At 40.8% G+C, this 111,216-nt stretch overlaps 4 protein-coding genes across 14 annotated transcripts; 1 reads left to right on the top strand and 3 right to left on the bottom strand.

The window, feature by feature from the left end:
• The first annotated feature begins 14,509 nt into the window (after positions 1 to 14,509).
• brpf3b (bromodomain and PHD finger containing, 3b) lies at positions 14,510 to 32,709 on the top strand. 3 transcript variants are annotated; one of them, XM_033629495.2, is made up of 13 exons: positions 14,510 to 14,897; positions 15,990 to 17,551; positions 17,758 to 17,914; positions 22,471 to 22,602; positions 22,965 to 23,093; positions 23,662 to 23,974; positions 24,246 to 24,536; positions 25,233 to 25,823; positions 27,036 to 27,117; positions 27,205 to 27,293; positions 29,337 to 29,431; positions 30,422 to 30,576; positions 31,338 to 32,709. In XM_033629495.2, exons 2-13 carry the CDS (start codon positions 16,014 to 16,016, stop codon positions 31,519 to 31,521), a joined length of 3,756 nt encoding a protein of 1,251 aa, XP_033485386.1. In that variant the 5' UTR covers positions 14,510 to 14,897; positions 15,990 to 16,013; the 3' UTR covers positions 31,522 to 32,709. The 3 variants fall into 3 exon arrangements, with proteins under 3 accessions (XP_033485386.1, XP_033485388.1, XP_033485387.1); XM_033629497.2 differs by having other exon boundaries at positions 27,208 to 27,293; XM_033629496.2 differs by having other exon boundaries at positions 25,236 to 25,823.
• A 1,437-nt stretch (positions 32,710 to 34,146) lies between these two features.
• Positions 34,147 to 59,944, bottom strand: nr1h5 (nuclear receptor subfamily 1, group H, member 5). Of its 3 annotated transcripts, none has more exons than XM_033628078.2 (11): positions 59,811 to 59,944; positions 49,305 to 49,440; positions 40,945 to 41,343; positions 40,694 to 40,834; positions 40,469 to 40,563; positions 38,997 to 39,095; positions 38,818 to 38,914; positions 37,780 to 37,896; positions 37,601 to 37,696; positions 37,382 to 37,495; positions 34,147 to 34,719 (listed from the first exon to the last, which is right to left on the bottom strand). In XM_033628078.2, the coding sequence occupies exons 2-11, from the start codon at positions 49,399 to 49,401 to the stop codon at positions 34,517 to 34,519; spliced, it is 1,458 nt and encodes a 485-aa protein (XP_033483969.2). In that variant the 5' UTR covers positions 49,402 to 49,440; positions 59,811 to 59,944; the 3' UTR covers positions 34,147 to 34,516. The 3 variants fall into 3 exon arrangements, with proteins under 3 accessions (XP_033483969.2, XP_033483967.2, XP_033483968.2); XM_033628076.2 differs by having other exon boundaries at positions 40,439 to 40,563; XM_033628077.2 differs by having other exon boundaries at positions 40,439 to 40,563; positions 49,305 to 49,444; positions 59,811 to 59,940.
• A 994-nt stretch (positions 59,945 to 60,938) lies between these two features.
• On the bottom strand, positions 60,939 to 68,290 carry slc66a1 (solute carrier family 66 member 1). Of its 4 annotated transcripts, none has more exons than XM_033628033.2 (8): positions 68,144 to 68,290; positions 66,214 to 66,410; positions 65,997 to 66,126; positions 65,338 to 65,425; positions 64,680 to 64,834; positions 64,477 to 64,569; positions 62,971 to 63,156; positions 60,939 to 62,384 (listed from the first exon to the last, which is right to left on the bottom strand). In XM_033628033.2, exons 2-8 carry the CDS (start codon positions 66,402 to 66,404, stop codon positions 62,298 to 62,300), a joined length of 930 nt encoding a protein of 309 aa, XP_033483924.1. In that variant the 5' UTR covers positions 66,405 to 66,410; positions 68,144 to 68,290; the 3' UTR covers positions 60,939 to 62,297. The 4 variants fall into 4 exon arrangements, with proteins under 4 accessions (XP_033483924.1, XP_033483925.1, XP_033483923.1 ...); XM_033628034.2 differs by having other exon boundaries at positions 66,214 to 66,407; positions 68,144 to 68,269; XM_033628032.2 differs by lacking the exon at positions 68,144 to 68,290 and adding an exon at positions 67,020 to 67,143 and having other exon boundaries at positions 66,214 to 66,407.
• A 1,922-nt stretch (positions 68,291 to 70,212) lies between these two features.
• trim33 (tripartite motif containing 33) lies at positions 70,213 to 106,240 on the bottom strand. Of its 4 annotated transcripts, XM_033628027.2 has the most exons (21): positions 105,639 to 106,240; positions 100,870 to 100,988; positions 98,786 to 98,939; positions 98,274 to 98,406; positions 93,877 to 93,993; positions 93,634 to 93,748; positions 92,727 to 92,873; positions 92,213 to 92,330; positions 91,576 to 91,865; positions 89,282 to 89,476; positions 85,857 to 85,913; positions 85,407 to 85,607; positions 84,848 to 84,980; positions 84,268 to 84,331; positions 83,033 to 83,186; positions 78,891 to 79,309; positions 78,556 to 78,667; positions 78,398 to 78,472; positions 76,648 to 76,800; positions 73,389 to 73,439; positions 70,213 to 70,985 (listed from the first exon to the last, which is right to left on the bottom strand). In XM_033628027.2, exons 1-21 carry the CDS (start codon positions 106,213 to 106,215, stop codon positions 70,764 to 70,766), a joined length of 3,606 nt encoding a protein of 1,201 aa, XP_033483918.1. In that variant the 5' UTR covers positions 106,216 to 106,240; the 3' UTR covers positions 70,213 to 70,763. The 4 variants fall into 4 exon arrangements, with proteins under 4 accessions (XP_033483918.1, XP_033483919.1, XP_033483920.1 ...); XM_033628028.2 differs by lacking the exon at positions 73,389 to 73,439; XM_033628029.2 differs by lacking the exon at positions 85,857 to 85,913 and having other exon boundaries at positions 105,639 to 106,238.
• Positions 106,241 to 111,216: the final 4,976 nt, after the last annotated feature.

Raw genomic sequence — 111,216 nt, forward strand, 5'->3', positions numbered from 1 at the left:
GGATCCCATTATGCAGAAATATTCAAAATACACCATTTTGAAAAATGGAAATATACGTTTTTCCATTCCCAAAATTTTGCATAAATTTGGAGCATTATTTGCCCCCTTTCTGACATTTTAGTTTTACATGGTTGGTACCAATAGGTGCCTTAGGTCCTCTAGTTTAACATGAGACACAGCAGGTTTTATTTGTGGAAAAAATTACTCTGCCTCACTTCTCACCTTCAGCTTCACCTGCTGCTTCTTCAGATTTTTTTGTCAGACATTTGGCAGTTGCCTCTCCTGTCTTTTCATTTTCTTGTTCTCTCTGTACCCTGACTTCTTAAGAGCTAGTGATATTTGGTGAGGTTTTCTGATTCAGCTACTCAGGCAGCAGTCCACCTCACATTTGCATTATCGGCACCTGTGAGCTCTGTGCACCTGACCCACGTCAGATGGACCACATCATTTCACGATACCTGCTGGGAGGTTATCAAATGGGACGTTGAAATGTCTTTTAATTATAAAATTGCATTTATTTATCATTTAGATACACATAACTTGTATTCCAGTGATTTAAGTCAGTAAGTAAATCATTGTACTTGATCCCATTTATGGGTCAACGACAGACCTTTTCATAGGCCCCCCCTTGGCCTTAGGCCGGAGTCATCTGTACCCTTTGACGCCTCCTGATGGTGGGCCTGCTGCTAGGCCTTACTAACTTTCCTCGCACATTTGACATTGCCACTACCAACTAGCTGCATATGCCAATAGAACAGACCAGCACATACAGGTACTTGGCAAAAGGTCAAGGCTGTGCAACTTTCTGGGGAGATAGAAAACCAAAACTCACATAGAAAACAATTCAATCTGACATGTTTGGATTATAATTTTGACATGTGTGCATGCATTTATTTCTTGTCATACAAAAGTTTGTTTTATAGACATGTCTAATTATTACTTTGTGACCTTGCCTGAACCTGAGCATACACAGTAATAATAAACTATTGTTTTGTTACTGATTGCCATCATGTCCTGTCAGTAAATCCCCACCAATCAGTGACCCAATACAGCGGGCGGATATTTCATTGATAGATGTCCACAACAGGATACCTATGATTAAATCAAATATGTATAACTGATTAAATCACTGGGTATCATTAGGCTAAGTGATGTCTGTAAATGTTTGAACTACAGGCATAGTCGCAGGTTTAGTTGGAGATGACAGTCTGATGCTGCTAGACTGTACACTCTTAGAAATAAGGGTCCCAAAAGGGTTCTTCTTGAAGGCCCGAGGTTCTATCCAGAACCATTTGCTTCTGAAAAACCCTTTTTTGAAGAAAGGGTTTTTCAAGGATTCTTTGTAACACTAAGGGTTCCAGTAAGAACCTTTTTGATCCAAAGAACCCTTTCTGGAACAAAGAGTTCTTCAAGGAATGTTGAAAGCTTGGGTATTAGATCCTCACCCTCAAATATTCAAATTACCCAGGTTTATCCATGTTCAAGTATGTAGATGTTTGTAATCCCCTTAATCAATTCATTTTACTTGTGTTTTGCCAAGGTCTATTGCCATACAATAGTTAATTGTGTACTGTTATTGAACAAACACTATTGTAGTGTGTTTGGGGTAGGTGGGTGGAGTTTTCCCAGCATGCTTTGAGACCGTGTGTTATAGACATAAGTTCAAGTAAATTGTGTTCTAAATCAACATAGATATTATCTGGTACACAGTCATTAGTGTTGCTGTAGTGTTACAGTTGCTAAGAATACAGTGCATATATAAAATGTAGCTACATGATGTGCTCTCTGATGGGAAGATCATGTCTTGAACCCTCAATCTTCAAAATAACACTGCTGTGCTCTTAACTACTGAGTCACAGTGTTAGTTTTGTTTGACCATTGTTTTTTTTTTTTTAATTATTTTATGCCTTTATTGCACACGGACAGTGGATAGAGATGGGAAATGTAGGAAAGAGAGAGTAGGGGAATGACACGCAGCAAATAGTCCAGCTGGCCGGGAGTTGAACTGGGGACTCAGTGCTCAGAGCACTTGTGTCTATGTGGTATGCGACCTAACCACTTGACTACTGGGTCGCCCTGATTCAACCATTGTAACTTCAACCTCTGGAGGGAGGAGCTCACGAGCCCAAAAAATGCCCTAAATGTAATTTCTTTTTGGAGAGTGGGCGGTGGGCGGAGAGTGGGTTATTCCTTTATTATGGATGGTGGGAGGGCCGGGAGAATGGAAGGCTACAGTGTGGAGGGATGTTGATGCCGGGAATTGAACCCTGGTCTCCCAGGGGAAAGGCTGGGATTTGGTGTGTGGTGCCTGGGAGCTGGCTGCCCTGTTGGGTTAGTATGTGGGAGCTAAGAGCTGGTTTCCCTACAGATTGCACCATATGATCTGCCCCTCCCTAAAAACCAGGTGTGAGATATCAATACTGATTATTGACTAGATGAAACCCTTGAAATGTAAACAGGTTCTCGGTGGAACCCCCTGTGTGGGTTCTAGATGAAACCCTTGAAATATAAACAGGTTCTCGGTGGAACCCCCTGTGTGGGTTCTAGATGAAACCCTTAGAAGGTGAAAAGGTTCTGGATGGAACCCCCAGTAAGGGTTCTTTGTGGAACCTCTCATGGGGGGTTCTGGGTGGAACCTTTCACAGATGGTTCTACCAGGCACCAAAAAAGGGTTCTCCTATGAGGGCAAGCCGAAGAACCTTATATGGTTCTACTCAGCACTTCTATTTCTAAGAGTGTATGACTGCACTGCAGCAGCCTCCCACTCAAGCTAACCTTAGCTATTTATCAGTAATAACTGTCACCAGCAGCATCAAGACATTTATCACATTCTCTGTGAATATTCTGTATCTTATGTGCCTGAAATCTCAGTGTGAAAGCCTTGGTGCTCGGTTAACTCGCTACACAACAGCTTTTCAGCATTTTCCTGTTTCTCTCCAGATGTGACAGCATTTCTTTCCCCCAAAAGGGGCCCAGCCTTGGCAGTGACACAATGCTGGTCTGGTCTGGTCCATGTGTCTCATGTCATACTAGTAACATTCAATGGTCATGCAACGCAGCACTGGATTTTAAAGTAGTATTACTAGGAACTTATGTATAACATTAGACAGTTAGAGGGATTTTTATGAACATATTTTAAGTAATGGCCAGATTAATATATATTCTAAAAATTTTCAAAACATTCTGTTAGACATTTCCAGGCCTGGAAAGTCTTCTCTAATCTCATGACTTTTTCAGGGGTTTCATGATTGTGAAAACTGCAAAATGGTCTATGAAATGCTATAGACACATAGATTCAGGAAAACCAGCGAGCATGTTGAACTAAAGGCATATCTATGATTTATTTCAACTTCAGCATTAAGACATTATTTCTCCTTTAATCCTGAGCATGAGGAAATAATGCATCTGACATAATCTTACACAATTACACACACACACACAGATAACACTGCAAATTACAAATTTGACCACAAGCAGTGTTTTAAGCACTATTAGACTGACCTGTTGCATCCGCGGTAGATCCCCTGCAGCCAGCAGGTTAAAATAATAAAGATTTATTAGATGTTTGAAAAAACACTTTCCCTTCCCTCTCATTTTCAAACAACTTTGAAATTTTAAAATTTCTAAATTTAATTATTCAAAACCGAAATCAAGAGAAAGACAAATACTGCCATGGTTCTTCTTTCAACACATTTACTTTGTAAGTTGGTTTAAACCAAACTCAACAGAACATTTTCTCTCCTGTGTGGACTCTCATGTGTTTCTTCATATTTGCCTTCACTGTTTATCTTCTACTGGAAGATATACTGGTGGACATCTGCAGGGAACACATTATAGTCAACAGTCACCGCCATACAGTATTACATGACACCTCCTCATAGAGCTTCTAATGGCATTTGCTCCACTGTGGCTTAACAAAAACAACCAATCAGAGCTGAAGAGTCTCTAACACAGCTGTCAATCATGTCAGTCACTGCTTGTGAACTGCAAACAAACTGTCAAATTAGGCAACACTGATCAAATATGAATCAAGATTCTGTTACTGAATAACCTACCTCTCACCTTTCATTTTTTCACAAACATATTTTAGTGCACTGGACATGCCACAAACAAAGCACCACCTACCAGCCGGACGGGTCCAGAGTTCCTCCTGTTCCTCTTTTATGTGGAGGGTCTTGGGATCCCCCTGATCCAGGCTTGGGCTCCACTCAGGGGACAGTCTTCTTCAATTACCAACAGCTGCTGGACATCTGCAGGGAACACATTATGGACAACTGTGACTTCAAACTAATATCCCTGGTATCATTACTTTATGTTAATGAGATCAGTGATGATTCCTGAGGATCCTCAGCAGCATTTATTTTATCTAAAATTATACAAAAATAAATTGTTGGTGCCAATTTTCTAGGAAACTTTTTAGTGTAAAAGTCTTCAGAAATACAACTTTAGATATTTATTTCTGAACTTTTTAGTTTTTATTGTGGCTTAGCCTATTTAGTCTTAAATATGGTATATTGCAAATAAATCTGCGAGATTTGAACATGTTCAGATTTTAAGTTACTTAACAGTAAAAACTGAGTCTAACTGCTGCTGTTGCTAGGTTACAACTCTGTCATCCTTTCATGAGCTAGCAAGTTAAGCTAAGCTAAGATAAACAAGGATACAGCACCATTCCCTTCATCCATTTCTAACCACTTATCCTGTTGTTTTGCTGTGATCCTGTTGAGCTTGTGCTTAACAGATTAATCAGGTTCAATTCAGCACGCCGCTGCCTTTTAAACACCTACAAGTTCTGATTTAGCTAGCTAACATTAGCTGAATCCATTCAACAGCACAGCTAAATTAAATTAAGCTAGTCAGATGCTAATTGACAGGCTAATTCAGTGGGGAAGTACAATATACTCTTTTTTTAACTGAATTTCTCTGAGGTACAATGTTTTTCTTACTCCAACCACATTGATTTTCATGTCTTCTTATGTTCTGCCTTTTTTTTTACTATCAGGCCAACTTTGTGAGAGGATACTTAGGTGTGACAGCAAGTAGCCTGAGCTATCATAAGCGCACGTTTAAGAAAACAAATGGTCTCCATGGAAACATTAGAATTTTACTGCTGTAAAATCTCTTTCAGTGCAGTAAATAACTTTAAGTCTTTCCATGACTAAGGAAATGTCTTAAGAGATTCTGTGCAACACCCTTAAGTATTTTTCTCAGCTAAGGAAAAACTAAACCTTAAGTGTCACACTTAAGGGGCAAACTTAAGGTGCTCTGTGCAACCAGCCCCAGGGGCTCAGATGCAGTGCTTCCTGGAGTATGTGGGCAATGCAATGGTGGCTGCGCAAGAAGGCAAACTCAGAAAAACTCAGGTTCCCTGTCAGTGCAGCACACATTGAGGAATTTATTGCTTCAACTGATTACATTTACCATAAACACTGATCAAATATCCATCTAAAAGTAGGAGAATTAGTGGAGCTGGAACAATTAGCTTATTAATCAATTATTCAATCAACAGAATATCAATTGGTGACAATTATGATGACCAGTTCATTTTCATGCTATTTTCCATGCAAAAATGCCAAGCATTCTCTGGTCCTAGCTTTACAAATGTGAGGATTTGCTGGAGATTTTTGAGTGATTAATGTAAGTTGTGGGCGGCAGTAGCTCAGTCCATAGGGACTTGGGTTGGGAACCAGAGGGTCGTCTGCTCGAGTCCCCGTCCGGACCAAATATGGAGCGTGGACTGGCGGCTGGAGAGGTGCCAGTTCACCTCCTGGGCACTGCCGAGGTGCCCTTAAGTAAGGCACCAAACCCCCCCAACCACTTGGGGCGCCTGACCAAGGCAGCCCCCACACTCTGACATCTCTCCACTTTGTGCATGTATAGGTCCTGTTTGTGCATGTGTGTGGCTTTCGGACCTGTGTGTTAATGACAAAAAAGAGTGAAAAAAATTGAATTTAATTATGAATTATAAATTTAATATAATAATTATTAATTATAATTATATTATTTGATTAATAAAGTATATAAAATAAATAAATAAATAAGTATCTTTTGGGTTTTGGATTGTTGGTCAACCAAAACAAGCTATCTGAAGAAATCACCTTTGGTCCTGGGAAATTGGCATGGGCATTTTTTTATAGACCAAACTATCATCAATAAATCAAGAAAGTAATTGGCAGATTATATGATAGCTGGTCAGTGTTAATGCAGCCCAGAGAGAAGAGAAAAAATGCAAATACTGGAAAAGCAGACTAAGCAATTTCCTTAGGTGGGAAAGTCCTTTCCCAGGAGGCAGCGGTTGTGCAGCTGCCCGGCCCACAGCTGGACTCCTACAATGCCAAAGATGTGGATGATGCAGAGGTAGAGGATGAGAACATTTGCCAGCATGGGCAATGTGCCTAAGAGTACTGTCACCACGTCTTGCAATATAGTGTGAAACATAGCTCCCACCAGGCCACTTTTTAAACTGGGGGGTCTAGGTATTCCCCACCATGAAAATTTTAGTTTGAAGACTTCTTTTTCCTGCATTCTGGAACCACTGGACTAAACTAGCTGACTGTTATGATGTGATACACAATTATATGTCAGTCAGAGGGACCAAACCACTACTTCTCTGTAATACCTTTACTACATCAAGTTAATAATACTCATGTCCCTTTACTGTAGGAGGCTTTAAAGGCAGATTAATATTTCCACTTTGTCAGCGAATCAGAAGCTGGAATCAGATGCCAACTTCAGTGTCGTGAGAGTTTGTGTGTTATTCAAACAAGAGTAATGTGTGTGGAGATGTGAATTTTGACACATGTTGCGTCCATCAGGCTCTTAGGGTTAATGATGGGCTTTTGACATGCATCGGTGATGCTGATGCATCGCTAACGTTGGCTAGGTAGCATGTTTATTTTTATCACTGACTAACCTGGTAGAGTGAAAACAACTGGTCAATTGAAACAAATTCTTGCATCTTCTGCAAGAGGCTTTATTCTTTTATCTCTCTCCCTGTCTGCTCCCCTCTTCCTCGTCTTTCCACTGCAATCCATCTTAAAGTGCCCCCAGCCTTTCCTTTCCTGACTGGCTGCTTAGCAGGAATTTGACCAAGTGCGATGTGTTCAAGACACCCCCAAAGAATAGTTTTTTTTTAGCTGTGGGCTTTTACGCAGGGAATTTTTTGAGTAGCTACATCCTGTGGGCCATTTAGCGGGCCAGACCACCGGGAAACACCTGGTAATCCCAACGGCCAGTCCGGGCCTGCACACACACACACACACACACACACACACACACACACACACACACACACACACACACACACACACAGGTATATAATGTAGTACACCTCCAAAATTTTAAGTTAACAAACATGACAGATGGTTGACCTTTCAAACTCCATTGATCTTATAAGTTTGACACCTGTAGCCTGCTCCCTGTGACCAGCAGAACTTATCAGTATGTGCAGTGAATAATACTCCTATTTCATCTTCTGAGACTTGAACTCACAACTTTTGTGTCACTAATCTTGTCTAATCATACGTGGTCAACATCCTCAACTGTCACGTTGGGTTTAGTCTCATCACTGAAATATATACTTACAGGATTATGTCATATTGAACTGAATTCTACATCAAGGTGGACTACTTAATAGGAACATCAAAGTACAGTCTCCAGAGTGACCAAAGAGTTGAATCCACACTTTTCCATCAGAGTCTTAACTAAAACGGAATGTGAATTGTTTATGTTTCTCACAGGGCTGTTGTATTGAATTGTCATAGATAGCAGAAATATTATTATATTTCACTGTATCCACATTGAACTTGACAGTGGACATTTTATTATATTAGGTTTAAAGTTTATTAACTAAAATAAGTATTATCTATTCTTATTACAGCACTGTCTGACCTATGTCCACACCTTCCTTTAGCATTCGTAAATAAAGCAAACTAACCACATGATTACTGCATATTATTTAAGATGTAACAGTCCTTGGTGACCCAGTTACACTGTTTTCAGTTTCAAACATTAACATGTTAAAACCTGACTTCAGCACTTTTCACACACATCACATGGTTACTGACTGGTTGATCACAGTGTCTTCCTTGGTCAGTAATAGAAAGCGGCTCAGGGATTTTGGCCTCGAAAAGGGTTCCAATTAAAAGAAGGACTTTGATTTTCAGAATGGGAATTCCAAATTTGGTTGATTACTTTCTGCACTGAGCACTGCACCTTTGGCATTTTTTTTCTGAGGGCTGAGAAGTTCACCTTTGGGTAGAATGCCGTGCTGTGCTTGTCACTGTCACTTTTTACCCAGCTGTACAATCACAGTGGAGGAAGGATGGGGCAAATACCACAAAGGTTAACCCACATTGACCTGCAAGTCAGTCATCTCTCCCTATGTGCTTTAGTCTTCCCTTCATCCAGAGCAAGGGCCAGAGCAGGTACTCTACTTTGTGCTGACATTTTTTCTTCAGATATTACGTATTATAGCAAACAAACTCAAACAAAGCATCTCAACTGAATAAAAACCCGCTGAACCTCCAAAGTGCTTGCAAGTGCTCCCAGCTGAGCATTTCCTGAGGAGCGCCTGATGTTTTAACTGAGAAAAAATCACTTAGGTGGACACAGGGCCTCACTGTAGGTATGTTTGGAAACTCACTGCAAAATAGCACTTCTTGAGCACCAATGCAACATATTGAAATATTGACTCACTTGATACTCTGGGGCTCAGAAGGCAGAGTGGATTCTTCACTTATCGGAAGTTCAGTGGCTCGATCCCCTGCTCCTCTGCTCCACATGTTAAACTATCCTTGAGCAAAATACTACACCCCAAATTGCTTCTGGTGGCTGTTCCAGCAGTGTGTAAGTGTGTTAAAAAGTAGCACAGGAGGTTGTAGCCTCAGCCACCAGTGTTTGAATGTGTGTGTGTGAATGGGCGAATGTGACTCGTAGTGTAAAAAGTGCTTGAAAGACAAGACAGGGGCTAAAAAAAGTGCAGGTCTATTTACCATTTACCCTGCTGATAAGATGAGATAAGATAAGATAAGATAAGATAAGATAAGATAAGATAAGATAAACTTTATTGTCCCGCAAGGGAAATTCGTCTTGGGCACAGTCAGCGCACTATGTCGGCAGCTTGTCTGTGTTGATTGTATGTATGTATGTGAATATCTCACTGATCAGTCGCATTAGCCTGAGCACTTGACAGACTTGCAAGTGGATGCCAAGAGAATCCATGACCCTGGCAGAACAGTTGCAGACACAAATGGGGAGAAGAGTTTAATTAGTGTTCTTTAATTTATAAAAGTCAAAATGTACACGTCTGACCAAAGCCGTCCAAACGTTGTTGTTTCTCCTGTTTGAAACTGAGAGCCCTGCTGCAGTGTTGTATCGGTCTTGCTCATGTCACCAGTCTAAAGACCACTTTTTAAAGGTCTCAGTCTAGTCAAGTAATCAATGGCATTCTTACTCGGTTTTGTCTCAGTCTCAGACAAAGAATTTTATTTCAAGACCAGTCAAGACCACAGCTGTTGGGATATCACTAAATTGGCTGTGCAAAAGAGGAGTGTTGATTTCAGCTCCCTAGTGTGTGTTTCTATTTGTTTGCTCATGGAAAACAAAGGGAGATTTCCACACATAAAATTCACCTTTTGAGTTTTGCATTTCGATTATTTTACCAATTTGTCAATATATGTTGGTATATGGCTATAAAGCAGTGAATGTAGAGTAATCTTCATTTGTTTTCTTTGGGTGTATTTATGGGAATGTGGATCTTTCAGATCAATTTCAGGTGTTGGTCTCAACTCCTCAAAGTCTCAGTGTTGTCTCGGTCTCAACATGCACTGGTCTTAGTCATGACTTGGTCTCGTTTTAGGTTTCTTGACTACAACACTGCCTTGCTGTGTTTGTGAGTGAATTACTGCGTTTGTTGTCTTTAAACCTAGGACAGTCTGAGAAATTACATTAGATTTTTCAACATGAGCAAAAGGCATTGTGGGATATTAACTCTCCAGAGGTGATGAAGACATCCAGCTTGTTCCAGTTGTTGCTAAGGTTACTCGCTTTGTAGCCAAAGACTCCCAGGGCCACCATCTTGATGAGCATTTCCACCATAAAGAATTATGCAAGGACAAAGAAATCCATTCCCTAGCCATACACAATAAAAGAAAAATGTACAGTTTAACATTGAGTAGAAACGCCACTGCGAAGTAGCAAAAGTACTATTGTGTTTTCTTAGTAATACAAAAGAAGATTTAATATTGTACATACAGTCTCCATATACAGACTCTACATTCAGTGAATGTAGAGTCTGTAGGCAAACCCCGGAGATCTTGCCTCCGGAAGAAGAGCGGAAGAGCCCTGGTTTCCGGTTGTAGGCTGTTTGTAGTCCGCGTGATATTGACCAATCATGTTTGAGCCGGCTGCAGTTGTTGCCAGGTTAAACGGTCTGTGCGGTGAACTAACGAGGCGGAACATAATTGGCGTCACTGCAAACTCTGAATCCATCGCAATGGTTCAGCATATTTATTTATATATAAACGGAAGTCGGAAACGGAAATTCGCCTCCTCCGCCCAAATCAAACTGGAATGCCAAAAAATCGGGGGTCTGCCCCCAGAGGCTGTATCGCCGTCTGCTGGAAGTCAGACGCCGAATACAGCCGATGGGTTCCGAGAATGGTTATCATTAGCCCTTTATGTTTCAGTTTGCCTCAAATGTGTCTTGCTCTGTCTGTATTTGGCCCAGCTGACCTGTTTTAAGAACAGAAAAATAAATATATTGTCTGTGACTCAATCGGGCCAGCCGGAACTAACTCAACTTAAAAATTTTGAATTGTTTGAAACTGGCCAGCTATGTCCCAACGCCCCAATATATTAGGCAGCAAATAAAAGATTGAAATTGTTCTGTTATTGCCGAGCCACTCTGCAATGATAGATAAAGGGTTGGTCGTGTGTTTTAATGGAGAGTGAGGATGTACGCATTACCACAGGAGAGTTACACTTTTTAACTGCATTTAATTATTAATTTAATGACACAGTAAATGTACATTTCACTGCCAGTGCCCTCTCATAAGAGTGAAGGGGTCACATTAACCTCTAGCTTGGAGCTCTTCTCGACACCCAGCTTATACATGCCCAGACTCACATAGTTGAGCAGGACCATCAATATGGTAACACAATCCAACCATATGGAGGACCGTGTTAAGGTCAAAACACACAGGATGAGATCATATTCATTCTTTCATCAACAACAGAGGATAGAGGATTACATACTACAAGCACCAAATAGGACAAATAATGGCCAAATGCATACAATGTTGAGATGTTTTAATTGTATAATTATACATATTGCTGACAAGTTTGTATTATTATTGCACATATTTGGTCTTACCAGGTGTCAGACAGGGTTAAACTTTCAGCAGTAAGAAAGGATATGGGCTACAGGCGATTTGTGGAGTCTACTTCTATAACCTTGTGGTCGGAAAACTACACGAGCCAAGGCCGGGAAGCCAATATCCTCACAGGGCAGCTGCTCCTGTTCTGCGGAGGCGCAGTGTGGGTGACCTCCTTGTTCTGGTATAGTTTGCGCCACCTCCTGCCACCACATTGGGCAAAATTCTCATAATAACCTTTGACCATATTGCAATTCGAGCTGATGGAGATAAAACTACACTTCTGCACCTCCTCTTGGCTCTTTTTCTGGCTTTAGAAAATCTAGGCTGTGACCGCAGACTTTTGCCAATCACAGGTCATTTCAGAGAGAGGGGGTTCCTGTTGATAGTTCTGTAAATACAGATGCGCTTGATTGTTTCTTCTGTGAAAGCCTGATTCAATGGTGGAGAATCATGCAGAAAAAGCTGCCATTTCAGCATTGGCAATAGCTGCCTATACTGCAAAGCAACGCAAAAAAGGAGGACAACTTATTAAAAAGAGAGTCTGACAATACCAAACAAAACACGTAGATATCAGCAAAGTGTTTCAGAGATGAGAGAAAACGTTTCTGATAGTTTAGCCTTCTGCTAACCAGAGCCAAGGCTCACAGCTTCAGCTTCAAGTTCACATTTACTGTGTGTAGCTAACATTAGCTGGAGTCTCGAATCATAGCGAGTGCTCTGCCTCACTCCCCACTGCCACAGACCAGTTTCAGGTTCCTGGGCACACACATCTCAGACGATCTCACATGGTCTACCAACACCCACTCTCTGATTGAAAGGGCACAACAGCAGCTCTACTTACTAAAAACTTTTAGGAAGTCCAACCTGCCACAACGGCTGCTGGCACCTTGTTACCACAGCTCTGTTGAGAGTATACTGACTCATGGAATCCTGCTGTGGTATGGCCGCAGCTCTGGCTAACAGGCACGCTCTGCAGATGCTCATAAAAACAGCCCAGAAAATTACAAACACACATCTGCCTGCCCAGAATGATATCTACACGTCTAAACTGCCTACAGAGGACGTCCTGCATCCTGAAAGGCTCATCTCATCCAACCCATCGCCTGTTTGACCCCCTGCCCTCTGGAAAGCACCACAGGTCAATCAGAGCAAGCACATATAGACTTATGAACAGTTTTTACCCCAAAGCTATTGCTAAAGAACACAGCACCAGGAGCACCTTAGACAAATTCTTGACTGTAAAGTACTTATTCCTGTTAGTATAAGTATTTTTATTTTATGTGCAATATTCTCATTATACAAGCAGGCTTTTCACATCTATTTATACTTAGGTACATGTATGTTTTAACTAGTGTGTGGGTGTGAGTTTTTAACTTAATTACTTCTTATTTTGAAATCTTTTTTGTCATAGTCATTTATTTTTATTTTATTTGAGCTCCGCTCAGGCAGTGCAAGTGAATTTCGTTGTATAGTGCAATGACAACAAACCAGTTGGGGTATTCTGATTCTGATTCTGAAAAAAGAATTTAATTCATTTGCAAGCATGTGTGCACATGTGTTTTGTGTATGGAGGTGACAGGACAGGTGTCAGATTTCCACTCCAGACCAGTTCAGAGAGTTAGAGTTTACCTGTTTGAAAGGGCTGCTTTAGATTTAAAAGAAAACAACTAAGCTACATATTTATAGCCTATAAAGTTATACCAAATTCAATACAGACAGTTGCTTGCGCGCGAAAATCATGGTCTGGTGACGTCTAGGGGGCGGGCTATACTTGTGTTAAACGGCTGTTATCAAGGTAGCCCACAGGCGACCCTAAAAGCGGAAGTGAGCCATTTCGCCGTCAAAATAAAAGAATATAGACGTAAAAAATGTGAATGGCAACTCATTTTGCACACCTGTTTGATTTATCAAGTCTATAATTCTGTCTTTAAAGTAATACATTATTTTTAAGTTAAAAAAGAAGAATTAACTCAGAACATGGAACATATGTCTTTTGATTGGATGTAAGAAGATCAAACAGAAAATACATTACAGCAGGAAATAGCAAGACAACACAGTGGAAATAGGGTTTAAAAGCAATACAAAGTACTTCAGGTAAGAATATATAAAATACGGGTGCAGTCAAATTAATTACAACACAAATCTGTGCATAAAACGTGTGGGAAAGAGTATTTTTGCATTTTAACCTATGCATTTACAAATACCCAGGCCATCTTCTGTAGAAGGACTGCTTACCCAACTTCTGCCACATTCTACTGTGTTTATTGATAACTGCAGTACTTTATTACTACTACTGGGGTCTCTCTTTGTAATTAAAAATGCAGTAATGGTTTTATTAGAAGTCATCTTGAGCATATTACTACTTCTAGAATATGATTAGACTTGAACAGAAAAAAATGGAACACTATCCTTCTGCTACCTATTGATTGTATAATTCCAAAAAGAAACAAGCCTCTATTTAGGATTTTACACAGGTACTACCCAGCTAAAGCTGATATCTGTAATTTCTTCCCAAATGTGAGCAATAGATGCATTTTTGCAAAAAATAAATTAATTGTTTTTTGTTTTGAAGGGGAAACGATTGAGCAAGCGTTTATAGATTTTTTTTCATGACACTTCTTTTTGGATTTGGAAACCTAGCAAAGATTGATATATTACTGCACAATAAATATATTGCACAATGTCATATTCATAAAATGATTTGGCTTAAAAGACCACCCTCGTTTTATATTTTTTTAAAAATGATTTAAAACATATTTGACAACTGTTGAAATTTTCCATCTCAAACACTGAAATGGCAAAAACTATGGGTTTATTTAGACATTTCAGTTTTCATCTGTTTAGCAGACCCTGAAGGTTTTTGTTTCTATATGTTTCTTTATTTCCCCTACATCTGATTTATTTGTTGTGCAATTTAATTTATGTTTGCATAGTATTTATATTTATATCATGAAATAAATTTTCTACAAGTTCTATAATGAATCTGTAATGTAATTATTCCATGTATTGAATGTATTCAATAAAGACTGGGGGGGGAGGTGATATCTATTTTGAGTTATATAAATTATCACACATTGAGCAGTATGCGCCAATAAGGACTTTATTTTGAAACATATACCCGGAAGTCCTGTGTTTTTACTTCGGCTAATATCGATTTAGCACATACTCAGGGCTCCAAATAGCTAGCCAGCTAGCCGAAGGAGGCTAGTATTTCTCCTTCTCACAAAATTGAGTCGACAGTAAGCTGTTTCTCAGATTATCAATGCAAATATACCACTCGGGTTTTAAGTAGGCCTTTATGATTCAGTCCTTGCCTTCCAAACACCGTGTTGTGAAGAAACGGAAGTGGTATTAAATAGCGAAATATACCGGCTGTGCCAGCAAACTGTAGCTGGCTAACGGTAGCTACCAGCTTCGGGAGTACAGCAAGTAAGGCGGCTGGCTAGGCAACCATTACTGTAGAAGCGGCTACAGACCGCCGGCTGTCGAGCTACCTGTGTCAGTCAGTTGCCATAATAGGTAAGATGGCTCAAGTTTGCTGCTTACTGTTTCGTTATTATAAAGTGGCTCAGAACTTTTAATTCCTTGTAAGATGGCAACCGTACAAATTAATCCGCGCCTTGTCAACGTTAAAGTGTAAAAAGGCAGCTAACGTTAGTACTGCCCATATTTTAAAGTTAGCAGGTTAGCTAGCTGATATCTGGAACTACTTCTCTGTACTTTTATGACAGAGCACCGTAATACTGTCACAGTGCTGTGCCTTTCTCATCCCCATTTGACAAGACGAAGCAGTGCTTCAGCATTTCACATGTGAAATTGTTATTTAATTCGAAGACGAGTTTTTAATAATGTTTTAAAACTGTAAATATGGCTGACATTTTACTCTCGAAATAAGGACACTGATCTGTTGAGACCGTGGTATTCTCAAAGCTGATTGGCTGTGGGGTGGATCAGTCAAACTTTCCTGAAAGCGGATTGGATGTGCTTGTTGTGTTGTGGCTAGCGCTAGTAGTTGCCAACAGTTTATGAGATAAAGTCCAGAATAATCTGCAGCTCATTTTTCTTTACTAGCTGTGTGTCTTTTGACAGTTAAGAGTGATCTTTAGCTTGACAGCTGGCCACTTGTCAATATGTAGGTGTATGGATGTAGTTATCTGGATTGAGTAAGGGTTTTACGAGTTAAAGTGTGTGATGGAATGTTTACACTGCAGGTGATAGTGACCACTGCTCTGCCTAATAACACTGTGCTGTAAAATGCACGGCATGACAGAGCTACTTTAAATAACTTAATTTGTCAAGACGTTCAAAGCATGTTAAGCTTATTTAGGCCCTTAATTTATGGCTTTGTTATAACAATGGTATAATATTTAGCTCAGTCCTGTTAATACATAGTAATCATAAGGGAAAATAAAGCTGCTGGGTAAATCTAGCTAGATAAGAATATGAGATTACTATACAATGAAGATAAACAAGCAAACAATAACATCAAAATAAGAAAAATAAGTGTTGATTCTTGTACAGAAAACAGACATATGTTTTCTCATGTTGATTATTATTTACAGTCTGACTACACCATTTTTCATTCAATTTTATTTCCTTATAAATCAACAGGAGCTTAAGTGTGATTGGTGGCCCATGAGGAAGCCACGTCGAAAAGGCCAGGTGGCCATAGGAGGTGGAGCTGATGTCAAGAAGTCCAATGGGACAGCTGGGGGGCGTGGGGCTGCCCGCCAGCGATCACCATCCCCTTACAGCCTCAAAGCATCTCCAAGTAGAGAAACCCTGACTTACTCCCAGGCCCAGAAGGTGGTAGAGGTGGAACTGGAAGGTAGACTTCACCGCATTTCTATTCTGGAGCCCTTGGAGGTCATTACTGAAGATGAGATGATGGCTCAGGACATTAGTGAGTGTAACAGCAACAAAGAGAACAGTGAGCAGTCATCATCTCCCACCAGCAGTGCCCAAACAGTCCGCAAGCCTGTCACACCCCGGGGCCGCAGGAAAGATTCCAAATGTCCTCCTGTCAAGTCCCCTCCACCTTCCAAGAACCACTGCCCCAATTCTCATCCACAAACACCTGAAAAGTCTAACGCATCACACCATCACCACATGACCCTCCCTGAACCTAAGTTTCATGTGCTGGAAACCTTCACGCCAGTTGAGGCACCTCCTCTGCCTACAGCATATTACCGTTACATTGAACGCGTAGCTGAGGATCATGAAACTGAGGCAGAATATGACATGGACGAGGAAGACACTGCCTGGCTGGAGATGGTCAATGCTGGCAGAACATCGGAGGGTTACACAGCTGTCACACCAGACACCTTTGAGCTGCTGTTTGACCGGCTAGAGGAGGAGGCATACCGAGAAGCCCGCAGCCGGGCACCCTCTCAGAGTGCTATTGACGATGATGCCTTCTGCTGCGTGTGCCTGGATGATGAGTGCCTCAACAGCAACGTCATCCTCTTCTGCGACTCCTGTAACCTGGCTGTGCACCAGGAGTGTTACGGCGTGCCCTACATCCCCGAAGGCCAGTGGCTGTGCCGCTGTTGCCTCCAGTCCCCTCAGAAACCTGTTGACTGTGTTCTATGTCCGAACCGTGGCGGCGCCTTCAAGCAAACAAGTGACGGCCGCTGGGCACATGTGGTCTGCGCCATCTGGATCCCTGAAGTCTGTTTTGCTAACACAGTGTTTCTGGAACCAGTGGAAGGGGTCAATAACATCCCCACAGCACGATGGAAACTGACCTGCTACCTATGCAAGCAGAAGGGCCGTGGTGCATCAATTCAGTGCCACAAGGCTAACTGTTACACTGCATTTCATGTCACATGTGCTCAACGTGCTGGCCTGTTTATGAAGATTGATCCTGTGCGAGAGACAAATGTTAATGGGACCACATTCTCTGTTAAGAAGACAGCATTCTGTGAGGCCCATTCACCACCAGGACAAGAGGCCGCCTCAGATGAGGAGAATGAAGGAAGAGTGGTGGGCAGTAGAGGGAGGGCTAGTAGAGGACGGAGTGCCTACACAGAGGGCCCTACAACACCGAAGAAAGGCAGGAAGGGTGAAGATGATGCCAAGATGGATAAAAAGAAAGGGAAGAAGAGCACAGAGTCAACAGCACAACACACTGCTTCACCACAAATGACAGTGCCTCAGATACCCACAAGCAGGTAAATTTTTCTTTTGGTTTGAATACAATAAAATGCTGTGTGTCTGTTGTTCAACAAAATTAAACACCAGTTTTTAGATTTTTGGGTTTGCTAAATTTCTAAATAAGTGTACAGTTGCAAGAAAGAATTGTTTCTATTAGAGAAGCCTTAACTTATGTCAGTTATGTTGACAGTAAGACCAACCTGCATCTATCTCCATCCTACAGGCTGAATATCATCTGTAAAGGAATCCTCTTACAGAGGAAAAACCAGTTCATGCAGAGGCTGCATAACTACTGGCTACTGAAGCGCCAGTCAAGGAATGGTGTGGCGCTGGTCCGACGTTTGCACTCTAGTGTCCAGTCCCAAAGGAATACCGAACAGGTCAGGGTAGGAAGCAGTACTACAGCCTGTGTACTCTCATGATTAGGGGTGGGAATTGCCAGAGGGCTCACAATACGATATCATGACGATGCGTAGATCACAATATGATATTATTGCGATATTGAGATATGCTGAGTATTGTGATAAAATGTATTGAGATATATTGCGAATTATTACCTTTTTTTTCCAACTGCAAATTATTTCCCCAAAGAAAAACTTGCTCATTATCAGTTTTACCTCATAAGATACAGTTTTCAGTCTGTTCCTCTGACTTTAATCATCATTATTGCAGCAAAATGTGATGCAAAGCAGACATACTGACCAACACTGTAATAAAACAGTGTCTGAAATGCTGCATACACCTGACAATCTGAACTGCTGGTAGATTTAACGCCCTCTGTGAGGCCAGATTAAGTGTGTGAGTGAAACACTTCACATGCAGGCATCCTGCTAACTGAATGGCAACACCCATGTCAGAAGTGTTGCCTGTTACAGCCACAATCCCCCATTCTTGGGCTGCATTTGCAGGAGGTCTGCAGTGTTTGCTCCGGTATGATATTCATGTACTGCTCTAGTTTGGAGAATGTGAGAGAGCAGTCACCAGTTCTCCAAAATATCCGCGGATCCTTGAAAAGTCTTAAAAAGTCTTAAATTCATGTATCTAAAAGTAAGGCCTGAAAATGTCTTAAATTCATTAGAAATGTCTCAGATTGGTCTTAAATTCATTACTCAAAGGTCTTAAAATTGTTGCGGAAGGAATATTTAATCTGACTTTATTTCTTTTCTTTTTTTTTATTCTCGCGGCACTTTTCTGTGAGTATCCATGCGCCATCCAATAACGGCGCGCGCTGGTGGTAGCACATACACAATGAATGGGTTCGTCGGCGGAGGTCTGCACTTTGCGCGCTCTGTGTGAAAAAGGGCTTAACGGCGCGCGCTGGCCACCTGGCACTCAATATGCTGCTGTAGTGGTTTGTTTTCCAGACGTGAGTATCTTTGAGCAGTGAAAGTTATTATTTATGACTTTTTACTTGTCGGCAGTGATTTGTTTTCCACAGAGCTCTACGTGCGAGCATTTTACTCGCATTTGCGACTAAAAATAGTTTTGTGCCAGCAAAATAAATCATTCAGTACGCTGTGAGTACAGATTTCGGGTCCATGTCATTGGTTCGACGTCCCATTAGTCCGACTGTCCGCAGTGCTGAACAGCTTGCGGCGGGCGTATGGTGCGCCGCGACTGGCTTGAGGCGGAGCAGGCTCACGGCTTATGTGTTTGTCATTTTCTTTTTCATTTTAACCCATACCATGATCTTTTCCTGACCCTAACCAAGTGGTTTTTGTGCCTAAACCTAACCAGACCTTAACCACAGGGCATCATGATGATTTCGGAATGGACTTCGGAACAATGAGTTTAATATGGTCGGAACAATGGGATGTCGGACCAATGGGCAGTTCCCCAGATTTCAACCAGAAGCAGAAACGAAAGGCGAATCATGCAGGTTGTGGGTTGAACGGGGGTCACAGACAGGAATACAGTGGTCAAATAGCCTACAGAGAAGTCCGACTCCAGGTCCAGTAGCCCAATTTCCTCTTTTGTTGGCATCAGGACTGCCGTTCACATTTCTCTCTGTGGCAGGTAACGGTCCACAAACCTCACCTCACTTTAGGGGCTGTTCTTTACTTGTCAGGGGAGGAGGGTGGCTGGTTGATTTTTATTTTATTTATTTATTTTATTTTTATCCCCCCTATGTTAATCACTTATTGATGCTGTTTTTCTATCAATAAGTAATTTATTCCATTGAAATATCAGTGATGTATTATAGAAAAGTGATTTATCTTTTTATAAATGACAAAAGGCACATCTGCCTCATTTTTGCTGTGGTATCGTGATACTACTCAGAACCATGATACTTTAACTGGTATCGTACCGTGGGTCCCAATTTTGGTACCGTGACAACACTAGATGTCACAACCATTTCATTCGGAGTTGCGCAGTGAAGCGGCTCTGTTGCCGCTTAAAAAAGTGTTCCCCCACTTCTAATTTTACAAATTAAGCACTGGTTATAGTACAGCGGGATCCCCCAACCATCGCTTATATTTATAGTTTTTTCGGTCTTAAATTCCATTCAAGGTGGCATTAAAAAGGTCTTAAAAAGTCTTAAATTTAACCTACTGAAACCTGCAGATACCCTGGTTCTCTGTGAGATAATGTGCTGTTATAGTCACATATGAATCCACTGACCTTGAAGACCAAGTATCACAAGTTAAAGGATAACTTCGGTATTTTCCAACCTGGGCCCTATTTCCCCATGTGTATGTGTGCGTATGATTCATAGGTACAACTCGTTTTAAAATTGGTTCAGTATTGAAGGAGGCAGATGCAACCGGGAGCCGCGAAACGAGCTAAAACGGTAATGGGGGCAAATGCGTCCCATATAAGTTATATAAGTATATATAAGTTTGCGCATTAAAAGTGCTTTTTTTCGCCACTGACCGGTTCAGATCGCCAGTGCTATCTTTGTAGATAGCATACTTAGCATTTCCCTTACCCTTCACTTCCTCTGGGCTGTAGCTCTCTCTACTCGTGGGACAGCTGTTTTCTTGAGGAAGAGGTGTTTCGGGATTTGATGTCTTCTCTTCTTCGACTGGCAGTAGTCATCTTGGGAGAAGTGAGCACTGCAGACCTGATGGTCTGCAAGGCGCAGTGTCTGGAGAGGAGTGTTAGCATCCATTTGTAGCACAACTAGCCACACCTTCAGCATCTCGCCATCCAACAAAGGCAGCCTATGAAAGCTGTACGGGGTGTTGCACGACATCCTGTTCTTGCAATTCGGATAAGCACAAACACGAACCATTGTTTTCAATCGATGCAGTAAAACTCTCAATTGTACTCCGGGACAACCAGCACCACTCTGAGCAGCGCTCAGCATGGCTCCTCTGTTTTCTTCCAGCAACAAGCAAAGCTCTTGCGAGATGACGTCACAGCCCAGAGGTAAGGGAAACGCTTAGTATGCTATCTACAGAGATAGCACTGGCAATCTGAACCGGTCAGTGGCGAAAAAAAGCACTTTTAATGCGCAGACTTATACGGGACGCATTTGCCCCATTACCGTTTTAGCTCATTTCGCGGCTGGCAGCTGCATCCACCTCCCTCAATACTGAACCAATTTTAGAACGAGTTGTACCTATGAATCATACGCACACATACACATGGGGAAATAGGGCCCAGGTTGAAAAATACCAAAGTTATCCTTTAATGCCACCCTTCCTGCTGTACTCAAAGATTCTTCAACTTAATGCTTCACTTACTCTGTAGAGCTTGGGTACGGCTGTGTTGGTGAAAAAATATAAAGGAGTCACATAACTGGGTTCCAGTGTTTTTAGCATGTAACAAAAGCCTTCGTTTTCAACAATGGTGTATGGACGCAGATCTTTGCACACGAAGTAGGTGATGGGCTGTGTTATTTTCCTAGCTCTCTCAGAGTTGGGTGGTAGTTTTGTTGAGCTAAGTGTTTCCAGTGTTGGTTGATTTTTCAGCCAAGCGGATTCAGGGCTAACTTGGCCGTCAGCACCTAACACTATCTCTGGATGGTAGTGTGTGAGGTGAGCCCTCATGTTCGTAGTATTCCGGGAGTATTTTATTCTTGTATGACTCTGCTTGCAAAGTGCATGTGCCATATCCAAGTCCTCCTCTGCCTCCATGTTTAAAAAATGCAAAATAAGTCCAGACCTTTGATTTAAACACGGACAGCATGTTTCTGATTTCATTTTCTGCTGCTTCCATCTTCGTTTTAATGAACTCCTGCCAAATGCTGCTGACTGAGACCTCTGCTGACCTCACTACGAAAAAAAATATCTGCACCATTTAGTGGACCGAGAAAGCACTTGATTGTATTATTCTAGTACCAAACGTTGTATTAAAATGTGTATCGACAAAAATTAATGATGTATAAAATAAAAGATCGATACTTGGCGTGCATTTATACAATATAGCCAAGCAAAATATTGCAGTACTATGCTGTATTGAGTTTTTCCCCACCCCTACTGATGATAAATGATAACATTTGTTGGTATTTAATGTATTTATGTAGCCACTGTTCTACCAAACAATTTCTAAAATTCACTGATTGTGTCAGGGCCCAGACACACCAAACTGACATCAGAGAACTAGTGGCAACAAGGACCAACTGTTGCGTTGCCTCACATCGCCTGTGTCTCCAAAAAGTTGCATTTGAACACACCGCAAAGGTTACAGCAAATAGCCAACTAGCACATACATTCTGCGCCTGCATGAAAGGAAATAACTCTCCATACCAGAAGGTGGCAGTAGTCTGCATTCGTGTTTTAAAAAAGAAAACTGCTGAATCTCCCAAAAACATCAGACCAAGGCCAAATAGTGTCAACAGTGTGGGACTCACCACAAAACTAGGGCAGTAGACATTCACTGACGGCCAACCAATAGCTGACTGCAGCTTGGTGTGTCAGGGCTCTTAGATACAGATCTCTGATACAGTGTTTGTATAATGTAGCTCAATAAAACTTATTGTCCTTTGTAGCCTGAGGTGGATGAGAAGGTTTCTGCTGCAAGAGAAGCACTGAGATATTGGCAGAAACTGCGCCACGATCTTGAAAAGGCCAGGCTGTTGGTGGAGCTCATCCGGAAGAGGGAGAAACTCAAACGTGAACAGGTAAAATACACGGATATATTTAAAGTTTTAAGGTGCTCACCCATGTAGTCTGAAGTTCTGAGATGTTTGCATGGTCACACATCTTTGCCTGTCCTATACAGAGTAAACATTGATCTCCTTTTCATGTGATGCTATCCCCTCAGTACAACTGAGAAGCAAAACAAACAACAGGTGGCTGCTATGAATGGGTTGAGCTACAAAAAAAACTACTGGCTTGGTTGTTAACATTGCACAGCCCCTCACAAGTATCGCCTATTCTCTCTTTAGCGTTTGGGCATTGTGTAAAAACTTGTGTCTGAAATCTTTATGGCTGCAACCTCCATGTATGCTGACATCACATGTATATCCTTTGACAACTGCAGGTCAAAGTTCACCAGGCAGCTCTGGAGCTGCAGTTGACTCCAATGTTGGCGCTGCTCCGCTCCACTCTGGACCAACTACAGGAGAAGGACACAGCCCAGATCTTTGCACAGCCAGTCAACATCAAGGAGGTCAGACATTTTACCGTTATGACACCAGTCGCCAGAGACAAGGTGTATTCACATGTTATATAGAGTTGTTAAGTGGGAGCGCCTGTCGGTTCCAGAAGTGTTTTTCCCCATTAAGTATTCCCATTTCAAATATTGCAAATTAAATTCTCAGTGGTACTTGACAGAGAAACTCTGGACTCTCTCAGATAATGAACAATTAAGACATTAAATGTTGATGTTCCTATCGCTAGTTTCAGTTATCTCAGCTTGTGTTCTGAAAAATCCAGTTTTGTCTATAATTGTGGCATGGCAGACAACTTTAAATACTACAGTTACCCCCCCTGCCGCCTTTGACCTTTTATCCAAGAACATAGTTCCTAGTCTTTTGTAGTGATGATTTAACTGGGAGATATTTGTGCCCATCAAAGCTGTAATAGTGCTCTGACATTTACCTCTGGAACCAGGGTGCCCAAAATAGCACCTCCTCCTTTTCCACCTCTCCGGGTTTTTTTTAACATTAGTTTGTATTTTATCTGCACACATGTGACCATTCTCCTCATTAACCCTAGGAGTGTTGTTATGTCCTCAGGTCCCAGACTACCTGGAGTTCATCAGCCAGCCCATGGACTTTTCCACCATGCGCTCTAAGCTGGAGAGTCATGCCTACAGCTCAGTGGCTGACCTGGAGGCTGACTTTAACCTGATGGTGTCCAACTGCCTCCTCTACAACAGCAAGGACACAGTCTTCCACAGGGTAGCGCTGCGTCTGCGAGACTTAGGTGGAGCAATACTGCGCCATGCCCAACGGCAAGCCACCAACACCGGCCTGGACCTGACCACCGGCATGCACCTCTCAGAATCACCGCAGAAACAAGACTTCTACAGCTGCACCTGGGAGGATGGTAAGTCACATTGTCACTTGACAGGAAATGTGAACACGCACATATTTTGAACCTTAGATAGGGGTCTGTATGTATCCCTCTCATATGATTTGATACTTATTTAGATGCATGGTCCATGATCCAATACAATTAAGGAACATTTACTAAAGTTGATAGTAATACATCAACACACATTCAAAGTTGATTGAATGGGATCGAAATGTTTGTTGTACCTTCATGGGACATGCATGCTGGCTTCACTGTTAGCTTAACTCTCTCCCGTTGTGTCCAGTTGACAGCGTGCTGGATCCAGACAACCGGCTTCATATGACAGTGGAGGAACAGCTGAAGGAGCTGTTAGAAAAGCTGGACTTTGTCAGCTCCATGCGATGCAGTGGCGCCCGGACTCGACGCATCCGCCTGCTTCGTCGTGAGATCAACAACATCCGCTACAGGCAGGGCCAACACCCCCGCCACAGCCTTCACAATGGACATCTGAAGGAAGACGACGAGGACGATGATGATGAGGAAGATGACGACAAAGACGCCAAGGCAGATAATGGCCTTTTGTCATCAGACAAGGGTGGGTGATAAAGAGCACTGGTGTTTCAACAGTATGAAATTGCCAATGCATGAACCTTTAAAAGCCTCTTTTTTTTCAATGAGACCAGTTGTAAACATGAGCTAACGGAACATTGTCCTCAGGTAATTGAGCCAGGGTCCCCCCCACGCACCAACCCCAACCACCCCACTGTCTCCAGTCTAGTAAGTAGGGGCCCACAGAGTCTCGTTAGCCATGGCTGCCTCACAACTCCTCTCTCCCAGTGCACTCTATGTCTGCACCTCTTCTATACATCACTCTCATGGACTCACCACTCTCCATTGGCCACGTACAGTCATGCCATGTCATTCCACTTCTGACTACAGGCTAGTCCAGTCAAACAGTCTCTTGCCACCGTAGAGGAGTGCAGCAGAACACCTGTGATTTGTGTCAGTTGAGTCATAAAATACTGCCATGTTACCATGTTGCTGGTGTACAGTTGTGAGAGCAAAGTTATTAATTCACTCGTCTTGATAAGGTCCTCCATACCTACAGAATACCTCACCTCCCTCTGGGCTGTGGTTAGACTGTTAGAATGAAATGTAAACCATTATGAAGTGACACCATTTTCCAGTGTGAATACTACACCACCACATCACACGACATACTAAATGGACAGTCATTTAAATTTAAACGCTGAGTGAAATTGAATTAAAAATTTTTTTCCTTATCTTCCAGAAGACCTCAAATCTACTTCGCCCCCAACACTGGAACCCACAGGGCCGGCTCCACCTCCACGACATGGGGACACACCTCTGGATCCTCCCACCCTGCGGCCAATCACACGGGAGCCCCAATCCCCCAGCTGGCCCTGCAAACGGCTTAAGATGGATGGAGACCTCTCAGACAGCACCACAGAGAACATGAATTGCACTAAAGCACAGGAACGGCCGGCATCGCCGCCTCCCATTTTGCACAGTGAAGGACAAGCAGTATCCAACGGCCTGCCGGAGCTCAGCGCACCCCCCCGGCCAACCACAGGGGGAGTTGGACGACGAACCTCTGTATTGTTCAAAAAGGCAAAAAATGGAGCTAAGCTGTTCAGAGAGAGAGAAAATCCTTTGCTGAACGGAAAGGGGCAGCAGGACAACGCCCCATCAGCACCCAACTCCACAGCTAGTACCCCATCCTCCACACCTTTGTCCACTCCATCCAAGACCCCACAGAAAAGCCCTGGACCACCCACCCTTAATGAACAATGCACCCCCAGTCGAGACATATGCTCAGATAGTGAGCTGGAGAAGACACCAAATCATACACTGGAAAGTGGTAAGAAGCTTTGCTCAGTTACTGACAACAGTGTCAGATCCTCCACTCAGGTTGTGTGTTAGAACTGACTCTTGTTGGCACTGAAGACAGTGGGGAAATGATCATATCGGATGCTTGTTAGAATGTGCTGACTTTACTGGGTTTTTTTATTAGCTACCAGTTAACCCGTCTCATATAATGACAATATCAGATAGCAGTGTGAAGAGATGTAAGAATTATTCCAGTGCAGTTGCAGAAGTTACATTTTTTCTCTTAATAATGTTAAATGTCGTTACATTCTTGCTTTCAGAACAGACTCCATCCCTCTTCTCTAAGAGACAAAAGGGCCAACTTCAAGTTGTCTATATCAATTTTTATAATCTGTTATCACATCTGGGGCTGGTTGCACCACCAGGGCTAATGCTAATAGTGCTAACAGTTGTACAATTTAGGCTTCTTCTCACTAAGAATTGATCTTATGCCTACTCAGGAGCAGGTGTGAAGTCAAAATCCTCAGGACATTTCTAAACATCTGCTACAACAACTCACATTAAATTTCCTGCTAAATTCTCCTTTTTATCTAGCTAACTTGCAAACATGAACATGAGTCTTGCCCTTCGCCTCCGCTTATTGAGCAAGCGAGCTTACAAACATTGACCAGTGAAATGTGCACTGCTGTTGTCAGTTATCAAGCTAGGTAGCTAGCTAATTAGCTGGTCAGCTGCAGCACATTAAGCAGCAGCTATAAATTTGCCTGCAAATGTCAATTCAGACACTGATGTGGTCCTTTAGTATTTAATACCAGTGCTAACAACACACTGTTAGTTTACTTTTTCTTCCCTTAACAGTTACCTATGGAGCTCCACCTGCCTACTGCTGTCAATCAAACATAGATATGCCTCTCCAGCAGCAGAGAGAAAAAGGAGCATATCTAAAATTTTACCCTTTAATAATATGAAACGACATGTTGAAATTATTTGTGAGTACATAAAGGACAACCGAATAAGATACCTCAGTCTACCTAATCAACAAAACCAACCAGTTCCATCTGCCCTTAAACCACCCTTACACCCCCCATTATCTGTGATGAGTGTGTGCTGTACTTTTTTCCCCTGATTGTTGTCGTAACACAGTATTGGGTTGTTCATGAGACTGAGGATATCGGTGCTTAGATGTCCCCTCTCCTCCTGGTATTCTGAAGTAGTCCTGAGATTTCTCTCATTTGCTTTTTAGGACTGACCAACGGCTTCAACAAGCACAAAGACGGCGGGTCCGACTCTGAGTACAGCCCTTGTCCAGTCCTGCACAAAGAAATGTAAGACATGGTGTATGTGTTGTCAGCAGTTGTTTGGCTACAGCAATACTTGACAATACACTGACAGTGTAATGTGCTGTGTCACAGCAGCTCAACACCCAAACGAAGCCTCGGGAAACCAGCTCTTTCCAAAGTTCCCTTTCTGGAGATAGTCAACGGAGACTCAGATTACACTGGTATGTTTTAACTTGTCCTTGTTTTGTTTTGTTAATTTAAACAGCATTTTTTCTGCTGTATACCATTGCATGTCATCCTCTTTTCCCTCGTTCTTGCTTAGAAATGTGCCCTTAAGCATAAGAAATTTTGCGTTACAAAAATAAACCACTCTCATCTCATGGGGAATACATATTTTATACATATATATATATATATATATATATATATATATATATATATATATATATGTATATATGTATATATATTATATATATATATATATATATATATATATATATATATACAGTACAGGCCAAAAGTTTGGACACACCTTCTCATTCAATGCGTTTTCTTTATTTTCATGACTATTTACATTGTAGATTCTCACTGAAGGCATCAAAACTATGAATGAACACATGTGGAGTTATGTACTTAACAAAAAAAGGTGAAATAACTGAAAACATGTTTTATATTCTAGTTTCTTCAAAATAGCCACCCTTTGCTCTGATTACTGCTTTGCACACTCTTGGCATTCTCTCCATGAGCTTCAAGAGGTAGTCACCTGAAATGGTTTCCACTTCACAGGTGTGCCTTATCAGGGTTAATTAGTGGAATTTCTTGCTTTATCAATGGGGTTGGGACCATCAGTTGTGTTGTGCAGAAGTCAGGTTAATACACAGCCGACAGCCCTATTGGACAACTGTTAAAATTCATATTATGGCAAGAACCAATCAGCTAACTAAAGAAAAACGAGTGGCCATCATTACTTTAAGAAATGAAGGTCAGTCAGTCCGGAAAATTGCAAAAACTTTAAATGTGTCCCCAAGTGGAGTCGCAAAAACCATCAAGCGCTACAACAAAACTGGCACACATGAGGACCGACCCAGGAAAGGAAGACCAAGAGTCACCTCTGCTTCTGAGGATAAGTTCATCCAAGTCACCAGCCTCAGAAATCGTAAGTTAACAGCAGCTCAGATCAGAGACCAGATGAATGCCACACAGAGTTCTAGCAGCAGACCCATCTCTAGAACAACTGTTAAGAGGAGACTGCGCGAATGAGGCCTTCATGGTCAAATAGCTGCTAGGAAACCACTGCTAAGGAGAGGCAACAAGCAGAAGAGATTTGTTTGGGCCAAGAAACACAAGGAATGGACATTAGACCAGTGGAAATCTGTGCTTTGGTCTGATGAGTCCAAATTTGAGATCTTTGGTTCCAACCGCCGTGTCTTTGTGAGACGCAGAAAAGGTGAACGGATGGATTCCACATGCCTGGTTCCCACTGTGAAGCATGGAGGAGGAGGTGTGATGGTGTGGGGGTGTTTTGCTGGTGACACTGTTGGGGATTTATTCAAAATTGAAGGCACACTGAACCAGCATGGCTACCACAGCATCCTGCAGCGACATGCCATCCCATCCGGTTTGCGTTTAGTTGGACGATCATTTATTTTTCAACAGGACAATGACCCCAAACACACCTCCAGGCTGTGTAAGGGCTATTTGACCAAGAAGGAGAGTGATGGAGTGCTGCGGCAGATGACCTGGCCTCCACAGTCACCGGACCTGAACCCAATCCAGATGGTTTGGGGTGAGCTGGACCGCAGAGTGAAGGCAAAGGGGCCAACAAGTGCTAAACACCTCTGGGAACTCCTTCAAGACTGTTGGAAAACCATTTCAGGTGACTACCTCTTGAAGCTCATGGAGAGAATGCCAAGAGTGTGCAAAGCAGTAATCAGAGCAAAGGGTGGCTATTTTGAAGAAACTAGAATATAAAACATGTTTTCAGTTATTTCACCTTTTTTTGTTAAGTACATAACTCCACATGTGTTCATTCATAGTTTTGATGCCTTCAGTGAGAATCTACAATGTAAATAGTCATGAAAATAAAGAAAACGCATTGAATGAGAAGGTGTGTCCAAACTTTTGGCCTGTACTGTATATATATAATATATGTATATGTATGTATATGTATATGTGTGTATATATATAATATAATATATGCGTGAATGTCTGGTTCATTTTCTTCTTATTCATAAAATGATTCACTGTCTGCTGCTGTTCTGCAGGCAGCGGCGGCCAAATGTCTGAGGACACAACCGAGCTGGAGCCTCTAGATCTGGTGTGGGCCAAGTGTCGGGGATATCCTTCCTATCCTGCTCTGGTAATTATTCCCTTACTCTACCTAATATCACTGACACACCAACTAATATGAGCTGTCAACAGGTGGTGTTGCTCATAAAGTGATAATTCATTCCAAAATCAGAAATACACGTTTTCCTTTCCTTTGATGTCTGCCTTCTCTCTGAACTTGTGGTGCTCAATGTGCCAAAAAATATATTTAAAAAAATTCAACAGCAATGTCTCTTTCCAGAAGTCATGACCTGGTGTGTATTCAAGAAAGCACGTTTAGTGAAAAGTATGAATTAGTTCTAACCGCCAACCGTATCAGTGCACAGAAGGAAGTGTGCATCTGCTCATGTTGTTAAGACTTGACAAAGGCCCTGTGCCGAAACGTTGTCCTAAATAAAATTCCTTTTTTACTTGGAGCTGAGTGTGCGGCGTTCCCTTTTTTTTTTTCAAACATAAGATGTTAACATTAATGGCGTCCACCTCAGCTGAGCGGTTATGTTACCTAGCTCAGTGATGCTAGGTGAACTAGCAGTAAATGAATGCTTCCCTCTAGGCAGTGATATGGTTGGTGGGTGTAGTTTGGTAGAAAGAAAGTAGTTCCTACATGAAATTGCTCACACAAGGTCTGTGGAGTTTTTCCAAAAGCATTTTTTGGCTCTTTGAGCACTACAAGCCAAGTGCTACGTAGTTCCATTATATTAGAGAGAAGGCGGATATCTCTACCGCCGATATATTCAACACTCTGCAACTCACACCAAAACAATCTATACTGATAAACAGCACTGCAGGTAAAAGGGAAATATGTATTCCTGATTTTGGGGTGAAGTGTCCCTTTAAATACTATGGGCAGCTTTCACCAAACCACATTTTGAGAAATTCAAATAAGTGAGTTTAACAGTGGTATAACCAAATCTAGAAACAAAAATCAGGAGTTCCCTAGGACCACAGAACAGCTGTGTGAGAGTGCAGCGTTTGTAACAGACCTAAATTCCTTGTTAGACTGACTGTATGTTTGTTCCAGATCATCGACCCAGACACGCCCGAGGAGGGCCTGCTGCACAATGGGGTGCCTATCCCCGTCCCACCCAAAGATGTCCTCTGTCTGGGGGAGCAGAGACAGGAAGAGACCAAGGAGAGGCTCTACCTGGTGCTCTTCTTTGACAACAAGCGCACATGGTGAGGGTCAAATGTCAAGCTATCCCACACATTCGGTTATTTGTGGCGGCCTGCCACGATTAAAAGATCTGCCGCCACAAATAGATTTTCTATTTTTGGAGCTGGCTTGTTCATTAGGAGCACTATTGGAATTTATATACCGTTCAGTTATTCATAGCACTGCATTGGGACACAGAGCACACTCGGGGCAGAGACGGAGCCGTGTCAGTCGCATTTATAATGAAACCGAAATGCTCATTCTGATAGGTCTAAAAGTTTGCATTCACTCACAGCAGCTGGTCCTCATCTGTCAGTAAGATCTGATCCGCTGTGAACAGATTAACAGAGCAATTGTCCAGCCCACGAGTCAAACTACTGCTACACCCTTTGTATTGCCCACATACATACACACACACACACACACACACACACACACACACACACACACACACTCATTCTGTGGGAAACACTGAATGTATTGCAGTGCTTCTCCTGCCACAGTGAGGTCTGAGGTCATCTACAGACCCACATGGAGCAGGTGTTTTTAGTTAAATGCACTTTTCCTGGGCGAACTGTCCAGTCAAGGAGGATCATAACTGCCAGGCCAAGCTGTTTATTAATGTTGAAAAAAACAAGTGTTTAAATTGTGAACAAAACAAGCATATCTTATATATTGTAGTTATATGTATTTATGTAAATTGAACACACAGATACATTGGTCTAAATCATACAAACAGATCCAAAGTAGTGTTGATCATCAGTGTGTCTCTTTGGTTCTGTAGGCAGTGGCTCCCACGTGACAAGGTGACACCCTTGGGTGCAGATGACACGGCAGACAAGCTGCGCATAATGGAGGGCCGCAAGTCCAGCATCCGCAAGTCTGTCCAGGTGGCGTACGACCGCGCCATGATCCACCAGAGCCGAGTCAGCCACAGCCAAGGCTTTGTGGCCTCCAACTATCTGTAGAGGGCGATGGTGAGCCCTATGTGCACCCACAGTCAGCCATTATGCATTTCTCTTTGGTCTTAAAGCAGCAGGTGGGCTGAGTCCCACTGCGAGCTGAATTAGTATTCACACTGTGGTCTGAAGAGGTTGCTGCACAGCACAGAGTCCCGGACTGTTGTTCGTTAACCAAACCACTAGTGTGTGACACACAGAGCGGTGGTGTTTGCCTTGGTGTCATTGTGGATGTGGAGCTCCAGATGTGAATGAAGTTACCTTTAGGTCCCACGTTGCTGCGGTCGGTAAGCGTTAATTCCCTGTTCAGGGGTGTATCGAGGTATCCGCTTACTCCACCTGGATGTGTTGAGGCTGTGTGTCTGGATCAAATGTAAAAGAATTCCCCCTCTATTTTGTATAATGCTACTGCCAAGGAATCAAATTGTCAGAAAAGAGATTTGACATATTTATATGAAACCCAGAAGACGAATGAATGGAACACTGCCATCTTTTATACAATAGCTTTTTACATTTTAATCTTTTACAAAGACACTTGTATATTATAAAGGCACACTTTGTGTACATATGTATGTGTATTATTAAACCCAGTTTAATTTAATGTTGCTGTTTTTAAAATGCGTATTTCAATCAACCCACAAGGAGCAATGCGAGGCTATGTATATTTGTGGAGATGAAATAATTCCTGACTTGCTGCAGTGTACTTAGCTTGTCTTTGATGTAATTTCATTGTGCTGTGTGTGTGTGTGTATGTGTGTGTACATTCAGAGCATACAACACAATGAGCCATTGTTCTTTATATTTGAATTCTCTTTTTGATACAGAGAGAAATAATTTATTTATGGAAGACAGAACTATAGAAATAAAGTTATATTGGTTAAAGTGGAGAATGAAATCTTATTTAAAACAAATGGAGTGAGGTTTTAAAAACATGCAGCCAACATTTTTAAATGTATGAGTTCACGTTTGGTCTGATGATAAATTAACCACAAGCAATCATCGCCACATCAGTCACTGTTGACCCCCCAAAAGATTCTATTTATTGTCCAGAGCCCCATTTTATCAAATGGAAAAATACACCTTTATAAGCTTGTACTACCTGCATTATTTTACCTGCTCACCAAATATTTTGTCTGAACCAGTATTTCCACATTTTGGGAAATAAACGCTCTATTAAAAACCTTTTGGGACATTTAACTGTAGTTCTGTGTTTTTTCTTTTAAATGTGAGGGCTCATTCTTTTATTATTTAATGATATTCACTTGGAAAATATTTAACTGCTTCACAAGCAAGGATTCAGTGGCAGGTTACACAAAACACCTTAAGACTTTCCTTAAAATCCTAGTTAAGGTTAACTCATAATAAAATCAGTGGCACAAAACACCCTTAAGTCTTCTTGTGGTTTCCTGAAAATATTCACAGAAGTATTTATGGTTTTCTCCTTGTCTTGATCTTAAACTTAAGGAATCCCTAGACTGTCGCACAAAAGACCTAAGAAACCAAAGCAAGGTTAAAAAAAAAAAAAAAAAAAACTTAAGGTATTTCTGACTCTATTTTAACTGTAACTTGACTGAGTTTATGGTTATAAATGAAAAAATTAACACGCCCCGAGAAGAGTGTTCTGCAACCAGGGGAACTGAGTGGATACGCTTCTGATTTTACACTATAGATTTGACTGAACTAATTTTCATTGCAATTTCTTTCTATAGTCGTTTTCTATATTCTGGTATTTGGGGATCAAATTTACTTTGTAGGATGTACTTTCTATGATTGTATTCCTTCAGGAGCGTAATCTTTTCCTCCAATCAATACAGTCTTCTTGTCTTCTGCCATTTTTTCACTAACTATAAGCCAACTTTGTGAGACGATAACAGGCGTCACAATCGTGAGACCAAGCAAACAATCTCCATGGAAACTTGTACCGCTGTGAAATCTCTTTAATCACAGCAAATGAGCTAACGTTTTTCCTTTAAAAAAAAAAAACTTTTAAGGGATTTTGTGCGATTGTCTAAGTCCCTCAGCTAAAGAAGAATTAAGCCTTCAGTGTCCCACTAAATGAGAAAAGGTGTTCTGTGCAACCGGTCTCAGACCATTAGCTTATAATCTCTGGAGGAGCTAACAAGCATGGTGAAAGGGATGTCCATTTATTTCCTGAGGGTTCCTGTAGATTCTTAAGAAGTCTTAAGAGGAGCTGAATTCGTTAATCAAAAAATGATTGCTATAAAATGTCTTAAACAAATCTCAAAATAATTGGTAACATCTATATTCCATGATTAATTTACCGAATGCCTCTTACATTGCCGTTGCAAAGATCAGGATAGTGGAACCAACAACATTCATAATTTCTTCCAGCGAGGATGCTGAGAGGATCCACTGTTTGCTACCTAGCTGTCACTGTACCCTGGATGACATGTGGAAGAGCAAATTCAATAAAAGAATTAGTTATTTAATCAATATTTCGCAACATAACTCATTAATTTTGGTTATTGTAAAATTGGCCTTAAATTTCATTCCCAGTGGTATTAAAAAAGCTTCAATAAGTTTTAAATGTAGCTTGCTTTAAGCTGTAGGAACCCTGTCCATCTTTAGTCAGAAAATTGTCTTTTCCACTGAATAACTCCATCTAGCAGACAGTTTGCATTTTAGTTTTTTATTTTACCAATACTGGGCATAGTGAAAAGTACTGTGTACATGTTAGCTGTATACAATAATTATAAAAAAAGACCTATAAAATAACTTTTGTCCCAACAAACTGCAGCAGTCCACAAACATTTCAGTCCCACCATAAGCTAACATTCAATCATGACTGCAGGTCTGAATGAACTGACGTCAACTGAGAATATGGCAGATTTGTGTCTGAGACCTAAGAATCAAGGTGAAAGCTTGCATTAATAAAAGGTAGAATTTCTCAGTTCATTCAGGACCCTTTAGTCCCTCTATTTAAACATAAACCTCCTCAGAGATGATAGTGGTGGTTTTCACCATTTCCGGCGTGTCCTCTCTGTCAGTGTCCAGGCTGCTGTTTTGTCAGGAGGAGGTAGTTGTGACGAAGAGTCCGTAGCTCCGTCAGTCTACCAAGCAGGCGACCAAACCGCTGCGGTCCTCCTCGCGCAGCTCCAGCCTGGGCTCCGCACACTCTGGACAGCAGGTCCAGGATCAATTCCTGCATTTTCTCAACACAGCTGGCTGCCTGCAGGGACGCTCGGTCTGCGGGACAGGGGACACAGAAGGACACTGCTGATAACACTATGACAAAGATCTGTTTGTGTTTATATCCAAAGATGAACCGATGTTTTCAGGTTGCCAAACAGCTATGGATTGATACAGCGGTCAGACCCCCTGCCTCAGAGCAGGAGAGCTGCAGAACCATTTTAGTCTTGATATAGTCTGTGGTCAGACCCTTTGAGACAGATTGAGTCAGTCATTCAGAGGCATCATTTTACAATCACAACCTGCCGAAGAGCTCCAGATAGGTTTATAATAATTATTTACAGTTGCATGGAGCATTTGCATATCTTAGCTCAGCAGCTGATTGGATTATTTCAGACCAGTTTGTACAGATTCCAGAGGCCATATTTATAAAGCTTCCCAGAACAAAGAGTTACTCCCTGTGTAGAAATTCTAAAAAGAATCTCAGAATCATGACTTCTTCTACAGTTAATGACCTAATCCTAGCAAAGATTAAGTTATTCACAAAGCATCTAAACCCTCAAGAGGCCTCCTGAGGTGAAAATATGTAAGGAGCAAGGAGGAAAACTTTCGTGGGATAAATGGTGTTCTTCATCCATGGAAAATGACAAACATTGATTGAATGGGGGCCACATTTAACAAGAGTAAAACTATATCAGCATATCCACTGACAAACTCTCACACAACTTGAGATGTATAATCTAAGCTTCATTTATCCAGTGGTATACTCAGTACTTACCAAACACATGCTTTTTCAGTCAAACCTTAGGACTGGAGTCTGTCTCTGACGACAATACATAAGTTTCACCTTCAGATCAGTTTTAAATGTGTGAATGGGTGAATGTGACTCGGTAGTGTAAAAGAGCTTTGAGTGGTCAGAAGACTAGAGAGGCCCTATACAAGTGCAGACCATTTACCATTTAGTGAAAATGCATGTGTTTGGGTGCTGAGCATACGACTGGATAAACCAGACTTGGATTAAACTGCACAAGTTGTGTGAGAGTTTGTAAACAGATGTTTTGATATAGTTTTTTTTTTTTTTTTAAACATGATCCGCAATCGATTAAAAACCAATATGTTCAGTGGTTTCCGTCGAGTCATGTGAGAGAAACAAAATTTTTTCACAAGTTCTAGGTAACACAGCATGACTGGTCATTTTGTGGGTGAAACATTTGAGAGCTTTGAGAGGCTTAAGAGTTTCTTAAGCAGAGGAGAAAATGACAGAAAGACAAAGAGGTAGGAGCTCTATAGATATATTCTCCAAATGCTGAATGACAGTGGCTTAATGACCTCTGCCTCTGCTTATATAGACTAGCCAGCAATCACAGAAATAGATAAAAGCTGATCAACCAATCACATCTGTTAAAAGAATGTATAATACCTAGCAATGCAGTCAAGCACAACTCCTTACTGAGGTTAAATGGATGGTCTGAATATTTTGAAGTGGGGCTGTATGGAGTACTTATCCATAGTCAGTGTATTACAGTAGATGTCTGTTGGCATGCCCCCAGTTTGGAGAAGTGGGGGGAGTGCTAACATGGAAGTTAAGCAATGTACTGCTGTGGAGGGGTCAGCAACAAAATGTGTTTTAACTCTGTGTTCAGCAATGTTAAATCACTGTTTTTCTCAGTGGAGTCTGGCTTTGTAGAGAGTGATGTAATGGCTTCTTTACCATTGGAAATCACTGCTGGACATTAAGGTAAAGCAGCAAAAAGTCTCTCAACATAGCATACACTTAAACTGATACTGATTTTTTTTAGGTGGCTAAAATTAGGGCCCGACTGTCGGGCCGATTTAATCGGCCGATTATAGCCATTAGAGAATAATCGGCAACCGGCCAAAAGTTGGCCAATTGACGCCGATGTTAATACTTATATTTTCATCACTAATAAAATGCAGGGAATATGGTGTTTTCTTCATAGAAATGATGTCCTTGTGTTACTTTTTGAACTATAACCTACCTCTGTTAAATTGGCAATAAGAAGAAGAACTCTGGTGCTCTGAACATACATGTGAATGTCTTAATTCATATAGACTTTGCATGATTATTTTATTTCCCAGAGGTTTACTGCCTTTTTGCACATCATATTTTTGATTTAGTTTGTGTTCAAATTTTTCATATGCTGCTTGTTCCACACAATTTCTGATAATAAAAGTATTTGAAAATAGTTAAATGTTCTTCCTTCAATTTATATCTTTGTAACAAGTGTTTGAACTATATTTAAGCCATCAAAAGCAGGTATTTCGGGGGTTTTTAAATTGAAAAACGTAAAAATTTAATCGGCCGATATATCGGTTATCAGATTTTTTTATTCCATAAAAGCGGAATCGGCATCAGCCCCAAAAAATCCCTATCAGTCGGGCCCTAGCTAAAATACATTTTGTTGCTGACCCCTCCACAGCAGTACATTGCTTAGCTTCCATGTCGGACTCCAGGCTGCTTATCCAAACTGGGGGCATACTGACTGACATCTACTGCATGTAACACACTGTACCCCCTGCTACCGCACTTTAAAAAATCTGAACTATCCCTTTAAAGTGTCCCTTGCTCAGAGATCTGGTCTGAGAATTTTCCTAAATCATTTCTATACTCGGGGTCCTTGCAATACAATTTTCGGCTAAGTTAGAAGCTCTCTGAGAGTATTCTCAGAGTGTTTGTGAATACGGTCCCTGGTCTGACCTGAGCAGAGCAGAGCTGTAGCAGTGAGCAGAGTGTATTCAGTCTCCGTCACCCGCAGCGTCACCATGCTGTGGAAGAAGTTAAGCACCGGCCCGAGAAGATCCTCACTGCCTCCTGTTCACACCAGCAAATGGAAAAATGGAAATATCTTTAATTAATTTCTCCCCACAGCCTGTAAGATCTCAGATATTTTTTGAGGGAATGTTTTTCTGAGTTCACCTGAGCTGACCAGTGTCCTGCTGTGGATGTTTTCCCTTGACTCTACATTTCTCAGCCAGTTGTGTGTTGACATACTAAAAATTTGCAGGGCTGATGCTAGAGAAAAAGAAAAGATTTTCAAACTAAATATCAGGCTAAACTTACTGGTATGACCAATAATAGCATGTGTGTTGGCTTACTTGGACTGGGGCTTGTTGTGCTGTGGGAGAACTGCTGAGCTGAGAGCAGGAACATGACCTCCAGTGAAGAGACAGACAAGAGAGAGCACTGGTCGGAAAAATCCAGGAGGTCAAAACCTGTCAGGGGAACATCATTATTTCTTTACAATATGTGCTTATTTGATTATTTCAGGGTTTATATCCTTTAGCCCACTAGACTTTTCATCTTGTAGTTTTTTTATATATATGTAATTAAGCAGAAAGTGTAATTTGTCTGTTTGGAAACCAAAAACAAAACTTGACAAGAGCAGTATTCCTACGGGAGTGTCCTTGGAAGTCTTTATTTATATGTGGTATTATCACCTGTCATGTAATTCCATATGGGTTAAACCATGTGCATCACCTGCCTCATTAAAGGGGCTCTGTACAATATGAAGTAATGGCGTCCTGAGCAGGAAATCAAGTCATGCTCCCTCTGTGTGTTGTAATACAAGCTTCCCTCTGATTTGTTCTAGTAGCTGGTCAAGCTGCACATGCATTTTGAGGCATGTGTGTATCCCACTGGCTTGCTAGGAGTTAGCATTGTTGGCTGCTAGCTGCTGTTTCAGAAACCTCCAAATTGAGAACCATGTGGAGTCAACTCATGCTCTCTGAATTTTGCACAGAGCCCCTTCAAAGTTCCTTTGTAATTTGAGCATATTACCCTTTAATGTAACTCATTACATTTGATTACTTCATGATTACTTTTCTAAAAAATATTTAAACTGGTCAATAAAGCTGAAAAATGTCCAGAAATAACCTATGCTAACAGAAAGCATTCCTGCATGGCGAAAAGATGCAAAGGAGCAGAATTTATATTCTACATGATTTATATTCTACATGTGAACTTTTTTCCTACAAGAATGTATTCTGATGTAACCCCTTTGTAATCACCAACATTTTGATTAGTAACTCTAATTTAATTATATATTTCTTTCACAGTAATGATCACTGATTATGGCAACATTTATTTTGTAATTTAATTACATGTAACTAGTTACTCCCCAACACTGGTCTTACCTGGCACTGTCCTGGCAAACTGTAGCAGTCGTTGCAGGTGGGGGGATACAACATCAGAAAAGCCCTCCCCTTCTTCTGTGCACGGCCACTCAAACAACTGAGCAGACACAGATAAGAAACCATGAGGGCAGCGTAGAGAATGTAGCTGTGTTCTGGGATGTTTCCCCACTGTCACCTACCCTGCAGTGGCTGCTGTCTTGTGCTTTGTACAGTCGATGGGCTTCCACCATCCTGTCCACAATGTATTTCTGTTCTCGGGTTAAACTGGTGGACAAAACCTGGAGCAGATGGAAGTGAAACACAACACAGGGTTAAACCAGTGTCAGGATTATGAGGTCACTTCTCCGTGTTAAAACTACAAGATAGAAAGTGTACTAAAATTAAAAATAAATGTGTGAATTTGACCACCAGAGGGAGAGATGACACTGCTACAAGTTTTTTAATTTTTTTGTCATCATCAACCCAGCTACACAGCTAATCATCTATCCACTCAAACAGTCAAAAACCAAACTACAAAACGACCAACCATCCAACAAAACAACATGTTGACCACATACATTTCTACTCAACCATCACACAAACCAAATTATGTAACAACAAAACAAACAGCCAAAATTAAACCACCCAGTCACACCCTTAAAACAAAAACACCAATATCTCTTAACAAGACTAAGAGTCTACACCGTGGACTCTTATGACACACTAAACTACAGTATGTCATTACGTATGTCATAAAAAATACATAAAAAGTCAAAGTATAGGATGTCATAAAAATGTTATTCAAAGGCTATTTTAAAAAGTCATACTGTGGTATGTCATAAGAATGTCATATCATGTGCCATAAATAATTAAATTAAAAATGTATGTCATAAAAAAGTCATAGTTTACTATGTCATAAGAGTGTCAGGATATACTATGTTATATTAAAAGCACAGAAAAGTCACAAAAAATGTCAAAATATAGTATGCTTAAAAATGTTGTTAAAAGATAGTAGTATGCCATAAAAAATGTCAGATTATAGTATGCCATAAAAAACATCATAAAAAAGTCAGAATATAGTATGCTATTAAAAAATGTTGTAAACATTGTCAGAAAATAGTATGCCATAAAAATGTCAGAAAAAAATGTCAAAATATAGTATGCCATAAAAAATTCATGATAAATGTCAGAATAGTGTATACTATCCATCCATTTTCTAACCGCTTATCCTCTTGAGGGTCGTGGGGTCACCTGACATTGGGTGAGAGGCAGGGTACACCCTGGACAGGTCACCAGACTATTGCAGGGCTGACACATAGTGACAGACGACCATTCACACTCACGTTCACACCTACGGACAATTTAGAGTTATCAATTAACCTGCATGTCTTTGGACTGTGGGATGAGTACCCGGAGAAAACTCACGCTGACACGGGAAAACATGCAAACTCCGCAAAGAAGGGACTCCCACACCGGGGACTGAACCAGGAACACTCTTGCTGTGAGGCAACAGTGCTAACCACCACACCACCCCTAGTGTATACTAGTGTATAAAAAATATCAGAGTAAATATGTGCTGTAAAAATGTCAGAAAATAGTATGCCAATCAATGACAGACTGAGTCAGTCTTGCTTCCTGCTACCTGTCCAGGTATCCTGCTGGTTGAGCTGACCTTCCGACTGTCTGTGTTCTCCTCTTCCTCCTGTCCTCTACCTTTACCTCCTTTCCTTAGTCGTTTGGACTGGCACTGCACCTCCGTCAGAAGGCCTGGAAAAAATAATCTGACCCATGTCAAACCAGCTAAATCAGTTCAATCCATTTTGGTTAAGGAGGTATAGATTACTCCCATCAATACTTTTCTTTAAGTTAGAATTAAAGTACAGTGGAGGTCGCTTACACTCAGCCAGCATTCCCACAGCGCGGCACTTCCTCAGCCGACAGTCTTGGCATTTCCTCCTCATATACATGTCCATTTCACAGCCGCCGCCACTCTTACAGTGATACACAGCCTTTTTAGTCACACTACGCCTAAAAAAACCTACAAATCAACAAGGGGGAAAAACCAGGATAGATTACCTTTCAGAATACTGTTAGGTATTGGAGAAAAGAATAAAAAGATGACATACAACATTGAAAAGTGAGAAATACCTTTGCATCCCTCACAGGTAAGAGCATTGTAGTGATACCCTGATGCTTTATCTCCACACACTACACACAGCTCATCCTGACCTCTGTTTTTCCCTCCCGACCCCACCCGTGTCCTCCGCCCCAGAGGCAGGCCCACCGCTCCAAGCCCCTGTGCTAGGACCCCACAGTGGGTCTCGGGACTGGGGTCACAGGGGGCCTCCAGGCAATGAGGGCTGTAGTGGTACAGAGGATGGCAGGGCTGCGAGGAAGAAGAGGAGGAGGAGGGAGAGGAGGTGCAGGAGGGTGGAGAGCCATAGAGGGAAAAGGGCAGGTTGGCGGGGCTGTACTGTTGTTGGCTGTAAGGGAGCAGCTGGGGGTCAGGGTCCTGTAGGGGGTAGCCCAGAGGGTCAGCCAGCATGTCTGAAACAGAAAAGGACGAAGTCCAGGGACAAAAACTTGTATTAACTATTCTGTAGTTTAAAGATGTAAGTTTAAAAACTAATGAGTGAACTATGTACACAGACGTTAACCACATCAATATGGCTTTCGTAATTTTGTGTTCAGATTTGTGACCCGCTCTACTTCCTGAGCCAAAGCTGCACCTACAAAGAAGTGTGAAACTTTGGAAAAGGATGCAAGCATGAGTGTTAAGACGTTTTGATCTGGCATTCAAATTCAAAGGATTCTACAGCTTTATGAGCCTCTTTACACCTGGTATTAACATGCGTCTTAGTTGATCTGATCCTAAGTGGACAGCTAAGTCTGTCTGTCAACACCTAGCATTAGAATGTGTCTCCACAAGCATCTCGAAAGACCACTTGTGATCGGATTTCACCCCCCCCACTCCATATGCAAATAAACACATACATCTTATAATTTACCATCATTAGGAGACTACAGTTGGTGAGAGTCCACCTGCACACACAGTGACAGGGCTAACTGTTACATCACATGGCTAATGTTACCAAATGTTATGGGTTTAACATTTTGGTGTCAGTGTGAGCTCATTGGGACTGTTTAACGGCTGCTGCTTTGTTAGCTCGTGTAACCCGGCAGATGCTGCACTGACCATTAGCCAGGAAGAGAATGGCTCCGGATAGGGCCCTTCAGCTCTGCATCTAACAGCAACAACAGAAAGTTTTCTTTCACAGTGTTGTGTCAGATAAGATGTCAGCAGAGAGGGCAGTCCTTCAATGTGACCCCAAGACACATTAGTGTACAAACTGCTAAAAAAAAATGTGGCCAATGTGGCCTGGAGCACCTCCAAATGTGGTCTGAACGATCAGATCTCAAGACGTATTGAGGACGTTCATGCCAGTACTTACAGCTGTCCTCTTGCGATCCAATCACCCAAGAAAGATAATCATACCAGGTATAAACAGGGCCCATGTTTTCAGTCAGGCAGTTCTCATGTGCTGTTTATATGTATACCTACAAAAGGTATACATCCCATGCAATCATGAGCCAATCATAATCAAAGTAATTGGGAAGGCTGTGATCACATGATCAGTGCACTGATGGGAGTACAGAAATAAGTGTTCTTGGTCAGGAGGCAGGTTGGGCATATTTGTATGACATCATGGGAACAGTTGGTTCAGCAGGAGCCAGTGCGCTTGAGGCTGAGTGCCAAAGACAGGGATGGGAAGTGGGAAACTGCAGAGAGATGACCAAAGCCATTGTTGGGGTTTGATATTTCCATTGAATTTGCTTAAAATAAGATAAAAAATAGGCTAATACCAACTACATCCTTCAAGAATGAGTGTTTACTTGTGTGGTTGTGTCCAAATTTTGAGTTTGGCCTGGTTTTAATCTTATTTTGGATGTGATCTTTACATGGGGCATGAGAAACTTGCTTTTTAATTTCCCTGTATATATTATATTCTGCAGGTGTCCTTCTTAAAAATCAGATCTGGTCAATACCATAAACAGTTGAAAAACAATAAGCGTCATAGGAAAGAAAAATACGGTGAGAAAAGGTGGATTAGTAAGAACATCAACTTAAGTGAATATTTGAAGCATCACTATTATGCTGTTCCGAAGTCAAAGAGCGTCACAGGAATGTGGTGTTACGTGGCTCGTGTGACTTCACTGCTTTTATGATTCTTGTGGGATATAATAAAAAGCTGAGAGTGAGGCCTTGTGAACTTGCTCAAACAGGATGCAGCTGAGAGCTCCCACTTGCCATTAAGGATTTTTTGATCCCCTTCTGTGGATGTTTCACCCAGTCTGTAATGACCATTCAGTGTTGTGACGGACTAAAACGTCTCTGAGTGTAGATCAGCAGCCTGTGTTTTGCAAGTCCTGTCTCCTTTGAGAAAACATGTGTGACCACTGGCAGACTCTGAAAGAGCAGCTGGACCAGTACGACTGGGACCGCAGTCAGATCTGTTATGCGCTGATTAAACACAGAGCCCACCCAAATGTCAGGAGTCTCAGGACTAATGGACATGGAAATTTAAAGGGTAAAACATGTTCCACAAAGAGGGCTAATATCAATCTGATATGTGGGAAATGCGTTTTCTTTTAAATGGTGGTCGAAGTGTGTCTTTAACTTGGCAGGAAAACTAACCAACTGATTAGTGTAGCTCTGTAGCATTGTCAAAGGAGTACTTCCATAAAGGCTAAACAGATAAACTAAAAATGAATAATGGTCAATAATGGTTAAAGCGGCAAATGTCATGGTATTCTGACTTTTAGTCAAAAGTATGGCTTAAACAGAGATAACCCCTATGACAGTAAATGGACTGCCAGACAGGACGTAAGGTCAGAGGCCTAAGGGCTCTGGGCCTGTGGGCAAGAGCCCTGATTTGAAGTGATTGTTACAAGCTACTGTAGTCACGAGGATAGGGATGTCCTCATCACAGTTTTTCTTCTATCCTGATCCTTTAATATTAAGTATCTGCTGATACAGAGTCTGATCTGAGTATCAGATGAGAACTCTCGTGTATGTGTGCTAAATATGAAGCTAGAGCCAGCAACCAGTCAGCTAACATCAGCTGGACTGGAAAACTGGAAAAATAAAACACATGTTGATTTTACAGATGTGCCTGTGTGTTTTTCTCTTTTTTTAATGAAACAGACAAGATTCGGTGTGTTAATAACTGAGCTTTACAGTTGTTTTTTACCTTTGGAAAAACCTAGGCTGGCTGCTTCCACTTTCTTCCAGTGACCAAAAAGTGTTTTGTTCCTTACAGTCAATGTGCTCCTTAAATTAGAAATTTGTCTTTTTAAAGAAAATGACAACCCATCTATTTGAAGAACAATTAATCATCTAACTTAAATATATAAATAACATATTAAAACAGGATTGTTATGGAACTCAAAATGTTAACTGTACCAGTATTAGTCTATACACATCAGATAATGAGTAATTTTGAATGTGAAATAAGAAACCAAAGTATATCAGTAATTGATTTCCTAACTCTCCATATTGTTTGCTACTTTTCAACTAGCCTATATACCACAACAGCATAAGTCTTTAGTCAAAGAAAACTTTTTTTTCCATTTGTAGTATTATATTTGGGAGAATGGCACTGTTCTGGGGCACATCTCTCTGCCCTTCCATGCGCCTATATAGAACACCTTAAGGCAGAGAGAGGAAACCTCCCTGCCCTTCCATGTGCCTACAGGGAAAACCTAATGCAGGGAGAGCAGCAGCAAAGACCTCCCCGGGAACAGAACAGGGAAGGCATCAATGACAAACAGAAATGCCATTGATAAGTCAGATACAACATGATAAGGAGGAGCTGGGGTGGAGGCGAGCTGCAAAGCGGCTTGCAGAGGAAGCAGCAACAGTAGGCAGGCCAGAGCAGTTTAAATAGGGTGCCCTGAATGAGATCTGTCAATTGGTTGCATAGAAAGGAATGATGTGATTTATCAGCTGACTCCCTTCCATCGATCAGCTGCTCCGTCAGTTGATCAGGCTGTTTGAGACCAGCTGATGTAGCTGGGATGTGAGCTGAAATGGCATCATGTCCTGCCTGAACTAATACTATGCTCAGTTTGTAACTTTTGATTTTAGTGTGCCACCCCAAGAATTTCAGTTGCCCCATTCGGCCAACCCTGTGTAAAATTTTCTGGGGGCCTGCTTCCAGTCTTGTTTGCTAGCTAAGCTAACTGTCTCCTGGCTACAGCTTTATATACAGTGTGCATGACATGAAAGTGGTATCAAACTTCTACTTGCAAACTCTCTGGTCTTGCTTCTGTCTTTGAGTGCCCTCCCTCTCCCTTGTGAAGTGGCAGCATTCTCAGAAAACACATGTCCCCTGCTCATCACCTCATCACTTTTAAAGGGTCGATACATTTCTCACCCTTGTTTTCTCAAGGTGTTAAGACAGACTTTCTCCCTCTTCAAAAAAAAGGTCAAAAGGAAATAGTAAGGGCTGGTACTCCCAATACTTTGACATTGTGACTATTTATTAGTCATCAGTCTTTAACTTTGACTAATTGAAGACTGATGACTAATAATGAATCATCCAGCAGAGTCATCCGTCTGTAAGTTGTGATGACAAGACAGTACATATAGAAAACTGGTGTAGTTGATTGACACCCTTGCTCTTGACACCCTAAATGTCAGAGTCATCATTTTTTAGGGCAATTATTAACCCCTCCTCACTCCTTCCTTTTGTCCTCTCTTTCGTCCTCTCTCCAGATGTTTCCTGTCTTCACCAGACTCCAGCAGCGATGGTTTGGGGGGGGTCCTTGCCTTCACTGTATGTGACAGAGCTGTGGTTCGCAGTGTTTGTAAACCATTTGAACACTGTCTAAACACTCCACAGCCTCCCTTCCATCCCACGCACACTGGGGAGCCAAACAACACCAGCAAACTACCCCCCATAGCTCCCCCTCCTCCCTCTGCTCCTAGGGATAGGAGGGGAGACAACACTGGGAATTTGTTGATGATATGCATCAGTATAAATAGGTCCTCCAATGCACGTTCAGCCTCCCTGCGTGCTGTGAATGCAGCAAGACGGCTGAACCTCCTCAAGAACTATTTTTTTTTCATGTCAGCGAGTTCTCAAAGGCGGTAAATAAACGCTCTCATTCATTCATCAACTGTGAGAGTGAGTGATATGAGGTTGCATTGCACACAGAGTGCAGTCACATCCTCATTGTGTAACATTATAATGTATAAATGACCCACTTACTTGAAAAAGAGACATCGTAACTTTTGTTTAACACAAGTAATGATTACAGGATTAAGTTATAAGTTATAAGTGCATATGTGGTGTTACAGTAGAAGTAGAATAGCAGAAAAGAGCCACAAAATCAGCAGTGGGACTCAGAAATGTCTGCTTTACAGCAATATATACCTAAAGTTTGCTAATGTGAGCTAGCATTAGCCATCATAAGCTACTGGTCATACCAGACCATGTAAAGTTGTAGTTGCAAAACTCCTGAGAGTACTGGATAGAGCAACAGTTAATTTTCATTGCTTATCAATTTAACTGAGCACATAATTATATTTGAGTGATTTGGTGAGGACTGAAGTCACAGCAGTTCAATGGGCCTGTCTACCAACAGTGCCCCCAAAAATTTTCCTTAGGGGAGGCCAGGTGGGGCTGCTGAAAATCTTGGGTTGGCACACCAAAACCAAAAGCCATAACTGAATTTCGGCAATTCGATTATGCTGTTGAGGTACATAGGCTAGTTGAGAACTCTTGCAATATGAGGAATCACATACTGATATACTTTGGTTTCTTATTTTACAGTGAATATTACTACTTATCAAATGTGCATGGACTAAAACCAGTAGAGTTACCTATTTGAATTCAACAACAATCATGTCTTAATGTGTTACATATCTGTATCTATACATGTTAGGGGGTTCATTGTTCTTCAAATAGGCTGGTTGTCTTTTTCCTTACAAAGACAAATATACAGGTTGAATTAAAAGCAGTACAACGATTGTAAGTAACAAAGCATTTAATGGTAACAGGCCTTCCCAAGTTTAGGGGAGACTCCTGGGTACCCAGGGAACCCATTTGAAAATGGCCTGTTGTCCTCTCATCAAAATTTGGCCTAAATTTGGGGCGTTATTTAGCCCCTTTTTTCCGACAAGCTATGCTGACATGGTTGGTACCACCAATGGATGCCATAGGTCAGGGACCATCAACTATATTTGTCCAAGGGCCAGAATTTTTTTAAGCAATTTCTTTTCTTTCTTTTTTTCAAATTATACATTTATGTGGGTGTCTGATTATGTTGTAAAATGGGTGAGCAAACCCAGAAAGATACATAATCGCTGGGGGGTTCTGGGGGTGCTCCCTCAGAAAAAAATAGTAATTCAAACAATTTCCCTGCAGTTCCACATCACCTGCACTAGGGGATGGACTTAACTATTAGGCCCCCAGCTAGGCCCAGACAGTTATAGATCCATCATGATATCTAGATATGAAAAACATTAACTATGTTATTTTTCTAACTCATTGTTCCCCAGAATAACTCACAAAAGGCCCCTAAAGCACTTTTTTTTTTTTAAAAAAAAAAAAAAGCAACTATAACTTCGACTAAAGGGGAAAACATTGTACCACTAGATTTACCTGACACGTCAGTGTTACTGGTTATGTTGCAGATTCAGCTTTTAACTCACAAAATATAGCGATTAAAATATGATACATTAATATTCATCAAATTGCCCATCATTAAAGCTCCACTTTGAACAGACTTTGAATACATTTAAATAGATTATGCTAATAATATCTCCCCTGAACGCAGGACTTTGACTCTAATAGTTTTACTTAAGAAAAATGTTCTGATAACTTCTTCTACAGCTGCCAACAGCCTACCAACACCCAGTTAGAGAGAGGGGGAAAATAAAGCAAGGCCATTTACCTGGGGCCTCGGGCCCTCAATTTGCCTGCGGTAATGATAATAAAAAAGCACAAGCAGCTGGATTAAAGGAGAGACACGCAGCGACATGTTTTCCATTATCATGCAAAGTCTTACTAAAACTAAAACTTAAAGTAGTCTGGCTGAACATTTGACACTCTGGTGCTGTGAGGAAAAACTCTGCTGCCCCGATCAATTCATTAGCTGTGTGATCAGTGATCAGGGTAGTCCAAAAATGTGTTAGTATTTTTATTCAGCCCACTTTTTTTGCCAGTTGCCCAGAACAGTAAAATCATTATTGGTAAGGGCTGCTTCATATCATCACCTGATTGCAGGGCCTGAGCTATCCAATTATCCAATCCACACCATCCAACCAGCAAAATATGGGTTAATCAACCACAATTGTCAGGACTGAGGATTTAGACACAGGGCGCCACGGTGTGTAGCCTGTGTGTGTGTGTGTGTGTGTGAGAGAGAGAGAGAAGACTGAGATGGAGAGAGGAAGAGAAGGTAGGAGGTGAACTACTGCACCCAGTGTTTCTGTACGTACTCAGGGCGCTGCTTTGTCACTTTTTGACAGTTGATATTTTTGTATTTTTCTAGTAGCCTAGGCTTGCAGAGCCATTCCTAATAAAATTATTTCCGTATCAGCTGTTTCGGGGGTTGATTCAATGTTGGAAGAAAAAACACTAGATATCCTAAATACTGACTAGTTTCCCAAAGTACCACTACTTTTGCTACTATCCTCAAGACAGTAATGGGGGGGGGGGGGGGGGGGGGGAGGTTCTGAGCAATTAAGTCAGGGGAGGCCTAACACTTCTGTGTCACCTTAGAGGGTTGATCCATCCAAATTAGAAAATAACTTAACAATTAAATATACTTTCTGTCTTTACAGTGATAGTATCTCACATTCTACTAAAGAAACAGTCCTTTTAAAAATGGCCAACTGTGTGTTTTGTGGATTACCCACAGTTACAGGGACAATGATGCTAGAAAGAGACTCATAAAGATATAATGTGTCAAAGCCATGGGCATCACAAAAGAAATGTTTTATTATATATTTGTTTATTCCATTCATTGTGTTCGTATGGAGTCTGAAAACTTAGAAGTGAATATCTAAAAAGATATGGACAAATATAACTGCAGCTGTCTGCAGTAAGTGAGAAAATTTGTTTAGTAATTTGCGTGAACCAACTCTTTACAACAGTAGAGAACAAAGTGTGCTGGTTGTTGCTACTGCACATAAGAATTATCTACCTGCCAGTGGAACAAATGACGTTACATCATTTGAATTCATTTACCACTGACTGATAACACTGGAAGTACTTTGCAAATGAAATGTCTCCACTCATTCAGATCACAGAGGACATGAACACTCATGGGTAAATATTCAGTCTATCCTACACTTCCTAGAGTTTAAGAATTTATATGTCACACAACTTGTTTTAGCGAAGCAAAAGAAAAAAAACAGGAGAAGAAGAGAAAGTAAAGCCAAAAAAAGAAAGTCAGAAGACACAGAAGCACAGACAGGAGTGTCACTGTGGACTCACCATAATACTGGAGCTGCTCTGTGGAGCAGTAACCATCCGAGGCGGAGAGAAACCCCCCTGCCGAAAAGCTCATCTCCAACTCAGTCCACTCTCTCATCTGGACAGAAGGTCCTCTCTCCAGCTAGTATTACGGGATCTGTCTTCACACACACATATGCAAAGACATAAACACACACACACACAGACAATTACTCAGAGGATTCACACAGATATGAAGGATCTGGGAAGTGCAGAGACATTCCCCAATCCCCAGGATGCATCCAGGTCTCTTAGCTGTCCAGGCTGATATCCCAGCCTATTTTTAAAAAGCAGAGAGGATGAGTGCAGCTGAGTCTGAGCTGGAGGAGGTCTTAACCGTCCCTGGGGGACAGACGAAAGGGAAAGCGGGGACACCCAGGAAGGACAGAGATGGGACTGTGGTCCAAACAGCTGGACCTGGCCCGGACTTCACAGATCAGAAGGCGGCAGGAATGGATGGATGGATGGATGGATGGATGGATGGATGGATGGATGGAGATTTTATCCCTCATGGGCAGAGTGAGGGACACTTGATACTAATGGGCTGTGCATATGTGTGTGAGTGTGTTGAAGTTTGGGCTGAATGGATCCATCCCAGAGTGCAACAGCTGGGCCAAAGAAACATTTTCTCAATATCAGTCAAATAAAATAATTTCCATCATTGCATCAATGGTTAAAAATTATTTATGAGTGTTTCCTGGAGATGCTGCTTATGAAGCTTGCTATACTTTGTGTGTGTGTGTGTGTGTGTGTGTGTGTGTGAGCGCGCGCACGCGCATATCAGTCCATGTTTGTCCTTCAAGCCTTTGGGAGTGTGTTTACTCTGCCTTTTGTTTACCACTGTTCTGTTTGTGCTGCAGTTAATATTGGACAGCAGTTAGATTTAAGGGGCTCAGAGACCTCCGCCTCCCCCACAGACAGTTAACCAGGCCGGGGCAGAGCAAAAAGAGTCGAGGCGTGAACTGCCCTGAGGAGACAGAGGAGTGACCTCAACACTGGCCTGTAAATCTCCAAGCAGGAACGTTTGACATGCAGCATGCTTACTGAGGATTAACGATGTCCTTCCACCCGCACATCATCCCTTTGCTGGCTCATTATGGGAACCAGGACTGAGCAGTGGATAGCAGAGGGTTAGGGGAGAGCTAGCAATGTTCACTGAAGCTGTAGCCTTCACTGGAGTAATCACGATCGATTGCAGTGACAAATGACACAAAAATTTGGTTGCTGGCTACACGGTGTCTTTCCTTTGAGGTTGTGTCCAGAGGGTAAACTGCTACACACGTGATCACAGTGTTCGAGGACAGCACAGCTTCCAGATAAGTTGTACTTTGGGGAAAAGCACAAACTAAAGGAGAGTTAATTAAGCATGGCACCTAAACTGTTCTAAGTGCAGTGTGCCTACTTCTGATGAACTATTTTTACTCTAGTCATATTAGAATAAAAATAATAACACACTATTTGGTATGAACAACACAAGTACATATAAACTAAATAACAATTATTTATTATTATTCAATAATACAATAATGATTAACTTCTTGAGTATATTGTATAGGCTACTTGTAAGATTGTAAATACTATATGGTGTGTATTACTCATGAGCAGCATTGGGGAGTAACTACTTACATGTAACTGATTTACGTTATCAAATTACAAAATAAATATAATTATTATCTGGTACAGTTACTGGGAAAAAATATGTAGTTAAATCTTACTATATAATGACGAAAACTGTGTGTGTGTGTCTGTTCCACATTTTTCTCCTCACTGACTTGGTCAATCCATGTGAAATTTGGCACAGTGGTAGAGGGTCATGGGAGGATGCGAATGAAGCAATATTACATCAATTGGCCAAAGGGGGGCGCTATAGCAACCGATTGAAATTGCAGACTTTGAATGGGCATATCTCATGCCCCGTATGTCGTAGAGACATGAAACTTTGCACAGAGATGCCTCTCCACATGAGGAACAAATTTGCATCAAGAACCCATAACTTCTGGTTTTATAGATTTTCCGCCATTTTGAATTTTTTGAAAAACACTTCAAATCGATCTCTTCCTAGGAAGTTTGTCCGACCTGCATGAAACTCGGTGAACATAATCTAGGGACCAATATCTAAAGTTCCCTCTTGGCAAAAGTTGGAAAACTTACTAAAACTGAGCTTCTATAAGGCAATGAATATTGCGGAGGGCGTGGCTCATCACATAAAGGTGTATAACATCTCAAGAGTTTCACCACGCAACTTTGTAGGCATATGACCACACATAATCTGAGGGGACCCCTCCATTATTGACCCGATCAAACAAAATGGGGACACTAGAGAGCTAATTTCTTATCTAGGCCTAACCGCCATATTGATTTTTACTAAACTTGGTAGATATGTAGAACAGGACGCCTCAAGGTGACTGGAGAAATTTAACTCTAATTGGCAACTGGGTGGCGCTATAACAACAGAAAAATGCTTAAAAATGGCTAAAATGCGACCGATTGCTGTGGCTCCCCCTGTGGACCAATGTTTTGTTTTTTTTCTAATTTTTGGTATGACTAAGTCATGGTATGGTATGCTGTACATAATCACGGAAACTGTCAGTGTGTCATTCTGTCAGGCAGTCATTCTGTCTGTCCCACGTTTTTCTACTCACTGACGTGGTCAATCTACAGTATGTGAAACTGCACATAGGCATTGAGGATTGGCATAGGTAGAAGGTGACAAAGCTACCAATGGGTATGGACAAGTTACAGTTATTAATCAAAGTGTTGGGGATTACAAATGGGTTACTGGGGTAAAAAGCTTATATGTAAAATATAACATTCTATATTCTTCATTATATTAGACAACTTTCAATAAAAGTAAAAGAATCCAAAGTATGTCACAGGCACTTGGAGACCTTTTCCAAAATCTCTGACTGAAAATACACCTGCTGTAAATACAAGTCCTCTTCTTATATGTTTGAAGACCAGGGAGGCCCTTGCCTACACAGCCACACTGCTGACTACTGTTAAAAGCAAGGGAGGCTTGTTAGCAAAATGGCTCTGACCATAAACAAAGCTCACCCAAGACAACATCCCCACATTTGAACCAGACTAGGTCTAAATTTAGACGTGAACTCAAGATTCAGCAGAGAGACACATTGAAAGACAGCGTCCTCACGCCATGTCCACCAAACACCCACCAGGCAAGCAGAGGTCTGAGCAAACAACAAAGCATGTACACTTGCCACCCATCTCCAATAGCTTTTGGCAAACACAATATCAGACCCAGTTCAGGCAACACCTACCTCAAAGTTCAGCTCAACACAGGCTGCCCTAACGCTACGAAGAGCTCACCAAAAAATTTAGCATCAGAATACATTAAAAGTTGAGGTCCTTTTACAATCTCCAACACCTACAAACACCATTTATAATTAGATTGCTCGTTTGGGTTTACCACGGGTGCTGTTGTTCGAAACCTAGATAAGGGATTAAGCTGGGATATGTTGGTTATCCTGGCTTAATTTAGCGTTGATTCGGTTGTTCGAAAGCAGAGGCACATATGTTGCCATGGATATTTATTCTGTGCACTTAGCCTGGTCTCGAGGTGTGGGACATTTAATCACCTGTGTGCCTTAAATAACTGGAGAACTGATGCCCCCTTCTTGGTGGGGCAGTCTGCAAGCTGTTCTTTTGTGTTATACCACAGAACTCTTTCCATCTTTTGGGTTTGAGTAAGTTATTTGATGCTGCTTACTTCCAGATAAAGTCTTTTCTCAGTGACAGACTTTATGGACTTGAGTGCATCAACCAGCAGTGATGCAGATTATTGGTGTAGCATGTTCAGCATCACCAGCTGTTAGCTTAGAGAAGAGTATAGCCAGGAAGTTAGCTTTATCAATTCCATCAGACATGGCCAATGTTTCACCAGCAGGTGTGCGCCACACAATTCTCTTGATTCTCTTTGACTGCCATGACAGAGGGGAGAACTTTTCATTTTCTCCCATTAAAACAATGAGTTGTCCTCCCTGTGCACCACCATCTGAAAGACTTCCAAATGAGGCATCACTGAATACAGTCACCCTCAGAGCACTGTCTCTGCCCAAGTATTGGAAGTTTAGAACTAGCCTCTTGGACTTTAGTTTGCATACTATTCCATGTGCTCTGTAAACAGCCTGCACAGTTGCATTTTTTATGCCAGATGCCAAGTTGTTAGCATCAAACATGATACCTGGCCTGCTCTGTCTTGCAACCCACAGAGTCTGGCCTATCTTAGACCTGAGTTGATCCCTTTCCTTCTCACAGAGAGGTGATTTTTGCTCCACAGCTCATGAAGGGATCCCTATGTATGGGCTGCATGTGCTGAATGCAGTTTTGCTGCTGTACTTGCACTTTTCTGCCAACAGTCACAAAGTCAATATCTGGGGCCTGTTGTTCGAAAGTAGAATTAACCAATCCAGGATAAGTGGAAAAGCGAGGCTGGACAAATTCCCCTAAGTCCATCCTGGCTTAATTGGTTGTTCGAACACCAAGCCAGGCTGAGGAGGCGCGGCTTTGTCGAGCCAGGTGTAACTTATTCAGGTGAGTGCGCGTCCACGGCTTTCTTAAATAGACCCCGAGATCGATCACAGATTCACCGATGCAGCCAACCAAGGCAGGCTGATGATGGAGGACGGAGGGGGGGAAACTCCCTATACTGTACATGGAATCAATCATTTTATTCATTCATTAATCAACCATTGGTGTTATGTGGACTGTCTGACTTTGGATTGTCTTGCAGTGTAATACAAATTGACAAATTAAAAGAAAAACCTTAAGGAAACTGGACTTAGAAATTAAGAAACTAGAGAAAGAAGTGATTTTAATGCACATTGTAAGTATGACGCAATTAATCAATGTTATTTCTCTCTTTCTCTCCACAGCTCAAAGCAGAAAGTGACTGATTACAGCATGTTTCATTTAAATAAAATGAGTTATTGGTCCACTTAACTGGGAATATAATTTGGGAAGGTCCTACAGTTATGATACCTAATAACCACTAATTGTGTTAATGCCAAATACACCTACTTGTATGTTTATTCCAACAATTAATCCTTTTATTGGTAAAGATATGTGCATGTCAAAGTATGTTTGGGCTATGACAAAAATAATGTTTTAAAAGTTTTTTTTTTTTTTTTAATTATTGTAGGCTTAATGTATTTTGTTCAAAAATGAGGCAAATACGTACATAAGAACATGAAATGACGGTAAAACACACTGATTTCCGATCGCAGTGACAGCTGACTGGACAGATAAGGCACCAGGCTAAACTAAGCCTGGTTGTTAGCCTGGTCGGGACCAGGCTAAGTGCACAGAATAAATATCCATGGCAACATATGTGCCTCTGCTTTCAAACAACCGAATCAACGCTAAATTAAGCCAGGATAACCAACATATCCCAGCTTAATCCCTTATCTAGGTTTCGAACAACAGGCCCCTGCTTAACAGAAGCTGTCATGCTCCTCACGTCCCCACCTGGAACATACGTAGATCTGAGCTATTACTGTTGTGGAGAAACTTTGAGTGCTCCTCTCTAGTATCTTAGCATGCCCATATGCCTCCCTCTCTACTGAATTGAATAACACACACAAGTGAATATGAGCTAAGGATGAATTGCATTCTGGGCTTATCAAACCAAATGGATTAAATCCTGAAATGAGCCATTTCGCAGGCGTTGTGTTTCTTAAAGAAATGTATCCACTGATTTGCAGATGTCTCTTTCCCAATGTAAGTCTCTAGAAAAACATCTTTTTGGGCCACAGGGCATCTCATGATAGACCCCGAAAATTGCAGTACCACTGTTTCTTTCTGTGATAGCCCAAAAAATACATCATTGATGTTAACAAACACAAAAAGAGTCTATATCTACTCGGAATTTCACGTGGAGCCCCTTTGACATGTAGCCTCTAGGCTAATTAGAATCAAATGGCCCACACTTTCACATATACCTTTCTCCATACCTTCAAACTACCATGCCCTACTTCCAAAGCAGTTAAAATGAAATCAAAGTGCGTAGTGCATAGGCATTCTCAGAGTATCACTTGAAAGCCCTGGGCTGCCCATGTCAATTGCTCAATCTCAAAAATGAGATACAGTTTAAAATAATTAGCAGGGTAAAGGTATGGAAACTTTGGGATTCATGACCCTACATGTTAAATCACATGGTCACATTATTTTTCTTGCCCGACTCGCCTGAGGTTATTTAAACATATCAGGTTCAGGGGCGACCTAAAGCTCACCTGATAGAGTGTTCACCACATACAGGCTGAGTCCTTGCAGCGACCCAGATTCAATTCCAACCTGTGGCCCTTTGCTGCATTTCCATATGCACCTTTTCCTGTCATTCTTAAGCTGTCATATATTTAAAGCAAAAGCTGGAAAAACTAACCTTTAAAAAAATAAACATTCCAGATTCAACCTTTACTCAAACATAATTCTAGCTTGCTGGCATACATGGAGGGAGAGACGGACTGCAGTGAGAAAATGAAGAAACATACATGATAAACAAAATGTCACTCATTAACATATTGTTACGCAGAGCAAGGCTATGTTAAGAGGTGGCCCAGTTACGAATAAGGTTTTCAAGTATACCAAAAATAAAAAGATTAAAACTGCACATGAAAGTAATTTTTGCCTTTATGAGCATGTTATTTACTTGTTACTAAAAGTATTTTAATTGAGAATCATATGACAACGCCAGACAAAGTCGGATAATGTTAATGAATTCTCTAAATGTTATCATATTTTTTTAAATAATCCTGTTAAATACATAAATTGAGACAGTAACAAGAGCTTGGAAAATAAAACTTGCACAATAATTTTATGTCATTATAATGTGTTTGCTTTAGACAAGTTCGTTACCCACATTTAAATGTTGCAATGTGATTTAAACTGCAAAAATGCCTGAAAATCTTTTACAGTATTTCATCATGCTGTTGATATTTTCTCAACTCCATAAAATGAAAATATGCATTTTTTAGGGGAAAAAATAGCATTATCCTGCCCGACTGAAATTGGTACATGGCATGACACCATGTGAGTTTTTTTTTAATTGTCATTTAATGAAACAAATCAATTTGTGTCCCACACCACAAGCCTGAAAAAAAGCCTAATGACTACATTGATAATATTACTTTTAAAGTTTTAATATAAAATAAAGGTCATGATGAACAGCATTATAGTAGCAATTAAATGTGCATTGTTGATGTAATATTGTCATATTTCTGTCTATTATATGCAGCAGTGCTTTGAGCTGAATGCTAACATCAACATGATAGCCAAACATGCTAACAATGACAATGCTAACATGCTTTTGTTTAGCAGGCATTGTGTTTATCATCTTAGTTAGCTTGTCAGCATGCTAACAATTTCTAATTAGCGCTAAACACCAAGCATTCAAAGAAAGTATTTGGTCTGTTGTCAAGTTTACGTATTTCAATTACATATGAAATTTCCATCACATTGAGTGCACTTATTCTAACATAAAACAAACAAAAAAAAGTATTTATGTAATTAATTCAAATAAAACTGAGATAAGTAGACTAGGAAAATGTATGTAACTAAACCTCAATGAATTTACCTAATTAACTTTAATAAAGTATGTGTAGTTACTGTTATTGCATAATAATAATAATAATATGTTCATCAACATATTTGAAATACATAGATTTTATTATCAGTAATTACATAAACTTAGTAAAAAGTTAATTGGGTAAATTATTTTTATTGAGCTACACTTAAGTAAATTCTCATAGTCTATTAATCTCAGTTTTATTTGATTTAATTGCATAATCTGTATTTTTTTTGGTTTATGTTAGAATTAGCCTACTTGACTTGATTGGATGGAAATTTCATATGTATTTGAAATACATTAGCCTGACATAATAGACCAAATAATTTCTTTGAGTGCCAGCTGAAGCTAGTGGGGATTTATTGAGTTTTGCAGGTATTTGGTCATAAACCAAACTATTGGACAAATAAAAAAACCTGACATGATGAGTGGACCTCATAATTCATTACAATTCATCATTTGTGGACCACATTTAATGGCAATCCATCAAATAGATGTTGAGATATTTCACTCAAAACCAAAAATGTCAACCTCATGGTGGGGCTAGACGAAAACTCAGGGATCACTAGTGTCAGAGGGATACATCCTCTGGGAACCTTGAAAGTTTCTAACAAGCTTTATGTCAATCCATCTAGTATATGTTGAGATATTTCACATAATAAGCAAAAACTCTGACCTGCTGGTGGCACTAGAGGAAAGGTCGGGTGATCTGTAAAGTTTGTAGGGTTCATCCTCTGGGCACTGTGCATATCTGTACCAAATCTCATGGCAAGACATTGAATACTTCTTGCAATATGTCACTAAAAGCCACAACATCAACCTCAGAGCACAGACCTTGGCCAAGGCCAAATTCCCTATCTCAGAATGTAAATGAAGGCAACAAATATTTCATGTATCCACCCAGTTATGCAGATCCACTCCAAAATTTAATGGGTTCCTGTGCTTCCTCAATCAGCTTACTCTATTTCAATTCAAACCAACTTGTTAACTAAAATATTCTAGATAGAAGCATAAATCCCTTGCTAAAGAAGAGGTGGTCTGTTATTTATCAGTTAACAGCAATGTGTCTCGTCCCAAAATATGAGGCAAAACAAACCATCAACCATTCTTCCAACTGTCTCTGACCTCTGAGGAATGGAAGGAGAGTAAAGAGCAGGCTGCAGTGCTCAGAATGACACTAAATGATAGGGACAATATCTGAGAGCGTGCAAATGTTGCCATGGATCTTCTGGAGGTGTCACACTGTCTGACACATTGTTGGACACAGGCCTGACGAAGAGGGCTCGTCTCATGGGAGATGGGTGTCATGAAAGAAGAGGGAGCGGGGGGAAGAATTTTGGGCGTGCTAACATCAAGCATGGTTAGATCAGTTGGACTCTGGAGTGTTCCCTGACTAGTTTGTTTTCTTTGCACCAACTAAAGGCAAAAAATTGCTGAAATTCTGTGCCCAAAGACGGACTCATGAGATGAACAGCAGAGAAAGAGAGCAAAGTCTAGCATTTCCATGTAACACTTTTCCACCTTTCACCCCCCAGCATTGTATTATTGTTGGCGCCAATGTCGCAAAGACAACCGGATCGCTTTTTATATATATATATATATATATATATATATATATATATATATATATATATATATGGGTAGAGTTTCCGATGTTACTGGGTAAAGTAATGGCAAAAAAAAAACCTACATTGATACTCTTACGTAACTGGAGATAGCTGCTGATAGCTACCAGGGAAAACAAAGGCACTATCCTTTTCCTGGCTATAATGCAAACTTGGAACCAATCAGTTATCTTCTGAGGACTTCTTCTGAGGTCTGTCAGAGATCAGAGATAAGCTGAAATGACCGGCGCACCAAAGGAAGAGTCTTGTCCTGGATATCCCATGGCTATACGGGATCAGCCTGAAATATTGGCCCTCGCCCCCAGAGACTTTATCGTCATCAGACCAATAGTTGATGGGTTCTGAGAGAGTCAGAAATTGAGTCTTGATTTTCCCCGGAAATCGTACCTGGTGGCAGACAGTATTACATAGAGAAAGCAAGTCTTATAGTGAACCAGTCTAAACGCAGATGGTGTCATTATTCTATAGCCACTATGTTGTGCAATCAACATTTACTTCATCCACTTCAAACAAACTAAACAGAAAGAGGCAAATAAGTCAGCTTTTCCTTAAACAAACTGATGGCATGTGAAAACCACCCTGAACTCATTAGTCCTGAATCACTCACAGTACAAGCCTGGAGATAAATTCAGCACACCATAAATCCTGTTCAAGACATCTGCTCCATGTGTCCAGCTCGTCTCTTTATCAGAGAGCTGCTGGCTGGTAGCTGCAGCTCGATAATGGCCTGGACTGTTTACTGATCTTCGCAGGAAACTGACGCTCACGTTAAAGTGGCCTCGGCACTCGTGAGTAAAGTCCATAGCTTATGTCTGAACATATGTGAGTGAGAGTTGCTGGGGGGTATTTGGCTGTCATGAGAGGAATGTAAATTGTCTGATCTGTGAAATTCAAATTACATTCTCTATGGTTATGTATGTTTGATGCAATCAATATCCATTAAATTCCTTATAATAAAAAACAGTATACTACTCTCCTGGATCCTAATGACTGCCCATGACAATTAACACCTGTAACATTAATCAGCTGGTGTGAGATACACTGAAGATCTATCGTTGCTGAGAATGCATGAGGCAATTAAGTGCTGAACTCAGTGAAAATACAAAATTGTAATGTTAAAAAAAAAGCCTGCTTTTAAACCCTATAGATAAGACTGATTCGGAATGCAGGATCGCAACGTTCTGATCTTGAGGTCAAAGATCACCTAACAGCAGTGTGTTGGCTTACGAACAATTCTGTTAATGTTGCAGTTGTGTTAGTTCGGAGCGGAGGTTGTGGACTCACCGCTGATGGTGGGAGCCTTCCTGCTGCGCTGCGTGTCCCCACGTCCTCTCCCTTTGTCCAACTGTCTTACTTTTTGTAATGTTGACTCCAGCCCAACCTCCATACTCACACACACACACACACACACACACACAGAGTAAACAGACAGCTGCTCTTGATGTGTGTTTTAGCTGGACGTGACCAAAGATCTTCTTTTCCTGTAAACGATCTCTTGCAGGACAAAAGTCTGTCAATGAGAACAAAATATTATTCTCAGTCATTTTCTGGGGAATAATTAGGAAAACACGAGAACTGAAGTTGGGGAACAGTAGCATTTTAAGGAAATGTGTCTCCATGAGAAGGCAATACTGTCAACACTGGCAAACAGAAACTAGCCTAAATTTACCATCACATTTCCCAGCATTGGGCCTTTTGGTTGCAATAGGGATTTGAACTGGCAACCCCTGAGTCACACAGGACCCCATCCCTGCCCTGCTTGTAGGAACTGGACTCATCTCATTAAAACATTCCCAGTATAGTGTTTATAAACAGCCTCTTGTTCATCCCGTGTGATAAATGGATGCTCCCTATCATTGGCTCTTCCTGCTAACTCCCCAACCCGCTTAACAATCTCTCTGCCACTGTTTCACAACCCTCCACACCAAACACACACACACACACACACACACTGAACCCATGATATTTTCTGTACTGACCTTGCTTCCATGGTGGGTGGGCCCTTACTGTTTTGAGTGTGTGTGATTGCGTTATGTTTAATAGTGAAGGAAAGTGTGTGTGTGTGTGTGTGTGGGTGTCATGAGGGGGAAGGGTGCAACTCAGAGGCCAGTGTGAATCTGCTAATGATGAAAAACAACATGGCTGTCAAGGCCTCCCAGGAGCAGGTCAAACGTAGTCAACGGGGATGGGGTAAAAGCGAAGGGTCAAAGGTCAACATCACAGCCAAGGGCAGGCCTTGACCTCTGCTGAGCTGAAAAAAGTGGGAGGTGAAGAGAGTAAACTGTAGAAGAGAAAGAGATTTCCAATTTTTCTCCTCAATAGGAGCAGTTAGAATAAAATTCATTTTAAAAAACTAACACCATTATGAAGATACCAACACTTTACACAGAATTAAACAGAACACAGAAAAAGTGTTTTCAATTGTTTAATCTTTACAGCACACTGACCCACTGAACATATTTAATATTTCTCAAAGTACAAAACAAACTTTTGTTGTGCAAAACAGTGAGAATGAAAAAAAAAAAAGAAAATGCGTAAATTCAACGTGGTGGTGAAAATCTGTGTTAAAGGAGCTGTTTGTGACATTCAGAGCATATCTGTGATTAAGTCTGGTGTGGAGTGCCTGTACATGGCTCTCTACATGGAGGCGGCTAAGCCAGTAGCTATCAGCTAACAGTGCTAACAGCATAAACAGTGCTAACAACACCAACAGTGCTGATAGAGCTAACTGTGCTAACATGGGGGGGCAGAGGATGGGAACTGCACTTTTGAAATGATGCTGTCATCAGTGGTAACTGTCATATGAGCGCAGTGCAAAGCTGCGGCAATGAGCTAGCCAGTGGGACACACACTGACATGCACGCATGGCCGGACCACCTACCACAACCACAAACAGAGAAGCTCAGATTACAACACACAAAGGTATGTACTTTATTCTCTGCTCAGGATCCCTTTCCTACACTGTATCTTTACATAGCAAATAGTTTTTTGCTGCTATATTTATGCTCTGAACGTCATACACAGAACCTTTAAGTGACTTTTATCACCAGTGCAAACAAAGCTGGTCGAGAGTCTGTATTAAAAAAAAGGAATAAAAAATAAAAAGTACAATAAAATCGTATGGCTACAATTAAAAAGATATCTTAAATGAACAAAAAAACATAAATGCTCACTTTTGTTGATTACAGTACTTGGTGTAAACATCAATTAAAAATGAACTAATTACAATTTACACTTGGAAATGCTTCACAAACATTTCCTCTTTTCAGACACATCACTGCAACAAGGTCAGGCTCCATGCAGTCATTAGTGTCATAACTGTCAAAGTACTTAAAAACACCAGAATAATTTGAGAAACCTGTGTGTGGTGGGGTCACCGCAGTAAGCAGGTTTCTGCCATCTATGTGAGATCTGACATCAAACTGAGGTTTTGGCTTAAAATCAGACGAAGAAGTTCAGGCTGACAGGGAGTTCCATCCATGTCCGACACCTGAAACCCTCAATTGTCCATTTAAAACTCGAACATTAAGAGCAGTGTAAGTCATGTCACTGCAGCTGAACCCAAATGAAGAACATCACCTGGCACAGTACTTTAACAGATAAAAACACATTGTAAACATCTTGAAAAAAGAGCATAATAAATAAAACTATAAAATCAAACTAAAATGTAATACTTTCTTTCATCCTGATTTGGTTGGAAATGTGATTTTGAAGATTCACTGGAGGCGAGTGTCTGTTCGTGTCCCACCAGTACACTCTGGGGTTGTTGCTTTAGCTCCCGAGCAGAGGCGATGTCTCGTCATGGTTGGCGTCCACCTCCACCTTAGCTCTACGGTAAATTATAAACTGGACAGAGATCTGAACCAGAGCGTTAAGGAAATCTGAAGACATCCTGGGAGAGAGTCTGTTTAATGTAACAAGTGCTTAGACAGGATTTCAGCTACAAATACACATGGCTATGAGGAACAAAAGATACTATTTGACCATAACGTGAGAAAATACCTGCTGACAACCTAATTTATGGTATTAAAAAATATATCTTACTGAGTAACCAGACAGTGAGTCCTTGTCATCTGCTGTACAGTGTTGGGCCACGGAGCTCCAGACTCTAAGGACTCCAAAGTTCCAGGTTCACTGTGTGGATTTTACTGCTTTAATGAACTGCAAATGTGTTGCATAAATAAAGTAGCATTTAATCACTAAAACTGAAACACAGTCTAGTTAAACGTCTGCGGTCTAGTTTCTTTGCTGGTTAAGCTCATTATCCTCCGAGAGTTTGGACCTTTGATACTTTTGTGTTTCCACACATGCAGTCATAAGACATAAACCCATCTGATGAAGTGCCCCCTTTTCTAGCTCAGCTCTGCCTAAAATGTAGCATGTACGTGGGACTAGAGCCCAGATGCCTGGCAACGGCGGCCATGTTTGTTTCTTTAAAGGATACAGTAAGGTCTAAGGAGAGGGTGCCGAGGCTGCCGATGAGCCAGGGCAAGTGATGGACTATGTAGCTGCTCTCGCTCTGGCCCCAATCCGGGTTCTTCAGCAGGACACTCAGGCCGTATGTGGTGTTTCCCAGGATGACCAGTGCAAACAGAAAATAAGACACTCCCTCTGTCGACTTCCTTTTGAACTGTGGGGAGAAACAAGAGGACGGGAGGGGAAGTGGGAAGAACATGAACCTTTTTTTAAGGAACAGAGGATGTTTCACACAGCCACTACATATTTTCCACCACAGTGATATGTGCAGATTGCAGAGGCAATTGTCCATGCTGTCAGTGCATCATATTCATTTTCACCTGCTCAATTTTCAGTTAAAATAAATTTAGCATTTTTGACTCTGATATACACAGAATTACACATCAAAACACAACTTGTGATGCATTCATTTTTTATTTAGAGGGAGGGGAAAAGGTGGTGGAACCTGGACTATTTCCTGGACTACGCAATGTTTCTGTAAGTTATTATTAAACTTAACGTTACTTCAAACGGAGCGGGATCCCTGGCGCATCACTAGTCACCGAACCTGACAGCAGCACAATAAATGGTGTGAATTATTCAAGTAAAAAAATCAGCAAAGAATGTCACTGCACACAATGGCTCAAATGAGCTTCCTCTACTAGAAATATGGAGACTATTTTTCCCTCATCAAGATAAAGACCAAATTAGGCCAACAGTGGTAAGTTATAGTCTGTGTGCATTACTGTTAAGGTAACAAGGAATAAAGTGTGTTCATGTTTTTGTGAATAACTTTAACACTTTCATTTTATAAGGCCTATCACTAAGAAATTACTGTCAAATGTCTAAGAAACAGTTGTTATTTTATTTTATTCCGCCTGCCAAAAGTATTAAAAAACGACTTGTGTACTTAATTTGAAGGCCTGTCAAGGCTACAATAAATAGGCCTATTAAAACATATTTATTGCATTTTAATGTTCAACTGCAGTACTAATATTTCATTATAGTGATAATGGTTACAAATGTCTTGTCACACAATTTTACAGCACTAAAATAATATGGTGTGTATTTATCAAGAGCAATGAAGCAGATATTTAAAAGTAACACAAAAGTTAATTTCCCTAGTAACAAATTACTTTCTATGCAGTAATTAGTTAAATAATCCAATTACTTTTGAGAGACGCAACTAGTAATTCTAACTAATAACTTATTTTCAGTAACTCGCACAACTGTGTGTCAGACTCTTGATACTGAGTTATCTTGGTTTAAATGTTTTGAACTTGTATGTAGTTTAACCAAAATCAGTACAATGAGAAACAAAATGCCATTACAAAACAAAAAGTTTAACACTTAAAATGTGAAAGTATGCCATATACAGTGACGCTGGGGATTAGAACAAGTATTAGTATCAGTTAATGTCTCCCACCTACAATATGCAGCCAACGGTACTGAGGAATCTACACATTTATAGCAGAACCCGCTTTGTTATACTCACATTAGTGTACATCTGGGGGAGTCTGGAACAGAGGTAGAGCACTGACGACACTGAGCCGATGGAGAAACCAACTATCTCTTTGGGGGTAAAAGGCTGCAGTGACAGAGAGGCAGACATGACAACATTACAACAGCACAAAAAAGGCCAGACGTAACTTGGTCACTTCCCTCAGGTCAATAATTAAACAAATAAACATGTCTCACCTTGATTTGATTACTATCGGAGATTGACAGCAAGGCGCGACTTCTGAACCCAGAAGGAGTAACTTCCTGTTGAGCATCTAACCCGGGGAGATGGGTCAGGCTTGTGGTGAAGCCCAGGACACAGGCTACACCCACCACAAGCAAAACCCTCCTGCCTGAGGAAGAGACAACACCTGGGTTCAACATCAATACTGGGAAAGACATCTAAGCACATTCCTCCAGACAATGGTCACTGTGTCGAATATCACTAGTAAGGGAACAAACACCACACTACATGTGGCACGTGATGACATCATGACAGTGTACAGCGATTAACCTCCTTCTCTGTCTGGACTAGTGTTGGATCATTGTTCATCTACACTGATATGAGAAGCATGCACATTAAGCAGCTACATCAGATAAAACTGATCTTAGAAATGAGCAGCACCTTAATAATAGCTGAATCATTACAGACTGTGGCTGCAGTTTTACACTTAGGGATCAAATACATGTTTGGGGTTAATCATTTATTATCCATATGTTAAGAAATGCCTGTGTGTAGGATTCCAAATGAGGCTCTGAAACTCAAGAGCACAAAACAAGAACCTGGTTCTTTTCTGTTTTGGAAAACTGAGAAGTGAAAAAAACAAAATAAAAACAAACATACAAAAACACTCACTTTCAGCCATTCTGTTCCTCATCTTGTAGTATAAGTACATGCCCAGCATCACCAAGTCAGCTAACACATAATAAACCGCTGTGTATGTCTAGATGACAAAGAGAAAGAAACGTGTGTCATGAAAAATTATTAAGTCATAGTATCTTGTTTTATCCTTATTTCATTGCTGCTGGTCACTGAATGTTGCCAAACATCATTTCATTATATGCTTACAATGACAATGAAGTGTTTTATGTTTTATTGTAAAGGAATTCCATTTAAAAGTCTATTTGTATTATTACTTGATAGGAATAATCTAGTAAAATGACACAAATAAGAATTTGAATAATCAATTATCTAAGTCACCGATAAAGGTACAAACAATAATAAACTGGTAATATCTCTAATAATGGGACATATCTTTTTTTGTCATTACACACATAACATTCTATAACATTTAAAATACATACTTTTATTACTTTAAATGAAAAAGACATCTTAAGACATAGTTTCTGGTTGTCGTGACTTGTCATGATTGTATATTTTACATTTTATTGCCTTAACAGTTGATTGAACAATGAATTATAGCATAAGTGATATAGAACCAACTGTTGGTAATAGCCCTCCTCTGTCATGGGAAACATCCTTACAATCAAAATCCTTATATCACTACAAGTTACCTGAAGTGGAAGCTGGTCAGCCAAGAAGGAGCCCACCAAATTGCAGGTGTCACCTCCCAACCACAGCAGCAGAAACCAAATAGAGAGGGCACTGTCCATATTCCCTGTTTTACATGAGCTGTAGTACTGTCTGCAACCAGAGACAGAAGACAGAATGATGTTAAGATAAAAGGGCACTTCCTCTATGAGAGCCACAGACACCAACACGAACACTTACGGAAGTGAGGACCCCATGAAGCAGAGAATGGACAGGAGGCCTAGGTAGATGCTGGCCATGTCTCTCGCATCTTGGGCACATTCCCCAAGCCCCTCCCAAACCCACTTGGACCCATTGGGGCACAGGGAAGTTAAGTTTCCTTCAGTCGTCCATCCTAAGTTACTGCCCGAGAGGACTCCTGCTGCCGACATATTCTGCTGTAGACAAAAAGGCTCAGTAAATATGCAATTTATTAAAAAAACATAAATACCCACATGTAGAGTTATCTGTACATCAACAACCTACAGACAGTGTTTACATGGTGCTTCTGAGACGGATAAATATAACGTTAGCTAACCATTTATCACAGACTTAGAGTTTTCATAGCTTCATCACACACACTCAATCAGCCATATAAACGACAAGAAAAAAACACATACGGACCATTCATCTCGACAAAACACATTTTCCAGTTGACTCGGTTGTAACAAGGTCAGAGGCTGCTGAACACTTAAAACAACAACAAAACAACTTGTTTAGATCCGTATTCTGCTGTTACACCGATTAACGCTAAACCAAGGCCGTTAAATAAAGTGGTGTGTGTGTGACTACATTTATAAACTGTGTCACGCTAGAAAACACACATTTTTCACACAAATAAACCCAGCAGACACCACAGAAAAAAACAACCGGTTGTTAGCCACTTAGTTAGCCAGCAGCGACAACGACAGCTACCCATTACAGACAGCTAGAACTCGCCTGTGGCTTTTAGGTCGACACCGTCGACAAAGTACCTAACTGTAAATAAATAAACAAATTCATCTTGCCTGTGTGGCCGCCGACATGTCGCAGCAGAGTCCTTAGCCGAATAAAAACCTCTCCGGGACTGAACAAACAACACGGAAACAGGCAATAAACAACCTGACCTGTGCTCGTGAGCTGATTGGTCGTTAGGCTGAAACGTCACTGTAAAGGTTCATCAAAATGAGCACGTGACTGGTGGCTAGCTCAATAACAAATCTGTCAGGTCTTCAAAATAAAGGTTTAATTTGGTTTGGGCTTATTTAATAAGAATTATATTCCTCGTCATGGGTTGAATATGTGAAGCAGACATGTCTCTATGATACATTTAACACACTGTGGGTTTAAGAAGCAGACACAGGGGAGTGTGCTGACAATTGAAAAAAGCATTTTCTATTGTTGCATCTGGTTAATGTGATGTCACAGTTTATCTACTGCACATCATGATCATTAGAAAATTATATTTATGGAAGAAAACGACTGTAATTAATTAGAGATCTTTCGAAAACATCCACTTTGAAGATTTGCTATGACTATGAAAGTTGATGAACAAATCATTCTGGTTCAGGTTTAGGATCAACATAATATCTGACCCCGACTGTCATACACAATTGCTAAACACTTATTAATTCTGTGAAACAAGTTAACGGTATGCTTTTATGTTAATATTACTTATCTGTAGAACTGGGGCAGCTTCACGATGCTAATTTCATGTTCCGGCGCTCATACATTTCACATACTCTCATCAAATACCTACAAGCCTTGTTAAATTAGATTATTTGGCTCCACATGGTGATTCAGTCATTAGTCCTATGTCGTCATTAGCTCTGAGGCCTTCTACATTCTTCAACTAGCTTTGCATTTTAGTATGCGGCCGTGAAAAACAATACAGCTACTGTATGATAACCAAGTCCACGTGTAACCGGGGCTTGTATGCAAATGTTAATACTCAGTGGACTTAAAAGAGGTTGTATGGGTTTCGATATAAATCGTTTAACAGCTCTTCTGCTTTGTTGAATGCAGGTAACATGTGATGACACGTTAATTGTCATTATCACAATATAAGAGGTTACTTTTATCATAACGATCTGTCCTGTATCTTGTTTTCAGTTGTTTTCAAGATAACAACTGTCAAAAGAGAACATCCTACCTGGAGGAGACGATTAAAATCCGATGTCAGACCTTGAATGAAAAAGGAAAGGAGAGGATAGCACGGGCGATTTCCGGAATTATTTTGTGGTGATGCAAAAATGGGTCAGCTGACTGTGTCAGACTGACGACTCAGCACCTCACTGAGCTGATGTCAGCTGCTGCGTTTTATTTTCAGGTTTGTCATGAGTCAAGTTCCCACCGACTTCACGTGCTTCTCGTAAACTGGCTCCGACCTCTGGTTCTGTGCAGAGCCTCAAAAAAGGGCAAGAGCAACATAAAGAGGGGCCTGAAACTGACACTGCATAAGCGAGTCTATGCTTACTTCTTTCACAGAGCCATGAGTCATTGACACATTTAGGACATCAGAGTTTAACAAACTTCCACATGATAAGACTTGTACCATCTTTGAACACCTTTAAACCCGGGTTTAACACTTCTATATTCTGCGCTACCTCTGATTAAACCTTTTATTTTTAATGATTTTTTAAAAAACTTAAATTAACCATTGTTTAACCTGAATAGGCCCACTTGAGATTAAAGCCAGGAGGCAGTCCTTTTTTTTTCAGCAAATATGACAAAAAAACTTTTTTTTCTACTGTCACTACATCCTGGCAGTCAGTACACGAGGCAGATCATATATGACAAATGCTGCTCTGCAAATGTATGATTTTGTCACAATGTCACCATGTGTTCTGGTTTCTGTTAGTAGTCCAAGTAGTGTTGACCAATCACGTTTGAATGACGGCAAACAGCCGTGTGGAGAAGCGGAATCCACTACTTATCAAATGAGATGCGTTAGTATGAAATTTGCTTTTTATTTAAAATATATCTGCATTCATATGTAGATATGTGTTTATAGAAATCAGCCGAAATGAGTGTCATCCAGAACATGAAGTCTAGGCTCAGATATCTGCACCCCATCAGCCTCGCTGATCAAATAATCTGATCAAATAATAATCCAAGAATCCAGAGCCCTACAAAATGACCTCCAGCAGGCTACTGGTGTGCATGTTTCTGGCAAAACTGTCAGAAACAGACTCCATGAGGGTGGCATGAGGGCTTGACATCCGCTGGTGGGACCTGTGCTCACAGCCCAGCACCATGCAGCTCGACTGGCATTCACCAGAGAACACCAGAATTTGCAGGTCCACCGATGGTGCCTTGTTCTCTTCACAGATGAGAGCAGGTTCACAATGAGCATATGCGACAGGCATGAAAGAGTCTGGAGACGCCGTGGTGAATGTTATGCTGCCTGTAACATCATCCAGCATGACTGGTTTGGCGGTGGGTTAGTGATGGTCTAGGGAGGCATATCCTTGGAGGGTCACACAGACCTTCATGTCATAGCCAATAATACCCTGTCTGCTGTCAGGGTACCAAATCCGAAGATTGTTTGTCACGTTGCGCTGGTGCAGTGGGCCATGGGATCGTCCTGGTGCAGGACAGCGCCTGGCCTCATGTGGCCAGAGTCAGTAGGCAGTTTCTGGATGATGGCATTGATGCCATTGACTGGCTCTCTCATTCCCCTGATCAAGGTCCAACTGAGCACCTTTGGGATGTTATGTATTGATACATCCGACACTGCTAAGTACCGCTACAGACTGACCAGGAGCTCACTGTTGCCCTGATCCAGATCTGGGAGATCTTCCCGGATGTTGTTGTTTTTAACGCACTCTGTAAATTGTTCCAAATTGCATTTGTGTATGAATGTGCCATACAGAGTAACTTGCCTTGCCAGTAATATCTCCAGTTTCTCTCCTGGGCTGCTGACAGTGAGGTCTGTTGACTATTCAAAATAAAGGGGGCACTATGTTCGCAGACAGATGTAGCTGAAAATTTTCAAGCACGACGACTGAAATACCATCCACCTCCATTTGCATTGCGGTGAAGGCAGACATTTTGAAAACAGGCATCTTGAAACCTGGAAACATTAAATAAAAAATATCTCCATGGCCAGACACCACAGCACAGAGGTATGTGGGGATGTTTTATTGTTGCTTTTCTAATTTGGCCAAACAGCTCCTTTAAGAGCTCTCCGGCAACCATAAACCTACTCCACACCACACATTTTCTTTAATATATTTCAAGAACAGGTTTTATTGATGACGCACCCGAACATCTATACTGTAGGAATACCTTCAGTGGGCTAGATTCTCTTATTTACACAACGCTTCCACAAAGTCATACAAATACTTGGTAGGTTTCATGTCAAAGTATAGATATAATACATTAAGAACTGAGGACATGGGATTCAAATGTTTTATAAAGCAACCGTCACAACAAATCTACAAATGAAAATGGATGATAGAAAAGAAAAGACGATCTTTAACTTAACTACTGCAAAACAAGTCCTACTTCAAAATCTGTACAGGCGAGTTTTTGAGTGTCCATGAAATAAGGAGGAAATGCAGCTCTTCTATGTTTCTGTTGTCAAGAGTTCTGATAAAGGCAGACGTCTAATGTACTTGACAGTAATTCTTTCAAAGGCAAGGATGAGATAAACCAAGCAGTTTATACAGCGAATCTCGTCCTTTTTGTTTGCTGCCTCAAACAAAGGAGAAGTGTGGGAAGTGAGGAAGACAGTTTTCCACTTCTCTCATTTCTTTTGCGGTTTGCTCTCACTTGATGTGGACCACTTTGTCATCCGTTTTTAACCGTTTGCGTCTGGGCTGTATGAAGTCCTCCCCAGAGTCATCTGTGTCTTCGTCCTCCTTTTCCTTTGCGTCCATGCTCTCGGTTTCAGGTGTATCAGGGAAGCTCTGCCCTGGGAAAATCTCCTGCAACTTCTCCTCAAAGTACAGGCTCACTGCCTTGCCAGATATCTCCATCTCTGATCCCACCTGCAGGAGGAGGAGAAGGGGGAGGGAGAAGAAGAGGGTGAAGAGTGTTATGGAGGAAACAGGAGGTTGATGCCATTCAGCGGGAGAAATGAATGGGTTAAAGCAGGGAGGAGGGGAAGGAGAATGAGGAGACAAATTAGATCTGGTTAAGACTCTTTGTGGCAGGGTGGCCCCGGCTCAACGTTGCTGTACAGAGCAGAGATATCCTGCCGCCCTGTCCCACTGTGGCTCCATGAAGCATTTCCACAGTCAGAGTGCATGTCAAAACTTCAACAAGGCTTTCAAATACTTAATTTAAGGGTCAATGAATCAATGAGTGGGGCAAAAATAAACAATCTGCATTTTAAATGGTTGTTGAAAACTGGCTGTTGCATACTAGTTAGAACATCATGATCACTGCAAACATTTTAACACCACTGGCACATGAAAACCAATTCTGGAGATGTTACATGAAAAGGAAATGCTTAAAAGATTAACTTCAGCATTTTTTTTTAACCTGGACCCCATTTTTGCATATTTTTGCGTCTAAGTGACTAATGTGAGCAATTTTTTAAAACTGGTCCAACATTGCAAGAGAGGGCTGCGGCCAGCAGCCATGCACTGCCAGCAGTGTCACCAGATGGGGCAATTGTGCGCTGTCACTGTGCACCTATTATAAGTTATCTTTGCCACAGACAGGTTCATATTGTTATTTTAAGTGTCTGAAATGTCCCTTTACCTTTCACTTGATCAGGTGTGTTTGTTATTGTGTCCAAGTCTTACTCAAGGAAAGGTCTCGTTCTGAAATCTCACGAGATGTGACTTGTTTCAGCAAGACAATGATGAAAATGGGAGCGAGAGGGAAAAGTGTGTCGTGCTGGAGTACAGAAAGTGTAGCAGTGTTTGACAATGTGGATGAGGCCTTGAATTTGATAGTCTCCCTTATCTCTGCCACAGTAACAAACTGACTGGATCATGCAAAAAGTAAAGAGACACTTCAGACACTTGTGATAACAATCTGAGCTTATATGGCAAAAAAAACCTTTTAATCGACATATAGTCACAGTACACAATTGCCCCATCTGATTACAATGCAGGCATTGCATGGCTACTGGATACAGTCCCTTTTCTCTCAATACTGGACCAATTTCAAAAACTGTTGTTAACATCAGTCAATTAGACACAGAAATATGGTAAAATGAGGCCAGGTTGAAAAATGCCAAGTTGCCCTTTAATGCCTATCAAACATCCACTGAGGTCCCTGGTTTCTCAACAGGCAGGACACCAACAAACAAAAAACTTAATATAAATTCAAGAGTGTGTTCACAGTGGGACAACAAATTCTAAATAAAATCTGAGCCAGTTATAGGACAGGAGCCCTGAACCCAGGCGTTCACTCATATGAAGACAAAGACTGTTATCGCTGTCAGTGGTTTCTTGGTCTCAAAATGGAGTCTGGACTGATGCTCATGTGCAGCTGTTTGCTTGAAAACATTATGAACTGAAATGAACCAAATACTATGAGGGACCTTACAAGCCCCAATTTGTTTTACGTGTCTCAAATGCATGTACCACTCACATGTATATACACTTTACTTTCAAAAACGCATATACACACTAATTTTCACTTCTATATTAAAGTAAGTATTACCTTCATAAATCTACATAGACACACAGCACCTGTCAGTCTCATCCTCTGAACTGCATCCATGGGTGAGAAAGTAGAAAGTCTAGAAAGTCAGGTGAGAGGGTTGTTCTTGACCTTATCTCATTAATATAAACCATCGCAGGCATAATGCAAAGATAGGCTCCACTGTATGCACTCTTTTCTACACTGCAGTGACAACAAAATTGAAAGTCATGTACATGTTGACGCAAATGTACTTGGGTGCAAACAACATTGCTAATTTGAAAAGTGATCAGCAGGGTAGCGGAGGGGGCATTCTTACTTGGGCACTAGGGGTGTAATGGTACACAAAAATCTCAGTTCGGTACGTAATGAAGTGAAATGAAATAAATGAAATAAAATAAAATAATATCCTGTGCCCAATAATTCGGTACAGGGTCGTGCCGAACCGAAAGTCGCGTACTGAACGGTTCGACACAAATACATGTACCGTTACGGCCCTATTGGGCACAACACAAAGCAATCATACCTAATAGGAAAATGCCCTTAAACTTTTTTCAACACCTCCAGAGACCTTGGAACCAACCACACTGCTCTTACCACCTCTCAATACAGTTTCATGTAAAGCATATAATTAGTTTTTCAGCCATTTTATGCATCATTTCTGTAGTTTAAAGCTGTGTGACTGCCAAGTCTGCTGCTCATGAATTCTGGATGCTAAGATGAAGGGCAAACACATTTCTTGGAGCCTCAGTGGGAGGAGACAGGACATCTGTTCTCGATTTGAAACGGCTTACCTGCGTATTAATCTGTTTGTCCTCATCATAAACCTGGATTATTCGAGACATCTAAAAAGGGGCAATAACATTATAACAAACACAGTGAAGCAGCAGGGGGGAAAAAGAGTTCACAGCACAAGCAGGTTAGATAATAACAGATCAGAAATCTGTTCATGACCTACTGTGCTCAAGCCAAGAGGTGGGCATAACAAATTTGTTACTGCAGAAATTAACAGCAAGTAAAGTCTGTACTCTTCGGTCCATTTAGTCACATGGGCTACAGGAAACAACAGATTATTTTAGTTAATCTCTGGTTTCTGTGTCTATCTAGTTACATTATCATCTCTATGGTGGTACATACAATCTGCTTTATTTTTTACAGACACATTTCCTGTTTTACCAAATGTCATTTCTGTCTTTTATGTTTCTTTACCACTTCTGTGTAAATAAATGCATTACTGTATGCGCACACCAAGAGCTGCAAAGGTCGCCGAGGTTGCCCAAGTAGCGCCGGCGTCCAAAATATTTTTGGCAGCTCAAGTCGCTCATGTCATCATACATTTGAACGTTCGATCATGCTTGTCAATTTAAAGGAGCCGCAAAGCAGGTTACTGCCTGGAGCACAGTGCCTTTGCCGGCTGCCCAGCCCCAAAAGCTAGGCTACATGAGTAAAGAAAGTTATATTAGCATGGATGTATTTGCCCCTTGTCTAAAAAATTCTTTCTCGATATCAACTCACCAGGCAAACCAACTACTCGGGACACAGCTTTCAACGCCTGCTCCTTTTGATTTCGGTCCCTATATATAAACAGGCTTGAATCATAAAGGACTCTGTGTCCAGCTACAGCAGTGATTAGCTGCTCTCTCATTTTGAAGTAGGAATGAATGTGTGGTAGAAACTAAAGTTTCCAAGGATATTCTCTGGGTTCCACACAAGCGATGGATATCTACTTTTTGATTGGTGGCTGGTCATTTGCAGGCAAAATGTGTCATAGCTAATTTGCATAAAATTCACGACTCCCCAACTTTCGTCTGACGCTCTGGTCACCAAAACGCGGACACTTTGCAGCTTTTGCAGCCGTGGTCGCTGGTGCCCATTGAAAATGAATTGAATCAGTCGCCTTTGCAGCTTTTGCAGCTCTTGTGCACGTACAGTTATTTAAGGATTTGTATGTTAATAGTATGCGTCAACAATGTTGTCTTTACAACTGGTGTAACCACAGAAATGAATTCATCATAGATTATGTAACTGTTTGAAAATAGTTCATTCTTAAAAAAAATATTCTCAGGGAACGCCATAGACTGACTCAATGCAACATCACGCTAACAACAACAATTACTTGCAGGTAGACAACTGGCAATTGATTTAAATTGTGCAGATATGTGAAATTTGTTTATTTCTGTTGTCATTTTCAGCCATAATTGTCACTTTAAAAAATATATAAACACGGTAGCACGAAAACTAAGCAATGTACTGCTATGGACAGGAGCCACAGCAAAACGTATTTAGGCCACCTAAAAAAATCAATTGGAGTATACGTTATATTTGGAATTTTTCACCACTTGACCTTACACACTAACTAACTGATCAAGGCAGCAATAGACCGTCAACTCCTGTGCTCTGCAAAATGACTGTTTATGTTAACGGAGTCTTGTGGCTTTGAGATAACAGCTTCAGTTTCTATCCGGAAGTTACTGTAAACAAACATTGTGATTTGGTCTATTAACATCGTCAAAGACTTTAATTAACCAGTGCTTTACGTACTGCTGCTCTCCAAAGCACTCCATTATAACTTCTGATAGCCTTTGAAAAATGTCATTTTCCTTTTTTTCCTGTTCCTTTAAGTCTATGAGTAGGTTTATAGGCAGATTTTTTCTTGAAATTGTTTTTCCTGAGCATTTAAACAGGACAGCCATACTTAGTTAATATTCTGTATTTTGTTGATAATAGCTCATCAGAATATTTTTTTTAATGACCATATGTAGAATTATTAGATTTTTATTGTGTGTCTATGCTATGTGTACATAGGTTCTCATTAAAAAATGACCGACCAACGCTGACTAATTGCACAACAGTTAGACAGACCAATAGCTGCTCCACAGACAGTTTTTCTGCCTTCAGAAAGATGTAACACTGAAACGAGCTTCAATCTATCTTGAATATAGTCCTTTATTTGTGTTGTCATGAATGGTGCCCTATGTTACCTAAATAGTCACATAAGTAATTACGCACTAATTAATGACTTACAAATTATTTAATCTAATTACATTACAGTAATGACGTCCTTCTGCTGAAATGTCTCCCCCTATAAAAGTCATGCAAACTAAAATGACACAAGATGTATCGAGCATTACCAACATCCACCTCAAGTGACGACCCTGCTTGCTGTTAATTTTGGTTGCATAATAACAAATGTATGGTGAGGTTGTCCTGCAGCTCACAGCCTTAAAATTCAACATTAGTCAAATGAAGTGATGTCTCAGGGTAATCTGAGATGTCACCTTTTTCACTTCTTGATAAAACAGAAGCTAACTCATGTGGTTGGAAGTTGGAATAGATGATCATACACAGTATGCTTCACAGTAGACCCCTCTAGGTGACATATCAAGCAAGACTGGGTCTTTTTTTTAACACACAGAGGGTACAGGGAAGCATAAGCTGACACCCACTACAGAAAATCAAACAAAATAAATACATCCAACATAGAGTGAAATTAACAAGTCCCCCATAGAAGAATATGAAAGTGACCACAGTGACCCATAAAAAACCAAACAGATGGTGTTAACAGGATTCAGACAGTCCTGCAGCCAGTGTAAAGAGAACACAGTGACACCTCTATACTACGTCCTCTAACAGCCAGTGTTAGTAGGGGTACAAAACTGTACACACATTGCAGGCCATTAGCACCCCTTCACACTTCCTTTTCCAATGTCACCCTGTGTCTTCACATAAGGTTAGACCAATATATTGAGGGGATCCATATTACCTAACAGACAAATAAATTGTTTTATGTATTCATTTCATTGTTCACTTATGTTTTTGCTAAAGAATTATTCCTTTAAAAGGCCTACCGCATTAGCCCAAAACTTTCTGTAAATGAAAGTGGTCAAATGATTTAATCTAAGCTATTTAATTAGCTGATGGCAATTTAAAATTCAACTCATATCAGTCTAACCCTTCTCTGCATGCGCACACCCACGCACACACGCACACACACACACACACACACAAGCAGATGCCATTCCACAAAGCAAAGCTATGACTCATGCTGCTCACCTCATTGTACTCTGCACAGTTTTTGAAGACCAGGCGCATATCAGACACAAACTCCTGGACAGACTGGTAGTACTGGGAGCTTCGTAACTGCAGCCTCTTCTTCACCTTCTTCAGATCCATCGGCTGCTTGATGATCTTGTAGTAGTTCGGCACCTTGTTGAAAAAAAAAAAAAAAAACCCTGGGTCAGACAACATCTTGAACTATTTCAGAGCATACCAAAAAGTTTTTATTTGCCTTGAACATGAGAGCCAGAGGACAACGTGGCTTGCAGTTTGGCAAAAACAACAGAAACATAGAAATCAGAGCAACTCTAAAGTCAGTGGAGCTGAGGTTTAGGTTTGGATAATAAGTATAACTTTTTTGTGCTTTAGGGGTTGGTTTGGTTTTCTTGACAAAAGGTGGTGTTACCTAGTAGTAGAATTGATGATATAACATTATATTATTATTATTACTAATCAGCTATTAACCACAGAACAAAAAATGGTACATTTAAGTATGCAATACAATAAAACAAAACAAAAAAAAAAATACCAGCACACAAAACACAAAAAGGAGTTTTCAGTGCATTTCAAAACTGTCCTAGTTTGTAAAATGGGTAAAAAAGTATCTTGGAATTTTAACCAAAAGTTACAGGTTTCTGGTTAACATTGGAACATTTATTTTTTGCTTTGTAATTCCATGTGGAAACAATGTCTACTTCAAACATCTCAATTACTGTTTAATCTGTTTCAACAGAACAACAATAAGGATTAGCGTATGTGGTTAAAAAAACAAAACATGTCTGCCACTAGGGATGTTCCTAATGACTAATTTCCCCGTGGACTAGTCTAAAGGAAGATGACACTCACAAAACATTCAGAACTGAGCATAATTGATTCTATAAGGTTAATAAACATTGTCCCAATTAATATTGCGTGTATAAGAACCCATGTGAAATCGTTAATCACATTTTTCACAAACCATATCACGCTGCTGAAATATGTGGCACTTTGCGCCAATGGTTATGGACATCAAACATTTTACTATGAATCGTGACAACAATTAATTAAATTAAAGTTGCCAAATAACATTTAACATCCCAGATCATCCCTATTCAAAAATATATTCACTCACACAGTAACTCTCATGTATGAGCAGAGCTGCAAATTGATACAAACACACACCACATACATCCAGGCTTGTCTAGATCTCTTGTGCACCCAAAAGCACCTCTCTGGTTCAGCCTAGTAAGAAGACATCCAGTGTGTGTGTGAAGGGAGAGGGAGAACCATTGATGATTAAAGCAACTGCTCATGTTGTATGTAGATCTAAATTCAACCCATTTTCCTCTGGGTATCTTTATCTAAATTTTTTTTTTTTCCCCCCAGAGATATTTTTAGGGCATTTTGCCTTTAATAGACAGGACAGGTTAGTTTGAAAGGGGGAGAGAGAGAGGGGGGATGACATGCAGCAAACGGCCACAGGCTAGACTCAAACCTGGGCCGCTGCGGCAACAGCCTTGTACATGGGGGGCCTGCTCTACCCACTAAGCCACCGACGCCCCAGGCATCTTAATGAGTTTAAGAGGCTAGTAATTCTGGCATCAACTAGCAAAGGTAGCAATGTTTAATAGTCTAGTCGACTCATCGTGCAAATCCCTATTTGCCACTACTTAGGAAAGAAGGAAGGAACAGGACAGAAGGTATATGATCTGGGCCTGCGTGCATGCCTGCATCTGTGTGTGTGTGTAAGTCATGTGCAGCTACTTACAGAGCTAGGAACAGGTTCCCTGAAGCCCACGCTGAGCTCATGACAGAAAATGTGCAGCAGGAGGCGTTCACATTTCTGCAAAGAGAGGAAGAGACAGTATTAGCTGCCTTGTGCTAATCATATAGAGGCCTTTAAGGGTGTGGGGTGGCTGTACTGACCCTTTGGTCCTCAGGACTCAGGCCCTGCACTCCTTTGAATTTCTTGCTGTCGTCACAGTACTCTATTTCTGGGGTGGTTAGACTCCGGCAAAACGTGCAGAGAAAGTCCCCCCTGAGACATAAAAATAACACAGAGGACATTATGTTAACATTACCTTTCATCTGCATGGTCAAATAACAGCAGCCAGAGCCAAATGTTTAGAGAAGATCCAGAACATTCAGAATAATATGGAGTGGTGTACTCAAACATTAGGTCTGGACTGACAAATCTGCAATGGCAGTAAAATTCTTAGCAAAACACACCACCAAAGAAATCACCTGTACTGATCACTTACGTTGGGAAGATTCTTATGGTGGGTACATGGCATTTCATGTGGAACACTTTGGGGCAGCGGTCACAGCACAGCAGGTCCCCACCATTGATACAAACAGCACACCAGTCTTCATTAGGGTCGTCTTCTTTCCCAAGAGAATTGCCTGTTCCATCTGAAGCCCTGCCCTCTTTGGTCTCTGCCCCCTTGCCTAAGTTTCCATTAGTGAGCGGAGCGCCTGCCGTGCTGCTGTTTGCAGATGATAACGAGGTAGTGGAGGTCGTAGTGGAAGAGGAAGTGGCTGCACTGGAGCCATTTAGTCCAGAACAAGGCGTCTCAGATTGGGGTTCTGTTTTGATGCGCTCCCCTAAAGCCTTGAGAGCATCTTGGCCAGCAGATACGACTCCCATCACAGGAAGGGGGCTATTCTCTGGACTGCTCATCTGGGGGTACAACACACACACAAAAAAAAATTAGATCATTTTAAGACAGTATGATAATCTTCTGAATGACTGTATTAATTTAACACATCTTACAATGCTGTCTGTAAGTAGTATTAAGATGCAGAAGTGATGTCAAAAAATAAATGACATGAAGCAAGGTTCAGTGTTTTTCCCCATCTGCATAGGGGGCAGAGCCACTGCTAAATGATTAGCTCTGCCGCTACATAAAAATCTCCCCATTCACTATTAGCTTGCTCCTACGAGCTAGGATTATAAATCGGACACCCCCAGGTAAGGGTGGTCCAATTGTTATTGGCTGATATTCATTCTAAATTGTTTGAAGGCCGTTCAGAAGATGTAAAACCCGCAAGACTGTTTCTCTGTGCGCCACTAAAAAAGCTTCACTGGCCTTAAATTTCTGTCAAACTGTATCTTACACAGAACATTTATTTTTACATTCATGGTTTACTGCTAACCTGACATCCAGCTCACCTGCCTGTCCTGAGTGCAAACCCACTGTCTCTCTCTCCTGGCTCTCCACACACACACTGTACTGAAGAGTTCTGCAAAGGCTGCGATACACTCAGCTGTTTCTTGAGAGTGTTTACATTTAGCTTTGATTTGTCGTGATAGTGCCCACACGACTGACATGGCATCTTTATGTATACTAGCTCTTCCTCGTGTGCATGTCACCAGAATTTGAGTTGCTTTGTCTGTGACTGAAAACGCAGGGTTGATTAGGGGAGACCAGGGGCTATTGTCACAATCTAAAATAAAATTCACACACTTCAGGAAAAAAACCTAGGACAAACAATTCAATTTATTTCTTCACTTTTCTTTTTCCTCAGTCCTAGTACATGGACGATCTTTTAACCATCTCCCATTTTGTCTATACTGTGTTCCCATTTTCCATCTTCCCAATTGTCTGTTACTTACAATACAAAGCACATAAGGCAAAGATTGATGGACTCTGAAATCATCATGCATGTCATAAGCCCTGTTTCCACCAAGCACTAAGTTACGGTACAGTTCTGTTTTCACTGCGAAAAGTTGTGGATGGTACCAATGGAACCGTTCCTAAACGTTACCATCTTTGGTCCCCCCTCTGTTGAGCTACCGAGCACACAGATCTGGTACTAAAAGGTGGAGCTGGGAACACTGCAGTATGATTGTCAGTAGAGGACGGTCACTCTGCTCAGGGCTGAGCTGTGGCTGGTTTTGAGGCAGAAGCTACAGTTCATATTGTGGACAGTTTAATTAGTAGACTGTAACTATAAAATATAAGTATGTTTTGCTGCTTCTTGCAGCAGCCGGAGTTAGAGTGAATAACTTCATTCACCGGGCCGACTGCTGGGATTTTTAAGGTGGAACATTAACTTGTAATGTTACTCAATGCATGAGCTGACGACGTGACTCAATCAACACATCTTAAATATTCCACATGACAACTTTGACCATCACTTAAGTTTTTATAAGACATACACTTTTGGTAATGAGTGGATCTTCAAGCATTTATATGTATTAATTTCGGCCAGGTTATGTAAACTGCAAATATTCTAATCCTAACTCGGAGAAAAAAAAAAGGGCCGCGTAGCGTCGCGCTACAGCAACACTAATCCCCTGTGCTTGCCTGTGATGGACTTAATGCACAAACCCGCTATTTTTAAATATCCCATGGAGAGAGACTCTCACTGCACCCTGTTTAATTTTGTTCTGAAAATGTCAGCGTGCAGCTAGACTCACAAGTCAGTCTTTAGACGCTTTGCTTAACTAAAGACTTTCTCCCTGATTTTGTGTTTAGATGGGCGGATACAATTTCAGAGTTTAAAAAAATGCCCTACATTGCAGAACCAGTAGTAAATCTGCAGGGCGGTCCTTCGGTGGCTCACTGAACTCTTGTGCTTGTAAACATAGTCCCACTAGAAACACGTGTAGCAGTACAAAATGGCTCAGCCGTGCTCGCAGAAAACTCCGTCAAAGTTAGTGGATGTTTGTCGCGTTTGCGGCGACACATTCTCGCCAACTAAAAGAAACAAACATAATCTTTTACAAGGCCATGACTCAGCCATCCGGCCGGACTATAGAGGCAATCGCCTTGTAAACAACAAGGCGATTCCCTCTATAGTCCGGGTAGAAAACCAGCAGAGCTTTTAGCTATATATATAGCCTATGTATCACATTTTTCACATCACTGTATCATCGTTTAGACTAATCCGATGTTTGTAAAGTCTATAAACACCATGATTGAACAAACATTACTATTTCTGTGTGCACGTTTAGCTGGGCTAACCGTTAGCTGTTAGCCCTGTTAGCCGTTAGCGGTGTCTGTAATAGGTAATAACTCATTAAACGGTCCGTGAAAAAAATATCTTTTCCAGTGGATATCTTAGTTACAACATGATTGAGCTAGCAAAGCAGTTTTGTGTTACTATGTGTGATATTTATTCAGTTTTGGGAAATCACGATGTCTAGAAAGCATCAGCTGACAGGGACAGCTAACACTAGCAGCAAAGCTAACATCAGGACGTCATCCGTTAAAAGCCTCCCATTGTCGGATACGACATGAAACTACTCCAGTTAGCTCAATCATGTTGTAACTAAGACATCCGCTGGAAAAAATATTTTCTCACGGATGAGCACATGTTTGATAAAACGGAGTTTAATCTCTCGGCATCCATTTTCAAGCTCTCTGTGTGTTTGTTTCCTTGCGGACGAAAAAAGGGGGAGCGCACATTTCCGAGAAGACGTGTCCTTTTCAAAAATGCAAGAGGCGTTGCTTTGTTGCCGGCCGTTTTCGCCGGTGTGGTAAACACACTTTAGAAAGGAGTGTCCCCAGACTATCAGAAGGCGGAGATCTCTGATTGTCTGGTGGCGAGACTAGCGTGCAGCATCGTTCTGTGGACAATAAACAAGGAGCAGACTTCCATCTGTGTCACCGGTAATGAGGAAATACAGTGAGTGCTGGATGGAGCAATGAATGACAACAACCCCGAACACTTTAGGCCCATTTCCACCGCAGGAACTTCGGGGTAATTTTATGGGGCCGGGGCCGTTGGTGCGTGTCTCCACCGCAGGAACCACCCCCGAAGGACAGAGTTCCGGAACTTTTACAGGGGCTAAACAAGTCCCTGCCTCAGAGTAGGTACTCAGAACGGCCCTGAGAAACTCCTGGCTGGGCTTTGGGCATTACTTGGTGCTGATTGGATATACTCAAGGCGGGATGTGATGTTTTGTAAATAACAACATGGTTATCGTAGATTAGCTGGGCTAACCGTTAGCTGTTAGCGGTGTCTGTAACAACTCAATAAAGGGTCCGTGAAAAAAAAAAAATTTTCCCAGCGGATATTTTTTCACGGACCGTGACTGTGGAGACACAGCGGTTGAGAGGGCAGAGCGAGAGGACGTTCCTTTAGTAGTTCCTGCCCCCCAAACAGTACCAGGAACTTCTTCAGTGGAAACGGGCCTATTTAAGGGTACTGTTTGCAGTGAAAACGCTAGGGTCTAGATACCATGTCTGAAGGGTTACTTTCGGTCAAAGGTACCATACCAAAAGTGTTTGGTGGAAACCGGGCTATACATGGTGCAGAGTGATGTGGCTGAAAATGTTATCACAACAAAAATTCAATATTTCCCTGAAAGAAAGATTCTCTGTTTCTGGCCTATTAAGCCAATGTTACCAGTTATCTGACATATATATTTTTTGAATATATAAAGTATTCATACCATGCAGGCACTCCTTCCGGCATCCGCACCCCGCTCAGTCTTCAGAGAAGAAGCTGGACAGCTATAGCTGTCATCTGTACCAGGTTCCTGCTTCACCCTTACCTGCTCCACCGCAGTACTACTTCCTGGTCCCGCCCTCCCTGCAGAGCTACAGCTTAAACACACAAAAAATAATCCATGCAGAAACATTAATGTAATTGTTTAAACATAAACATCATCAAACCAAATAACTACTAATTATGACTCTAATCATTAATTGAACTGAGATTGCACAGGGATCGTAACTGTTACGACTTCAGTCTCGATGTTGGGCACTGTACACTTGCATAGTGTGTTTGTTTCATTTTGGTCATCAGAATTTAACAAAGTAAAGCAAGGAAATCTAAACTGACACATTTTGAAAGGGGTCTGGAAATTTCTTGTTTGACAAAGACAAGCACTGGGGTTACTGTTATGCAACTAATATTTCTTTCTCAAGGTTAGGGAAAGATTGCAGTCATTGTTAACTAATAAAATGCTGATTTCTAGTATGAGACAAGATGTTTCACAGTTCCACATCTAACTTTTGTCACTGACAGCAGCTGATTTTCAAGCATCTGATTTAAGCCATGGATGTATAAGGAGAATTGGATAAGCATTGGAGATGGGCCCCGTTCATTACTATGAAAGTTGCTCTGGTGCACATGAAGCAAAAACATTCAACTTTGGAGTATAAAATAAGTCAGCTCTTCTGCATCCATATGGACACTAGTGTTTCCTTTAACCTTGCTTCCCAGATGCCGGTCTCAGGCTCGCTCACATTAAGAACAGTTCAGAATAACTCTGGATTTGGCCGTTAGTGAATTTTACAACATTTTGGACATAATGATTTAAATAAAAATGTATGTGTTTGTACTGGTAAGTTGATGCACCTAAAAAAAATATCCGCTGACTTACAGACATCTTTTTCATAACATAAGTCTATGTGAAAAGGCATTTTCAGGCCCCTGTTCCTTAAGGTGCAGCACAGACAGGGTCATGTGGCATGACCTCATCACCATCCTGCTGTTAGAAAGTAAGCTCCTGCCAGTTCTGAGTGTCTACAGCTTGAGCAAGTCCCATGTGAGCCGATCATTATTAACATTTGTTAACTCCACTCATGATACTCTGACCAATCAATTCCAATTCATTGCATCACTAAACTTGGACTCATATTTTTCTTAATATTTTCTAGAAATACTTTCCTATTTTCTCACCTGCCTCTGCTGCCTGTGCTGGATGTGCTAGAAGGTCGTGCTGGCGTATGGGCATTCGACAGACCTTTGGATAGACATGAGATGGAAAACATGGAAACAGGTGATGATGAAGCAGCAGTGATCATTTTATATTGTGCACGTACATGAAAGTTCCATTTCATTCCTCAAGGGACATAATGTACACATATCTAGAAAAGAGATGCAGGATATAATGAAGGGGTGGGCATCATTTCCAATATCTTACACTATATATTTTTTTACCATGGTAATGACACATTGTAATAGGGTATTTTTCTGAAGATTAAATTTCAGTGGCATAAACATTTTTTTTTTTTTTAAATTTTTGTTAATCTAATGTATTTCATACAAGTAAAAAGTCACATTTAATTATTTGGCAGCTTTTTACAATTATGACCAATGGCTGCTCTTTGTGACATTGGGCCCTACCACTGAATCCTTAAGGGCCTGATGTTATCATGAATGTGATTACAACGGCTTTAAAGGCAGGAAATAAAGCATCTAAAAAACACAAGCTCTGTAAGATGTGACTGTGAAACCATGTCCCTGAACGTGTGGTTACCTGAAGATCCAGGAGAGTGTGTGGACAGTCCAGGTGAGGCATTGATGTCCACTGACCCGAGGTGATGCTGCGTGCTAGCTGAGATGTAGCGAGACAGGAGGTGTCCAAGGTTGCTGGAACCTGCATCCTCCAGCTTGAAAAGTACAGTGGCAGGGGAAAAATAAATGGAGAATCGAGTAATTAAAGAGGTCAAAGAACATGGAAATTTTGTGTTCAATTTGTCTACACATGCAACACATCACATTTTATAGTTGTGCCTCTCTATACCTTTTCCAGTGAATGGCACATTTTACATATAAATAAATTCAAATATTTGCATATTGCCTATCATTTTCTCATTATAATTATAATAGTTCAAAATGAAAATGAAAAAAATAATGCAAGAACTTTAAATAATTTTCCCAGTATACATATATATGTTTCTTCATTGAGAGAACTGTTAGTAAAACATTTCTAACTTTCATGTTATTTTTCAAATTATTTGACCGACAAAGATCTATAAGTGGCACGTGAATAACAAGAAAATGTTACAAATTCTACATAGTTAGAAAGTGCGCACCTGAATGGGTGGGATCTCAGGTAGGCAGGGCAGGTTCTCAGGATTGGTGACAGAGGGGATGAGCTCAATGGGGCCTATGATGGGGCTGGCAGGTCCGCGATGAGCGTGGGCTCCAGCCATACTGGCACTGGTGGGACTTGTGGGGTTTGCATTATGGAGGGATGCCACCGGGAAAGGGCCTGCATGCCCCGGGTTAGAATGCTGCACAGAAAAAGAGAGAGAGGGATTGAGGAAAAGAGGGCCGTGGGAAGGAGGGATGGAAGGACAATGACAGGAAGAAAGAGAGTAAAAGAAAGGGAAGAAAGAAAGGACGACAGGAACCATTCACTGACTTTCAGTCCAAAAAAAAAAAAAAATGTAAAAACAATATGGTTGCATGATCATGCATTTGGGTGACAACACATGCTGCACAAGACACACAAACGACAAAGTAGGAAAAAGGTGCCAAACCCCTGATTGTAGTAAGAAACGAAACCTTTGGTGGCTCATCTCAGATTCAATAGACATCTGGACACAAAGAAAAAGGGGCTGGATGTAGTGGAGGTTCTTACCTAGTCTTATATGCAGGCAGTAAATGTACATTTTCATACTGTACATGTTATGTGATTTCACCAAATCATCAGCATTTCATTTATAGATAACAGTGGTAACACAGTGCAAAAGCAGGGCGACATGAGGACACAGTACATTTGCACCCTTCTATGAAAACGCATGCAAAACACTTTTTATTTGAACTCTAACTCTGTTTTAATTGGTTGATCTGCGGGTTGGATTTGAAAGTTCAGGTATGCCAGGATTCAAATGAAATAATTTGATTAAATTTAAATTTAATTTGCATGCACAAAATCTTTCATTTCCATTTTTGAATATGCACCATTAATCTGAAAATTTGACTCTGAAATAGTTGTCGTTGCACTGGCAAGTATGACCCTGCCAAAATTATAAATGGACCATGCTTTTTAATTTTCAAATTTGACCATATGCTACTTATTTTACATTACACGTTACTTATTTTACATTGTGTGTTATTTATTGTCTTGTTGTTTGTCACACAACAATCTTGTTGCATAAATGTTAGTTTGCCATGCAAACGCTATCTGTACTTGTCTGCACCTTAGAAGTAGGCCCCACATTTCCGTTGTATACCTAGCATCCTTTTGTTCCTGTGCAATGACAATGAAGGCTTTCTATTCTATTCTATTCTGTTCTAAAAGGGTTCCCTGTGGAGGTTTAAACTTCTCGTAGCACTGCGGAGCCTTTTTGCTATGTCTGGGTCCCTGTTTTGTTTCTTGTGCATACATGTAGGTGATGCAATACACAGTCCTACCAATGGTGTCACACTATTCCACTGATCAACAGGTGGAGGTAACACACTAAGATACACCACAATACACCACAAAGATAGGGAAGAGAGAAAGACTGCAAGCTAGTACGAAAACAATGCTAGATTGAAAATACTTCAGAAATCGGCTTTGGAAATGTTTTATGAGGAAGGAACATTTCATCCGACACATTTGTTATAGCTTAAGGATACACACAATGACTTTCTGCGAGTAACACTGAAAGTAGGAAGGTTCACGGTTACCAGTTATTGCTTAACTGCCTAGAAGATTTTTGACTGGTTACAAATGTTGGTCTGTAGATTAATTGTGTTACTCTTCAGTTAAGTAGATGTACTAGCACTAATAAGCTAAAAAGGTATTTATGCTTTACTGGTTAGCTAGCCTTGACTGCTCTGCACTGTGCACCACCCAGGTGGCACGCATCTAGTTGCCAAAGGGGTATTTTGATTGAAAATGAAACTGCTAACTCACTGGGGCTTCCTAGGGGGAGACCACAGGGTGGCCACCATGTTTCTGCAGTGACATGTTGTGTTAGAATCTTAGCACAGACAGCAGTTTGCATTTGTTTTGATTTTAAAGCAGCATTCTCCCAGACTTGTTTTGTGGAACCTGTTTGGTTACCCATCAATACTAGCAGATTAGAACAACAGCCTTTTTCCACTGCAGGAACTTCACAAAATGTAATGTAATGTGTAGCCACTTTTTGCAGGCTACAGTTTTGTTTCTACAATTATCTATCTGCTTCAGGAATGAGTTTCTGGAACTACATTTCAGCACTGCTCAGGTGATGATACTGTATGCATGTTCGACATACTTTTAGGGATGGCCAGCAGTACTGTCTATCATGACTGAACAAGCAGATGTGTCATTACATCACCACAGGGGTGACTACAGCGAACAGCATGCCAAGTATCTGGCAGAAATGGAGGTAAAACTCACAGCCCAACACCAAAAAGTGATTTAACACATTGGATGCTGTTGTGGGCCACCAACCAACTTCTGCCTGCCCTACTCCAGCTGCTAAGTGCTTATCAGTGTTCACCAGCTAGTCTCTAACTGTGTCTGTCTGCTGTTTAGTGTTGAGCAGGTAGTGTACAGTGAGTTTCCAGAACTTTTTGCTGTAAGCAGCTGCCTGGTGCAGTCGCAAATGGTGCTATAAGAGTGAAACAATAAGCTGAAACTTGCCACAGTGCTCCGTAAAGCCAAGGGGAGCTGTAGATTTGGGTGATAAATCTTGGTAGGTTCATTACTACACCTACATGACACACTGTTATTTGATATACTGACATTATACAAATATCCATGACAGCAGCTTTAAGTTCCTGTAGCAGAAAAGGACTTTAACTAGCTGGAATGGACCAGTCAGAGGACACCATTACACTGCTTAGGTTTCTGGCCAAGGTTGAACTATATCTGCTAAGGTAAGAGGTTTGAGCCAACAAACAATTAAGGTATAGTAGTCTGGTTTCAGGTTGGGCTTGTTCCCTTCTGTATCAGTCAGTGCTTTCTTTGGGCTTGTATGTGTTTGGCTGAATGAACTTACTGAATAAATTTAATATGGTGAGAAACAATGCATTTTCAAACATAATTTATGTTTTTACTTTGATCAAATGATTCTATTTTAATATTAGCAGCTTTGAACTGAATACTCGATAAAGTTAACATGGATATTAGTGCTACCAGCCTTGTTTTTAACCATAAACATTTAAAGATTTCACAAATAGTCAGCCATCAAAATCAGCCTAACTTAAGATTCTGTCTAAAAAGTATTGGCTGACTGATACTGGACTGTTTAATATTGATAACAATTTTTACCAGTAGTTATTTGAGAGTTATTTAAATACCCAGAGAGCAACAACTGAGCAATAGGTTTTTATCACTTAACTTTCACTTAACCGCTTAAACTCAGATCAACAACCATTTTTATGAGAATCCCTTAAAAGTCAGTTATTTGTTGTAATTGTGATCAATATTTGTACAGTAAATACGTATATATGAGTGGGACATTTGACAAAATAAACCTGTTAGTGCTCTCTGGTGGACAAACTATATGCTCAATAATGACCTCATTCTAAACACAATCCAACGAATAAAAACCACAATCATACCCACAAACAAGAAAAATGAGATATATTTGCTGGAGCCTGGCTGTTCCTGCATTTCTAAAGACTAGGTGAAAAAAGTCAGAAGAAACCTCACTTCAATAAACTGTTAGTATTCACTAAATTATCATTATTATTTTCTTCTACATTAGATAGAAAAGGATGCACAAACATTACACTCCAAATACTGAATATTTCTGTCTTAGGCGTGCTGTGAAGCTGCTTCAAACCAGCCTCACATTGGGTATCTTTACATTTTGGGTTAAACACATTTGCACAGCAGCACACCAATTTTCAACATTTACAGCTACAGATGTGTTAGACAAACAACAAAATCACATTAAAATCCAAACAGTGTAAGTATGCTGTAAAATACTCCATCTTTTTATCAGTTTCCATGCAGTGAAAACCAGAGTGTGCTTGCACTGACCTGTCTCTGTAGCTGAGGCTGCATCATGGCGGGATACTGCTGTCCATTATGTCTCGGCTGAGCCGTGGGCATTCGGGCCTGCGGCGGACCCGCGAGACGCATATGGTGGGAGGAAGGGTACATCGGGGGACCTGGCCCACCATTCATACCCCCAGGCCCTCTCGGTAGCTGCTGCATACTGATGAGCCTTGGAGGCTGTCAAAACCATACACATACAGAGACTATGTGAAATGAGGTCATTGGATAACCATAACCATGGCAATTTATGCAAAGAGCATGCAATTTTCAGGGTCATGCAATCATATACTGCCGTTGACATGAAAAGTAAATTCATCGGTTCTTTGACCAACAGAAACTTACGACATTTATTCTTGAAAAATATCTAATAATCACTGGTTCACTGGCTTTTTTCTGTTTGACAACACTAAGTCACATATTTTTGAAGCTTTTTACTGTTGGTTGGAGAAATTAAGGGATTTTAGATCACTTTGGGTTCCTGTCTCTTGTGACAGCCATTTGTTTTGTTGTTATTTTGTTGATTAAAATGATGCTTAACAGACTAATTAAAAAAGAAGAGGAAGAGAGGTCATTAACTTGCTTGATTTTCAAGCAACTGGAGGATGAAAATCAACTTCCAGAGACCTGTCTCTTGCTTGAAACACATTCTCCAACACAGGCAACACTTCTTCTTCTTTTTTTTCCCCCAAGTTAAGTGATAGTCATGTGGTGGTGCCCTGGCAAGTAGAGAGCCTGTTTGTGAGTTCAAGGCTGCTGCCAAACAGCAACAAGTTCAAGCAAAACACTGAAATCCCAGTTATCCTTTTCATAAAATCTGTGCCCACTTACTTGTTGTCTTCTTGGTTTGATTTGTGAAAACACCATGCATTCAATATTTTTTTGCAGCTGTCTCTGAATTCTTGAATAACATAATGTCCCTTAAAAGCATGTTTTGATTTCCTTTTTACCTGGAACCTACCTTCCAGATAACTGTTTTTGTATCTAGGTGACTAATCAAAACAACAGCTTACGAAATTAGTCAATATTGAGTAAGACCGCTGCAGCAGCAGAGCAGGTTGCAGTGTAATTCCTGCAGGCAATTGAGCACCATCAGTTTTCATCCACTGCAAGTGCTTGTTTTTGCCTCTGATAGGCTCAGATTGAAAACATTATAAAAGGATCCCTACAGGGGTCGACCTGCGTGTTTGAAGAGGATCATTTTTGTTTAACTAGTAACAGACCTGAAGTGGCCATTGCCAAAGCCACCAGACTCCATTTAAATCAACTGTAATTTTATTGTTGTATAACACACTTCATTCAAAGTCAATAGAAGCAAAATAAAACTCACAAAAGCCATTGTGGTTTGTCTTTCCATTGTTTCAATAATCATCAACTGTGGCTGGTTAAAATAAACCCTTAATTCACCCAGTTAGATGTGAACATATGCTGGGTCCATATACACTAAAATTATTGTTTATTTAAATGGAGTCTGGTGATGGCAATTTTTTTTATGTCTGCTTCTGTTTAATCAAAAGGATTTTATTCTTTAACAAAGAGGTCGACCTTGTAGGAATCCTTTCCATAGGACATCAGGCACTTATAATAACAATCTGAGCCTGTCAGTGGCAAAAACAAGCACTTTTAGTGGCCGTAAATTGACGGTCAATTTCCCACAGTGATTACATTGCAGCCTGTTTCATTGCTGCTACTCTCTCAATACTGAACCAGTTTCAAAATTGGTAGTTTGATTAGTCACAGACACAAAAACATGGGGAAATAGGATCCAGGTCCAAAAAACTGCCCATGAGAATTTTCAAATCCTCAGTCCAGTTCAAAGTATCTGCAAGTTATTTTTTCAATCTAAATCCACATGCCTTAGAAAATAATTGACTACTACAGTAGGTTATGCAATTATTCATAGTGAATGACCTGAAAACTGCTGTTGTTGTTTTTTTACTGCCAATGATAAATATGATCTTCTTTTGATTTCAGTCAGTGACCCACATGTGATTTATCTAGGATTAAGTCTCATTGCAGTTTGTCACCAAATCCTCTCAGGCTGGTCCATTATAAATACTCTTAATCTTGTATTGACAGACCTCCACCTGATAAAAGCTCTCAGAGGTCTGAGGACGTATAATACATTGATAAGAAATACATAAAATGACTGTCTGGTGCACTGAGAATAAAATGCTTAAGAATGCTCCAATATTTTGACATGTCACTATGGGGATCAGTTGGAGCGCAGAGTTTCATTGTCATCCACAGTGGTACCTTGACTGAAACATTTTCCATACCTGCTGCTGAGCCATGGGTGGGCCGGCCTGTCTGGCGTGCTGCTGGGACATCTGGGAGGCGATGCGCATCTGTTGCTGGATCTGCTGCTGGTGCTGCTGCTGTTGTTGCTGCTGCTGCTGCTTTTGTTGTGCGTAGGCTGCCTGCTGCATGTGCTGCAGCCGGAGCTGAGCCAGGTTGATCTGTCCTGGGTGTTTCCCGTGGTGAGTTTGGCCTGGAGAAATGGGTGGTCCCCCTACCATCACACCGGGCGGCTGTGCAGGTGGAGGTGGCTTCTCGATTACCAAATTACCTACATGAAGAAAAAGAAGGATAACAATAAGCATAATGTACAGAAGTGCACATGCTCTGGACTGGTGTGAAATATTCCTTTATTTTATTTATGCAGCAGGGCACATTAATCAGTTGCTTACTGCTAAATTTTCATGTTTGTGCCGCTTGTGCAGTAAGGCAAGACTTATTCTCGTCTACAGAAATAAGCATGCAAGGACCATAAAATTTGTAATGAAACACATTTCAATGGCAAATTAAGACGGCTCTCTCTTAACCTTGAGTGGAATTAGTCAAAAAGAAACCAAAAGTCAATACATTTGACAGAGAAATATTGACTGATGAGGGATAATAAGAATACTCTCTCACCTAGATTCACCACATTTTTGGCCCAGAAGGTGGGGTCACAGAAGAAGCGCACAACTCCGTTGGCCTGGGGCGCTGGCTCCAATCTAGCCTTGAAGAGCTGGCGGAGCTGGAACAGGATCTACATACACATGAGCACACATACACATGGAGAATAATGTTCTTTGGTTAGTGAGCCTGGCTTTATTGGAGCAACAAACAGCCCATTTGTCATGTTTCCCTTTGGGAGCATTACTCCGCAAACCCACATTAAGTTATCTCAATTATCTTATTTGCTGACTGTCTTGTGGTAAGCAGTCAAACCACGTGGCAGAAGCCTCCACTGTTTGAGCCCCAAGAAATTCACGTCTACATTATATGGGGAAAAAAGATGGTTCTGCAATTTTACCAGTCCAGAAGTATATTTTGTCATGTTCCTAGACAGCTGCTAAAAAACAGATATTAGATAGATAGATTAGTGCACTGTTTGCTTTAGTCTCCTGAACTACTGAACATCTGGAGCTGATGAGAAACATACCAGTCTCTTGCTGTAGAGCAGTGCTGTGCTGCTGCCAGTAGTGATGGCCCAGTGGCAGAAGTTGAGCACATGGTGGATCTGCTGGGCCAGCTGGGTGGTATCCTTATGCTGAGACACAAGCCTCATACTGCGCTCTTTGGCCACACTCTAGACAGAGAGTAAGATTATTCTGGTTAAGGGACTGCTAGTGAAAGAGCCTTTACACCCTAGACAAATGAATGTTCCAAGCTATTACAAAAATGTTAGCATATGCATAGAGATGGATTAGATAATTAGATTTGATTAATTCAAAATTTAATGGTTCCCGTGGGGAGCTTGGGTTATTACAGCAGTCGATATTCCAACGCAGTAAAAACAATTAAATAAATAAGAGCACAGCAAATGGGGAGGCAGTCAAGTACATAGCATATAACACCCTGGATTCACAGACAGAAGTAAAGATATCAAGAGGAAAAAGTCAAAGCAAGGCTCTTAAAGAGAAGTTGGCATGAAAAAGAGGAAACTGTAAAACTCCTAATGTGTGTCAACACATTTAGTAAACAGAAGTCATCACAATAAAGATATATTCAATATCTATAGCAAATGAGAAGGTGTTGAGTATACAGTGTGAAAAATGTGTTGTTGGATGTCTCATCATATATGTATAGACAGATATGTACACACCAGAATCCAGATATACAAACTACACAGAAGCTTTTTGCAAAACATATTTTCACTATGTGGTGTAATTTCACTGTTTCAGTGCAGTGAGAGTGAGTCAGCAGGCACAAGATGAGCTTGCATGCACAGAAACCCTATTGTTGCATACAATGCATTACAATAAATGCAATAATGTTGACATAAAGATTTTGCAGTATGCATTATTATACAGCTCTAAGCCAAACTGGCTTAATTCATATTCTTTTACCTCCAACTGCTGCAGCAAAGACTTGCCCTTCTTGTTGATCTCATTAATAAGAGTAAATACTGCAATTTTGATCTCATGCTCCACCTTCCGATGCGTCTCATTCAGCTCTTTTAACCTGGATGAAAAAAAGACTTCAGTTAGAAACCTAGCCACTAATGAAAATGCTGAGTGCATTTGTTAGCCCATTACCATGGGTATATTACGTCAACGGGCAGCACTGAGGCTGGTGACGGAAACTCGCACCTGCTTTGGACCTGAGAGACTGAGTAATGGACGTAGTTCTTCTTTTCCTGTAGTTTGGCCATGCTGCTTTCAATGATGCCTTTCTGGTTCTGGAAAGCTTCCTCCAGGAATTGGTACCTGAGAGGAGAGAGGGTAACACTCTTACAGTTACCAACAATTGCTAATAAACCCATTGACCATGATTGATGTTTGAGTGGGCCAAAAAGACACCCTATGAATTGGGTATGTTCACATTTTGTTCATCAGTACTCAAGAATCATGCGTGAATGCAATCAGTGTGTCTTGCTGTAAAGTGTAGAAGACTTATGAGAGTCTGAGCAGGGATTTCTTTCCTTTGCTTTATGGTGAGACAGATCTGAATCCATTTTCTGTCCTACCATATGGTAGCTTGGACTGGTTTTGAATCCCGTCTCCTGAGTTTTTTAAAAACAAAAAAAAACATTTCCCTGCTTACGTTGTCAAGTTCTGTCCTCAGTCAGAAATTGTTGTTGATGTGATCTTGTGAAGCCCACTGAGACACGTATAGTTAATGAGCTACTCTAGTATATGTAAATTACAAGCATAATGGAGGAAAAATGATTTAAACAGGACATTGGTGGTCTATTGTTGAGCTGGTATTACCTCTACCAAGCAGGTGACTAATGTGACTGCTTTGTCAATGTGTTTAAGACCAACACATCTTAAAATCTTGAGGTTGGATTTACATAATATTTGGTGCTCATTTGGTCTGCAACTTATTCTAATAATGTACTGAAATGAACTAAAACCAATGGCTGCCTGCAGGGTAGGCAAAAACTCTTAGGCCCCTGCTCACAAATGAAGTATTTTGCAGATTGCAAAACATGAGACGCACTGCACTGCCTTTTTTTAAAAATTGAATGCCACTAGTAAACAAAAATGCTGCACGTTTTAATTCTTGCTAGGCAACCAGCCCATCACCTCCTTACCCTAACTTCCCTGTGGAATTAGTATACAGTTTATTTTGGCTAGCTAAAACTACCTACTTATTTTCACAGTAATTAGTAGCTAGTTCCTAAAATGGACAGGCAGAGGGTACTTGCTCTAGAGGCTGTCAGTAGTTTGTTGGGCACAGGGCAATAGAAATCTGTGTGAGTACATGAGACCCTAAAACAGAGAGTAGATCACGGGTACGGCATACATTTTAGGACATCCTCAGGTGTCAGGCTTCAGTGTCAGACCTTAGATGAAAACGCATAAGGTCTCAGGAAAACCTCTGTCAGACGTCACACTAAACGGCCTCAGAAAAAAAGTCATTGGACCAAAAGGCATCAGAAAAAAAGTCGTCAGACAAAACGGCGTCAGAAAAAAAGTCATCGGACCAAAAGGCATCAGAAAAAAAAGTCGTCAGACTAAACGGCCTCAGAAAAAAGTCATCGGACCAAAAGGCATCAGAAAAAAAAAGACGTCAGACCAAAAGGCATCAGAAAAAAAAGACGTCAGACCAAAAGGCATCAGAAAAAAAGTCGTCAGAATAAACGGCCTCAGAAAAAAAGTCCTCGGACCAAAAGGCATCAGAAAAAAAGACGTCAGACCAAAAGGCATCACAAAAATAGTAATCGGACCAAAAGACATCAGAAAAAAAGACGTCAGACCAAAAGGCGTCAGAAAAAGTCGTCAGACTTAACGGCCTCAGAAAAATCAGTCTTATATAAAAACGGACTATTTATATATATATATATATATATATATATATATATATATATATATATATATATATATATATATATATATATTTATATATAAAATCATTAAAAATTCAACATCACCCTCTAAACTTTTGGAATATCGGGTGTCGGACTTGCATGTCCTGTACGCACAACGCTTCAGTAGCCTATGTGCCGAAGCCGTGTGCGTACAGGCGTCTTATTTTATATTTGTTTATTGTCCTAACGTAGACGGATTCACTACGAACTGTACGTTTTATGAGCAGCAACAGCAGCACGTCAGAGGAGCCAACTAACTAACTTACCAGTTAACAGTCATTATGTTTGCTTTTGTGAACTAACTGACACATGCTGAGACAACGACAAGCAACATTTGTTTGTAGAGGGAGGTTGTTGTCGCTGTTGTTATTGTTGTGGCGGTGATATAGCTAGAGATGTTATTCAGAGGATACGCAGAGTTTTTTTTCATATTCCCCGGTCATTCGACTTGAGCAAGTGTTATAATGATGGGGGAAACCCTGCCTTCACCTCCTGACAGCTGTAGTTTTAAAGCTTTGATCTGGGCTTTTAGGGGAGGGATCCTCCAGACAGGGACTGTTTGTAGTGACTGAAATACAGCGGTGAGAGAGAAAAAAAAAAAAAACAGCAGCGAGAGCTGGATACTGATCACAATCACCCAAAACTTGTAGTTTGACAACGTCTCTTATGTTAATGATCAGTGAGATGACCTAAGTATTCGTGGGTTGATAGATGGGGAAATTAACAGTCCTTATTGCTGCTCTGTACAGTGTCTGGTCGTGTCGTTGAACCGCTGTTTTGCCCTCCAGCTGCACAGGTCATGTCACTGAAAACTATGAATGATCTTTGTGATCTCTGAACAGTTTATCCATAAATTTGCTGATATTTCCTTTTAAACCGATGCCGGTATTGGTGAAAACTCTGTATTTCTTATGCTAGGAGCATGGCCGGTGTTATGCCGAGATCTGCATGCCTGCCGAGAACTGCATGCACCTCGCGGGAGCGCGCGCACAGCTGAAAGGAAAGCTACTGTCTTGATTTTTAAGGAAACTTACTGTTTAAAAACGAAATAATCTTCTTTGTCAGGTTCATCAGTGATGTTCACTAATCTGAAGTCTAGTTTTTTAACGTTCAGCGTCATCAATGTTTTATTAGAATCAGTAAAGTAGCGTTTCCTCGATTGGTCTGAATAGTCTGCTTGATTAATCTCTCATTATTTCTTAATGCCAACTCTTCACTATTTTGTGTGTGGCTGCGTTTTTAAGCATGGGATTTCAGATAGCTCTACGAAAACAAGGTTTTTAAATTCGGAAAATTAATGTAGGGAGTCATTCGCGCTGTCAAGGCCAATCAAATAAAGTACGCTACGTGCTGATAAAGCCATGATGGTGTTCTTATCAATCTTTGATTTGAAGTTTCATGAGGGTGTTAAGGGGTGCATGCATTTTTCGACAGAAGTGATTGCTGCTGCCGAATAATGCATCCCCTGTTATTTATGCTTAGGTCATTATTAAATGAATGAAATTCACACGGTTGAGCCAAAAGGACCCAGAATATGAGCTGGTAAAATCCTTTGATTCACAGACCTCCTGAAATATAATTACAGCCTGGATGCATTATTCGGCAGAGGTGTATTTATTACCTGCCGAGATTTGCATCCCCAGTTTTTTCAGTCTAGAAGACTACCACATGTATGAAATTCACACTGCTGAGCCAAAAGGACCCAGAAGAACGTGTTTTGATGATGTCATTCATTACCGTGATAGATAGATAAATAAATTACTAGTCTGCACCCATGGTCTGCAGATGCCTTTTGGTCTGACGTCTTTTTTTCTGATGCCTTTTGGTCTGACGACTTTTTTTCTGAGGCCGTTTAGTCTGACATCTTTTTTTCTGATGCCTTTTGGTCTGACGACTTTTTTTCCGAGGCCGTTTAGTCTGACGACTTTTTTCTGATGCCTTTTGGTCCGATGACTTTTTTTCTGAGGCCGTTTAGTCTGACGACTTTTTTTTCTGATGCCTTTTGGTCTGACGTCTTTTTTTCTGACGCCTTTTTGTCCGATGACTTTTTTTCTGAGGCCGTTTAGTGTGACGTCTGACAGAGGTTTTCCTGAGACCTTATGCCTTTTCATCTAAGGTCTGACGCTGAAGCCTGACACCTGAGGATGTCCTAAAATGTATCCCGTACACGGGGAGTATCACCAGTTTCTCCTCCACCATTAACCAACTGTAAACTTCAGAGAAGGCCTGCCTCTCAAATCATCGGATTAGACAATGGGGGAAAAAGGCAAAGATGACATGGGGCACTTTTCTGCTCTGAGTTAAAGTTTTTTAAACTCCAGGAGTCCAGCAAAGACACCAGGCGCATAGAGTGCAGAAACACGAAGCATGCAACAAAGCAAAAACGGTGAGCAAAAAGCTTAATCCTCATTAAAACAATTACAAAAAAACCCTCCAGCTGCTAAAACACTTTCTGTGTGATCAGGGCCTAAATTCCTAAAACATGCCTAACAAGTATAAAAGCAGTACACAAACTTAACATGCACAAACATGCCCACTGTTGAAATATATTGATTGTTGCAAAATTAGTCAAAAAATACAGGTAACATACCAATAACAGGAGCTAGTAGACAGGAGAACAACTGTCCATGTGTACCAAATTAGATGTGTGGGATGTGTTAGATGTTGAGCTACCTGTGCTCCTTGTGCTCCAGCAGCTGGCAGTCCCTACAGGTCAAAGTGTCACAGGTCTCACAGAAAAGCTTCAGTGGCTCCTGCTTGTGGACGGGACAGAAAACAGGCCTCTGTCCTGACGTACCAACAGACTCTATAGACACATGGGAGGAAAGACACCACTGATGCTTAATTGGAGAGACAGAAACCAATAGAGAGGCAAATAAATCATAGAAACCAGTGAAAGAAATACAGGACTAAAGAAAGACAAAAATATACAGCAAAAGTCTTTTCAAAGACAGTTCAGCTTTGCAACAGACAGAAAAGGTCTCAGAAAGCTCTGGTCAGAGCTTTAGGGTGTATGGTCCCCCAGCTAGAGGTATCAGACTCTGCAGCATTGTTACTATGGCAACAGCCTATCAGCAGCACCACATTCACTGTGCTTCAACTGGGGTTGGTTTTATTTAGGCTTTTGCAATTTTAGCTTCTATAAACATCGGTCAGCCCTTCACAGTGAGGGTCAGCCATCTTACCAGAGGCAGCGTCAGCATCCTCCTTGGTGCGGATCTTATGGTCCTTCGTAATTTTGACCCTCTGGTGGGCCTCCACACAAGTCTTACACAGCCATTCTCCGCACTCCACACAAAAGCCTATGGTTCCTGCGTTGTCCTCACAGCTTGTGCACACCTTGAATAGATCACACCAATAAGCATAGAAAAGAACTGCACTCATAGGCCTTCCAGAATCACTACTGGTGCAGAATGATACAGCTCCTACAAACGTGTGCTCTGATCATTAAATGATGCCCTAAGAGAAGGTACTTGAATAAAACACGGGACAATGTAAAACATTCCCGGGCTGAAGAAAAACACCTGATATTAAAATGCTGACAAATGCTAGTGGTTCAATGAGAGTTGCACCTTTGTTTAGAAAGCCCACTCTGGTATATTAAGGCCTAAACTACCTGTTTACATAAGTGTTGCTCCACAAACTCTGATTGCAATACCTGAACCAAATAGCATATGGTGAACCCCACTATGATAATATATTATTACAGTGGTGTCTTTACAGTCAGCCCTGTACTTGGCCAATGACTGTTACTTAGTTACTAAGGGGTCAGGGGTAACAAAAGTGTGGTCTGATGGTGACACTAAATAAATGATTAAAGGTCCTCTATATCAGATATAGATACATTTGTGTCAGAGTAAAGGCTCAAGAGCCACATAGTGGGGGTTTTGTTGGCGGCTCTACAGCACAGACAGTGCAATCAAAAGAAAAAAATAAGCTTCTTCTTATATTTGGAATAGAGGTTGATGACTTTTTTCTTCATTTTATTTTAGCAAAGTCCCAGACAAACCTATGGCTCAAGAAAGTTATCAAACAAAAATTATTGCAGGCTTGACAAAATGGAATTGGTGCCCAACTAGATACAACTGCCCTGAATCGTGGACAAATAATACTTTGCATCGCTTTACTAAAAAACTATTAATCAGCATCCCAAGGTTAAAGCCCCTCTCCAGTGTATTTTGGCATGTTAATGATATTTTATGTTTTGAGTCGTTTTCTGACAATGCTAATTAGCCACACTGTTTGGCATATATTTGTAATAAAAAACTTCATTGTGTACTCAAAGTTCAAAAAACAAAAAGGTTGTTGCTAAAATAGGAAGATGACATATGATGACTATAGCAGCAGCTGCAGGTCATACGTCATCCTCCAAGCTTGCGCAGGTGCACTGTCATGCCTCTTTGCATCTGAGAGGCACAGAAGGAATTGTTTTTACCGGCTACACCTGCAGTGCACATACGCACTAGGGTTGTGTGAGTCACCGGCAAGACAAGACGGTAAACTTTCGTTTTGAGATTGTTTATTCTGTGTTTGAACTAAGCACAGGGATGTGAAATTTCAGTTTTTCACTGAGGTTGTGAGTTATGGGTGAGTTAAAATCTACAGACTACAATAGGCTATGTAAGGGATAAAGGTACTAAGCAACCACCAGCTGGTAATGGCAAAATAAACACCTACAGGGTGGTCAAGACCACAAAGCCGAACGAACACGAAGCCCTGTTTGAAACAAAGTAGCCAATATACTGTATGACTAATTTACTTCACAAAGATAATTGAAATATATATTTAAAATTAGGGTACTTCATTAACTTGTTGGTATTACCGAAACTACCAAACAAACTAGTTGCCCGTATTAACTGTCAGTTAGATTAGTTAGACTTCATCGACTAGTTAAGAGTTAACTAAAAATAGTTGAATTATTATTCATTCATATTTCCCTCTAATGAAGGAGGTGGAGAAAAATTCCTCCACCTCATAACTTAGGTTCAAGTGACTGCTATTGCTATCCATGCTAACATCCATGCTATATCAAAAACGTAGCCTAAACAGCAATCTGGTTTTCATGGTAATGGTTTACATCCAACTACTAACCACAGCTCCATTCTCTGTTTGAGAAGGAAGATTAACTGAAAAACAGAAGTGACACTGGCTGGAGCCGGACTTTCAACAGAGACCCCTCCAAACAGCAGAGGACAACATGGCATAACATTGATGCAGATAAACTTAAGTACAAACCATCATGGCCACAAGGTCAACCATTTCAACATACCTGTGCAGCTTTTTCATCAGATGTACTGGTGGCCTCTGTGGTATCTTTGACAAAGTAGTTGTCAATAATATCACTCTGTTTGTAGTCCTGGTGGCACACTGAACAGCGCATAACATTGACTGTGGACAGAAAAAGACAGAAAATGAGGGGGGACATAAGTCAAATGACATCCAAAGGTTAAACAGTGGGCTACATATTCAATGCTTGGTGACAGTTCATTGATGACTGATCTCTGAAGAAAAATGGAAACAAAGCCAAAGAAGCATTGACCATCAAGGACAAGCCCAAATGAAAGCTATTACCTGAGGAGCCCCCATAACTCTGGGCTAAGAATAGTCCTGCTTCAAACAAGAGGATTAATAAGAGGCCCTCAGCATACTTTCTGCTTATTTCCATAATTTCCTTTAGGTAAATTCCTGTTGTTATTAAAAATTCTTGGCACCATGGGACACCACTGCCTATTCATGGGTGCTAATTGATTTAGCGCTTGTCTCCAGAAGATTCAATCTCGTCATCCTTGGCATTTTTTATTAGAATATTAAATCACATGCGCAATTTGGGCAAACAATGAGGACTGTTTCGCTTAATCACTTTAGTTGGCATCGTTAATGGAATTAGTTGAATTGCTGCTATAATCATACACCCCAACAAATAATTAGTTCAGCGTATTAACTTTGCCACTTATTTTCTGAGGTCTAATATTATGCACAGTATTAAACTTCACATAAATGTTTTAAATTGAGTCAGCATAATATGTCATCCCTCCTCTACCTCATAAACCCATAAACTCCCCCTCACCAGCCAGCTGAGGTAAAAACTGGTTGAAGCCGGTTTGAGCCGGTCTACACTGGCTTGAGCAGCACACAGCCGGTTTGTGTAAGCTCCAGCTGCATGGGTCTCTGAGTGATTGGTTGTGAAAGCAGCTGGACTGGGATTGTGTGGGGGAACCCACACCATCCCCCCCCCCCCCCCCCCCCCCATACACACACATGTACAAAAACAAACGTACCACACAGCTGTCACTTTGAACTGGAGCAGTCCATGTTCAGCTCCCCCTCTGCATACCCCCCACCCCCAATCAACACACACACACACACACACCCACACACACACACACACACACACACACACACACACACACACACACACGTTCAGAACCTTATTTTAAATTAGGTTGTGTTTCCCTAAATTCATGAAAAACATACCCCTCTGCTAGAGAAAATATGAAAGGGAAACAAGCCCATAATTGTATATTTAACCCCAGTAACAGGTCTGTTTGACCAACTCAGACTATTGCTTTGCCAAATATTAACCTCAGTTACTGGGTACACTAGTACAAGTGATACACGAGAGCAAGCTGCCACCAAAGCTTACACCAGGGTCAAGATAACACCAAATCTCCCTGAAATACAGGAAAAGAAAAAATCTCGGGGACATCACTTATCTTGGAGAGGTGACAGATATCATCACATTTCACCTCTGATTGGTGTCAATGTTTACTTTCACTTAATCACAACAAGATGGAAACCACAAAGTGGATTTGGCTTTGCTGAAACCTGCCACAATTTATTTACATTATAATATGAAACTGCAATTATGGTCCAGTAGGAAGTCATTTGTAGCTTAGTCATATTTAATCATCTTTGCATAATATTTTTACAACAAAGCAGTGAGTAATGCTGTGATGAGAAAAAGAGAGACTATTGTAGTATTGTGCAGGATAATGCACATTTAACTTTGTGCATCCACTAAGGCATTTTTCACACACACACCTGACGGATGCTTCTGGGTATTTCAAGGCCTAGATTAGTAAGAAGCTAAACAACATGTCACATTACAAGCTGCTACCATCTATTATAGCAGACATTGCAAAGGAGAAGTAGAAATTGAGGAGGAATTCATGAATAAATTAGTCAATCCATGGAGGACACAGTGAAGTTGTTTCTGAACTCAGCATTTTCACCTGGCTTTTCCATTTTCTCATTTTATATACCTGACATCAGAAATAAATATGCCTTTTAACAGCTCCATCATGTAAAAGCCTTTCTCATACTTATTATTATCCCAGCTTTTCTCTGACTAGGTTTAATACTATCAATCAGTAGCCTGGCTAAGTGTTATGACAAGGGCAGGATGACATAATTTGTAATCCTTTATGTGACGTCAAGTTAATCAGTACTATAAATCTAGTTACAAATTCTTTGTAGGTTTTAACTCTTAAAGTGGAAGTGGTTCATTAATAATTTTCTGAGATGTTAGAGCTTCCACAGACTGAGGAAAGTATAGCTGAGAGACTGAGCCTGATGCTGTGTAGTTCATTATTATGTGAACTGGGAGACCCCACCTTCCAAAACTCCAGCCAGAGTATGACTGAGTCTCACAGCAACTGTGGCCAAAGGAACATTTAAAGTAAAAACATTTTCCCATGTCAAATTGTGGGGCCGAGTGAGATCATATTAACCACATCATCGACTATACTCAAATAGAAGCCCCCCTAAAACAAAATATATTCCATTTTTACCCAAGAAGCAATCCTTTGTGATAATGGGCAACTCTACAAATATAATTCAGACCATGTGACACTGAACCTCTCCTGAAACCAATACTAATGTAATTCCTGACAACAGCATTTAGATGACGGGATATAAAAACTCTCCATTGAGGCTGAGACTAATAAAATTATAGCTTAGTGGCAGGTACTGTGGGGAGGTAAAACTCTACACGCAAAGCTAAAAAGTGGAGTATAAAGAGTAATATGAGATGTCACCATGAGACACTTGTAGGAGTGCCTTAGCTTAACTTGAAATACGACACTTATTTTGTGCAGACTGCCAGTGCTCAGTCAATCTGTTTTACATTAATATTGTAGTAGCGACATTTTTGGTTCAGCATTGCAATAAAATGATTCATGTGTGGAGGTTCACATAAACATGAAATGAGACCAGACACCTGCCGGTATATTGAGATGGGTTGTTCTACAAAATGTTGATTTATGGCAGCAAAGGCTGAGGTTTAATTTGCTGAAGTCTACCTCCAAAAGAGAAGATATGTGAGGATAATTACTTATTTAACAACAGTACAAAATGATAGGCAAAAGACATTTTACTCTTAAGGATTCCATATATCTTTTCAACCTGGTCTGTTTTCACTGACGGGAAGTGAAAACCATGCAAAAACTAGAGTTTGGCTTTGGTGCTCTCAAAATGAAGCCTTTGTTAAACCAGCATTCTTGGGGCTTTTGCCAGGTATCTGACAATCAGGCTTTCCAAAAATGTATTGACATCACAAATGTAGTTGGCAGATGAGTGATGTGTGCGACTATCAAAAGCAGAAAGGTAGCAAACATCTTGACGAGACAAGTTTGTGTATCCACCAACATGGCATCATAAATTATACTGCATTTCATTCACCAAAGAAAGAAAATTTGCAGACCTTGTAAAAATGCCTTCCATATCCTGTAGTTATGACTTACGTTACTTGCTATCTCACAGTTTGAGAAAAAAAGATATTATTAGGCAATGTGGATCTCATAATTACAATAAAAGATTTCATAATTGAGAAGAGATCTAAAGATTAGAATAAAAGAATTAGTACAGATGTCCTACAGTATACTAATACATGCCATTTAGATAACAACAGAGCATAACTATTACATGCTGTTTACATGTTACTATTACATTAGGATTTCCAGAAATCCAGTACAAATACTTTTGCACATTATGTAGTTGTTAATTATTATTTTCTACTCCAGTCTGTCTTTTCACTAGAGAATATCTCACTGACTGTCACTAGTTGTTACTGGATATGCAGTGGTGCAATATCAGTTTGACTAGTAGCCAACACAGTGTTTGATCAGCATCCATTTGTGTTTATATCATCTACTTGTTAGTCTGCAGCTGGGCAATATGCCAATATTATACTGATATTGTGATATGACACAAGGTATCATCTTAGATTTTGGATATTGTAATAACAAAAGTGTTGTTTTTCCTGGGTTTAAAGACTGGGTAACAGTGAAGTGATATAATTTTCTGGAGTTACCAGACTACTCTAGTTGTTCCGTTATTTGCCTTTACCCACATCATATCCACATTACTGCTGATTATTCATCAAAAATCTGTGTAAATATTTTATAAAAGCACCGATAGTCACCCTTATTATGTCACAAAAACATTGACATTGAGATATATGGTTAAAAATATTATAATATTTGATTTTTCGATATTGTCAAGCCCTGATGAATATCAAAATCGTAACGAAAATGCAATTACTATATTTCCTGAGGGAGGGGGGAAATTAAGTTTAACCCTAAAAGAGACTGGCTTTGGAAATCTGTCAAATTACAATATTGTCTTGCGATTGACAATAGCATTTCATGATAGAACATAAACGTGAAGTCAAATAGGCAAGGCACCGTCATTGATTTGTTTATATAATTATGGTGGAAGAAGTGATGAACGGTCAGACCAATGACAGGTTCCCGGGGGACATGTGAGTGCATCTAACCCCAGACAGATTCGCCACCTTCTTCTGTGCAATGCAACAGACTGACATTCAACATCCTGACCGGTAAGCAGCATTGGTGTATTTAATATAATCCCTGGTGGGACCATCTCAGGTCCAACCAAAAATACATTAAATCTAACATTCAGGTTTAACGATTGAAGCTCCAACATCTGACAGACAGACATCCATCTCAACTGAAGTCAGGTGACAGAGCAAAGGACTGTTCACAGGTGGATATCGCTACTTAGTCGTGAAAAACTCACCTATGTGTGTGTCAGTTTGCCCGTGTGGTCCAGGCATCTGTACGCTTATCTGTCTATCTGGTTGCGGAATACATTTTAGGCAAAAAGAGTGCAGACAAGGGAGAAGTTTGGGTTCACAGTCTCGGCTCTGAAGACTTTGTTTACACACTGCGCACGTATCCAAATAATTAATGGGAGCGGATACCGGCGTGGCCGCTGGAGCGGTAGGAGGGGGAGACATTTCCGTGCTGAGTCCGCCAGCAGGAACATCCCCGGCGGTCAGGGTTTCGGCAGCCGTTGGCTCTGCAGTGGTGCTGCTGGTCGTAGCCGGGCTGACGGCGTTGCTAGCGCTACCGTTGGCTTCCCCTCCCGTTCCAGCAGCCCCGCCACTGCTAACGTCTCCACCGTCGCTGGTGGGTGTAGGTGCCTCGTTAGCGTTATCAGGGGGCATTGTTTCTTCGCCGCCCTTTGTATTCGCTTCTATGACTATTACCGCATTGTCGACTTTCGTCTCTGGCTGCTCATTCTCTTGCGCTGAAGGCACTGAGTCCGAATTAGTAGACGGTTCCATATCCTCCTCGCCTTTGTTATCCGCCATCTTCCTTCCTCTTTGAACCGCTGCACGTCCTGCGTAAGTTTTCGACACTAGTACGTATGATGACGTCACGACGTAGACCAAGACCCGCCATTGTTTATTTGCTTGTTTATATGATATAACTCATGATCCTTGATAGATTTGATTGTTATATTGCAGTCTCTGGTCCGTCATTTGTCGTTTTTTGACAATATGTGAAATCTTGAATGTCTGTCTTTGTACCATTTACTTTCTTCATTGGCTTGTTTACTATCTATCTATCTATCTATCACTTATATATACTAGTCCATACCCATTGAGTGCACAGTTGCCCACGTACACATGGTGTGTTTGGGATACAGGTCATAGGAAATTGCAGATTAAATAGTCAACTGAAGCCATTAAGAAGAGCAATGTATTCAGACAGAGTTTTTGTCTAATTTGAGGTGGCACTTTGAAAGGCAGATAGTTAAAGTGTTTATATGTTGTATTGACTTAAAAGTGGGGCGCACTGGTAGAATGACTGACTGACTGACTGACAGAATGATACACTGACAGTTTCCGTGATTATGTACAGCATACCATACCATGACTTAGTCATACCAAAAATTAGGGAAAAAAAAACAAACATTCGGCCACAGGGGGAGCCACAGCGATCGGTCCCATTTTAGCCATTTTTTAAGCATTTTTTTGTTGTTATAGCGCCACCCAGTTGCAAATTAGAGTTATTACCTCCGCCAAGACGGTTATGTTTTCACCGGCGTTGGTCTGTTTGTCTGTTTGTATTTTCTGCAAAATAACTCAAAAAGTTCTGAACGGATTTTAATGAAATTTTCAGGGAAGGTTGATAATGGGACAAGGAACAGATGATAAAATATTGGTAGTGATCGATTGAAGCGAAGTGGATAAAATAATAAAATGGCAGGAAATCCGAGCTGCTTGGCGGAGGTCTGCGCTCTCCAAGTGCTTTTCTAGTATTTCTCCAGTCACCTTGAGGCGTCCTGTTCTACATGTCTACCAAGTTTAGTAAAAATCAATATGGCGGTTAGGCCTAGATAAGAAATTAGCTCTCTAGCTTCCCCATTTTATTTGATCGGGTCAATAATGGAGGGGTCCCCTCAGATTATGTGTGGTCATATGCCTACAAAGTTGCGTGGTGAAACTCTTGAGATGTTATACACCTTTATGTGATGAGCCACGCCCTCCGCAATATTCATTGCCTTATAGAAGCTCAGTTTTAGTAAGTTTTCCAACTTTTGCCAAGAGGGAACTTTAGATATTGGTCCCTAGATTATGTTCACCGAGTTTCATGCAGATTGATCAAACTGTCTAGGAACAGATCGATTTGAAGTGTTTTTCAAAAAATTCAAAATGGCGGAAAATCTATAAACCCGGAAGTTATGGGTTCTTGATGCAAATTTGTTCCTCATGAGGAGAGGCATCTCTGTGCAAAGTTTCATGTCTCTACGACATACGGGGCATGAGATATGCCCATTGAAAGTTTGCAATTTCAATCGGTTGCTATAGCGCCCCCCTTTGGCCAATTGATGTAATATTGCTTCATTCGCATCCTCCCATGACCCTCTACCACTGTGCCAAATTTCACATGGATTGACCAAGTCAGTGAGAGAGAGTCAGAGTTTTCGTCATTACATAGTAAAATAAGATGTGTGTGTGTGTGTGTGTGTGTGTGTGTGTGTGTGTGTGTGTATACACATACAGTATTTGGTCACTACATTACAATTTAAGACCTTACTTCTGTCATAAATATTTCAGCTGACTGATCAAAGAGTTATTCATCCACACTAGGCATTTGAACACTTAAAGTGAAGATGACCATTTAAACCCTTTCAGATCCCCTGTTCATTCCAATGGACATAACTTTTCTAGAATGTCTAAATCTATGAATACTTTCATCTGACTACACCCAAGTGCACAGGCCAACAGCCCTGATTAGCCCTTGTCTATTCTAGGACTCTGGCACAGACTTAATTTTGATGGGATGTCTGTAAGTCAGTCACAGTGTTCCACATCATTTAAAGTGGACTGCAGTAAAACCATGCCCACTTTTTTAACAAGTATGGCAACGGCAAGGTGGGAAGTGCAAAGCACATTTTAGTCTATAAATCATATACATAATTAGTACATAATTTATATTTAAATTGTGATTGAAATAAGCATTAGATGTTATAGTATTTATACATGTATAAAATATCATACGTAGGATTTACAGCTTTAATGACACAATCTGCATATAATGCATTTATAATGCATTTGATATAAGTTAACCACTCTTGAAAAATAAATAATTTTAATAGTTTTTTTTGTTGTTGTTGTTGTTGAAAACAAGTCTATTAAGACCATTTATTGTCATTTGTCCTATTAGGGGATTTTTTTAGTGTTAGCAATCTTTGTTTGTTGGAATGGACAGAAAAATAGCACACAAAAAAGTATCCTAATCAGGTTTTTCTTTTTTGCTAATAATTTATGAGGGCATTGTGTGTGTGTGTGTGTGTGTGTGTGTGTTTGGTACATAACTGATAATTGGGTTCTGAGCAAGTTAAGTGATAGCCTAATTAATGGTTTTATTCAATTCAATATTTATTTATTGTGGTTTTATGATTGCCCTTAGGAAATGAATGTGTGAAAATTTGTTGTGTTCAGCCAGCAGATGGAAAACTTCTCTATATACCCCAACACCACACCCAACCCTACCAACCCCATACACACAGGCCAGACCCTGCACCCCCCAACACACACAAATGCAGAAGAGAGGAGCCTTGTTCTTACTCACAAACACACCTGCGTAGCATCAGCTGTAATTCTGACCCAGAGGCAACCTCTTTCTCATTCTGGAGCACCCCCTTTCTCACTTGATCGCGCTGGGGAGCCACCCTTCCAGACTAAGCAATGTAATGTTGGTTATGAGAACATAGCTCTCTCTCTCTCTCTCTTGCAGTGAGATGCACCAACAGACATCAAAACTAGCCACATCTGCCACGAGTGCTATGCTCTACATTTGAACGCACACAAGGACACACATAAATGTATGTTCATATTATTAAAATCTGCTTTTAGGTTGAATTAATGCTTTTTAAATAGTTGCCAGTGTTTGTTCTGAATACAGTCAGATCAGATTTTTAGATGGTTTCAAAACTGGCTAAACAGATACCAGGAGGTGATTATCCCACATTTACCTCTGGTCTCAACTGTTGTCAAAATAACATGGAAAATGTACTTTTTTTATACTGAAAAATTAGTGATATATTTTTAGATAAATGAGTTTAGAGCTTGTAATAATGATTAAAAAAGAAGTTGGTTAAAAGATGTCATATCAACTGGTGATAATTTATGTTTGCTTTATGAACAGTTAAAACAGACCCATCAATTTTGGTTGTGAACACCATAAGATTACAATACAAGGGTTAAAGGTCCAGTGTGGATTTAGAGGCATGTAGCGTTGAGGTGGCAGAACTGAAACTTAACCTGTGTGCCAAGCATGTAGGAGAACTACAGTGGTTGATGCAAAAATGTGAATGGCCCTATCTAGAGCCAATGTTCAGTTTGTCCATTCTGGGGTTCTGTGGGAACAGCATGGCAGACTCTGTGGAAGAGGTCTCACTATGTATGTAGATATAGACAGCTCATCTAAGTTAATGGAAACATGATCACAACAATCCCTTTTTCAGGGAACTGCACACTAATGAAATCCATCCATCCATCCATCCATCCATCCATTTTCTAACTGCTTATCCTCTCAGAGGGTCGCGGGGGGGCTGGAGCCTATCCCAGCTGACATTGGTTGCGAGGCAGGGTACACCCTGGACACTTTGCCAGACTATCGCAGGGCTGACATGTAGAGACAGACAACCATTCACATTCACACCTACGGACAATTAACCTATCCCCAACCTGCATGTCTCTGGACTGTGGGAGGAAGCCGGAGTACCCGGAGAGAACCCATGCTGACACAAGGAGAGCATGCAAACTCTCTTGCTGTGACAGTGCTAACCACCACACCACCGTGCCGCCCCACTAATGAAATCATAGTTGTGAATGTTATTTTCAGTTTCTGCCAGTAGGTGCCCCTATACACTGGACCTTTAAATTTTTCAAGTTTGATGATTTATGCACAACTCACATTAAACAGTGAGCAATAAAGTAAATATTCATACTGTACGCATTGTCAATACTGTGCACAAGTCTCAAGGGTAACAAAAGCTATACAGTGGCGAGAGGCCAAATGACCAGAACAGTTCAGATTCACCTGTTTGAATTCATCTGTTTCTAATTGGAAAAAAAAAATTCACAAAATATTTGCTTCACTGTATTGAAAGGTATAATTGTATTGGTATCAGTGTATTAAACTATGTCTAATCCTACCTATGTATTCTTTTATATTTAATGTTTTTTTGTAACGACTTGTTTGCTCTCATTATAGTGCACTGTGTACTACTAGTTGTACTGTATAGTGTATTATTGTGTATGTTGAACTTTAGTGTATGTAATGTTGTCCTGAATATCTGAATTTTTGTTACATTGTAAACGGTGCACATTTTGAATAGTCTTCAGATATCACAAAGTTGTGCTTCCAGGACTATTTGTCCCATCCTTACACCACAAGAGAGGGAGAGAGAGTAGGAGGCAGGGGTTATGTGTGTAATTAGCACAGCTGGCCCACATCTGGGCCTCATTTTTGTCAGCAATTACATCACCTGCTATATTAGTGCAACATGAGTGTGTATTTAAATGTGATTTGAAATCAAAGCTAATTTAGTTGAAATGTATACAATGTATGAGTAAACTGAGAATATCTTCACATCAGCTAAAGCAGCTCCATAGTTTAAAGTTTGTCAGGGATGTGATTGCATTAGTAGGCCTAACAGAATGAGAATGGAAAAAGTCAAACCGCTGAACACAGTTCAAGAGACTGCTGACATTGCAGCCAATCAGAACAACATGAATTAGCTTAATGAAAGCTGACTTGTTGAAAAGGAGCGCTTACAGGCCGGAGTGAATATTGGC

Source organism: Epinephelus lanceolatus, chromosome 8 (assembly GCF_041903045.1).
Source record: "Epinephelus lanceolatus isolate andai-2023 chromosome 8, ASM4190304v1, whole genome shotgun sequence".
Classification (NCBI taxonomy): domain Eukaryota; kingdom Metazoa; phylum Chordata; class Actinopteri; order Perciformes; family Serranidae; genus Epinephelus; species Epinephelus lanceolatus.

Bases quoted from the DNA above. Each gene is read 5' to 3' on its own strand.
- brpf3b (XM_033629495.2), top strand. From the start codon at position 16,014: ATGAGGAAGCCACGTCGAAAAGGCCAGGTGGCCATAGGAGGTGGAGCT. The intron at 17,915-22,470 runs GTCAGGGTAGGA...TGTCCTTTGTAG, and splicing joins CCCAAAGGAATACCGAACAG to CCTGAGGTGGATGAGAAGGT. The intron at 23,975-24,245 runs GTAAGTCACATT...CGTTGTGTCCAG, and splicing joins CAGCTGCACCTGGGAGGATG to TTGACAGCGTGCTGGATCCA.
- nr1h5 (XM_033628076.2), bottom strand. From the start codon at position 49,401: ATGAGAGAGTGGACTGAGTTGGAGATGAGCTTTTCGGCAGGGGGGTTT. The intron at 41,344-49,304 runs GTGAGTCCACAG...TTTCTGTTTCAG, and splicing joins AGAGCAGCTCCAGTATTATG to ACATGCTGGCTGACCCTCTG. The intron at 34,720-37,381 runs GTCAGACCAGGG...CCTGTCCCGCAG, and splicing joins TACAGCTCTGCTCTGCTCAG to ACCGAGCGTCCCTGCAGGCA.
- slc66a1 (XM_033628031.2), bottom strand. The intron at 65,426-65,996 runs GTAACTTGTAGT...TTTGTCATCTAG, and splicing joins CTGACCAGCTTCCACTTCAG to ACATACACAGCGGTTTATTA. The intron at 63,157-64,476 runs GTGAGTATAACA...TTCTCCCCACAG, and splicing joins TCCCCCAGATGTACACTAAT to TTCAAAAGGAAGTCGACAGA.
- trim33 (XM_033628027.2), bottom strand. From the start codon at position 106,215: ATGGCGGATAACAAAGGCGAGGAGGATATGGAACCGTCTACTAATTCG. The intron at 98,940-100,869 runs GTATGTTGAAAT...GATCTATTCAAG, and splicing joins CTGATGAAAAAGCTGCACAG to GTGTGCACAAGCTGTGAGGA. The intron at 93,994-98,273 runs GTAGCTCAACAT...CTCTCCTCTCAG, and splicing joins CTGGAGCACAAGGAGCACAG to GTACCAATTCCTGGAGGAAG.